The 142,177-nt window shown below is 45.5% G+C and overlaps 4 protein-coding genes across 7 annotated transcripts; all 4 read right to left on the bottom strand.

The window, feature by feature from the left end:
• Positions 1 to 19,764: 19,764 nt before the first annotated feature.
• MCM5 (minichromosome maintenance complex component 5) lies at positions 19,765 to 29,332 on the bottom strand. Its single transcript, XM_071549839.1, has 17 exons — positions 29,253 to 29,332; positions 28,890 to 29,072; positions 28,080 to 28,206; positions 27,839 to 27,967; positions 27,207 to 27,379; positions 25,769 to 25,924; positions 25,520 to 25,686; positions 24,729 to 24,900; positions 24,496 to 24,607; positions 23,589 to 23,732; positions 23,224 to 23,289; positions 22,171 to 22,347; positions 21,955 to 22,067; positions 21,579 to 21,707; positions 21,187 to 21,329; positions 20,478 to 20,605; positions 19,765 to 20,118 (listed from the first exon to the last, which is right to left on the bottom strand). The coding sequence occupies exons 2-17, from the start codon at positions 29,054 to 29,056 to the stop codon at positions 20,017 to 20,019; spliced, it is 2,205 nt and encodes a 734-aa protein (XP_071405940.1). The 5' UTR covers positions 29,057 to 29,072; positions 29,253 to 29,332; the 3' UTR covers positions 19,765 to 20,016.
• A 2,025-nt stretch (positions 29,333 to 31,357) lies between these two features.
• Positions 31,358 to 37,533, bottom strand: HMOX1 (heme oxygenase 1). Its single transcript, XM_071551672.1, has 5 exons — positions 37,393 to 37,533; positions 36,962 to 37,082; positions 34,132 to 34,623; positions 33,403 to 33,514; positions 31,358 to 32,058 (listed from the first exon to the last, which is right to left on the bottom strand). The coding sequence occupies exons 1-5, from the start codon at positions 37,422 to 37,424 to the stop codon at positions 31,922 to 31,924; spliced, it is 894 nt and encodes a 297-aa protein (XP_071407773.1). The 5' UTR covers positions 37,425 to 37,533; the 3' UTR covers positions 31,358 to 31,921.
• A 10,735-nt stretch (positions 37,534 to 48,268) lies between these two features.
• TOM1 (target of myb1 membrane trafficking protein) lies at positions 48,269 to 70,078 on the bottom strand. 2 transcript variants are annotated; one of them, XM_071551670.1, is made up of 16 exons: positions 69,887 to 70,078; positions 61,830 to 61,914; positions 59,974 to 60,052; positions 59,673 to 59,822; positions 59,428 to 59,562; positions 59,038 to 59,184; positions 57,896 to 58,012; positions 57,327 to 57,460; positions 56,646 to 56,679; positions 55,963 to 56,071; positions 54,868 to 54,988; positions 52,386 to 52,461; positions 51,895 to 51,957; positions 50,141 to 50,200; positions 49,769 to 49,805; positions 48,269 to 49,669 (listed from the first exon to the last, which is right to left on the bottom strand). In XM_071551670.1, the coding sequence occupies exons 1-16, from the start codon at positions 69,936 to 69,938 to the stop codon at positions 49,521 to 49,523; spliced, it is 1,548 nt and encodes a 515-aa protein (XP_071407771.1). In that variant the 5' UTR covers positions 69,939 to 70,078; the 3' UTR covers positions 48,269 to 49,520. The 2 variants fall into 2 exon arrangements, with proteins under 2 accessions (XP_071407771.1, XP_071407772.1); XM_071551671.1 differs by lacking the exon at positions 51,895 to 51,957 and having other exon boundaries at positions 69,887 to 70,077.
• A 905-nt stretch (positions 70,079 to 70,983) lies between these two features.
• On the bottom strand, positions 70,984 to 86,263 carry HMGXB4 (HMG-box containing 4). 3 transcript variants are annotated; one of them, XM_071551667.1, is made up of 11 exons: positions 86,057 to 86,263; positions 83,946 to 84,051; positions 83,243 to 83,358; positions 81,888 to 81,963; positions 79,402 to 80,549; positions 78,146 to 78,227; positions 77,576 to 77,640; positions 77,178 to 77,283; positions 76,468 to 76,637; positions 75,162 to 75,284; positions 70,984 to 73,275 (listed from the first exon to the last, which is right to left on the bottom strand). In XM_071551667.1, exons 2-11 carry the CDS (start codon positions 83,974 to 83,976, stop codon positions 73,231 to 73,233), a joined length of 1,962 nt encoding a protein of 653 aa, XP_071407768.1. In that variant the 5' UTR covers positions 83,977 to 84,051; positions 86,057 to 86,263; the 3' UTR covers positions 70,984 to 73,230. The 3 variants fall into 3 exon arrangements, with proteins under 3 accessions (XP_071407768.1, XP_071407769.1, XP_071407770.1); XM_071551668.1 differs by having other exon boundaries at positions 83,946 to 84,037; XM_071551669.1 differs by lacking the exon at positions 83,946 to 84,051 and having other exon boundaries at positions 86,057 to 86,188.
• Between the last annotated feature and the right edge of the window lie 55,914 nt (positions 86,264 to 142,177).

Here is a 142,177-nt window from a genome sequence, read left to right as displayed (position 1 = left end):
TCCAGCTATGATTCCATTCCCCTGGAACGCTTAACCCTCTCATGACTAGCAGCCCTGTTCAAATGAACAGAGATGAGCCCCAAAATCCTCTCATTCTCTTGACCTTTCCTCACACTCACTGTCTTCCCCCACCCCACAACACAATTTCTAGGTGGTCCTGTCCTCCAGTGACATCCAAACTTCAGTACTGATGGCTCCACAGCATTGAACTGGGTTCTAGGAAATTCCTAATTGTACTTTGAACTCTGAAATATTAGTAGCTGAGAAACTTCGAGTTCATTGTCTTTCCCTTCTGGTTTTGGACTGCCAAGTTGTGTTGCCCTTTTTGTCAAATTTGTCCCATTTCTTTTTTTTTTTTTCTTTGTAATTGAAGTTCAGGTGGTCATCTATTTCCTGGTTTCTGGGTTCTGGGCTTTAGAAAAGCAGCATCCCAGATCACAGATAAGGTTGTGATAAAGATTGAGTGGTACTGGCATCTGCTTTAGTACACTTAATCTGAGATATCTGCTCTTGTGGCTTTCTTTTCCCTAGCTGCCAAAGAGCTTTTTCAATTACTAACACTGGGCTCTTTACCCTCCTTATGATGAAGAGAGTTTTTGATGCCAAGAAAGAAAATCATATGGATTGAGTGCTTCATGATTCAGTCCCAAGAAGTCACAGATTATTTTACTTTCCAAGTTGTCTCACCTTACCAAAATTTCCAGCTTTTGAATGCTGATATGGCCATTTCTCAGATTTCAGACATCCTTTGCCTAATCAGTGCACAGGACACTGTCTGGCGACTAAAGTGTTAAAGGAAGTTTCCTTATTGAATTATATTTTCATTCTGTCTGTCTCTACTGTTCTCAACCCCACACCCCCTCAGGATTTTCTAACCTCCATGCTCTATTTTGGCTAGTGATGTCAGAGGCAGTGCAGTTACCATGGAGAGGAAGGGAACAGACTCCACTGAGATGGACACAAGCATAGCCTAAATCTACAGCAAATTTGTGATTCATCAGCCAAATTGCATGTCATCATTAACAGCTTCCAAAAGGGGTCATTGATAATTTTTCATTTTAATGTAAGTGATGGTGAACAAGTTTATTAGAAACTTCATGAAAGCCTGGCTAATGTTTACATCAGAAAAAAACCCACAACACATGTTATTTAATGAGTAAGTGGAACAATATCAGGCACTGTCTCAAGAATGGTTACAAGAACACGGCTATAGAAACCAAAGTGGGAACTGTAGATTTTCACTAAAAGAAAACACAATTACTCATTGCACTCTAGGATCAATGTTGCAATGATGCATAGAAAATGCAAAGAGCTCCTTAAATGGTGAGGAGAGAGCAAATCCAACAGCACTAAGTGTAATAAAGAGCATCTCCATGAGGATGCACTGATGTATTTCAAAATATTTCTGGGTTTCTTTCTCTTCTTTTTTTTTTAATATTTGGTTTACTTCTTAAACTTTGATTGTTATGTGAAATACTTCACTCCTGCATAACCCTCTCTTCTCAACAGCTGGTTAAACCTTTTCCTCTTCTATCACTTTAGGAAAATTTTCATAAGGTGAATGTTCCACAGTAACCTTTGCTTGGATGAAGGGGTAAACTCAGTACCAGGCAAGGCTCTAAGAACATCATTTGGTTACAGAACACTGTCATCCCACGTATTCACCGGCCAAGTAAGTGTCTAAGATCACTGGAAAATCCTGTATGTTACCTGGATTTGGGAAAAACATTTCAGAAACACCAAGAAACCCTTTTTTGGTCATAGAATCCAGCACTGAGATTCTCTGCAAAAGTTTTTTTATGAAAATAGCTTTACACATTACTTCATAAGAATAGGAAAAATTGTAATCTCATAAACAATAATAACAAAGTTGAGAGTTATTTGTTATCTCAGTTTCCTTTACTGTTGGATGGCTTTTCTTGCTCATCACCAAGCTGCTGGGAGTACTATTTCTCTAGCAATAGAGTCTAAGATGAAAGACCAAATTCAGCTCCAGTTCACAGTCCAACACTGCATTCAGTTCACTCTTCCATAATTTTATAGTGTTTTGTAAACTGTCAAGTGTAAAAATGTAGTTAAAATGACAGCAGTAAGAACTCTCTGGAACTTGGCAAAAAATGCTCGTTATTGCTCAGTGGAATTTCTTGATGAGGTGTTGAGGTAGCTGAAACTGGCCTCTCTTGTGGCTATTAAACACAGTCACTCAGAAGCATCTTCTGGATCAGGAATTCCTCTAACTACTGATTTTCAGAAGGGTTCTCCTGAGGCAAGACCACTTAAGGTTTATTCTGCATGCTGTACTCTTCCTTACACATGCAAAAGTGACTGCTGAAAGAGGCAAAGGAAAGTTGTATGTTGGATTTGCACCACCACAGCTGTTTTAACCTTATGTTCACCTTACCTCTACTGGCATGAATCACATGAATACTTTGGAAATCATGATGTTGTAAGTGCTGCCATTCCTTCAAGATCCAGGGTCCCAGAGAGCACTCTGGCTATGCTGAGTCTAAGAGCAGCACTGTTCCTAGAGCTGGAGCAAACACAACACACCAGTGCAAAGGGCTGAGACGGACTGTCTGGAGGCTGCTATAACACCAGCGTTGATCCTCTGACTGTTTTTTAAACAATTTGAGTCCATTTCATAGTCAACCCCAACATATTTTTAAATCTTGAAGATTTACATTTGAGAACATTCCTTTACATGGTCAGTTGTGGTGCTAATCACCCCTCTGCTAAATCCAGGTTTTCTGCAGTGCAGTAACACTATGCTTCTCCATAAAGATCCTGACCCCTCTCAGCTGAACTTGTTCTCTGCCATGAAACAGGGAGTCCTGCTCAAGCAAGAAAAAGATATAATACCCTTCAGAAACACGCCGCACCCTGCCAGGGAAGGGAAACGAAAAAACCAAACCCAAAGAAAGACACTCAATTGTGCTGCAGTACAAAGGAATATCTTGTTCTTTTTAAGATCCATGTGGGAAACTTCAAATGAATTGTTTTGCTGTATGAAATTTTAACTCTGAAGCCAAACAACCCCATGCATAAAAAAATTGTGGAATGAAGGATCCTGACATAAATCTGCAGTTTCAAGAGAAGAAGAAATACCTCTCATTTTCCCCTATTTGTTTCCTTTCCTCACCACTCATCTCCCAGCTAAGGGACCACCCCTGCAGAGCGCTTTTAATTAAGCAAAATCTGTTTGTTTAATGTCTGGAACTCAGGGAAGCAGGAGTAAATATTCCCGTGAAAAGCCAATGCTAATTTATTTAAGGATGGGAGTTTTTAATGACCAAATCACATCTTGTACTCAAAAACCACTTAAATAATCACATTCAGAGTGCCCAGAGACTGCCTGCGAGCTGTTTTTAGAAGAAGAAATGTTTTGCTCTGTTATCTGAGCTGTCCCAGGACAATCCTGCTGAGAGGATATTGTTACCAAAGGGTGTCCTAAGTGGGTACTCATGGAATGACTCTCTCTGCAGACTGAGAGAGACCTGGGACACAGCATAGCAAAACACTGTTGTGAAAAGTCATCTGGCTTTTCCTTTAACATGTTTAGAAATTACCTATTTTCTTCCTCCCCAGATGAATGTTGATTAGAGCATGGTGTGATCCCTGTATGGGCCATTCTATTAAGAGTCTATTAAGACTTGATGATCCTTGGAGGTCCTTTCAAACTCAGAATATTCTCCGATTCTGTGAATGCCATCTTCACCAATTTCCATTCCTGGCTTTGGTGGAAAATGTAGTATTGAAAATTACAAAGGTTTTGTTTTTCTTCTGTAGTCCCAGGATTTTTCTCTTGTCTCTGTGACAAAGCAAACATTAAAAATATGAAGTTTGGGGCAAAAAAACCTTAATTCTTTTTATTTCACTAAAATTTCCCATTTGCTGACCAGGTTTGCCTATCAACAATGCAAAGACCCCTGCCTGAGGCCCCCACCATCCCATTTCTGCTGAACTCCACCTTCCTCAGGAATAGACATCACTTCCTGAGGGCTCTCAAGGCAATGGTTCCCAAGACCTTAGATTCACGGTGGTCTCAAAACAAATCATCTGAAAGTGGTCACTGCTGCATGTCACAGCTTGCATCCTCACCACAAATTGGCTCTGGGAAATCAAGTGTGACTGACCTTTTTCTGAGTGAATCATTTATTTCTGTATACCTGCCGCTGCTTGTTCCACTCAGTGGCACTCCAATGCCATTCTGATGGCCTCAATACTTAGAGATAACACCTCCCGCCTCCCTTTTCTGATTTCAGGTGTTCCTAAGTGTTAATCAACATGCTCTCAACTCTTTTTGCTGCCTTCTGCACATTCTCCAGGGCATGGGAGCTATGCTGCCACAGTCTCTGCACAGCAACAATGCCTTCAAGATTTGGGTCTGGTCGCAAACTGCTCTCAAGAGGAGATGCTGACCCTCCTGTCTTGAGGGATGTGAGCTCTGTTGAGGAAAGAGTTGCTGGAAACTCCATTTTACCATTGCATCTCATTGGATATTAGCAAATGGTCACAGGTGAGGTTCAAGCTCAGTGCATGGCCAAACTAGAGGCCCCAAGAGATGCATGCAAGAAGGAGGAGTGTAGCCCTGCCTCTCCTGGGTCACAAGAATGATTCTGCCCTGGTTGCAAGGAGCTGGGCTATATCTCATCTACTGCCTCAGGGATATTACAGTGTGCCTTGTTGGAGGACAATTAGCTTTTAGGTGAACACCAAATTTCCAGGAGAAGCTCCTGCTAACCACTGTCCTTATGTTTAAGGACTAGAGGTCGCTCTGATGTAGAGAAGACTATGGAGAAAGCACATTGTTCAATGGCAGGGCAGGGTGTCCTTGTCTCGGTGCGTGCTGGTGATTTTTCCAACCTGACCAAGTATGTGGCTGGCCAACAGCTGACATCTGTCTACTCTGAGTGTGCAGCAACACTTTTCATAGTGTTGCAAGCTGTGTTTGGCCCAACCCAACCTGGCTCACTGCTGCTCTGTCACTGCTCTTGTCTCTGGGTTTGCCTTCCCAGCCAGGGCACCAAGCCCCATCAGCCACCTCCTGCTGTGTCAAGACAGTCTGTGGCACTGTGCTGCTTTAAAGGTAAACCAGCAGGAGAAACAAACCCAACACAAAAGAGATTATAAGTCAGAGTTACAATTTAATAACAATACTGCAATAAATACAATGGCACAAATAGAAATTGGTTTTAACCCACAAAACACAGAAATGTAACCCAGCACCCTGGGGCACAAATACAAAGGGTTTTTTTAGACCCTGTGCTGAACCCCATGTGGTTCCCTCAAGTCCAAAGTAAAAGGAAGTGAAAAACCTGTTGATGCAGCTGACGGTTGCAGTCTGGTGAAGAGTGGTGGTTGCAGTCTGAGTGAAAGTGGCAGTCTCCTCCTGTCGAAGTTCTGATCCTGCTCTGAATCCAATGAGGGGTTCCCTGAGGTCTTCAAACCCAAGATTATGTACCCTCAGGTCCAGGTGGGAGCACCCAGTACCTCCCCCGGGGCAGGGAGTTACACAATGGGTGATCTGACTCTGTGAGTCATGGGGTATTTTGGAATTGTTGCTGGCCCATTAGCAGACACGCCCCCTCACGCTGGGTGTGAAGGTGCTAACGACTCCCCAGAGGGGAGTTATCTCAGCTTGTATCTTACAGTTGTCTTTCACACCCAGCTCATAGCCTGAGGAGTCGGGTGTGCCCTGGGCAGCTGCTGCAAATGGTCCATTGTTTACAGTTCTTGGCAAATGAATAGAGTGGGTAGAATACATAGCTTTGGTCACCCCCACACAGTGGTAAACTGGTCCCATCTGATGATCTAGGACAGGTCCATAGCTTCAAAGCCAGCTGCCTGCACTGGTCCTTCATCCTGCTGTCACTCCTAGGGCTGCTGCACTGTCCACTGCTGGGACAACCCTGCACCAGCATAGGTGTAGGTAGCCCAGTGGCATACACTAATGATCCCTGCCTTGGTCTGATGGACATGCCTCAGCCCCCATTGGGAACCTACACTGGCTGCAGAGTCCCCAGCCCCTCACTAAGCACATTTTTTCTGGTATTCTTTCTCCAGCCTCACTGGGGTCTCCTCTGCTCCCCACCACAACCACCCCACTCCTAGCTACTGTCCCCTTAGCTACTGTCTTTTCCTCTGTTATCTCTTCAATGCTACTTTCCTGATCTTCTTCCTTGATATAGGTTCCCCATGACCTTTCTTGCATTTCCTTTTGCATAATGTGTGGCAACCACGAGGACCAAACAGCTAACCTCTCCTTCCTCATCTGCCCTCATCTGTCAGTGATGCCTCCTCTATCCCACAGGTACCAAAATCCTCTGTGACCTTCAGCTTTCTTCTCCCTCTCTTCCTTTCCTGACTTTATAACAAATTCCTGTGGTTAAAGTTCAGCAATCTGGAGGTGGCAGGACCCTGTAGATTGTTCCAGCCCCTGGGACTGGTGCTGGTTTTGTGCATCTGTACACATACTATACACAGAGGTTTCTGCCAATTGCTGAGACCAGAAAGCAGGGATTCATTCAGTTAGTCACAAGCCTCCTTTTTTTAAACAAAAAAATTAAGTATGGTGAGAGATTGCAGCCATTTTCCTGTTTTGGGACGTGGGAAGTTGCAGGTCTCCTTGGTTATTTATGCTTGTTGTGTTTTCAGCTGGCATTTCTCAGGGGTCTTTGGGAACAAGGAGCTACAGCATCTTTTGGCTGAAAGGCATGGTAATTTACAACTTACAGATGAGTGCACTCACGCGCACACACACACTCAAACTCATGCATATATCAAAGCCCAAAACTGCAGACCCAGAGTCACCTTGCAGAAACCTTCCTGACAGATCTTGTGAGGAACTGTCAGAAGTAATGGCATGTGGCCATCTTCAGCATCCTGGAAAAATCCTTGTCACCAGGCTCTGTCCTGCAAGGCAGACTCTGCCACTGCTGATCAGGTCCCCTCTGGACAGAATGAGTCAACTCTGAGCAATAAAGTATTAGCAAAGCAACCACCAGGGATCCACTGGGACTTCTCTAGGAAACCATTTCTGCTTCATTCCCACCGATTCAACTTCACTCATCATTACTAATACAAACTGCAACACCAGGGAAAATACTAACATAACATGAAACAGACTTTCACCCCTAATCCGAACACCCTACAAGGATCCCACTCCCTGAAAGCCTCTGCTGCTGGGGCAGCATAATTGACTCAGGCTGGGGTACACAACATCTAGTTTCAATCCCCTGTTCCTCATAAGATGACTGCAACACCTTATACCAAAAATGCAGACAGAAGACAGACCCACTCCATGTAAAATAACAAAATGCGGTTGTCAGGATTATGTCCTGTGGTGGGCAGGGCAATACATTTATTTTGGTCAGTGATGCTTGTCTGAAACAGGCTTTTTCTTTTTTCTTCTGTGGATTGAGAGGTTTCTGTCCCTCTAGATCTATAATGTATGGGGCTCAGAAACATATTTAGCCCTCATGGCACAAAAGAAGCCTCCTGCATGGGATTGTTGTAGGCTTAAGCATGTCTGGTAAACTAGAACAATCCCAAATGTACTGATGATTCTAGATTTTATAGAGTTTCTTTATTGAGTAATTGTAGAATTAGTCTCCAGCAAAACTGCCACGGACATCAACAGGCTCAGATCAAGGGCTCCAATCCAAGTGAATATTTACAGTGACCTCACGTTCCTTCCAGTTCTTTTCCAGATTCCATCTTCATCTACTTGGTACGTACCATACCCTTCCATCATTGGCATGGCTCTGTACAAACAGTAGATAAGAAACAGTAATTAGGTGGAGTGGCAGAGAGCAGTTCCATGAAGGATGAGGGTCATAGCCCTGCAGTCCCAAATATCATGGGGAGGGCACTGCTGCAAAGAGGAATCTGTCATTTGGCATGGGATTAGTCCTTTCTGAGTCTGCTGCAGTCATCAAGGCCAAGAGAAGAAAAGGCAGGTGCGGATACCAGAGGCTGAGGAGCTGGGGCTGAGTAGAATGTGTCCATATGAAACAGCTGACATTTCTGTGCTTGCCTCCTCGGAGGCAGCTGCTTGCTTTGTCTGAAGTCCATCTCTCACTGGAGCTGCTTGAGAACAAACAATGAGAAGCCCCCATTGTAAACGCCACACAAAACCAAAAAAGACAGAGTCCAAAGTAAAAAATATTTCAATAATAAAACTGTCAAGGTGAAATAAGAGACTAGAAACCTTTGTACCGCCAAGTAATTAAGAACAGTGAGGCTCTCTCCAAAGCACTGGAGATAAACTGTCTCCTTAATACTCAAATTGGAGAGGAGCATTTGGGGTGAGATGCACGCACAGACCAGGGGAGTAGATGGCCTGGGAGCTGCAGGGGATGGGTACGTGGCCTGAGCTCCTGCCAAGCGGCACAGAAATCCCCACTCCCCTGCGGGCTTCCCGTTGATCCTACAGTTTCTCCAAATTAGGTCACTCCCACACAGCCTACAAGTAAGAGCAGCCAGCACTGGACCACCCAGAGCAACGGGGAGGAGGCTGACAATGATGAAGCAGAACCACAGATGATATGATGCAAGGGTGTGTTGGGCAATTAGAAACATACGTTCCAGTGGATGAGGGGAAACAAAAGGTCTTCACAAAAGATGATGGAATGTGATCTCTGAGCTGTGGCCCAGCCTAGGGTGGGAAGTCCTCATGTCATGGTGGTTAGTGCACGCACCCAGCCCAAGCTGGCACATGAGGGTCCATCACTGGCCTCACTGCACCAATAGCACTGCGGGTCTTCAGCTGAGGTGTTTCTCTGCTAACAGAAGAGAGTTGACTTTGCCACAGGCATTGGTTGGCTCTGTCCAGTTTAAAGAGCTGTTCCCATACTTAGCTTTCAGAAAGGGTTCACCAGTAAGGAATTAAATGTAGTCGCAGGGCCCCAGGTTATTTCTCTGCCAAATACTGAGAATCTGCCTCCTTCCATGAACCATCTGGGATTCAATTTTCTCAGGACTGCACCAGTAGCTGTTTTCCTTTTGCATTTCACAGCTGTTTTCTTACCCACACTGCTTTTACCAGAGGGCTGGCTGCCTGAGACACAGAACAACAGCAACAGATCACCATAACCCAGTTTCTTTCTCTTCTGGTCTTCTCACTTCATAGGTCACAGGAAGCCCTACCAAGAAGATGCCAAATGAGAATCAGGCCTTTCTAGGGGAAATGGTGATGAAATCCAGGAGACTCTCACAGGAGTTCTGTTCACCTTTGTTTTTGCAAAGTGGGTCAGTTCAACGGGTACTGGATTACCCTGTTAGGTCAGTTATTCCTCTTCCTCACTGTAATTAGGAGAAGGTGCCTACTTGATGGAGAAAAATCACATTTTTTTCAGCTGACAGAGCTGAATGAAGCAGACTGTGGCCCCTGAAATCCACTCATGCACCTCATGGATCAAAGGAAATACATGGATTATTGTGGGACTAGGAAGAGCACCCATGGTTTTGAACAAACCACCTGCTGTTTTTAGCTCAGACACTGAGACATAGGAGTGCATCAAATGAAATAACAGATGAAACACAGATGTGGAAACCAAGACAACCAAGAACTGATGGACTTCAAATGACAGAAATAACCCTAACAGATCAATACCAGACCTAGCAACGTAGAAAAACCTGCAGTCTCAAATACTCTTCTGTCAGACTGAGAGCAGAAGTTACTTCCATTTCAGAAGTGATGGAGTCATTCACATACCAGGTATAAAACACAAACACCAGACACTTGGCATTGTGCAGCTACCTGACAAAGGCATTAAGTTAGTTGGACTCACTTGAAGTACAGTCTTTTTATATTTTCAAAACACCAAGTTCTGTGGAAATATTCAGGCTGCCATGGCAACCTGGTACATTTGTTCCTGAGTGTCATTTCCCATCACAACTGGTTTTTTTTTCAGAACTTTGCCTGACTTTAAAACTTTAGTTGCTGAGGCAACATCTCCCTTTCAAGGGAAGCGACTGGCTCTGCTTATCTGTGCCAAGGCAAGGGCTCTTCTTTGAAGACTAGCATGCTATGGCAAGAGAGGAGGTGTTAGGGAGGCTAAAAAGGTATCCAAGGAAGCAGGAGGAGAGGAAGAAACTGTGCTGAGAAGTGGCTGCGGAAGGGCAACACACGCCTTTGTGTGAGGCAGGTGGGATGGGCTTTGAGTGGGAGGCTCCAGGCTTAGCACTGGCGAGCTAATGGGCCACACGATATCACTGAGGACATTAAATGTGATCTTGGTGAAAAAACACTTTGCCTTCAATGTATTGTGTCAGGATCTCGTGGAGATGTATAGTCCTCATAAGACCTCTACAAGAAAGGAATTTGTCACTGGGCTTGTTTGAAAAAAAAAGTGATCAAGGCAGAGAGAGCTTGAATGAACTACTGAAGGTCACACAGTAAATTAGTGGCTGATGTAGAAATAAGCCCCTGGGGGTGTCGTGTTTCATTTGTAAGATCATCATTCCTCTGATGTTTAACTTATGCTTAAACAGAAACCCATTTACCTTCTGCAGAGAAGCACTGCAATGACTTTTCCTCTCACTGACATATTACAGCCCTCACCTCTGCTATTTGTCAGTGTATTTGGCTGAAATGCACTGAAGCAGGGATTCCTGGTTTTCCAGATAGTGAGGCTCTGGATCTGGACTCTTCCTGACATCCTGCTGCATAAACTTGATCACCACCAACAATCACAATAGCTCTGGGCAGCTCTTTAACTGGGGTCATTCCTACCTTCCTTTTCACTGGAAGACCACAAGGGACACAGCACCACCATTACTTAGCTGCTACAGGCTCTGGCTGACTCACCTCCAGGAGACAGTGAGCAGCTTCCTTCAGGAGGCAGCAGCATCCAGCAGAGTGAACAGTTTGTTCAGGAGGTCCTGGAGGGGTGGTTGGGTGCCCAGGTGCCCACTGGTGGCTCTAAGGAAATGCCCAGGATGAGGTCATACATCATCCAGGAATGAGCACCAGGTAAGGAGCACAAGGCATGAGAACAGGTAAGGGATGACAAGAGCATGACAGCATGGAAGTGAGCATGGCACACCGCTGTAGCTGACATAGGGACTGAGGGTGGAACCTGGGGAATCAGTACTGGGAAGACTACCCTGCCACAAATCAGTATTAATGACATGAGCAAGAAAATTAGCTTTTCTTTCATTAAAGTTGCTGAGGAGATACAGTTGAAGCAGCAGCAAATATTGATCAGCCAGGCAAAACTCTTAGGAGGGGATTTTTTCTTCATAGGGCATTTGTTCATCATGTCAGTGGCCTCTTGTGGAACAGTGGTGTTCTTCACAGAGGGCTGTGATTCAGCCCACAAGGGGAGGATGACCTGAGATGGAAGAAAGCTGGGAAAGAAAAAAGGGGCTAACAACAAAAGGAGAGGGACATTAGGGAGGTGAAAATTCATGGCACATATTCCTCTGCCTCCTAAAGAAGAGGATAGAGCCCAGGACCAGTGGAATATACTGTGGATGTGGCATGTGTAGGATGAAGGAAATCCCCGTAAGCAGAACCTGTGATTGAAGAACCCGGATTTCATCCATCCGTCTCTGCTGTTAACTCTCATGCATCTTGGACTAAGACATGCTGTTTTTCTGTGCCTCCACTCCCTCCTCTGCAGGAGGGATGACTAGACTTCTTTACCATCAAAGAGTTTGAAAGGATAGATGTGTTACTGATTGAGAAGTTGCCAAGTCACTGCTGGAACCAGTGTGGGACTGAGGAGTGATATTGCACACAAATGCTTTACACAAGATCTCCCCTCTCACCTCATCTCCCATGAGCCTTGTGTTTCCCTTCGCTCCACCAGCACCTAGCAATTTTCTCACACAACCTGTCTGGGCAGCCTCCAACTGCACCAACAGCTCTTTGCTCCACAGTCACCTTCTCATGAGAGAGCCCACAAAAGCAGCCAGAAAAAATCAGAGAAGCTAGCTAATTTGGAGCCATTTGGGCTGTAAGGATTTCACCTACCTCTTTCTGCTCATTGTGGGACCCAAAATAGAATCATTCACATCTTTTTTTGTGTAGTAAGCGGGTGGATTACATGCTTAAAACAAATTATCACTCCAGTAGGAGTTCTCCAAAGCCCTTGACTATTGCAATGCCTGAAAGCCAGCATCTTTTCCATTCTGGAGCTGCACACAGGAGGTGCTGCTGAAAAGCAAAGCCAATGAGCAAATATCTGGGGATGGTACCAAATATTGCTTAACCAGAGGGCACGACTGATTCATTAGACTAGCTTTTGCCGTGCCTCCACTTTTCAACCTGTATCTCAGTGCCCCAGTTCCAGACTGATGATGACTCTGATGCCCATTTATGGGTCACTGGAGATTAGGCTTTGATTTCTTTCCATTTCAGCAATTCATAGTTGACTGCGTAAGTAGAGTTAGACACAAACCCACTGCCTAGGTCACCACCTGCCTGTTCCAAATCTGGGTCAATGCAGCATTTAAAAACATAAACAGCCAACACAACCCTGCCAGGCAGATGCAATGAAGGAAAGTAAACATGAAAAGTGCTCTTGATATCAAAAGAGAAATGTACAGAAACAGAGGGCAGCAGACTGTCCTTCTGCATTTCATTGTCTTAGATGCTTCCTTCCCATGGGCATTCAATTTTGACTGTTTCTTCCTTGTTGATGGAGGAGACAAAAAATGGCCTATGGTTATGCCATGTTTGGCAGAGGACCACCCAGGAGCTGCATCCTCCACGTCCTGGGACTTTTTTTTCTGTCCAAGTCACTGCAAAAGCATCCCGAGGAGTGACTCCCATGGTGAAAATATTACTCTGGTGATTACCAGGGATTGCCCACATCCCAAGAGTTCTCTGGCCTAGGCACTGACTTCAGGGATTTTTCCTGACTGGTCTTGGATGTTTCATAACTTTGGCAACCCTAACCCATGTCTAGCAGCATTTGCTGAGGTTATGAGGCTCTGCTCTCCTGTGGGTAATACAGAATGTCACTGGGGCACACATGAACCAGGTGGAGAAGTTGAAGGAGGCCCTATAGCTCCTGATATATTTCAGCACATGTAAGAGGTTGAAGAAGCCCTTCAGATCTCTTTCCTTCCTGCTGATCCTAGTGGGGGTGGGGAACAAGTCCTCTCCCATGCTCTAGTGTCTGAGAATTGTCTGGGAGTCTCCTATTCCCAAAGGCAGCAGCTGCTGGATGGCCCAGCAAACTAACAAGCAACATCTTCAAAATGTGTCTGGACATCAGCCATATTAGCCATGAGTGCTGCTCTCCCCAGTGGATACAACAGCTGCCCATTGGAATAAACAGGAAACCATTTTATCCTCTGAGGAGCAAGGTGAAGGGGTCATGACAGTAAATTGTGTGTCTCTGGAGCTGGGACATGCAGCATGAGCCACAAACAAATAGGTTTCTGTTTTTTCTCATGGAGAATGGACTTGAATGCTGGACTTTGCCTTCTGAGCTGGTTCTCTGACCTAATGTTACCCCTTTCTCCAGTACAAGAGACATAATGGTAGAAATCCTGGTTTATCTGAGGTTTATGGAAAGCAGTCAAGTAGCAATGGCATGGGGAGGCACTGCATAAATACACCTGCCAGATCATGTGAAATACAGGTGTACATGTCTTGTCAGATTCTGCATGACCACACACGGTTGTTTTGTATGGTCCTGCCTATGGATACCTGTGCTTCTGCACTGTGCCTTCCTACCAGCTTGTGATGTTCATTGGGGAAAACTTGAGCCCCTTTGGGGTCAACTTTTCTTGGCCATTTTAGGGTCCTTACTTTTCCAGTCTGTTGGAAAGCACATCACTTTTACATCAAATGAAGGTTTTGCCTACGGAGTGCTTTGATTGCTGGGCTTCTTGGCCAGACCACTAGAGTTTGTGTCATGCAGGAGGTCAGGTAAGCTGGGCCAAAAGGGGCCTTCTGACCTCAACAACTCAATTTTCAGTTTAACTCAAGACTGGGGAAGCTTCACCCTCATTCCATGTGATGGATCTATTACTGTAAGTTACATCTCCAACTGAATAGAGTACAGCAAAGTGAGATTGGTGCAGTGTGGCAGTAGTGATGTTACTGTGGAAACCAGGATATTTTAATTCTCTACTCAGGAGAAGCCAGGTAAATCAGTCATTGTAGTTCTCCCATTGAAGCAACTGTGCTGCCAAAAGGTCTGGAGTGAGCAGCAAACACAGAGGGCTCTGGCACTGATCAGTTTGTGAGAGAAATGTGATGCTGGGAAAGCTGTTTTCCTTTTTGTGTCCTTTGGTTCTGCCAAACTCATGCCCTTACCCTTCCCCTACTGGACCCACATGAATGTAAATTTCCCAGATGGGTGACAGTCTCTGTACTCCTGGTCAGACCACCAAACACCGCCTCATTACAAAACACAAACAGAAGATAACTGATAGTGTTGAATGTGTATCTTATTCTGGTGCAAGGATCTAGGACAGTGATATGACCTGTATGCTAGATGAGTTGTCAACTGTCACTTAAAAAACCTTATAAGTATCTTGAACATTGTGCATTTAGCTCCAGAGTCCTCATGAAATACTGAAGGTCCTCTTTATGATGACTTGTGACAGCACCCACAGAGTACCAGGTGCAGTTTGAAATCTGACAGATTCCATCAAATGAAGGATTTTCAGAAAGGAAAGATGCCTATTTTTCTATTTATAGATGCCTATTTATACCACAGAGGTGCTGAATGCAGATGAGCACATAGTGTGTGGCCAGCTGTGGACAGACCTGCTTTCCACTCAGCAAGCAGTTCAGGGGTACTGTGATCAAGGCAAGCTCCTGTTTTCACTCTGAGGGTCCAAAAGTGTGTGATGCAAAGGGCTTATAAACCAGTGTTGCCTGGCTTTCCTGGTCAGAGCTCTGTGGGATTTCCGGCCAAATTACCCCACCCCCACCCCCACAAGTCTAAGAAAAAGAAAAAAAGTATTAGAAAAAAACAGATAGGTAAAATAAGGTGAAGATAAATAATGGGCAGAGGAGGTGGAACATCTCGGCTGGATGAAAACTGAAGGGCAGGGAGGAGAGGAACAGCCGAGAAGCAGCAGATGGTCCAGGGGATGTTCTCTGATGCGTGTCCCTTGGTGTCTTCTTCCCAATAGACAGTGCTAAGTGTTGATCCAGTACATTATACCCTGATGTCCTGTCTGCCTGTGAAGCCAGCAGGCTTGAAAACAGAAATGGCAGGCTTTTCCTAGGCACACTATAAGGTGACTAGGAAGGGGAATAGGAGGGGATGACCACACAGATGGGAAGAGACAGCAGGAATGAGGCATGCAGTGGAGGGGAGGAAGAGTAAATGGACTGGCTGGCACTGCTGGGGAAGACCTGGAGCAGAGGTGTGCAGGAAGGATAAAAGGGTATTGCAAAATGGGGAAAACAGGACAAAGAACAGTAGTGGACTTTTGTATGTAACTGGTGTAGTAGAATGAGCAGTTTGGGATTTTGAAGGAACCTAGCCCAGAATTAGGGCATACAAGTTATTAGTCAAACTTTTTAGAGGACTTGAGACTCAGCATAAGATACACAGCAGAGCACTTCACAGGCACCCAGACCCATGACACATGTGCTGTTCCACAGCATGATGCCATGGCAGCATGACCATGGTCTTCCTTTGTATCTTGATCTTTTCTGAAACTGTCCAGAGCAAAGCACAGGAATTCCTCTGCCTCCAGAAGATAGTTTCTCAGCCTGGCAAGAGTTGGAGAAACTCTAGAATGTGTTAATGTTTGTTATGTCAGCAGGTAAACTCTGCCACTGAGACTGAGCTACTGTTGTGCCATGCACTACAGAAAATTGTGGTAAGAAGTGATCTGTGCTCCAAAAAGGTTATTATCAAAAGAGGCAAGGAGATGAAGTCACTTGCTCAACTAGTCAAGCATGTCAGCATCAGAAAGGGGGAAGGAGCCCTTAGTTCCCTTCGTCCGAGTTTGGTGCTTGGTGGACCAGATCAGATTATTTCTCACATTGCCCACATCAGCTTATTCCACCCAACAGCGTTTATCTCATACCCTTGAGCAATAGCCCTCAGGACTCTGCAGTTCAGTTGTGTTTTGTTTGATGGAGGAAATGACACTCATGACATGCACAAAGGTTATGTTGCTGCATTGCAACAGCTCTCATTCTGCATAGAGATGGAAGAGTGGCACAGATGTAATGATTCAGCTTCGCTGAGTTTTACACTAGTGTACCTCCACTGACATTCCACAGAAATATTTTGAGGAGCCTAATGTAAGAGGAAAATCAAACCTAGTGAAGCTGCCCCAAAATTAGCCACCCAAAGCAAGCCATCCCCTAAGCCCTTCTCCGATACAGCAGTGCAGCACACAGGGAGGAAGGACGTACACATCTCCCCATTTTGAAATGCCTATGATGCAAAAATACCTACTTGATCTAGTTGCCCTAACCTCCTTTGGTAATCAATAGAAAACAAATGCAACTAGGGCATAGCTTCTCTGGTTTCTTTTAAACATTTACTTTCAATAAAACAAATTACTATCTGGAAGCGCTTGCTCCCCTGCACTCACTCAGAGAGCACCTTGCTCAGACAAAACTCGATGCCTGGTCAGATGAACTGCAGCCAAGTCCTCCCATGGACACCAAGAATGTTGTCAAGAGCCCAGTGGACTGGGTTTTTGGAGTGAGAAACTGTCCACTCACACTAACACATCTCATGCAGAATTACCCAAAGAACTTGCAGATTATGTGTACAAATTCATTGTGGCAAGAGGTCAGTATCTTCTACAACAGCCCAAGCTTTGAATCAAAGGCACCTGAGCAACCCTGGTGGCTGCCTGGTTTGGGGTGGTTACACTCATCCAACTGTGCTCCCTAAGGGGACAAGACAAGGGTGGGGAAGGGGCTTCCTATGCCAGTGACACAGCACTGAGGTGACGAAGGGAAAGGTCAGGTTGGTAGGCTAGGTAAGGTAATGCTGTGCTGCTCAGAGGTAAGTAAGCCTGACTGGTTTTCCTCTCTCTGTCAGCATTGGATTTGAGAACAGCATTTTTGGTCATCTCAAGACACCTTGACAGGGACTCTATCCCAGCTCTCAGTATGCCAGAACTTCAGGGATGACCAAAAAGAGAAACCTTCACCAGGAGGATGACAGTCCTTGATCAAGTAGCTACCATTTGATGAAAAATCTGGTCATCTTCACCAGAAGGACCACCAATCCCTTATCACATAGATACTGCCAAGCATCCACCCAAGAACTTCTGTTCTTCACAAAATTTCCACCTGCAGCTCTATGTTCAAAACAAGTCATTACTAATCAATGATTTCAAGCTCCAAATAATACCAGTTGCGCACATCCTAGCTCTGCTTCTTCTGGTAACACTGCATACATTAGTTGCTAAACAATGTTGTTTCAAGTCGTACGTACACTTATATAACCTCATACCATATAATCAACACATTTCATAGCACAAAGAGATCAATCATTCTGATCCCCAACACAGAAATATACCTCTGCTACCTGTCGTGAAAACATGAAAAAAAAGAACTTCCAACCTCCGCACCTGCCAACGCCCAGCATAGCTTGATGTACCTTGAGATGGTGGCTCGTTTAAAACCTGTGAGCACCGCATGACCACCACTGGCAGTCAGCAGATGAAATCCAGCTATGTCCTACTGCTCTGGCACCGAACACAGATTATGAGGATGGGGGAATGTCTGAGGGAGGGAAGGAGGGAAAGGAGAGAAGGAATAGGTGATGGAAATATAGCCTCTTCCTCTATGTTCCCCTCCCCAGTCCCCTTCCCAGGACATTCTCTCCCCACTCAAACCCATCACTGGGCGTTCTTGCCAAACCTGGGCATCCTCCAAAACCAGGATTAACAACAGGTTGTGGGTACTGATCCCGTACTCACTTCCATTTACTTTGGTCTTGTTCTTAGCTCTTGCTGCACCTCTGAAAGAAGGACCACAGAGAGACAAGTACTGTCTGCACCACCGAAGCAAGGACAGAGCTACTTGTGGAAAGGTGGCAAGGGCTGAGACCTGCAGCACTGCATGGGCTCCATGAGGCAGGAAAACAGCCACACCAACACTGCTGCTTCACGCCTGTGTTGACCCTGCTCTAACAAGCCACCTCCTGATGCTACAATAGCAAGTGCTTGATTAGAGGCACAGAAGCTTGTGTGGTGGGCAGGATGCTTTCAAACAAACACTGGCAGTTTTGGGAACTGGGTGAGGATGGGGCTGTTATTCCCACATTCACTTACTCCTTGTCCATGATGATCCTCTCCATGGAGCAGCAACATCCTTTTCTTATTTTTTTCCTACCAGGGAGCACTGTTGGGACAGAAGTTGCCTGTCTCTTTTTTTTAAACAAAAAAGGGGCCGACTTTTGCCCCAGTATTGCTTGCTTCAAAAAGTACCATGAGGTGCTCGGCACATGCGAAAATACAGCGCAATAAAATCACTGGAGTGAACTTTCTATAGACCTATCCCTGCCTATCCTTTGGGAGCCTTGGGACCAGCCTTCTCTCCCTTCCAGCCCTTGACAAAGGTAGCCACCATCCAAAAAGATGTAGATTGAAAAGCAGATGGCTGTTTCTCATAGGTGGAGCCAGCCTCTCCCAGCCCACCACCATCCCAGCCCCTCCAGACTCCTGACCCCATAACCCCGGAAGGGGTGTACTATGTGCACCTCAAAATGTCCCCCAGAAGCAGAGGCAGATGAGGCTGAACCCGCAGGGGTTGCAGTGGGTCCCAGCCCCTGTGACAGCTGCCAGACTGGGTGCATCCCTCATGCCAGCCCCTTGGGATCCTTCAGTTTTGCCTCTCAGAGAAGGCAGCATCGCACACAGCTCCACAAGCTCAGCATCCTCAAGTCTCTGGTACCCTCTGCTGGCCCTGAACATTTCTCTTGCTAGTAAAACCTCTACTGGGGTGTTTTTCAGCCTGAAAATCACTTGCAGACATGGCACCAGCCTCTCAAGCCCTTGCAGCAGCTTTGCTTGCCCAACACTGTGCTGCCCCACCAGTGCTCACATCCCAGCTGGCCTCAAGCTGCCAAGGGCAGGGATCTACCTGCACCTTACATCTCTGGGAGGACATTTAAGAGAACAAAATTCTACTTTGCTAGAAATAATAAAAATCTGCCACGTTTGAAAGTGCAAGATTGTGCAGCAAATGCAGAAAGGCAAGTGGCTGCACGAGGGCACCCTGGTGCAGAGTCCCCAAGAGAGGCTTCTGGTGAGCAGGACAATCCTCCCCAAGGCCACTGCATATTATGAAGTGGAAGAGACTACTTGGAGTAGAGCACGTAGCTCACAGGCATCACCCTATACCCCCATCCTCGCTGGAGCAAGCTCTGTCCATGCTGCCAAACAAGGCTGTCACACAACCTTGCTTGTAGGGTAATGTGTTTGCCTGCTGCAGCCTGGGGAGAGGGCAAGGAGGGATAAGCAAAGAGTAGCTGTGAAGCAGGGAACACCAGGTAGTTTCCTTTGCTGCTGCTGGCAGATGTGGAAGAATGCAGCAGACTGCACTCAGGGCCTGGGTGAAGTGCCTCCTGCAGTGCTGAGCCCAACAGGACAGACTGTGACAACAGGATTTATGCCTTAATAGATGAGTAAACCCTGAGTGAGAAACAAATTTCTGCCTTCAGGGCTACTGGTGCTGCTCATGGGGCTGCAACCTGACTGTGGGGCAAGTACAAGAGATACCTTTCCAACCAAAATCCTGCACCGTCTCCAAAGGAGAACGGCATACATTCCCTCTGCTCCTTAGGGCCAAAGATACTGAGCTAGCAATATCAATTTTTATTTTAATATAATCTAAAATCTTCTGGAGTTCAAAGAAACATTGACATGACACAGTGACAGAGCACAGAAGGGAAACCCTGACCACCTCAAACCCTGGTTCAAGAGGCATTCCTGGGGCTGTTTAGCTCTGCAAGGGAAAGCTTCTTCCACGAGCAGCCTGTGATCCTCTTGGGCACTCTGTCAGTACATGGGCAGGTGTGAAGAAGCAGCAGTTCCCTCCTGGAGCATGGAACAGCGTGGTCACTTAATTCGGTAGAGGACTTTGCGTTGCATACGGTGCTGGATCTCCCCCCGCCGCATCATCAGCTGCAACACTTTGTAGATTGCATGTTCTGGGTATTTCTGCAAAAGGGAAGAGTAGGGGAAGGTAAATCACCAAAGGAATAGCTGAGTGGAGCTCAGCAACCTGCAATATCTGCTAAAGCCTGGCTATGTCCCTCCATCCAGAGGGAGGGACACCACTAGTACCAAATGCTGATGCTCCCTTCCCCTTTCACTATTTCAAGTCTGATTGCAGCCAGTCTCACAAATCATTTCAGTTTCAAGGGTAGGATCCCAAACTACCCAAACCTCAGAGCTTTAGCAGAAACTCCCCTCAAGGCTCTCCAGTCACCTCTCTGACTAATGGGTTTCAGGACCCAGCAGCAGCCTGGGGTCCCACAGGTTTCACAGCCCAACCCTCCATTGGGTCCCTGACCCACCTGCCGCATGAAGTCCTGGACGATGCTGTGCTCTGACACCTGAGAGCCGATGGCAAAACGGCGTTTGAGCTGCTTCTCAATGCGAGATAGCATCTCTTGGTCCTCCTGTGTTGTGAAGCCTTCTGCTCCTGGAGGGAGAGGCTGTGTAAGTTCTTGTTTCACCCATATGTCACTCTCAAAGGCAGAGTGCCCATCTACTGCGTCTCCCACCACACTTGCACATCTCAAGAGACTTTAGGAAATGCATGAGCAATTCCACCATTAAATGTTGTGGAGCTCCAAATACACAGCTGAACATAGAATTAACTGCTGGAGCTTTTTTTTTTTCAAACCTTAATGCCCTGCTGATACCCAAGGAAACATTGTCTTCATCTCCATAGGAAAAGATGTTAGACGATTAATAGGTTGGGGAATCACCTCCAGCACCAGACCCTGCTCTTGGGACCACAAGAGTCCAGACCAGCCCTCCCCTGACTAGCACCTGTGGAGACCCTCAGTGTCATTTGCCATTGCCCATCCTGTGAAGCACAGTCCCCCAGCCATGATGACTCATTGCTGCCACAAGCACAGCTTTGCCTCTGCTCAGGAAGGAGGTTAAGCACCTTTCACTGACAGCCAGGTCATGGAAGAGGCACTCATCTCTCCTTGCCCTGAGCAGCCAGGCCCACAATGTCTCTCCAACCCTCAGCACACAGCATCTTCTCCTTACCTGACAGGTTGCCTGACATGGCTGCATCAAGTGTGGACACATGAAAAAGCCTTAAGGCCTCCTCAACATCCACCTCAGTGGCAAAGGGCTGAAGCTTCATCTTTGCCAAGGACTCAGCAATGCGCACGATGGCCTCCAGTTGCCTGCAGACAAAGCAGATGTTCCGTTTTCCACTGCAGCTCCAAGGTGGGTGGGGACTCTTTCTCCTTGCCCCGCACCTACCCCACTCCAGGCACCTCCTGCCTTCCCCTGCAGCATCTTCAGTGTTGCTCTGTTCACAGAAGGCTTGCTCCAAACCCCAGCAGCCCACTAATATCCTTCCTGGGCTACCCCAGTAATGCAACCCCAATCCCAAAGATTGTGGAGGGGTGGGGTGTGGGGGTGTTGCTCACCGGACAGTGATGGGGATGCTGGAGCGACGGTCACTCTCCTGCTCGTGCTGGCGAGTGCCGCTCCGCATCAGGATGTAGCGGTTCTTCAGCTTCTCCGCCGCTGCTGCTGAGAGCCGAGGGCCACACTTCCTGCAAGGGGGGACAGGAGCTGGAGGCAGCGCCACTGAGGAGTCCCCTGGGCAGGGGGCTCCCTGGGCACCCCTCACTTCCTTGGGCTATGCTGCAGCACCACTGTGAGCTCCTCTGGCAACCTATTTTTCAAGGCAAGACTTAAAAAAAGGTTATTCAGATAGAGCACAGCATGGTTTGCTTCTCACCACTGCCTCCCACCGTGCAGCAGCCCAGGTGCTGCCCAAGAGTCAGGCCTCTCACTCACGTCCGGCAGAAGGAGATGAGCTTCTTCAGCTTGTTCAGCTCAATCTCGCCCTCCACAGCCTGAGTCTGCGTCAAGGCACTCACGTGTAAGGACATCACGTGCTTGGCCAGGGTCTAGGAAAGCAGAAGGCTGTCAGGCCATAGAAATGTCTCTGACTCCTTCTCCCAAAAAACAGGGCACCATGAGTCCCAGAGGCACCCGCATGCCTCAACCCACCAAGTCTCGCTCCTCGTTGTGCTCATCCTTGACGATGAAGATCATGTCAAATCGGGAAAGGATGGTGGGCATAAAATCAATGTTCTCCTCGCCCTTGGTCTCATCCCAGCGTCCAAAGACAGAGTTGGCAGCTGCCAGCACTGAGCAGCGGGAATTGAGTGTGGTTGTGATTCCTGCCTGTGGGGAGAAGGCAAAACGGATGGTGTCAAGACCACTCTCACATCCCAGCAGGGCACTATTAACTCTTAGTGAAAGGTCTAAAGTGGCTTGCAAGGACTCATCCTCAATCACTTGCGTTTAAATAAAGTAGTACCCAATTGCTCTGTAATGGTTCCACGTTTAAGAGTGATCAGCACAGGAGCTACATGGGCTGGACCCATATATCCTGGAGGGGGACTGGCTCCAGCTGAGACTTAAGCACTGAGTAACTTTATTTAAAACCTCATGTCAAGGGCACAGACACACAGGTCGCCAACACAAGTTTGTGATCTGAGCCAGAAGCTGGGCAGCCAGGGCTGAGTCCTCCTGTACAGCTCTGGCACAAAGCATAGGTTTGCAGGTAGGAGCATGACAGCAGCCAGCAAGGAAAAGACAAGGGACTAAACAGCTAAGGTGTAAGAGCAACCAGGAGGGAGCAGAGGTGCTATAGAAAAAGGTTAAGCAGTAGAAATAAAGAGCAACTGACTTGAGAAAGAATCCGGCACTAGGATGTCAGGCAGTTCATATGTATCTTCTGAGTGAAGAGCAGTGGGAAGGAAAAAAAAGTAGTGACATCAGTCTGTGATACAGGGACATTAGCAGAACTAATACATCTAGAGGAGCAGAGAATAAGCAGAGCAGAGGAAGTTTTTTTCAGTCCTGCTGAAGTTCAGGCTGCCCAGGAGAACACAACTTACAAAGCTTGCAAGTGTGGCTGCCTAGTCTCCGGGAAGCCAGCAACCATCAATACCACTGCCTGGACTCTAAAATGGGCAATTCTGGGGAAAGATGTGTGATCACTGGTTCATGGGCTATCAGGCTCACACTCCAAGGCAACGAGCATCCACAGCTCACCTTTGCAATGGAGATGGTCTGCTGCTCCATTGCCTCATGGATGGCCACACGGTCATCCTCCCGCATCTTCTCATCCAAGGTGGGAGAAATCAGACAAGGAGAAAAAAAAGTCACCATCAGTCACCTCTGTCAGACTTCATCTACACATCCACTGATGTGACCCTCCAATGCAAAGCTCTGTGAGGACCTCTGCGCAAGAGTGCAGGATATAACCAAATTTCCCTGCAGTCCCATTCCCCAAAAGAAAGTGAGGTAGTCTCAGGAGAGCTGCCCTTTCTCCTAAAGCTCCAGGCTCTCTGGGAGAGAGAAGCTGGCATCCCCAAAGGCTGTCTTTCCCACTCCTGCACAGGCAGCCCCACACGTACCTTGTCGAACTCATCGATGCAGACCACCCCTCCGTCTGCCAGCACCATGGCTCCTCCCTCCATGAAGAAATTCCTGGAGGCAGGGTCGCGGATCACTGAGGCCGTCAAGCCCGCAGCGCTGCTGCCTTTTCCTGAGGTGTATACCTAGTGACATGCAGGTCAAGGAAAGGGACAGCACCATCAGCTGTCACAGCACCCAGGAGCCCACTGCTTTAGCCAAAAGTCAAAGCACCCCTGGCACTGCAAAATCCAGAGCTGCTGGCGGAAACACAAGAACCTCCATGAAAAGCCCTCAGCACTTGCAAAAAGCAGATGTGCTGAGTAAAGAACAAGACTATTGACCCATTCCAAGCCTTAGACTAAGCAGCTGTGATGTACCAGAGGGTGTGCAGACACACAAATACAGATATTAAGTACAGAACAGGGAATGATTCATTGTTTGGTGGGCTGCTGCATTAGCTTTGTTTTCCCCTGGAGGGAACAATGTATTCAGAGGCTGTGTTTAATAGAGACTACAATAAAACACAGCTGAAAATATCATTCTATGCCTGGGCTAAGGCCAGAGGTCTATGCCTGAGATGCAGTCAACCTAATTGGCCCTGACCAGCCAGCCCCTCTGCTGATCAAGTCTCAACAATAAACAGCAGCACCAGTCTTGTCGCTGGACATCCGCAAACAGCCTGGCTCATGGCATATAATGAAAGGCATTAGCTGCTTCCCCTTCCCTCCCTCATCCCCTGTCCCTTCTGGCTAGCACCAGAAATGGCAGTTCACACATCTGCCACTATGTCTGCCTGTGGATGCAAGGGCAGGTGTCTTCTGTGACCACAGTGTGGTCTTTGGTGCTACACGAGGAGCAGAAAGGAGAAAATAAGTGCACTACAAGCAGGCATCTCAAACCACCTACCCCAATAGGCGAACACTTCTCAACGAATTTCAGCAGTTGTGATTTGGCTGTGCCAGGGTCACCAAGCATCAGCAAATTGATGTCCCCTCTGCGGGTCAACCCATCCGGAAGTCTGGAGTGAGAGGGTGGGGAGATAAGGAAGAGAGATGGTGAGCATTTATTCTGATAACCAAGCATTGCTGGCAAGAGGTAGGTGGCTGACAGCACCCCCAGAAGACTATACTTTTCCCAACCTCTTGCGAGAGCCTCCAAACAACAGGCAGGCAATGGCTTTCTTAATGTCAGTGCTGCCATAGATGGAGGGTGCGATGCTCTTGGCAATGGTCTCATAGATGTTGGGCATGGCAGCAAGGCGACGAAGTTCCTCCTCTTCTTGAGGGGTAACGGAGCCAGCAAAGCTATGTCCTGTGCAAAGATGAAGAGAATGATGCAACAGTGAACAAATATATTTTTTTAAAGTAAACGACACTACCCCCCACCCCCATCTGCTACTGCCAGAACCACTTCTTGAAGATCATGCCAAGTGCTACCCGGTGGGAAGGGTGGAGATGGCAGACATCTGCTAACCCAGAAAGGCAGGCTCTGTCCTTAGAGGCTGGTAAGAAAAAGCAAAGATCATGGGCAAAGCAGCTCTGCAGGAGCCAGAGGGAGAATGACAGCCAGGACCATGTTTTAAATACATAGATCAATTTTAACCACGGACTTCAGCTCAGACCCTCAGGGATGGCTTAGAAGATTTCCACTAAGATCAATAAGATAAAAGCACTTAAATACCCTGGAGGACTCAGGCTGAAGCCTCCTCATTTAATACCACAAGACGTCCTACAGGACACAACTAAAGCATCCAGAGCAAGTCAAACTCCTGGCATGGCCTGAATGTTCTGTTACATAAACAAGTAGAGAAGGACCACGGCCGTGATTTCATGCAGTCCTTGCTGAGGGAACACCTTATTCAGGAAAGGGGGATATCTCCCAACACCAGGCTACCGAAACAGATGACATGTACACCAGAAGCAGCCCTCACCTGAGCCCTCCACGTCCACCTGGATGCCCACCACGCGGATGTAAGCGCTTCGAATGCCCACCCCCACATTGTCACGTCTTTTGTTCTTGCTCTGGGCAGATTTCTTGATGGAGTAGATCCCCATGATAGTGACTCTGTTCCCTGGGACAACTTTGTCACACAGGTACCTAAGAGGAGAAAGAGGAAAGCAGAGGATAGTAGCAGGAGAAAGGATGGGACCAGCAACACCCAGCGGGATCAGGCCAGTACCTGTCACAGTACAGCTGCAAATGCCGGGGCATCTCCCCGTGTGGTACAGCATCTGGGGATTCCTGTAGCTTCAGGATCTGGAAGTCCACACACTTGCACTTATCTGGCATGATGAAATAGGGGTCCAGGGGACACCTTGGGCGGCCAGCTTGCTCCCTGCACAGAGACATCAATAAGAGAATGCTGTCAGCACTCAAGAGTCACCCCTTGGAGCCCACCTGTGAAGGGGATAGCAGTGAAAGAGCCCAGAGTAGCTGCCCCTCCAAGCAGTGCCACACCAGCAGGCAAGGGCAGACACACAGGACCAGAGCAGAGGCTCACTAAGCCCTCTACCTTGCCTTCAACAGCTGCCAAAAGTGTGCATGAGAACAAGCCAAAGGCAGGGTGATGCTTGTCTGAGCACTCTCCCTGCCTCCCCCTTCTCTCCTGCTAGCTGGAAGCAAGGATGAAGGTAATTCATTAATTACACAGAAGGTGACAGTACAGACTCAGTGACACGGGAGGGCATTTTGCTTTATAACCTCATACACGAAGCAAATGTTAAGTGGTTTCTGGTGAGAAAGCAATTAGCAATGTGACAAGGCTGACATCCACCTCCCAGTCTCTCGAGACATATCTGCCTTGTAGACTACAAGCTCTCCAAGACACAGAGCATATCCACATCCTGCTGCCATCTCAGAATGGCACTGCTGATGCTTGACTCCATGCAGGTGTTTTGGGAGGATAACATGAGGGTGCAGTCAGGGATCAGGAGCAAAGTGCTGCACAGACCATGCACAAGAACAATTCCTAACCCAAACACCTCACAGGCTGCAGTAGAGTTAAGGTGCAGAAAACAAATACTGGCAGGTATGAGCCCCAAGACACAACCCACCAGGACTGGCTGGCTCAAGAGCTGCAGCACAGTGGCAGCCTAATGCTCATGGTTTGCATGTGCACCAAGAGCTGTAAAGCAGGGTAAGAGGGTTAGAAGCAAAGCATCCCTAAGGAAGGTAACACAAAACAGGCCCCTCGTGAGGGAGGAATAAGGAAGCAAGAAGTTTGTTTGGCAAAGATAAGAACTTAATAGGAAGTCAGGACAGCAGCTTGACATAGCATCATGGGAGAGCGGGAGGCAGGAATGAACCCTTTAGATACAATAGGCAAAAACACCCTATGGACAAAAGGAACTCCCTGGACACAGTCACTCAACACTGCATGCAGCACTGGTCAGCAGCATCACTATCAGTAGGACAGAGTTAAAACTTGCCGGCCACAACTGCATGTGGGCACAGGGGCTGCACGGAGGGTGGAGGCAGAGAGCAGTGAAGATGCTTCTGCCTCATGGAGCAGGGAGCTGACTTTGCAGCACATGGGATGGACGGGGAACAGGAGGAGGGAATGCAGCCCTTTTTCCCCCCCATCAGTCTGCCACATGCATCCCCTCGTCATGACTTACGTGTTGCATTTCCTGGGAAGAGCATAACCCTCCAGACCTGGGCGCACTGCAATATTGGTGATGGTGTTGCGGCAGGTGCGGCACTGGATGGTGATTTTAGTGGCTTTGGCTCTCACAGGGGTTGCTGCAATTACAATACCAGGGATCTTCACGAGGTGGGACATCTGGTCAGACTGAAAGGAAAAAGGTGAAGGGAAGGTCACAAAGCCATCAATGGAAGATGAATGGGAAACTAAAGAAGTTAAAGAAACACAGTTCTTTCTTAGCTACACTTCCCACATTCATGGGACTAAGGAATCAGAACAAAAAAACCTGCACAATGTCACTCTTTCACTCTGCAGTAGTAACAGAGCATGACTTATGCCATGCCAATTTCAAAACATGAGAGTAAAGGACAGAACACTCCATGCAGAACACCACCAACAGTAACAATGCCCCTGCAGCAGGACCCAGTAATAACAGTCCTTTGCAGTGAGATTTAAGTTGCAGAGTATTGTTGCTTTAAATTAGTAAATTAGTGTGCAACATGTGTCCTGAACTGTGTGATGAAGCACCAGAAACTTCCCTGAAATCACCCACACAGATGCAAGCCCTGCCACTCGCTGCTCTGCACAGCAGCCGCTTCCCCTCACCTTCAGGCTGCGGATGGTGGCTGCATTGGCATCTGATCTCAGCATCACCTGGATGTCTTGAAGAGTTTCCTCTCCTGAAGGACGAGGACGAGTGACCTCATCTGCGACTTCTTTTGCTGCTTCTTCCAACTAGAAAGGGAACAATGAGGGAATTAAAGGGTACATTACAGTACAATGTCAGAGCTGTTCCCAAGATGTGACAGTGTAAGTGCACCAGGCTGCCAACCTCCTCCATCCTTACCAGCTGCAGGTGCTCCGCTGGTTGCTTGTACAGATAGTCAGCGAGATCTTCATCAAAGCTGGCCAAGTCTTCCATCTCCACCTCCACCCAGTACTGACTCAGGTTATAGTGCCGTTTGAGCTCATCCCTGGAAGGTAGGAAGCAGTAAATGTTTGCATTGCAGAAAGCACCAGTTTTCTCAGAGTGACCTTGTAACAAGCAAGGATCAGAGAAGGCAGGTTCTGCAGGGAGTCCTTGGTATGGAAAGGTGACATAAGACCAGAGACACCAGTGCTTGCAGTGACAATATATTTACTAGAGGTACATGACCAGATGAGCAATTAGAAAACTTCTACATAGGATAATAACTATTATACCTAAGACGTGATTTAAAACAAAGGAAGTAATAGCAGAGCAGACAACATTCTCATTAAAAAAGTCAGGGAACTTTACAGACTTGGAAGGGGCACACAGGCAGTGTTGCACTGATTTTGACAGATAAAGGCAAAACTCCAGATCAGAAAGCACTAGACTTGAAGACAGACCTTGAATTTCAGAACTAAGTGCAAGCCGGATCCCTCTATTGCTACTTCTGCCATTGGCTGGCTGCCTAAAAATATGAAACACCACATATTTGTTGTTCTCTAAGGTTAAATAGCAACAGTGTCTCTTATACTGACAAAGATCTCTTTAGGGCCTACGAGAAGAGATAAGCTAGTCCGTGCCATAGTGTATGTGGGGTGTGCGCTGCAGGAGGGGGGTAAAGAACTGACTGGATGTGCGAAGAGGGGTGGGTAAGGCTCACAAGGAGAAAAGGGGGCACTGCAGCACCTGTATTTGAAGGTGAAGCCCGTCCGGTCCGTGCCCACCCGATACTGCCGCAGGAACTCCTTGAACCGCTTCTGCAGCTGCGACTTCCGAACCTGCCCCTCGTCCACGGACGCATCTCCTCCAAAGCTGTCGCTGTAGTAAATACCGGGGTCATCGAAGCCGGACATCGCGACGGCTGTTCCGCTGCGGGGGCGAGAGCGCTCGGTCAGCCCCAACCGCCCCCTTCCCGCCTTCCGCACAAAGTGCCGCGGGATTCCCCCTGGCTGTCTGCGCCACACCCACGCGCTGCCCCCGTTCCCCGGAGCCCCCCATCTCAGTCCCCGTTTCCCACAGCCCCGTCCCGGTGCCGGTCCGGTCCCGCACCTCGCTCCCCGCGGGAACCCGCCAACAACTTTTTCGCGGCAAAAGCGGCGCGAGGCGGAAACCGGACGGATGCTGGGCGCGCGCCGCCGCCGCGCACTCCGATTGGCCCGTTCGCAGCGCGCCGCCGCCGATTGGGCGCGACCGCCCTCCCGCCCCGCCCTGCCGGGCGCCGATTGGCTGGGACGATGCGGTCGGTGCCGGTTTGGCGCGAAATCGGGGAGCGAGGGGCGGGGAAGGTGACTTGGCGGGCGGGATCATTATGATGGTGCACGGAGGGGAAGCGGGTGAAACCATTGCGGGCGAGGGGAGAGCGTTGGCGGCCTCTGGCGGCAGGGGAGGAGCGGCGCCCGTTCTCCGAATAGATAAATAAAAATCAAGTGATTAATTACTGCCGCGGGCTCCTGGGGTAGCTCGGGCCTGCCACTGCAGGTCATCGCCGGGGTGCCTTTCTCCTGGCTAGTAATGAATCCCGGGGGAAGGCTGGCAGGGCGCTGGTGCGCATTTCGGCCCTTCAAACATGTGGTGGTGCAAATCCCAAAGGATGAGGAACCTGGGGAGCTGGTGCATCGCGAGGGCGGGAAATAAAGACGGTCTCGTTGTTACAAAGAAACCAGATGTATTCATAAAGGTCGTAGGCGAGTACAAGCAAAGCTCCGATCTTAGCCTCTGAAGACTTGATGCCCAGCCTGGGGGCGTTCAGTGTGTTATAACACAGTGGCTGTGAGATACCCAAGAGAGTCTCCCTGAGGAGCAGGGAGGGGATGCTGTCAGTGGGAACCCAAATTTTCTGACTTTGAGGTCGCAGTGGCAATCTCGGGGCAGCAGAGAGGGGCTGATCACAGTACACTGTGTTTCTGAGCTCACGGGCATTTGTTTGCCTGTTTGGGACCTTAGTTACCTCAGCATGGTTGGATGAACATAATGATTTAGTTGGGGTGGGTTAGAGGGACTGAATAGGTAGAACTAAATATAAACCTGAAGGAACAACTTCTTGTATTTGAACAGCAATCAAGGCTTGTATCCCTGCTTTTCAAACATCTATGTTTTTCAAGAATTAACTCTTTTCTACCAGGGTTGGCAGGTGGGTCCAAGGAGACAATTAATAAAGAGAATTGTTAAAGGGATATAGAGAAGAGCCTGAGAAAAATTAGTCCCCTTTTCCCACTTCTCAGCAGGACCTGCCTTCTGATTCCTGTTCTTTGAGCAGGTTCAGTGCTGGTCATGAAAACAGAGCAGTAGGAACATGTGTCTTTGAGATTAAGGTCACAGCCAGAACAGGCAGCATCATGGAGACAGGTTGATCACGGAGGTTTTCTGGTGGAAAGAGAGGAAGGGACTCTGAGGTGATATGTAACAGTTCAGTACCTGCTGTGCCATACCCAAACTGCAGCCTCTCCTATATAGGAAGACTATCTGAAGCAGACAGGGCTGTGTCTGGCCACAAGGCTATCCCTCCAGATCTGCCTCAGCAAAAGGCAGGGAAAGCAAGCTGTGTGCATGGCCTGCTCCAGCAGTGCTGTGTGTTTGGAGTGTAGCAATGCCATGTGCATGTGAAATCCTTGGAGTAAGTTGGATTGGTTTGTTACTCAGGTGAGGGTATCCTCATGTCTCCCATTTAGCTGTCTTGATCGAAACCTAGGATGCATCTAATTTTTGGGTGGTGAAAACATACTTGCTGTTCTGATTCATGCCGAAGTTTGTGCAAAGGCAGTCTGGCAGCGGAGCCCTTAGCTGGCAGTGGTCAGGCAGAGCTGTCTTGGTTCCGACCAGCTGAGGGTCCCATCACCTTTTGCTTGTAATAGAATAGCAACCAGTGCTTATGTACCACTTCCAGCCCTCAAAAATATTTTGTGTGCTCACAGAATGTTGTGCTATTTCTAGAAATAGAGAGAAACATGTAGCAGCTGAAGAAACCTGCCCCAGCCTATAACAGGTAATTGTTAGCACTGAGTGGGAGCAGAGTCTGGCTGTGATGGGTGCTCCCACTTCCATCTATTGTCATGTCTGTGGAAGCAGCAGCTCCAAAAGACATAAAACCGTGAGGAAGAAAGACACTTCCTTTCTCCCTGGGTAAGGCTTTAATAATAGGAAACACCAGGCCTGAAGACTTTACACTGAAGTTTATTATGTGTATAAATTATATAACCAGACAAGAATGACACTGTGTCTTCAACAACCATCTTCTGCTTTTCAAAAACCAAAAATGATTGGAAAAAGAGTCGTATAAAACAGTCTGTTACCCACAGGAGCCATGTGGCTCCACAAAAATAGTGATCACAGTATTATCTACCAGTATAAAAAAACAGAGCTCCAAGGAGCTTCATATTTCTGAGGAAAGACAGATGTTCAAGCTGTGTTTCTGATCCTGCAGGATTTTTGTAGGCACTCTATAAAGCAATGACAATTCTTGGCTATTAGTTTTAGCCTTTTCTACCCTTGGTTTTGGTGATAAAGTTAGTCTCTGAGAAGAGCTCATACCAAGCATGGGAGAGACTTTGCCTGAACCCCCTTATAGCACTCTGATTTTTAGGGAGAAAAGTCTCCTAATATTAGTGGCAGAGCCAAGATCACAGTATCCAGTCAGGGGGAATTTCTCTCAAAAGGACTGGAGAAAGTGGATTAGTTCAGTGTGAGGGAAGGCACAAAGAGAAGGTGAAGGTCTTGCTCTTTCACATGGCAAATAAGCCCACGGCAACAGTCATGGCTAGGAAGCTGAGTGCCAGGATCCATCGCACCAGGGAAGTGGTGGGCTTCATGTCTGTGTTTTTCCTGTTTGTCCTCTCACTTTCTTTCCCATGTGCTGGACCTAGATCAAATAGAGAGAAAAAGAAAATAAAGCCAAGTGAGAAGAGGCTGAGGCAAGAAGTGGCTGGCATGGCATGCTTGCTCCCCCCAGAGCCAGAGCAGACTCTGCTGGAGTCATCAAGAGAAAGGAGTTCGTCCTTTGAGCTGGGAGAAACAGTCGCAGCAGGTTCTACTCCCCTGGTGAAGAAGGGAAGCAGCAGACTTGACCAGGAAATCACAAAGTCTCACAACCCTTGTGCCTGTGTGTGAGGGCCAGCCTCTTCCCCTGACTCCTTACAGGCTTAGAAATGCACTGCCCAGATCCACTGCCCTGATGTGTGCAGAAGACAGCCAGATACTTAAGCTAGAATTTTAAAAGGCATTTTGTCTCCTACTTCTCACTGATTTAATTAATTAAGTATCTAATAACCTTAAACAGTCCTCAGCACTGCAGAGAATTTTCCCAGTGCAATTTCTGGATGTGATTCGTCATCCAATACCAAATTTTTCTGAAAATTTTACTTTTATGACTGTATTGGGAAAGGAACAGCAGTTTCACAGAGAACTTTTAGTGCCTCTCCCAAAGAAGTTGCTTTAAGCTTCATTATCTGGAAATGCACAAAGTGAGGTTTGCTTTTCATTCTTTGCCATGGGAAAACTGTGGTTCAATCCAGTATGCACTGAAAAAAAATCTCCCTTTTAATTTAAGAATGGGTCGATAATAAAGTTTTTTTATTTGAATCGCATGTCATCAGGGAAACCACTGCCCCTGTAAACATATGAGCTCACTCCTCACTCAGTTACAAGCCTGACTTCCAAGCTGGTTATATTTCACCATCCAGAACAATGCTCACTATAAACTCAGCATACTCTGGAGAGTTTTCAGCAAATACTTCTGGAAGGTAGGAAAATGACCAGGTAGAGATTTAGTCCAAAGGGACAGGCCACTGGATAGTACTGTGTGTCTGGAAGAACCTTCTGCCAGCATCACAGAACCACGGCTGATCTGCTGGGCCCAAAATTGATGCCTTTGCTTCTGTGCACTCAAGGACAGCTTTCCCTTGGTGGTGAATACACCTTACATTTGTTAAAGTTTAAGAGGCATGGAGAGGAGTCTCTTTTTTGTAAAACTTCCTTATTGATACTCTTTCTGGAGGGCTCACATGTGTCATCCTTGCTCTGTCATGTCTCCAAGAAGCTTTGCAGATGCCAATGCCTCTCCTTGCACTACCTGCTGAGGGCTGGAGAAGAGATGGGGCAAGCACCTCATGTTTATTCCACAGTGGCTTTTACAAACAAGAACAGAAGAAAGGGCAGAAGGAAATGAAGGAGCAATGTTAAGCACCTGCCCTTAGGAGGGTCTTACCATGGTCATGTGCTTTGTTAACATTCCTTGTGCGAAGAAGCTCTGTCTTTGGCTGCACAGGGTGCCCATTCTCCTGGCCCTTTGACACCAGCTCCTGCAGCGCCTCAAATACCTGTGAAGAAGAAACACTGTCTCATTATGTGGCCTCCTCTTCTTCTTTCACTGGACCCATTGCTGCTTCCCCAGGCACTTTAGGAGCTAGAGGAAGACACCAAGCCTTCAGTCCCAGTCTCTTAACACATTTTGCACAGAATATAAGCTGCCTCTAGGGTCAAAAGCATGTCTTTCAACCTCCTTATTCGCTTTACAGGTTCTCCCTGAAGCTTTGAGCTAAGGATAAGGCGATTTCCCATCTTCTAATGGAAAGGAAAGGAAGGTACCTGTGCACCTGGTCAGTGTCCACAGAGGACCTGTAAACTTTACTACAGAATTAGGACAGATATGTGGTGATCCCCACTCCCAGTATCAGCTTTCATTCATGTCTGAATAGTGGCACATGGTAGAGAGTATATTCAAACACTAAGGGAGGGAGAAGAGGTTTTCAGAGGCCATACTTTTACTCAGTCTCCAGGTTGGACAAACACAGCCATCCAACTCTGACTAGCTTGCCCTAATCCACAACTTCTCATACGCTCCCCAGCAGAAATACTGGCTTGGCATTTCCCCTGTAGCTATTTTCTTGACTGAGAGAGGGTGTGGGCTGGCAGGACTAGATGGTTGTGTACTCACCTGTATATTGAGCAGGAATGCTTTCTTGGCCTCCTCCATGACTCTTTTCTTAGTGGCAAGGTCCATCTCGAGAGCATTCATGCGAGAGCGATAGAGCTGCTTGAACTTGGTAGCATTGGAGACTCCATCGAAGGTGAAAAAAGCCAGCCCTTCTCCAGTGCTGGGCAGCTGGAGGGCCTTTTGGGCAATTTTTTTCAGCACCTGCCCCCCAGAAAGGTCTCCCAAATACCGAGTGTAGGCATGGGCCACTAGGAGCTCTGGGTGGTTCTTGCCTACGTAGTGAAGCCTCTCAACGTATTTCCGAGTAGCCTCAGGATATGGGATCTCTTCCCTCCAGTTGGTGCCATAGAAGTACTCCAAGTCTTCCTCCAGGGCAGCTTTCCGGTGTAGCTCCGCCGGAAAATACACAGGGGCATAAACGGGGTTGTTCTTATTACGTTCAATCTCTTCCTCCAGAGCAGAGTAGATGAAGTACAAGGATGCTGTAACCAGCTGATAGAAAAGAAAGACAATGAGCTACAGGTGCATCTGTCTGTCTTGTTTAAGTTTGTGGGACAAATCCTACTAACAGAAAAGGTATTCATGGGCACACACAGTGTGAATCCTGCACATGTGTGATGTTGAGGATTTCCCATTTGGAAAACAGAGTTGCGAGGTGCAGCAAGCCACTGTTTAGCCCTTCCCCTTCTACTTGAGGCAGCAATCAGGTTAGCCCTTTCCAGCAGACATTGGTCTTACTTGCTCTTAGAGTCACTGCCTTTGCCTTCAAGTTAAAGGGCTTGCAGCTTAATGTAATCTAAACTGAGCCCTGTTTAATTGTTCCTGGTCTATTCTCATTCTCTTAGTCAACAGAGAGGGTATTCCCCAAGGTATATTTTCTGGTGCATTGTTCAAATTTGAATGCTTCAAAATGTGGCTTCCCTTTGTGGATGATGACACACAGTTTATTTTGCAATGTATTCATCCTGTTGGTATCTCACCATCCTGGGAACTGAGGCACCACCACTATGCTCATTCAGGCATACAAGTGGGGTTGCCTCCTCAGTTGTCCCATGGAGAGAAGATAAAAGGGAGCTGGAAACACAGCCTGCCTCTGAAAGATGTCTTTGTGAAGGAGTGCTGTGAGCCTGTGTTCTCCCCTCTGTTTTGAAACCATTGTTATTGTTGTTTTTCCCAGCTTATGTGCTACTTTCTTCTGTCTGCCAGCTTTTCCACGTGGTCTAAGACAATCTAGCTGTGTTCTTTCCTGCCCCAGGCATTCTGTTTTCAGAGACTGTTACACCTACACCATCCCTTCCTTGCACTAGGATCCCTTGCCAGCAGCAAAGTGTAAAAGATGAAGGTATTGCAGTACAAGTGAGGCAGATTTGAGTAGGGGGGATTATACTGCTCATAGGAGAGAAAGCAGTTTAGTCTCTCAGAGAGCAGTCAGTTCTGCAGTGAAAGAGTTGCCATTTCAACTTTTCCCCACTGTGCCAGCAAACAGGACTTTGATAAGCACACGGGCAGTGACTTGCTTGTGGAAACAAATATTCACCATCTGGAGAGTCACATAGAAGGGCAGATATATAGGTTTGCCAAGAGAATAAACAAAAATAGAGGTTTTTAAACAACAACCTGTTATCCAGCTTACTGGAAAAGAAACAACATATGGGAACGTTGCCTAACAAATTAAGCAAAAATACAGCTCAGCTGTTGTTGTTTTCAGTGGCAGGTAATGATTTAATGAGAAACATGGCTTTTGAAAACTGTTGTTAATTTCTAAAACCCATGTCCCATTCCACTCCCCTGACAACATATAACAATCTGAGAAACCAAGCTCTGTTCCTGAAGGCATAACATTTTATACTCTTGCCAGCCTGTCTCAAAGTTCACTGCCAAACCAATGCCACTTTTCCTAAGAGCAGGAAGTCAGCATCTGAGATTAAATTTGTGCTTGACTAAGTATTCTGAATGCCATCTATCAGAAATAAGTAGTCTTTCTTACTCTTGTGGATTTATTTGCCAAGGAACAATTGAACAACAAAGTAATTAAGCCACAGGTTGCATTGCTAGCTGTTATTTGCAAGCCCATGCGTCACATCCTATAGCCTCTCAGGAATTTCTTGTCCAGGTGTTTGCTTTGGTTTTGCTCATGGCTTTGTTGCATGGCTCTGATCCCAGGAATCATATCTAGCCAGGTTAGGCTAGTATGTGAAAATATTTCTCTTTTTATCTTGAAAGAAGCAACAGGCTCCTGCCTGTTAGCAGCAGACATGGATTGCTCAAACTCAGTCTGCTTTTGAGTTATTGTTCATGATCTCAGCTTTGGTATAACTCCCCAGGTAACAATGCAAAATTCAGTGCCAAAGATGATCCTACCTCCTCACTTTCTCACCATTCCATCATTATTTCTAGCTCTGCCTAGAGTATTCCAAATATAATATTTTCCTGTTTTGTCATTTCAGCTGCTCAAGTACCTATACATAGTTATATCTCTATTAACTATCATTGCCAGTAATTAATATGCAGGCATTTATGAAGAAAGAGAAAAGCAATTGCATTAATCCCATGAACCTCTTTGTCTTTTTTTTTCCTGATTCAGCTTGGCTACCCATCCTGATATGCAGAGTCCTGTCCTGCCTTCTGCAAGAGGAGTCAGTAAGATCTTAGGGTGCTGGAGTTGGATGAAAAGCATGTTTTACACAGGAGATGCTGATACCAGACAGCTGTAGGGTCCCCATTCTTCTTACCTGTATTATTCCCATCTGCCCCCTTTTAGTCCCCACACAGCCTGTCTGATCTAACTGGTGAGGAAATCCCAGCCGCAAGTAGTGTTGCTATGAAGTACCTTAAACTCATGGAGTGACACCTGCCCCTTCTGGAAATTCTTCATGAACGGTGTGTTCTCTGCCTGCTCGTGCACCTCCTTGGTAGCTTCCTTCAACAGTTCTGACAGGTCCTTGGACATGCTAGGGAAGAACAGCAAAACAGATATTAATGCTTTCTCTTTCCTCTGGCAAAATGGATCTTAGCTTTCTAGGAATAAAGGGGGAGCCTGGGATGACAAAACAGAGCAGAGCATTCCCAAGAGGTGTGTATGGGAACCAGGGAGACCAGCTTTCCAAATGCTGTCCCGAGCAAGGAAGACTGACAAAACTCCATCCACAGGTGAAAGCAGCAGCATGCAGTTCAAACAGAAACAGCATGCCTAAAAGCAAAGGAAGAAACACAATACTCTTCTGGCAAAACATTTTCCTCTCATTCCCATCCCGCTCTCACCCTTCGGAGCTGTGTGTCTGGGAAGTTTCCATGTTTCTCTACGTCGTTTCACTCCGCCCTTTCCCTGCTGTTGCTTGTGCTTCCTTCCTTCCCTTCTGCTCCCAGGACACTGAAGCTCTGAGCTGGGCAGCCCGGCTCCTGCATCCAGCTTTATACTGCCAGGCCACGTGAGCAGCCGAACCACTGACCTCAGTGTGAGTATAAACTTCTTGCGACACAACAGCAGTTCCCTTTTCAGCCTGGCTGACACCCCCTCCTTGCCTGCAGCCTCCAGGGACCACAACGAAGTCACCTGATGCATCTTGATAACTAAGCACAAAATAAGAGGATTTCCAGCAACTTCTCCTTCATGGGTGCCTGGCTCTGTAACCCTTTCAGTGCCCTGCCCATGGCAGGCAGAGCCCGAGTGCTGCAAGAGGTGCTCATTGTGCTGGTGGCAGTGGGGTTGAACAAGGAGGGTGGATTTACAGGGATGGTGTCTGGGGCAGGCAGGACATACTCCTTGTCCTACACCCCAGTCTGTGTGGTGGCTGCACCCTGCCTGGAGACTTAATCCAGTACCCATCCTCATCTACTCCAGCTCCTCTTAGGTATAAGCATCTTATTTCCTGTGGCTGTGCACATCTTCAGAGATTCTTTCAGGTGACACAGTGGTTGCGGGCTGTGGGAAGAGGACCTCAGCACTACAGGTTAGAAGCATACCCCCTTCGCAGCAGGGAGCATAGCAGGGATCCCGGTGGCACGTACCAGTCATGGATACCTGGGGTAATCCAGCTGCTATGGCACATCCATGCACCAGCTCTGGGCTCCAGGTGCCAGAACTTGCATAGTGCTGGGCACTGGGGGGCAAACTCTGTCACTTTACATGGAGCCAGCACTGATGCACAGCAAAATCCATTCTTTGCTCTCTTGCTCATGGAAACAATACCATTGATTTTTGTGATAACTGGGTCCTGTTGTCACCACAGCAGTGTGTAGGGCAATTTAGGAGAATAGCATTCCATCTCCTAGGTACCCAGAAAGCTGAGGTAGCTGGTGGGTTGAAAAAATATCATACATGGCTTGGGGGAAACTGAGGAAATCTGCAGAAACTTTCAAGGCAAATAATTTCCCTGATTTGAGAAAAGAGAGTTGGACAAGGTGTTTCTGTCAGTAGCTGTCTGTTCTGCTGTTTTTTAGTGATGGCCAGCAGATGAAGCTGGGCCCTTCTTTTCCACCTGTAGCTATGCTGGAAGCAGGGCTAGTCAGGACAGATGATGCGTTTGCTAACTGTACTCTGGAAAAAACACACATTTTGTACTCAACCCAAAGAGCAGGGCACTTAGATCCACCATTCCCCTGCTGCTACAGGTGTGAGGAAGTCCTTGCTACAGTCATGTAGGGGCTGGTGGGGAGGCAGAGCCCAGGCTGGAGAGAGAAGGACTGTGGCATTTGCTGTCCATCTGCCCTCTCCAGCCAGTCCTTTCTGTGACTTTGCTAGTGGATGCTGCCATTCAAGCCATTCACCTCCCTCTCTCCCTGTCAGTGTACCTACACCAGGTCACAGCAGGACTGGATGCTGTAGGTTAGAAAGCTGTCCTGGAGAAAATATGCTTCCATGCTTTTTTTTTTTTTTTTTTTTAATCTGGCAGACATCTGGCATGCAGCATTCAGGAAGAATTACTCAGCATTTCCATCCTGACTCAGCCAGACTTTTCCTGTCTTGCTTTGTCTTTTAAAGCAACAGTGTACACTAGCAAAAGATGTCCTGTCGTGCTCATCTCTTACCCACATGCCACTGTAGACAACTTGCTGCTGGCTTGTTTTTTTTCTTTAAGGTAAAATGGAAGTGAGTGTGACCCAGACATCTCCTGAGAGAGGGCTCTTGTGTGGAGTCCATGTGCAGAGGGTAGAGTGGCATGGCCAGTCCCTCTCGAAAACGTTGATGCCATTTTGCCACAGGGACGGCCCCAGAATGGATGTTTCCCTCCTTAAAGCTCACATTTTCTGTCCCTTTTGGTGACTCCTGTCCTGTCATGGGAAACTGGAGCACAAATTTAACCTGTAGTTCTAGTGGAAGGAAGTAGGAAACACATAAGAATTATATGAGAATAAGAATGATATGATGAGAATCTATTATTCATTTTATTAAATAATACAAAAAAATCTAACCCTCAAGCCCTGCCCCTCCTTTCACCTCTATTCTGCAGCTATGGCAATGCTTCTTCCAGTTTTCCCCCAAGAACTCTCTGTGTGCTTTCAGGCTCATGTTTTTGCCCTTCGCCTGTCTGCCTGACTTCTTCCAAGAGGCTGCATGCTTGGAGGCCTTATAAAGGATGTAGCCAAAAAGTCCTTCTCCCTTTTATACAGGATTGTGGTAGATGTAATGAGAGTGGGGGAGAACAAAAAGAGGGTGTCTAATCATGTTGTTACCACTCCAGGTAGGTTTCCTGGGCTTGTCACCATACTTCCCCAGGACATGAAGCTAAATGTACCTCCTCTGGATCTTGGGGCTTTACCTTTCCCTGGGCTGGTCACAAGAGATGCAGCTCACCTCTGCCATAAGCTTTTGCAAAGGTGCAGGCAAAAAAAAAACATGCTACATAACTGATTTATGCTGACTGATCTCTCAATCATCTGCGTTTCTTGGGATAGAGCAGCTGTGGGACTGGGCTTAGCTCTCTGGAAAGGCCCAAGTGCCCTGCAGCAAGATGGAAGTAGAACTGAAAGTGGGATGTCATCATCTTTGCAGTTGCTGCCCTGAGGCATTTCTGGCCCTATCCAGTGCTCTGCACTGAGGACTTGTATTGCTTCTGCTGTGCTGTTTTTTTGTGGTGTGGAGGAGGTCAATGGCACTGGGGCAATATGCTCGCAGGGATTTGCAAGGTACTGTCTCTTCCTCAAAGAGAATTTTGCAAGTTGAGATGGGAGGGATGAATGGGGAAGCAGGTGTGTGCTTTTAGTGGAAGGAACAAACTGGCTCGAAAAGAATAGTGGGTAATGGGAAAGCAGAGGCCAGCCCACATCCAGGTCACTAGGAGACTTTGCTTGGATATCACTGAAGTGTCAGAGCTGTGGTCTCCATCATTCCTGGCATTAACCCTGTTGTCTCCTGCTCTTCCAGTGAGCTGTGTTCGAGTGGTGCCTGAGCTACTCCCTATGAGGACACCACTGAAACTGCCCAGGAGATTTCTTGCAAAGATGAATAAAGTAGCCTCAGGCAAAATATTTGTAATAATTCCTGCTGGGCTTAAAAGCCTCTGTCTGTACATCCTAGCCCCTGAGAAAATGCTCAATCAAGAGATGGTAGATGAATGGTTAACAACAACAGAAAGTTAACAAAGGAAACAGTGCTTCCATCTGGGATAGGTAGTGGGGACAACTTTCCTCTTTGTATATTGAGAGACTGTTCTGCCAGTAGATTTATGGTCAGAAATGCCAAGTTACACAGTCAGTCACGAGATGCAAAGTCAGCTCTCCTCAGTCCCTTGTGGGTAGTGCTGTTCCACGCTGGGCTCTGGCAGGCAGCTCCCCGCAGCTCAGTTCAGCTCAGCTTGGCTTCCGAGGGGAAAACCAGCCTTTGCCAACTAATGGGCTCTCTTAAACTGTGACACAGCAAAATGCAGCTGCCTGGCTTGCGCTTGGAAAGCTGACTCAGTAACCAGGATTTGCTGTGTCATGGCGGGGGAAAAAAAGTTTGCAATAACTGCTTAAAATGACTTGCTGGAGAAGGAAGTCCGTGCTGGAGTATACAGAGATATTTTATGTGTTAATTTGTGTTTACCAAAGGGAGATTGCCTTTCCCAACCCTGCCCAGGCAGAACTAACACTGCTCACTGCTGTCAGCATCCAAAACTCAGTCTAGATCAAAGATACAGGTGGAAAAAGGAGGTCAGAAGTCCAGTGGACTAGAAATGCTCATGGAGAGGTCAGGCACTGCAGCTGCCCATGGGGCTGGCACTTCTACTACCTTTGGAGGGTCCTATACACAGACATGGCTGTGCTGGGCAAAACCCACACATAGGAACTGTGGACACCAACGTGGTGGGAGGTGAAGGTGCAGGTAGATTTTTCAGGATAAATGAACCAGCATGACAAAAATAGGAAATGCAGATTACAATACATATTTTTGTGGATGTGTGGTTATATGTGTGCTGCAGCACATGGCTATGAACAAGGAGAGAGTTCTGAGCTGTCAGGAAAGAGTGGGGAGGAGGAGGGAGAACGGAGCAAGCCCCCTGCAAAGCATGTGCATGACCAGTCAGGCAGTGACCTAAAGCATGCAGCAGGTCTCCAGGTTATGGGTACACTGGGCTGAAATTTTAGGGGAGGATCCACAGAGCCCACCACACTTCTTAGAGTCTTGTGCACTGCTGGGTGCGTAGTTTGGGAGCCAAAGGGAAGTGTGGATAGGAGCAGCACAGAGTTACCAAATAAAAATCTCATTTGTGCAAATGTTTCAGTCAGTGCTGCCTCCTTTGTTTCAGTGGTATGACTGTGTAAAACAAAGTGTGCCCTGACTGTAGGAACGAACTGTGAAACTTTGGATTTGAAAAACATGTATGCAAGAAGGAGGACCTTGTACTGCACTGCTCACACCCCTTTCTCAGGAGAGGGAGGAACTGGAGCTGGGAGCCAAGTTTAACACAGAAAGTGAGATCCAAACACCCCCCACCTCAAAGTTTCCAAACCACCCCTGTGTGGTTCCCTGCCCCTGAGTACAGAAGGCACGCTGGGCCATGGGAAGCTGAGTCTGTTTCTGGAGACTTCTCCAATTGTCCCGAGAAGCAGGATCAGAGCCAAGAGCAGCAGCTGCAATCTCAGGGCGGCACACAGGAACCGCCTGTAATAAACAACCTCATGTGGACCCTGTTCCACTGTGACTCAGCAAAACAGTCCCTCTGCTACAGCCCAAAGCTTTTACTCAGCAATACGTGGTGTCCCAGGCTGACCGTGACTCAGCAGAATGCCCACACTGGGGAAAGGGTGAGTCAGCATTAGCAAGAAGAAGGCTGTGGGTTTTGGGGCTTGTGCAAGAGTGAGGAATCCTGACAGAACATGTGGCATCACTGGCAGCCATAAAATATTCCCCTTCCATCTGTGCTTCCCAGAGCTGCACTGGGTAGTCTGGGAAAGGTAGGAAAAGCAAGCATCCCAGGCTGGGAAAGCTGTACATCTCTCTGATCTGGGGACATGGAAGATGCTGTGGCATCTGCTCTGGGACTGGGACAGTGCCTGCTCCATAAGGGGGAAATCAAGGCATGGGAACATTGTTCTCTGGGGTGCCAGATGGGCACCCAGTTTTCATCTGTGCTGGTGAAAAACAGCAAACCCAGGAACAATGTGTGGGAATCAGTTTGTGTTAAGAGGCTGGCGTGCAGATGTGCCAAATTTAAGTGACTTACTCAAGGCCACATAGGGTGTCTGTGGCATAGCCTGTGTCCCCTCCTTCACTCATTACCAAAGATCTCTTCAGGGCAGGGAGGCAGGACTGTATTTACCCCACTGAGATGCTGTCTGTTATGAGAGCTACATGCTGACAAGAAGAAATAAGGCAAAGAAGGGTTAGGGCAGATATTTCTTCAAAACCCTTGGTTTAGAGGCAGAGTGGGCAGTATTGGAGAGCACTGCGCACCATAGAACTTATGGACTGCAGCTGCAACTGCAAAAGAGCAAGAATATCCCCATTTTGGGGAAGGCCTTCCCTAGCATCCCAGGCACCAAGGAGTCAGGGCTATTGGCACTGTTTGGCAGAGATCCCCTTCTCCTGAGCGGAGCAGGACCTCAGGGCCTTGGTTGCAGCTCTTTAGCTAAATAATTATTACAAAGAGCACTGAGGCAACATGGGGTGTGAATTTAAGAGTTCAGCTGCTGGGTGTGGTCTGGCAGAGGCTGGGAGGGACCAAAGGTACTTGGCACAGAGTGAGGCCAAAGGTGCTTGGCAAGTATTGAGACTGAAGGTGCCTGTGATGGGGTGAGCCACCCCCTTAACGCTCTGCTGGAGCTGGTGGTTGATGGTGCTTTGCTGCACAAAACACATTCCTACCCAGAGGCAGCAGAGTTGGGCAGAGGGGCACTTCTGGAAGAAGATCACCCACACCCTGGCTATTTTTATTTTCTTTCCCCCCCCTCCCTTCACCCTCCCTTTGGATTAAAGGTCTGCAAAAGAGCTCAGAGAAATTGGCACCTATCTCTCACTAAGACTGATCTGGTATTTAAGCTCTTTTTTTTTTTTTTTTTTTTTTTTTTTTTTTTTTTTGTCAAGGAGCTAAAAAAACCACAGAAGTACCTCGAGGCAATTTTCTAAACACAGATTTTCCTACCACTCTGTGCTGGTGAAGTCGACTCCCCTAAAGCCACAGGAAAGCTGTGTCCTTGGCTCACCCCACCATCAAATTTACTTTATGCCTGATCCACAACTTTCTGACTAGATTGGCCAGGAAAACACAACAACTGGATACCAGCACATGCAGCTTTTCTGTGCTGGGAGGGAATTACTGATCCCCCTGAGAAAATCCCTGCTCTCTGGGGGTCTCCTTGCCAGGTCCGAGCCTCCAGCCTCACTGTTGCAGAGTGAAACACTCCTGCACACACTGGCCAGGGGCTGCCAGCAAGGACCAAGGTCCAGCTCTGCAGGAAGGCTGTTGCAGACAGCACTACAGGAAAACTGTACTCATGGTGAGTGATGCTGTCCACTTTCACCTGCCTCTATCCCTCTGATTGCTGACAACTCAGCTGGTAGGAGTTAGAAAATTTGCCCTCTCATGCAGTGCAAGTGTGCACCATCACACAAGATTTTGCAACGATGATGGTGGATAAAGAAGAGGAAGCTATTGCTTGTGAGCCTGTGCTGCGGAGTCTCTGTTCCCTTGCTCAAGTTTCGCTGGTCACTGACACAAAACAAGGACACTTGTTCACCCAACATGTATCAGAGCTCCAGGCACCAGGCAGGATGCTCTAAAAGTCACAGGAGAGCAGGCACGTCAATGAAAGAGGCTCCTCAGGGCTACCAAACACCCTGGCAACACCTTGGTGCAAAAAGTTACCTCTTTCTTCATGGTTTGTGAAGTATCTTCAGGAGAAACAGAAAAAAACCTGGACTGGCTGCTAGCACAACTCCTTGTGTTGCACTGGTGACCACTGGTCAATGACCACCTCCATTGCCTTGCTCCCGAGCACTGGAGCACATATTTTTCCCCTTATGTGTTCACAGATTTTCCTATCCTTCCTTTTCCCCCAGCTTTTTTCTTCATCTCTTTTGTCTCTTCCACTTGTGTGCCCACTAGAGAGATAAAAATGAATTATCTACAGAAATGGTTTTTTTCCTCACAACCTACCTCTCTGCTGCCCACTGAGTTCCCTGAACACCACCACTAAGAGTAATCTGAAGTGAAGGGGAAGTGGCTTTATTCTCATTTTGTGACAGAAGGGGAAATTTTGTTTTCTAAAATAGCTTTGAGGAAGTTTTGACATGGCAGAGTAACATGAAAATCCTGTGGAATGGAGAACAACTTTCCCAGTGTGCTAGTTTGGGACACTTCTGTGCTGGCTTATGAGCCAGCGCTGTGGGAAATCAGGAGATGTTTTTGTTAACTGCCCTTTGAAAAAAAATCATGTACTGTTTGAAGGTTTGTGGTTGGTAAAAGAGAAGCATGCAAGTTTTTACCTCTATGAATGCAATGCTGATATCCCAGGTATCACACTACCCAAACATCATGGAAATTCTCATTAACATTTAGCCTATATTTAATTTTCAGAGATGTGGAGTAGTTCTGACCCTGCATAGCAGCAACTCTTCTGAGTCATGCAAAATAACTGTCCAGGTCAAGTTCCTGTTCCCAGTGTGGTTATTAATGGACACAGAGCACAAGTGCTCCTTCCTGTCCCCCGTGCAGTTGCAGAACGTGAATGCATGTTCTGGAGCGGTCACTTTGCGAGTCCTCACTGTTGCAGCATAATACGTACAATAAGGAAAGACTTTGTTTTGTTTTTGTTCCCAGGGGAAGCAGAGCCTGCTAAGGAGGTCACTTCGAAGGGAGAGTTTGTCCTCTGCAGCTGGAAAGCCTGGGCTGGGTGTGCGAGGGACCACAGCCACCTGGTGGTCAGAGCGAGCAGGCAGCGCCGTTCTTTTTAAAATCAGCATTAGAAAACACTTTTTAAAAGGGAACGACATTTAAAGGAATTCTTTATAGTGCTATTTTATTTTTTTGCAATCATAAAGCAGTTTTTGCCAATGCAAAATGGCCAGCCTCTACTTAAAATGATCCCTTGCAGAACTAACAGGTTTTTTTCCCTCAAGTTCCTTCTCAGAAGAAACCTTGTAAAATTATTCAAGTTATTACTGGTATATTCTATAAGAAATATGCCAGTACTAATCTGGAATCTTTCCATGCCCCCATCCACACTTTTCATATCTTCAGTTACGTAAAAAAGAGATACATCATCCCTGTCTGGTAAATCTCTGTGCTGGATGGCCCACAGTGAAAAGCACCATGACTGTGGCTGGCTGCATGCTATGGAGAGGACAGGCTTACTCAGAAGACCACAAGCAGCACCCTATATTTTCACCTGTTGGTCATAGTTTCAAACTGACCTCACTTGACAGTCACCAAAACCCCTTCACACCTGTTTGTCCCATGACAAAAATAGAGGCCAGCCAATTTCCCTGCACTAAAGTCTTCCTCAGGGATGGTTCCCTCTTGAATTTTCCAGGCCCTGTGCCCACTGTCTGGGGAGTTAAAAACAAGGTGAGGGTGGAAGAAAGAGTGAGGCGGGCTCAGGATATCCCAGAGTAGTTTAGAGAAGCTTGAACTCCCCAGACTTGGGGTGTACATTCAGGGATGTCTTCATTTCTTTCTTGGGGGAAGCTGCAGGCAATGCCCTGAGGGAGCTGGAGGCATAGAGAGCTTTAAGCACTAGCTGAGGCATGAACCAGTGTTCAAAACATCACTAGTGTGAACAGGCTGATATCCTGCACAAATGCTGACTGGACCAGAAGTCCTTCCTTCCCAGAAGTGCCAGGCAGCCTGAGTCCAGGCACTGCCAAGAGTGTTTGGACATCAGGCCCCTTGCTTGTTCTGGAGATTTTTCTGGCCTCACAGTTACAAAACCCACAAGCCTGGGCTCCATGATGCCCTTGCTCTTGCGGTGCTCCAGCAAGAGAAGCTCAGCATTTGGCCCTTTTGCCTTTTTTCCTAGTTTGTTTTTCTGTTGAGACAGGAGGGAAGCTGCAGGGACTCAAACCCTTAGCTCAGCCCTGCCCTTGCAAGACTCCAGCACTGGCCTGTAGCTCATGGGCTCTCCTAGAATCATAGAATGGTTTGTGTTAGAAGGAGCCTAAAACATCGTCATTGCATGCCATGGACAGGGACATCTTCCACAAGCAAATTTGCTCAAATCTCCATCCAACCTGGCCTTGAACACTTCCAGGGATGGGGCATCCGCAACTTCTCTGCACAACCTCTTCCAGTGCCTCACCACCCTCACAGTAAAGTTCTTTCAAATATCCAATTGAAACCCACTTTCAATTTAAAGCCGTTCCCCTTTGTTCTATCACTCATGGTCCCTTGTCTTCGAGTGTCCTCCAGAGGGCCACACTCCCAGCACAAAGCCTTCCGTACAAGCTCTGTGTTCACTCACTGGGGTGGGGAGGGAGGTGCTTGCCAAGGAACTGAATTCGGCGGAGGTGACAGCAGAGGCCAGAGCCAGTGCTGCGTGGTTAAATCCATTCTCTCCACACAGGTTTCACTTGCTGTGACAGGGATGATTTGGCTTCAGGAAGCCACGAGTGTCATAAAAATGGACTAAAACTGCTAGAGGACTGCAGCTGTGCCAATCCCCAGTGTTTACTCTTGTCTGCCACATGAAACCCTCATGTAGTTGGTAAGGCAGAAGCCCATGGCTCTTGGGCTGTGCTCTTCAGAAACAAAGTGCTTTGCAGACCCTTCTTAGATGAGGAATATGGGGGTTTGGGCACAGTGAAATCTGGCTATAGAACTGGCAGTGGGAGGGAGAGTAACTCAAAGCCACAACCATGTAGCTTCAGGTAGCCCCAGCAGAGCTACTCATGGACTCAGCAACAAAATGGGGCAGGACAAGCAGCTTTCAGGCTCATTAGGCTGGGCTTTCCCCTCCTCACCACCCCAGAAGATAGCATGCACACCCTGGTTTGTGGACTGTTGCTCTAAGAGAGTTATATTAAATATATAATATCACCTGGTTCAAAAAGGAGGGAGAGCTCTCCTGGTTCGTGCCAGAGGCATTGGGAATGCAATGGAATTAAAAATGGTGATTCGTTTTTCCAAGGGATAAACTATCCAAGGATATTATGTGCTGTCTGTCTTGGAAAGCTGAAGAAGACACAAAGCCTCCTCCCATGCCACAACTGCTTACAGAGGTGGAAATCCAGCTCCCTGATTATTCCAGCTCCACTGCCACCTGCTGCAGCCCAGCTTTGCTTGCAGCTCTTATCCTCAAGCCTCTGCCTGAGCTTGGTACAGCTGAGACTGCAGAGCAGGCATGGGGAGAGGGAGGTGCTGAGGTTTGGACAACTTCAAATAATTACCTATTTCCCACAAATCTAGGGCTCAGATGACACTTTCAATGCATTCAGCCTCCTTTTAAGAATCCTTCCCTCAGCTTGCACTGAGCTGCACACTGCAGGATGGTATGAGGACAACTGAGGATGCCCTGTGGATACCAGAGGGCCCTTTCGTAGCAACTGTACTTCTTGCATGTCTTTGTAAGCGACTTGTGGGCTGCAAGGTAGGTATTCAAATCTCATCACAAGGCAGACCTTTTCATGGACAGCAAATGTGGATACATGGTTTCATCCCCTCTTCTCCCCACAGAGTCCTCCCCTCCCCACACCAGCACACATCATATCTTCAAGGGATGCTCAAGTTTTTGCTCCTTTAATGTGCAGTAAAAAAGGCAACTTTCCCACGCTCAACAAGAAATCCCACAAGCCCGAACCCTGGGCTTGGCACCCTCCTCCCTGGCTTTCATTTACAATTGGGTAGCATGTGCAGTTTGCTTCGAAGGGTTTTTCTCCCCATGTGCAAAGGAACTGCTGGATGCTGCAGGGCTGCTTGGCCGGCATGAGATGACTGATATCTCCCTTCACCTCTGTGCTCACCAGATGAACAAGCTACCGCAGCAACGGTGTGTTCCCACTGGTGTAACAGTGCCGATGTGAGGGCCTCCTGCTTTAGGGAACACAGCTCTGCAGGCTCAGCACACACAGATGCCCAGGGGGAGTCTGTAGCACTGGCCTGGCTCAGAGAGACTCCTTATGCCATGGCACAATGTGATGGAAGGCAACAGTAGAAGTGAGAGAGGGGGGTAGGATCACACTGGGAGAAAAGTGTAATAATGGGAGAATTAAATTAATTGCAAGTAATTAGCTGAAGGCACATCCTACCCCACAGAAGACAGCCCCTTCAGCCTGGGGTACTGCTCACAGCTCAAGCCCTGTGTGCTGCCAAGGGCCTGGGTAACTGGCTGTCATGCAATGGGCTGTAGGTAGGATACTGGATAAACTGATGCGGAAGGGGAGGAAAGGAAGAGGAAGAAAAGGGGTTGTGAGTGGGAAGGTGTTGCACACCACAAGCACTTGTGCAAGAGAGATTAGAACAACAGGGTCCCTCTACCATTAGTGTTCCTCCTTGGACACCAGTAACGCTCCACATCCCTGTGCTTTCCAGTCTAACACTGGCAGGCAGAGGGCTGGAGATTCATTCTAGGGAAGGGGTGAGTGAAGAGGCAGGCAGAAATTATTTCAGCAGCAGACTGCAGCCTCTCCTGTTTGTTGGGCAAGATCTCTAACTACCTCACTGAAGAGTAGGATGGGGAGATTGTTCCAGAGCTTCTTCTGCTTTGCCCACACTGTACCAAAAAGAGAAAAGCCCACTGAACTCCCACATTCTCTAGCAGCTTTGCAACTCCCCTTCACAAGTCTATTGTGTGGTATCTCTAAACACAACAAAGATTATCTGAAGTCTGAAAGCAGCTTAAAAATAAAAACAAAGATAAAAGAGGAAGAGAATGGAGGAAGGGGACAGAGTCCTTCCTCTGCTGGCCCCTGGTCAGAGGCAAGCACAAATCAGCACACACAGCCTCTTGCTCCACAGCACACCGGTCCATAGCATTCACAAAGCAAACATAGCATCATCTTCCTTTGCTTGCTTCCGATGATGGCTGGCAGTTGGAGGGGAGACAGGTGTTCCTGCTGAAGAGCTGGACAAAGTGGGCAGGCGGTCTGCAACTTTCGCTCGCTCTTCCAGAAATTTGTCAAACTCTAGGGCAAGAGAAGAGCAGAGCATTAGCGAAGAGTTTGTGGAAGAGCCAATGTGCTGCCAGGAATAGTTAGAGAAAAGAGATGGCTGGCACATCTTACCTTCGCTGGTAACACCTTTAGCATCCTCTGATTCTCCCTAGAGAACAGAAGGACATGGTTAGAAGGAAGGTAGGTAAAGGCATCTCACAGATGTGATCTTTGCACTAAGACAGGCTAGTGCTCCCTCTGCTTCTGCAGTACAGACATGGTAGTGTGGCCCTGATCCTCAACTCATTAGCTATGCCTCCCAGAAGGCTAATTACAGTGTTGTGGTATGCAAAACCTGTGTCCTTGGCTTTCCTTCCCTGCTCCCTCCGAGCAGCCTGTGCCACACATTCAGCAGTGCCAGCACTGTTGTCCACTGCCTGAAGTCCAGCCCTGCAGACAACTCTGGCAGGACTGCTGCCTCCAGGAAAGCAGCCCCTCACTTACCACATCAGTGGAGAGCCACTTCTCTATGTCTTCCATGAAACTGGCTTGAGGAACTGGCACCTAGGACAGAAGGAAAAAGGGTGATGAGGCCAAAAAAGGAGTATGTTCCAGGAAATCCATGATGCCAAAAGAAAGCCCAACCCAGAGGCTAACTCTTGCTCCACTATTCAGTCAGCTCAGGCCCTTCCAAATCCAGCCAATGCCACTGCAAAGCTTGCCCACCTACCAATGCCACTGCTCACCTGCTTCCTTTGCTCCATCCATGCCTAGACATGCATACTTTTCAGGATACATGCCATTAAAAGCATCTGTGGTTTGGCAGCTGGGTTTGGGGTATTTAGGACTGGACCAGATTTTCCATTTTGGTGAGGACTAGGTGGAAGTTGGCTGCTTGTGTTATGCAACCAGAGGACAAGAGATGTGCATTTCTCCACACTTCTTCTCTTCTACAAACCAGTGACAGTCTGATGTCGAAGTCTGCAATGCTGAGGATATTGGACATGCCAGGTCTAGCACCACAATAAAAGGGGGAAAGATACTTGCCCAGAACTGATTCCCTGATAAGATTCATGGAGCACAGCAAGATCTGACATCACACCAAACAACTGAAACAGACCCATCAAAGAGAAAGTGATCTACAATTAAAGTAAATTTTACTTTCATTTGGGATGAAGTTAGCTCAAATTAATTCATGTCCCCAGTCAATTTAAGCAGCAGAGAGATATATTCCTAGTGGACAGAGATAACCTTGAAGGAAATCCAGTCTGATTCAAAACCCCAGATCCTTTTCTCTATTCAGGAGCTCCTGAACAAAGCTGAGCAAGAAGCAGCCCTTTCTAGAGGCTCCACAAGCAGAAGCACAAGAGAGTATTTGTGGTAACTTATTTATTAGTCTTCTAATACATATAGCTCCCTTGCCCTCTGGAAAATACCAAAACCAAGAAAAAGAGCAACACCTTCTTACCAAGGACAGGCAGATTTCCCCAAGCCAGGGAGCAAGTGCAGATAGTTACCACAGCTGGCAGATGAATAAATGGGGATGGAAGAGGATGTGTGAGATTAGGGAAGTTTCAAAACTGGCTTTGCTTACCCAGAGAGGAACTCCTTGGGATAGAAGTGCATTCAAGCCAAGTGGACAGCATGTGGGGAAACTTCCTAGAGCAGACATCAGTCTGGGCAGTGCCCATTACAGGAAGAGAAGCTAACAGGCTTCAGACCTGGGAGCTGTCAAACCCCCCATGTGCCTGAGGTAATGTAATTGCAGTAATTCCTGCTGCCAGAAGACCAAATTTAAAAGCCTGGAAGCTCAAACACTTGAACTGCAGGAGGAGGCCTTGAACAGCACAAGTTGGAATGTGTTTTTCTCCAAATGAGGCATCTCATGCTAAGCAGGAGAGGCTGCAAGGGGAATGAATGGCAGCAGCCACCCTCATGATGCTACCAGTTAGTGCCTCTGCTCCAGACACCCACCCCAAAACAGGTCATCATCTAGCTCAGTGGCACGTGCTCTCTTGGCCTCAGAGCTCCTAGGATCTTTTCCTACAGACATGTTTACTTGAGGAAGGGCTGACACTCTGCCTACTTCCTTCCCAACCCTGGTCTGCACTACTGGCCCAGACCAGGGTTGCTCCATTTCAGTTAGCAGTCTCTGCTGATGTCTGCTGTGCATCCTCATGTGCTGTGCCAGTGCCACTCCTACTTAGCAGCCCCAGCCTCCTTCCTCCCTGCTGGCCCTCCAGGATCTCAGATCTCACCATTCCTTGCCGCATCATCCATTTAGTCAGCTGAGCTCCATCACTGGAGGCACCAGACTCCCCCTGGATGAGAGAGAGCCCGCATTGCAGAGTGTGAGGGAGAGGGGAGGCAGTGGGCTTAGGGTGGGGGAAGGAACACATCATAGGGGTGGCCTACTTCTCTGATTGCAGAGAGAGGGCAACTGGAATTGGAAACCTGCTGAAGATGAATACAACATACATTTCTGTGTGGAAACTTCCCTGCAGTTATAGGGAGGACATCCTGGAGCTGACTGCATCAACCTCAGACTTTCCACAGTTCCCCAACTCAGAGGTTTAAAGAATGAAGTTTGTAGCCCAGGTAGGATATGCAGGTTGGCGGAGTCTGGGAATTATCATTGGTAATGTAAAACACTTGATTTTTTCCAAACAGACAGCACATTTATTGCATTGGTGAGCAAGGAGGATACTCTTATTCCTGGTAATACACTAAAAGTTCTGTGATCACTTACTGTTCCTGTATTCTGTTGCCGGGCATCCAGGGCACCAGCGAGTCCTTTGGTGGCTTGGGGATCTTCGTACTTTACCCTGAAAGCATGAAGTTACATAACACACAGGCTGATGAGATGCCTGATAGTGAAGAGCAGAAACTCCTAAACATATATTCAGTTCTTCTGACTGTGTAACTTTTCATCTCTTGCCATTCTGCTCCCAACAGCTTCTAGAAAGGTGAGCAAGATCCCTCCTAAAGGTGTAGCTTATCACAAAATAGACTGTGCTCACTGGAACATTACTGTGGGATATCACAGGACAGCTGTGGCACGTGACAGGAGGATGGCAAGGTATCATGAAAACTAAGATACAGACTTACAGAACTAGGTGCATCAACCACAACACTTGCCTTCTTTGGGGTTGACTATCAAGACAGAAAACTAACACAGACTGACCAGAACATTACAGCTACTTTAGAAAGGATTTGAGCAACAAGCCCTTACATACTTGCTTACCTTCATAGACACAAACAGCTCAAAAACATCTCTTTAACTGATACAACTCAAGAACTGATGGTGGCAGAGGCTCACTGGCCTATGTTACATAGATGAGACTGGATGATCAGAAGAGCCTAGTGTTGCTTCACGGTCTCCAAATGCACCATTACAGCAATCTCTTTCCACACACAGACACTTCTCACCGATAATCTCCCTCATCCCATTTCTGTGTCCCCTCTAGGCTTCTACCACACATGACAATGCCACACGTCACCATTTGATCCATGCAGAGTGGGGAAAGCATTCCGTCCATGCCAGGAGAATGAAGCCTTTCACAGAAACTGTCCATAAGTCTCCTCTCCAGCTGCTCCTGGGCCCCTTTCTGCTGATTCAGCAGACCATCAAGTGGAGCTGTTTTTGTTGGGGTCCAGGGGCTTGGGCCACCGCTGCTCAAATTTCTCAAAGAAGTGCTCATCAGTGAAGGGGCCGCTGTGGACAATGGCATCCAGGATGAAGTACAATGCTGCTATCATGCCACTGATGAGGAAGAACGGCAGAAAAGGCTTGAAGTGTTTCAAGCACTGCTTCACCAAGGCACACATGAAGCATGGGGGGTCAGGAACAAACCCCAGTGCCTCTGCTTGTGTCTCCTGCCAGCACCTTCTGTTCGGGAGCTGTAGGGCAATGGGTCTGTTCGGATGGAGGGAGACACTGAGAGCAGATGCTGGTAAGCGAAATGTGAAGCCCAAGCCAGTAGAGGTTACCTGGCAGGAGTGCAAGTGCAGGCAAATGAAGGGCAGTGAGAAATAAATAGAAGATGTCTTGTTACTTGTGCAGAGATCATAAGCCTCAGCCTGTTAAGGATTGCACCACAGCAAGGAGGATACAATTCCACTCATGTCCAGATCTCCCTCAGCCTCCAGCACTAAGCACGTACCAGTGGCTCAGATTTCAGCCCCAGAACCAGTGCTGTTGGCATGATTGTTTTTGTGCTGCACTGCCCCTGCCATCAGGCAGCACATGTCACAGTAAAAGCAGTGGGGAAACGCAAGGACAAAATACAAGAAGTTATGTTTAGGCCATGAGTTTCCCCGCTATTTACCAGAAGCAGTCTGAAGCAGAGGAATGGAAGGAGACATCCTTAAGAGACCTCAATTTGACATGCATAAGAAACCGTAACTTGCTACTGCCCAGCTGCAGAACAAGGCACTCCAGTGGATGCAGAAGTGCAGGAGCACAGGTCTTTGAGGACTGCAGACAGCCATGTGGGCTTTACTGCTTGGTAGCCAATGCAGAACAGTGAATGACTGACAGGAAAGCACTGTGAGATCAGCCACAGTCTCTCAAACCCAAAGGATCGGGTCAGCACAGCTATTGTCAGCTCCTCCAGAACAAGTATTCAGGAATCCACTCTGCAGCGGAGACCTCTTCACTTCAGCCAGTACTATGGAGATCCAGCTTATAGTGCTTTACACCAAGAGGTTTTAAACACACTATAGGGAAAGAAACATCAGTCACACGTGCCAATAGGGAAGCTGAGGCACAGAGCAGTGCCCTGCTCTGCCACAACTGTGACTGCATTCTTCCTGCACTCCAGTTCAATTCTCTACCTGTTAGACTGCATCAGTATTCAGCAATTCCCGAATTCAACATCACCTCAGTCAGGGCACATTAGTTCAGAGACAGACAAGAAAACAGCCAGTCCCACTCCACACCTTCATCTCCAGACTCTGAATCTCCCAAGAACATGTGGCACCACAGTACTCACAAGTAGGGACCGCTTCCCTCTCTCCATATGCAGAAGGACACTGTGAAGGGGAGATGATGGCAGAGAAAAAAGGACTGCAAGCACAGAATTCATCCTACACTGTGCATCCAGAGTGCATTTCTGTTGCATCCTACTGTCTCCCAGCAACTGCTGCTGGCTGGGTTCATGGTCCCAGTTGCCCCAAGCCCTCCCTCTTTGCAAGAAGGCTGGACAGGAAGAGTGGGCTGCTACACTCACCCTCTGCGCTGCTCAGCCAGCGAGCTGCCACGGGTCAGGGCAAACATGTCAAAGTCTTCCTCCAGCTTGCCAGAGGTGTCGAGGGAGTGCAGCCCCGCACTTACGCTGCTCGAGCCCAGGTCTGTGGGAGAGAGAAGGGTGAACAGGTAGCTCTGAGCAGTAAATGAAAGGCTGTGGCTAGGAGAAAACTAGATGGAAAGCTATCATCAGACTAAACTGCTCTAGGCCCACTCTTCTATCCTGACCCCCAGCTGCAGCATGTGCTACGTGTGTGTGCAGTGCTGTGAGTGAAGTAACAGAAGCAGTTTCTTTGCCTGCTCAGTAGCTATCTTCGGCTCAGTCTCAAACAGAAACATCATCAATTTACTGCACTGATGCTGAAGGCTAGATGTTCCTGACCATTTTGGACAGATTGGGACGGCATTGCTCCATAAGCTGCTGTGCTTCTGGGCAAGCACCTCTGAGACAGATGAGTGGATTTTCATGACTCAGGCATCACCTGAAAAAACCCTGACTTGAAAACTCTATCAACTGGCTTGTCTGTAAAAACAGTATTGCCATTTTTCTGTACTGAATGTGCTCACAGCTAGTGAGAGCTTCAGGCAAGGCTATGTAGACTGTTGGTATGTCTTGAAGAACCCTCAGGACCTTTCAGGCTTTTTGAGTAAACAACCTGTCAAATCATGGGTCTGGAGCCCAAAATGCTCGTGGCTCTTTTTTCTAGACCTCAGAGGTCAGCCTGACATCTCACATCACGAGAGGCAACCAGGTAATGCTGCCAGGCATGCAGAGGCAGCAATTTTATCTCCTACCCTGCCGGAAGGCCTAGCCCTTAGCCACAGACTAATGCTGAGGTCCTTTTTAAGTCATTACCACCTCCTGCACAACGTGAGGTGTGGATACCAAGATAAATGTTTGAGTGCCTTGGGACATATACAAGTTTCTTCATGAGTTTATTACTTGAAAATGCAGATCATTTCTCTAGGTTACTCTATGAATGTGACTAAATAATTCTGGAAGATGATTCAAGGGCAGGAAAGGATTCCCAAGGCAGCACAGGAGAAAGACTGAGGGGAAAGCTGCATGGAAACATACTCATTCCAGCCAGCTGAGAGGAAAGGTTGTTGGTGACCTCAGGCTGTTTCAGTGCAGAAGGAGTACTCGGTCCTAGATCAATCAAGCTGTTCTCTGCTTCATTTGGAGCCTTTGGAGGAAGAAAAAATAAGATGGTGAAGAAGTTTCTGAAACTTGGACATCCTGACCCTAAAATCCTAGCTCATTAATACTGGAGAGGAGAGCCCTTCTACACCCATGGAAAGATACCAGTTGTGAAGCCTTTCCTTGTGAGAAGGGGAACAGTGATCAGAGAACTGGCTGGGAATAGTGTCCTAAGGCAGGAGATGCCTTGGTAGCCAGCCTCCCAGCTCTGCTGGATGTCAGTAAGTAGAGCAGATGCTGGTTCAGAGGACAGGGCAGTGATCAGAGAAGGCTGATAGGGGAATTGGTCCTCCCAATATTCAGTACTGGAAAACTGTAACTGCTGCTGCTCTGCTCTTGCTCTTTGAGTGAGAGAAAGGCTCTCATTGGCAGGAAGGGAGAGGCTAGCAGTGGAAACTGGAGTGTCCTTCAAACCAGGTGGTCTGATGCAGCTCAGCTGGGAGAGCAAAGTCTACCACTTCTAAGTGAGGCAGACTGAACCTCTCTCCAATTCAGCAGGGCACAGCTGGACCTGAGGGATGCAAACTGAGCTGCACAGAGCGGAAGTTGCTCTGAGTTACCTTGACAGGCTGTCCTGTCCGGAGGCGCTCAAACCTGCAAGAAAGATGACAGGATACATTTCAATAGCATGTGCTTATTCACTCACAGGTTTCTTATAAGGCTTGGCACAGTCTGCCCCTTTCTACATAACAGGAAAGGGGGACCATAGCTTAAGGCCCAATTTCCCCTCAAAACTGAAGACTCCACGACAACACCCAGAGGGCTGATGTCTCCTGAGACAGAAAGCTTCTTGTGATCCTCCAAAGCTACTCTTAACCAAAATAGTTTAAACACAGTTCTCCATACAGACACAGGGCCTAAATTCTCCAGATTTCATCCTAGTGAAGAGATGTGTTTGATGAAATGGAAGGCAAAAAAAGGAGTGCTGATGTCACCTGTCCAATTTCTGTCCCAATATGCCTCAGGCCTAGAAAACCAGCTCTTTCTATGCAGTTCCCTCCTTCTTCTGGGTTATGCCACAGGGACATCTTTATGTCCCATCAGTAATTTACACAGCAGTCTTGAGGAGACAGGAATTAGTCAGCAAAAACTGAGAACTGGCTTTGTCCTTAAAGATGGATGATACATCTTGAGCATTATAATACTAATGGGCAGATCAAAAGGGTGGGATAGGCAGCCTTCAAGGGACAGGAAACTCTTGTGTGAGAGCAGGACAAAGAAGGGAGGGAGGAGAGGAGTACCTTTCATGGCGCAGAAACACATTGTTGAGGTTATCATTGATGAGGAGCAGTTCCTCAGTGAGTTGCTCATGGAGGACACGGGGAATCAGCTCCAGTACACGTTGCTGCATGGCTCTGCATGTCCGATTCAGCTCCTGTTCAAAGCAAGAGGAAGTTACCACAAAGGTCTGACTAAGGCTGAGCACTCACAGCTTTGGGAGTCTGAATGGAATAGACAGACCTCAGAGGCTACTGGGATCGATCAGGAACTGTTGATAGGCAACAAATACTGGTGCGAGATGTAAATTGAGTCTGAGCTTTACATGGAAAAATTGTATGCTTTTTGTGTGACACATCACCCAAAAAGAAAGGCCCTTGGGGACAAGTCCCCATGCAAGACAATTCCAGCCTCAGTACTGCAGCTTCCCTCCACCTTCCCTGTGTTTCCCTTATCCCATTACTCCCTCACAAGCCCCACATTAAACAGTCCAGTTGTTCCCCATGCCTGGCATGCATTGTGCCTCATTCCATCAAGTCATTGCTAAATTTTACTGTGTGTGCCAGCTCTCCACCCTGTCAGTGTTCCTTACTTGCAGCAGCTCCAGGTCAGAAGGCTCAGCCTGGGATGGTACCAGCTCCGTCAGCATCTCTGACATAACCTTTGTGTTCCCATTCACCACTTCCAGCTCACTGCGCAGCTTCCCGATCTGCAAAAGGGAAGGGAAGTGACACTTCACCTGGGAAGACTGGTGAGGTAGCTGAGATAGCTCTGAATGGCAGTGAATAGCACCACGTTTGCATGCACGTTCACAGAGCCAAAGGGAACAAACACTGAGGAATTCTTTGGTCACCACTGTCACCACTCAGTTTAGATCTCGGGAACTCCCAGCAGAAAGAATCTCCATTACTTACCATCAATTTCATTTGGTGGTAAGAGATGCCAGGCCCTCAGCTGGGACCTTTGGCCACTAGCCTAGCCTTGATTTTTAATAGCCAGCACAGGCTGCTGTTATGATATAAATCTCTCCACAGCTAGCAGCTCCTGTGTGGCAGCCACTTAAATTGTTTATTTCCAAAGTGGTGTAAGAGAGGAGAAAAAATTAATTCCCATTCAACAGGAAAGCCTCAGCTAAGTGTGCAACTGAAGCTTTATCCCTCTGGTTTCAACAAGCTGCTAATGAGCCTCTTTAGAACAATTCCTACCCTCTGTTCTGCAACGGAATGCAATATACCGACAGCTGGAGGTTTGGTGCTAAACATGGTGTCATATGAAATCAGGATGAGGAAGGAGAAAAGAGGATGGGGAAACAAGTAAGGAAGGCCTAACCTTCAGAAACCACATAGCCAGACAGGGTTGATTTGTAAGCAGTGAGGCAAGATAAACAAAGATAATAAGCAGGCATTTACTGAGCAAGCTGTACTACAAAGACCTTGCTCTAAACCTCCATGTTGTCTCATGTCTCTGCTTCCCTATAGCCAGGAGAACTTCCCTCTACCTGCAAGCAGCTGTGTCTTTGAAAAACATAACCACTCCATGGTTGTGGTATCCCAGCTCATCACTGTGACCACAGTGGAGCTCTGGGAAGCTTTCAAGGGACTGTGCTTTAGAGGAAAGGCACTTGAAGACAGAGGCTGGGGAAGGATCAGAACAGCAGTCCCAGAACAGTGTTTGTGAAACAGCCCCCAAACACACAGAGTGCCAGCAACATCACAGGGCTTGTGTCCAACTCACCTGCTCTGGTGTGGGTGTGATGGGTGCGTCGTTCGATGTGCCTCTTCCGGTGGGCAGAGTGACAGGGTGGAGGATGGACTCTATCTGCTGAGGGGAGTTGACTGCAGGTGAATTCTGTCCAGATTGGGAGTCAGAGCTATACACAGTCTACAGAGAGAGGTGGGAAAGTGACAGAGAAGGAGATGTTAGACACTCAGACCTGACAGGGCACTGAAATTAGAGGAGAAATGTTTATGGGAAGTCCCCATCTGCTTTCAATAGCTCTTGGCTGTCCTGGAGATTTTCACTCCCCAGAAGCCCTCTAAATGCAAGATAAGAGTTCCTAAAGCCCCCTCATAGCTCCAGCATGGCAGCTGCCCAACATTTTTCTCTTCAGCAATGCTCCCATACCCTCTGTGGTGTGTGAATGGGTGACAGCATGTCCAGATCAGTCATGGGGAACTCTAGGCCCTTCCGTCTCAGGTCTTCATAGACAGCAACGACACCAGTCAAGTCTGGTGAGCTGCGGAAGGCATCCGCCCAGGACTGGGAAGAAGGAGACAGCACAGCTCATCAACATTTACAAAACTCTTCCATACAAAAACATAAAGACAAACTCTCTGAACTGGTGCAGATGCTCACACTTCTTGGCTCACCTGTATGAGGGTCAGCACTTTATCATGCACTATGGCAGGTGGGTTGTTCTTTGGCAGGATTGTTCTCACCAGGACACCTTCTACAAAGTCCTGGCTGGACACAAGGACATGGAAGCGATGGCCGCAGTTTTTGACGCATGTCTCCAGGACCTTCAAAGGCAACGAAGCATTCACTTTAGCCTTCTATGACTATGTGTTTCTCTTGCTGGCTTTAGGTACACGTCTTTTCAGCATGTGTGCTAAAGCTTGTGTTCAGCACTCAGCTTTACATCAGAGTCGAGAAAGAGCCCTGACCACTCACCGTCAATGCCAGCATAACTTCATGGAAGTTCTTATTCCCTACAATTCTCTTCTTAATGGCTCGGAAGGCATCTTTGGGACTGAAGGAAAAATGAGATGAAGAAAGATCATCAGAAGGCTGAGACCCACCTACAGCAAGGCAAAGCAAAACAGCCCCTGGCTCTGGATGCTTCATACTTAGCATGTTTTCAGGGTGGCTTGAAACAATGACTGGTAAAGCAGCTTCTGCCTGTGGTTCTGCAAGAGGAGTGGGGCCCTGCTAATCCCAGAATCATTTAGGTTAGAAAAGACCTTTTAAGATCCTAGAGTCCAGCTGCAAACCTAACACTGCCAAGTCCACCACTAAAACATGTCACTGAGTGCTGTTCCTGAAATTCGAGGCATCTGTGCGCTTATGCCTGCAACAACTCAAGGTGTTCAAGACACAAGAGAGAACAGAGTTTTTAAAAACAATGCTAGAAACATACAGCATGGAGGTAGAGCAATATCCCATGGCAGAGAGACTGAAAAGGAGATCACAGAATAGCTAGGCATGGGTTAGAAACAGGAAGGAAAGAGTGAGCTACAGCAATTCCTGCATTGCTCAGAGAGAAGCTGTTTAACAATATTTTCCTGGAAAAAAAGGAGGCTAAAAAGCTGCAGGGGAGATTCAGTGGCAAAATCTTGCCTATTTTGCAGGTGGGCAAGAGAGCAGCAGCATAGCAGGGCCTCCTTAACCATTCTCAGCGGGGAGAAACTGTGGTCTTAGACCACTGTGGTCTTGAGAGGGCACAAATGGATAAACATGCTCTGGCAGAGCACACAAAGAGAGGCTTAGCGGGAAGAGTGCAAGAGGAGAAGAGTGTGGTGGAGACATTGAGACAGTGAGGAGGGAAGGAGTGTATTGGCCCATGGGGCAGCATGGTGCCAATGGATGGGCATTAGCAGAGCAATGGGAGAGCCCATCATCCTAGAAGGGAACAGCTGTGTTATCAGGTGCCCAGACCTGAAACAAGTGGCCATAGCTCAGGACTAAGAACTGTGGACAGAGACAGGTGTATTTGCATCAAAGGGATAGCATGAAAAAGAAGTGGCGACAGATCTGTGAGTAAAGATGTTTGACTTTGTTTTCATACAACTGTGAAGCTGAAAACTGGGCTTGCTAATCCCCTGTCAACATCACTGTGGGGCAGGACAGCAGGAGTGAAACCTCCATGTTTTACTTCACGTAGCACCTTCTTTTTTACATGCTGCTCTTGACATCTCTGCTGTGAGAAGGAGCAGTCTCCCTTGAATTCATTGGCAAATCCCCAGGTCTAGAGGTAACAAGTCTGGCAGATTTATGAACATTTCCCTGCAGAGAGAGGAAGACAAGGGCTCCTCCACCCACTTTGTGTGTGTCTGAGTGACTGTACATGGAAATACCTGAGAAGCAAACCTCAGCAGGATTTGCACAGTGAGAGGACTGAATAGCAGCCTGAGATCTTCCTCTCTCCTCAGTCACCAGCCTGCAGATTTTTAAATTTCCAGAGGAAAGAAAGAAAGGGGTATGAAGAAGGAATAAACCAAAGTTGAAGAATTGCAAATATGCCTTTGGGAGATGGGAAACAGCCTGGCTTGAACAAGGGTTCCCTGGGGACCCTGAATGCCTGTTTGAAATGTTCCTATTGCTCACAAAGATTATACAGAAGCATCTAAAAATGCTATGACAGCTTTGCTGGGTCTCTAGGTGTCCTAGCAGAGTCTTGTCTAAGGGACTGTTGGGAAGCCTAGGTTATTACCTCCACCTGTGTATGCTACCACTGCAGCCTAGGGATGTAGTGTTACAGGGTATGCAAAGACCTGCCACTGGGTATGGACCCTTGCCAGTTCCCTTACCCTTCTTCAGTCTCATTAATGATGTCACAGATCTCCATGTTGAGAGCCCAGTCCTCGCTCCGTAGGGACCCATCAGTAGCTCTCTCTGGAAAACAAAAACCAAGACAGGGTAGGACTAAGAGCAGCCCTGGCACTCTCACGGGCTGACATTAAGCTCTCACAACACCCCAGATCCCAGCCTCTTTCTCCCTGGCTTCCACTAAAACATGCAAGGGAGCTAATCCAGCTGCAAATTCCAGGTCACAAAGTGCTTCCCGCTAGATGTCAGCACCGCAGAGCACATTGCTGGCTGGCATTGGGATGGGTGGGTGCTCGACTTCGCCCATGCCACCCATACTACTGACACACAGCCACACACTGGGCGATCGCTGGTGGGAAGGGAAGGGGCTCAGCATGACTTCAGCTCCACAGCTGGGGAAAAGGGGGCTTATTTGCCTCCTTACTGCAAGGCCAGAAACCCTGAGTTTGGTCCACTCCCACTGACATGGCTCTAACATCAATAGTATCACTCTTGATTTGTACCACATAGGGAAAGAAGAGAATCCTCCTTTTTTTGGTACACCAACCCTATGAAAACAAACAAGCAAATATAAACAACCAAAGCAGGGCTCTCTTGTTTAACATTTACACCTCTCCCCTGAACTTCTGGCCTCTGGGGAGTGTGGGCAGAAGCAAACTACAGGCTGAAGTCGAAGCAATTGTTTCAGCTTTGATTGTGTTCCCTTTAATTAGGAATTCCTTAGTCAGCCTTGATGTTATTTATTCAAGGCAGAGATTTAGGAAATGAGCAGCTATTACCGAAAGCACTAGTGTCTCCACCCTGTAATCAGCCATGCCTCCCTCCTAGCCGCCACTGACTGATGCCATCAGGGACACCACCAGCATCTGGGGGAATGAGAACTGCCAGTGGGGTTGCCAGGACCCAGGCACTCTCAAGACCACAGGGAAACGCAGAGATAGATGGCAAGCAGAAAACAAAAACCATCCTTCACAGCTCTCCCATCCTAAAACATACTTGACTTAGAGAAATAAAACTGGCCAGACTGGTTCTGCACTTATCAGGTGCTCTTCAGGAGAGCTCAGACCCAACAGAAGTGCCTGCATTTTCAAAACTGCTGTCCCTGCAAAACCTGGGGCTGTCCCTTGCTGCTAAGGGTCCTCCACCCCTTTGGAGAAGCCCTTCCCCTGCAGAGCTGCCTTTTTCTCCTTTTGATCCAGCAGCTAATGATCCCTGTGTGGGAATGAAATTAAATGCCCATTCACGCAGTAATGGGATAAGGCCATCACACAGGAGGAAGATCTTTTAACTCCTGCCTGGGTAAGCACATCCATCATGTTTTGCAATGTCCTGCTTTTAAGGGTCAGGCAGAGAGCTATTCACAGCACTGTGCAAGGCAGCTCTTATACAGGAGTCCCTCCCACAGATTTGCACACCACAGTGTGAAGTTATCTGCACCTTATCGCAATCCAGCCACCACCTTTTCTGTTAGCTGTAGAATGTATTGATTACATTGTGATTATGCTGATGACATTGTGGCCACAGCCAGATGGAAGAGGGCAGACAAGGGAAGGATAATGGCAGAATGCTCTTGATGCTCTTTCACCTTTCTAAAGGTCTGGCTACTACTGTAATATCCCTAAGGCTCCTTGATTCAGGTGAACTTTTGTCACTTTGAGTACTAATTTTACGTAAGACTCCTGATCTCTGGCAGCTCCAAGCTTCCTCAGTGATGCACAGGAGGTAGTCTTGCATTGGGAGATGCGGTAGAGAATATATCCAGGGCATGTCTAGTGCAGCAGGGTATATACCAATCAATAGGTGAAGCTATGGTAACATATGCGGGAAAATGTTTTCCACTGGGGCACCTTTGAGCTCCCCAGGTTTGCTCCTGCCCTGGGACACCATACAGCCAGCCTTGCTGGCTGGCAGATTCCAGCTCAGGTCAGTCTGATGGATTTAGCAGACATGGTCACAATGCCGCCCTCCACCTGCGCTCTCCTCTGGGATTCCCTGCTCATGACACATCGTGGTTTGAACAAGCCAGAAGTTTCTCCATACTATTTGCTGCCACTGGCAATGAATCACAAAAATCCATCACATAGGGGTTGCTCTGCTGAAAGGGAAGTCTACATCTTCTCACACTCCTCTCATTGCACACGGAAGGGAACATTCACAACTTGGGAACATAGCTGAGCCTGCTTGGAAGCTCTGAGCTATAGAAGAAACCAAGGACAAAATATGAACTGCCTTTAACCATCAAGTCCTTGCTATTCAAATCTCCCCAACCCACTTCATTCTATTTACATTGTATGCAAACACGAACTGAATCTGCAAACACCCTTCCCTCGCTTCCCAATGTTTGGGGGCACTCTGTAACCTGCTCCCCACCACTCCTTTTCCTCAAAATGCTCCAATCCTGCCAAGAACAAGCAGTGGGTTTACTTTTCCAACAGGAATGCAAATAAACCATGCATGCTCCTTCACCTGGCTGTGCACTTAGAAGAAAATTTGGCTTCCTCAGAAGTTGCCCCGCAATGCTGTAGTCATCCTGCTACCATTACCCCTGTTCATACAGTCATCAAGGAAGAGCTGCAGGAAAGCATCTGTCATAAACACAACAGAGGTTCATAAAATACAAAGCTGGAAGAGCATTATTAGGGTATATGGAAAACAGGAATGTGACCCTGAGGCAAGTCCAAGGACAAAGCATATGAATTTACCAAATACAGATTAAGGCCTGACCTATCTGGCCTTGGGAGAGCTGGAGCTAATGCCCTTTTAATCCTCCTTACTCTCCTCCAAGCTCTAAGGGACTGTCCAAGCCTAATAAGATATGTTGGAGTTTTCTCCGAAATTCTGAACTTTACTCTTTTTCTAAAGCCTGCAGAAGGGAAGGAAACAAAGCCTAATTCATTAGTCACATGAAGGATCAGAGTGGCTGGCCCCATTTCATGAGCCGTAATTAGCACATGAGTTGTCTGCCCCCTCATGAAATCTGAGCCCGGGATGGCTGAGGGCAGTGACAAGTCCCTAAAAACAGCAAGCACAGGAGGCAGGGCACAACCGCATGCCCGGCACTCTGCCTGGTGGGACTTTTCAGGCAGCATTTCCTTCTGCCGCCCTAACAGCTGAGCCTGACCTGCGGTGGAGAATTCCCCCTGGCAGAGCTTATCTACAAATGCCAGCTCCCTCCAAGCCCCAAACCAACTGGTTCAATGTACAGTAGGCCCCTTCATGGGGCCGCTTCAAAACCACATTGTTTTGGCAGCCAGTCCACTTCCCCGGGTGTGACAACATTGGGGTTTGTCTGATTCCAGTCTGCTGCCTCACAAATTACTCAGATAGACCCAGAACCACTGAGGACTGTGGTACAGGTTAAACCAGAGCATCAACTCTTTTCCTGCCTGACATTTGATCTTCTTCTGCCGATTCCAACTAGGTTATAAAAGTTATTTGGAATCATTAGATAACAAAGAACTCTGAGCTTGGTATAACTGACACAATAGAGCTGTACATTGCTTTGTGTCATGAGCAAATTTCACAAATTTGCTTCTTTTGAAGTTTATTGTCTCATCCTTTGTGTGTCGCAGGGGAGAGCCCACTGTGAGGCTGGCAATCTCACCCAGCCACTCCTGCAGCAGCGCACTGGCACTGCAGTCAATAGTGTGGGGAAGTACAGGAGCCAGGGACAGAAGATACTGCGCAGGCTTCTGCCCCCTTTTTCTCCCCATCCCAGATCTGAAGCACCAATAACCAGATAGCCGCTGTTCAGAAAACCTTCCCCTGGAACATGCTCTGCCATAGCAGGTTATGTGCTCCACCTCCAAGTCAAGGCCTTAAACAGTGCTCTCTGCAGTGCTCAGTCTTGCAGGCTCTAAGTTCCTCAGGAAAGCATCAAACACCTTCTCACCCATTTCAACAAGCATGACTAATGTGTCTGTTCTTGAACAGGTAGTATTGAGGCCATGCTGATGAGAACGGAGCTGCGCTGGGCAGGGCACATCTCCAGGATGGAGGATCACTGCATCCCTAAGACTGCACTCTATGGTGAACTCGCCACCGGCTGCCGCAAGAGATGAGCCCCAAAGAAGAGATACAAGGACTCCCTGAAACAACACCTCAGCCTTGGCCATATTGACTGCCATCAATGGTCCACTCTGGCCTCCAATTGGGATTCATGGAGACACACCATTCACGACGCTGCTGCTTCCTTTGAGAACGCACGGAGAGTCAGTCTCGAGGAGAAAAGACAACGCAAAAAGAACCGTTCCTCGCCAATATTGCCTAAGCAGACTTTCCGCTGTGCCTTTTGTGACCAGACTTGCCTATCCCACATCAGCCTTTTTAGCCACCAGCATGCTTGCAGCAAGCGTGGGTAGTGCCCTTCCCAAATCTTCATTTGCAAAGCCTAGCCATGATGATGATGATGAGGGCACCAACGTTCCATTGCATGAGACAGCACAGGTTCAACAGAAACCAACGCAACAGACCTTTCTCCCAACCTCCCTTCAGTTCATAAATTCCCAGGTCCAATTCAGCATCCTGTACAAAGTCTCCTTGCTAAGCCTCATGCTTTTGCTTCCCTTGAGGGAACTACAGCATCAGCTCTGTCAGCACTCCACCATTTAGCAGTATCACTACTCCAAAGACTGAGGGGACAAAATGCTTTCTAGGGAGAACAGAGATATGGCTCCACACCTAACTCAAGGATGATGGTGAATACAGTGCTGTGGGGTTTTGGGTCAATGACACTTGGCTCCAGCAGGAGAGTGTCACTGACAACAGCTCCCAAGGTCCCAACTCACGGAGGGGTGCAGGAATACCTGCAAGGTGGAATCCAAACGGCTGTGGGGACTTTTTCTAGCATATTATGTTGTATCTGCCCCTTTCTCACCCATGAGCCTCTCTTACTTGCTCCGTCATTACAGTCTCAACTTTTTTGGGTTCTCATGCTTAAAACAACCCCTAACTATAGAAAATCCTTTTTTGTCTCTGTGCTACACCGTTATTTCTCTCCCTTGTCTGCCCTCACACACTGAAATAACCTGTCTCTGTCCCTTTTGGTATTGCTATAATTACTAGTTATTTCAGACTTCCAGGGTGACAATAGAGCATTGGTGGTTTCCTCTCCATTCTCTCACTCAGTGAGAATTCAACCCTAGAAATTAGATTTTCCATTTTGAAAATGGAAAAAAGCTTATCTTAGCTCCTAGATGGAGATGCCGTGTATTTCCCTTTTGAGGGGAGAATCCCAACTACAATGCTTCATTACTCTTTGGACTATTTCCCACTGGTCAGGAGTATTGTGTTTTAAAAAAGCCACCACACAACAAAAACAAATATTGAAAAAACCCAAACAAACCAGACTGTATTCCTCTTACTTGGGAAGACACATCACAGTGCAAAACCAGGAGAGAGGCAACTTTTATGACTAAATACCAGAACTGTGAGTAAGAAACTAGAAAACCTACTTCTTTGCAACTGATTCATTCTGTGACAGATCACTGAGATTATCTCAGCACTGGATTCCTAGTCAGCAAAATAAATGGGTCTTACTAGATTAACGTTAATGAAGGAATTTGAGAACATTGCTGCAGTATGCCACAGAGGATTTTTTTTAATATTCCTTAGCCTCCATCTAAAGCTATTTTAGGCTTTGTAAGCTATATCAAGCATACATGACTTTGCCTAAGTAATTTACAAGGACGCAGCATAAGCTTTCTGCAGACAGCCCAAAGCAGCAGCACTATGCAGGTTTGGTGATCAAGCTCATGGGTTGGACATGCAGCTGCCATGGACCTACCAAACAAGTTTGGGTAAGTCATGTTCGCGTCTCAAATTAAACAGGGCAGATAGCATTTATCCATGTCCCCAGGATGCTGATAGGCAATGTTCAAAAAGAGAAAAACATTCATATTTTCAGCCACCAACGCTTTCAAGTCCTCCACACTGAGTACCTTTCTTATATGCTTTAATTCCTTCAGCCCCTTGGACTCAAATAACCCCAAACAACCCCAGTCACTGATCTCCCTACTACCATACCTTTGCTACTAAGGATTCTCAACCTCTTTGACAACGCTCTTCAAATACCATTTTCTCCTCTTCTTTGCTGTTCGTTTGTTGCTTGGGAATCCCTTTAACTGAAGCAAAGCTCAAAGGGAACCCACTTACAATCTGGTTACTATACTGACCAGAAGATCTGAAGGGCAAGAAGTGATCTGTGACATCTTCAGATTGCCTCTACCAAAACACAAGGACTTACTTGACACACTCACTGAGGGAACAAAGAGCATTCATTTGGGAAAGGGCAGGAGACAGCTTCTTCTGGACCGTGTGATGAAACACGTGACCTTTTTTTGGGGAGATGTTGATCATCCAGAGGTTTCTGATAACAGAATGATCCTGGATGATCCTTCCCCCACCTTGCTGTAGTGTGTCTCATCTATCTGGCCCAACACCAGAGTGGCACATTGCAGTGCCCTGACCCCCTTTTGGACAGTGCTTAGGGCAGCCTCTAAAATAAGCAGTGCTTATGAAAGCATTACTTAAAGCAGCCACTTGCTCCCTTCCTGCCCCAGCCACAGCAGCCTATTCGCCCACACGAGCACACCAAAAATGACTGAATTTGGTACCAGATGTTCACAGAGAAGAGCAAAGGCCTGACTAGTGACAACCAGCAAGAATGGAAGTGCACAAACTTATAAATGGAGAGTTTGAACGGACATCAACCTTCAAGCACCACTTGAAGGCCCTTAGGCAATAAAACATGGGATGAAAGAGTCTTCATTCTAAGTCTTTTAATAACTGCTTAAAGAACTGATTTTAAGAATCTCGGCTCATCAGCAGTGCAGCTGTTGACCGTCTTGTTTCAACTGTGGCATTGCTGCTCCACTTTCTCATGCCACATCCTTCTCCCGTGTTCCCTGAGCTGCCCTGAGCACAGGGCCTGCGGCAGACCAGCCAGGTCACAGTATGGGCGCTGTGTCAATTGCTGGAGCTGGTGCTCAGCGCCCCAGGCCGGCCCATGCCACAGGGAGCTGCTCTCCATGTAGCCAGGGCACAGCCCTGCCAGGTGCCACTTATCCCACACCTCAGTGCGGGGAGGCCCAGGGTGGGCACCCACCCTGGATGGCCAGTGTGCATGACCTTCGAATGCAGCATGCTGCTCAAGCTGGGTGAGCTGCATATCCTGGGGACAGCCCAGTCCTAAGCTGCTATCCCTGTGGCCCTCACTGCCCCCTCAGTAGCCCACTGCCCCCCAGCACCCCCTTGTCCCCTCAGCCCCCGCTGTCCCCTCAGCCCCCCCACCCCCTCAGCCCCTCTGTCCCCTCAGCTTGCGCTGTCCCCTCAGCACCCCCCCCCGTCCCCTCAGCCCCCGCTGTCCCCTCAGCCTCCCCTGCTGTCCCCTCAGTCCCCGCTGTCCCCTCAATCTCTGCTGTCCCCTCAGCCTGCGCTGTCCTCTCAGACCCCTGCCCCTCACCAACCCCCATGTCCTCTCAGCACCGCCCTGTCCCCTCAGCCCTCCCTGTCCCCTCAGCCCCCGCTGTTCCCTCAATCCCCGAGGGCGCCCCTCGTGCCACCGCGGGTCACGCGCCCCCTTCCCGCCCAAGCCACGATAGGCTGGCGCGGCTGGGGCGTAGCCAATCACCAGCTCCCGCTGTGCCACCGGCTCTGCCCCGCCCCTGCCGCGAAGACCCCGAATTGGCGTGGGCGGGAATGGCCCTGAGCCAATCAGAGGCCTCGGCCGGCCCGGGGGGCGTGGCTCGGACCCCCGGCCCGCGGCCTCTTTAAGCGCGCGAGCTTCACCCCTATAGCCCGAGACCCCCTCGCGCCCGGATTGGCCCCCGCGGCACCTCCCCGGGCCGCACGCCCGCGATTGGTGAACAGGGCGCGCCAGTCAGAGCGCGCTCGGCCCCGATTGGTCGGCGCCGCTCGGTCCCGGCGCGGGGGCGTGGCCGGCGCTCCCCCGAGGAGGGGTCGGGCGCGCGCCCCCGGGGCGCGGGGGCGGGCTGGGCCGCGGGGCCGCGCAGGGCAGGGAGGGGGGCGCGGGTCTCACCGATGCGCTGCCCCACGGGGGAGCTGAAGGGGTTCCCCAGCAGAAAGTCCATCGCCGCCGCCGCCGCGCCGCGATCAGCTGACGCCGCCGCCGCCGCCGCTCACGTGACTCGCGCGCCGGCCGGGGCGGGCCCGCCGGGCCCCGCTATGACGCCACCGCTGCCGCCCGGACCGGCCCCGCCGTGCTACGGGCTGGGCGAGGCTCGGAGCGGCCGCTGAGGGGCGGCGGCTGCCGGGGCGGGGCTGCTGCGGCTGCTGCGGCCGGCGCGTCCCCGCTGCTGTCGGTCCGTAGCCCCCGCCCGCAGGAACCGAGAGGCTCCCGCCGCTTTCTGCAGCCAAGCTCGTGTAGAACAACCCGGGAGCCAGAGCGATGCCAGATCGCGGAAAGCCGGTTGCGATGGTTTTTTAATGTTCCATAGCCTGGTATGGCAGCACACTCGTAGGAATTGGAAAGAAATTCTTTACTGTGAGGGTGGTGGGGCACTGGAACAGGTTGTCCAGGGAAGTTGTGGATTCCCCTTCCCCTGGAAGTGTTCAAGGCCAGGTCGAACGGAGCTTGGAGCAACCTAGTGGAAGGTGTCCCTGCCCACAGCAGGGGCTGTGGAATGATGAGCTCTAAAGTCCCTTCCAACCCAAACCATCCTATGGCTCCATGCGGGGTGGTTAGTAAGGCACCTTGTACTGCGACGCGTGACCCGGCCTGACCCCCGCCCTGCCCAAGGCAATGCTGCAATCAAACAACACCCATACCCGGAAAATGGGGACATGTTCATAACCAGCAGAAATCCCACTATAACACTGCCACGCCTGACATGCTGTGTAACACGCTTCAGTCCCAAGTATTGCTCTCACTCAAATACTATGAACCTGAACGGAGGTGAGGCAGCAGTGAAGAGGAATGCCTTCAGAAAGAACCCCAGATGGCCAGAGGTCTTTGAGTAATGATTATGGTGACCTGTGCTGTTGCAAACAGTACTTGCCTGCAAGCTGAGTGAGTTTAGCAAGGACAGGATTGGATGTGTTTTGCTGAGAAACACTCGATATGAGTAGTAACAACAGCTGCAGAAAACAGTGCATGCCAGAAATGAATGACAATACTCCAAATGTTAAAAAAAATTATATTGTAAGTACAGTACAAAAAGATTCGTGTATAATTGTAATCCAGACCAAACAGCAAAGAAATAACAAAATTATAAAAACTGCTAAGTCTTGCCAAAGTTTTCCCTATAGTACCAAATACCACAAGATACAGATTATACAAAGTGTACAAATTTTAATAAAAATACAATACACCAGGGCTGTGTGTGTTTTACAATCTTAAAGAGTTTTCTGTTGTACAGATGACAAAGCTAAAGCTGATTCCCTTCTGTTTCTTCCAGAGCAGATCTATCCCTTCACCACAATGCTCTCAATTGCAAAGGGCCAGAAAAAAACAGTTATTTTGTGCCACTCCCAACAGCAGATGGTTTAGTATGGGCCAGGATCCCTTCTGGGACCTTCCTAATTCTTGGCTCACTGGGATTTGTCATACATTGTTAAAACATGTGTTCTGGTCCAGTGTCCTGAGAACCTTCTGCTTCCTCTGTTGACTGATCAAGAAAACCTCTCACTGCACTGAGAAAAACTCTCTAAGAGACAGACTACCTTGTACAGGCACATTTGGGAAATACATGGTAAAGAAGCATGGGGAGAAAAACCCTCCTGCACACCCAAGGATTTAATTTACTTCTTATTTGGGGCTCAGCCACAAGAAGAGATAGTTCACTTTCAATCATTCTGAAAAACAGAAGCTAGACTTACCCAGAAGTGAAAAATGGCTCTTCTATAATTTTAAAACTTTTCCATTAAAGAGCTGGAAAGGCTTAAGTCAAATTATATTTCTACCTACTTTCCCAAGATAGCCTGTTTCTACACTTAGAATCTTCCTGGTGTTTTCTGCCACTTTTACCACTCCACATTCAGTTGGTTCCTGCAGGAAGTGAGGTGAGGCAAACTTCATTCATATTTTCCACACACTGCTGGCTGAGGGAGGGATTTTTGCTTTTAAATTATGTATATATATATACACACATATAGAGAAATATACAGGATAAATTAAAACTTGTTACAGATATTGGTAAAAGTTAAACACATGTGATATGAACACCACATACACATCCACAGTCACACAAAAGCCTAAACAGGAATCAAGTGTTCTCCTGCAGCTCCTCTTCTAGCGGAGCAGAAAACCAAACTCCAAGTATGTGGTTGGAAGGAAGGGAAACCGGTCCAATCAACCCACATGTGCCTTACTCAGCAGTAACTGCTTCAAACTGGTCACTAGTCACTGCCTCACAGCAGCACCATGGCTCTTTTAACAGTGCTGGTGAAAGGGATGGGAGATGAGCAATCTTACAAAACAGGTGCAAGATGGGCAGAAGCAATCCAGGTTTTTCCCATTTGCTTCTGCACTCGTCTCCATCAAAGCAGGCTAACCATGCCCTGGAAAAATCAGGAGGAGGTTCATTCTCACAAGCCAATGCAGTTGGTTGATACACTGTGCTAATGACAATTTGGGTGTGATTCCACAACAAAAAATTAAACTTGTTGACATCTTCTGCTTCACTTCAAATGCCAGCTACCAGACCAGCCAGCTGATGCCGACAACTTTCAGTTATCGCTGACTGATGACTGGGGGTTGGAAGAAGTGACCAAGAGGCAAAGACCTCTGTATCTTTAATCAGCTATCCAGCTTTCCCCTCAAGCGGTGGATTTTAAACTGAAAAAGTTACAAATAGGGCTGGTGAAGAATTCAGTTATATTCCTTGGTCCAATATATTTTTGTCTCTATTTGCCCATAGAATATCAGCATACTTTAGGTTGGCAGGGGTATCAGGAGGCCATGTGGTCCATCTCCCTGCTTAAAGAAGTCCAACCAGAGCAGGCTGCTCATTCAATTTTCAAGTATCATCAAGAATGGAGAGTCAAGAACCTCTCTGGGCCACCTGTTTCAGTGACCCCTCTCATGGTGACAGCTTTCTTCTTTATATTGAGAAGTCCATTCTCTGCCTGCTTCCCCCACCAAAGGCTCTGAATTTAAGGCAAGTATCTCAAAAGCTTTCTGAATTCTTCATACAAAGTACTTTCAGATTGGAGGACATTTCACCCACTGACACAAAAGGGTTTTCTCAGCTTAATTTCACAACTTTTCATAAAACAGAAGTCAAATAGTTACAATCCTATGTATATACTATACATATATAAAACTTTAAAAGCCTCCACTGGAGCCCTTCAGGAGTGCCAGCTTGCGCCTATGTACACAAGTCAGTTACGCAGAGGTTGAGACCATCCCAGGATTCTTTCCCATCAAAGTCCAGGCATGATGTAGGCAATGTTGTCCAGCGTGTTTGACTGGGAAAAGAAATTCAATACTTTTTAGAAATAACTCAAAATCCTTAAAAAATGACAGAGATGAGGGTACTAAGCATATTCACTTGTCTTACAAGTTATCACATGATGAGACAACCAAATCTATCTATTGATCACTAGGTTTATTTCCACGTTTTTGGAAATGTAGGTTAACTAAACATAAAAGTAGCCTCAGTATTTGTAAGCACCTAGAAATGCTGAAAATGCTTGAGGCTTTTCCCAAGTGACCTCCTCCTTATGAACCCCATACTCTATCTCTGCAAGCCACAGTGATCATATCACATCAGCCACAGAAAAAAACAGTTACGAAGGACATGAGTAAGGTGTTCAAGGAAAAAATTACTTGAATTTAAGCTCACAAGTTCTCTATGAAATTCTGTAGTGTAAAAGTAAAGAGAGAAAGCCTTACATATAACCCCCAAAGGGTGTCAGATGGGAAAAAAGAAGTGCTCTTCAGTTTTTCTGGCAAAACATAATAAATTCTGAGAGTAAGAGTCCTTCCATGCACCGTGGGAAAAAAGTCCCCAGCTCAAAAAAGGTCCCCAGCTCTACGTTTCTTCAAGTGTGCAGCATTTCATTAAGCTCAAGCCGTGGCTGGAGAGCTGAAGGCAGCCTTAGAACACCACCTTTTAACTGGAGGAGTGGGAGCTGCATCAGTTGTGATTCTAGAAGTTAACAATGCCACCTACTGCCTGAAAGATAAATTGCATTCTACATGCAACACAACCACTGAATTGTATCCATTTTTGTTAGTATCTGACAATAAATATCAGAATTATTTATTTATTATCAAATCCAGAACACCAGTTTTCAGAAGTGAAGCTCAAGTGCCTTAATTCACCTAAAGGTCCACTGCTCCTTCTAACAATAAGCTGATCGAGTTTCCAATAGACACAACATTAGTCATGAGGTATTGTTGCTCTGAATGCACTTGGCAACCAAGAAGGAAAAAAGCATATGATTTTTTCCATGGCTTAGGACGGAAACACCCCACTGACTCAGCTTGTGTGCAGAGAGCCAGCTTGTGGGAGCTCAAAGACTAAGCTGTCAATTTCGTTCCTGTTAACAGTCTGTTCTTAGAATGAATCAGTGTTTGGGCTGCCCTATCTTGACATGGCAATTCATATCTCTTTTTTGTTGTTCTCCCTGCCAGATTTGTTTTTAGCATCTTTAACTTCTGCAGACTGTGTATTTTTGATCTTTGTTCCTATCCTTTGCTGCTTTGTTCATGTCTTCTGTTGCAGGTTTGACTCCTGATTTCTTTTATGCTGCTACCATCTTAATCTATGTTTACATCAGGCTACACAGATGCCACAAACTGTTGCCAAATTAGGGCTCAATACAAAGTGTATTTTAAAGCAGAAAAGAACCTGTGCAGTTCCTTAAAACAGAGACTGTTTTTCTTGCCTTGGAGAAGGTTTCAGTCACATGTAAAAGGCCCTACACCATCACACTAAGAATCCTGGGATCACAAACTACTTTTTATGATGCTAAAGGAAAAATAGCTTGTGTGATACAGAGCAGCTAGAAGGGGGGTTTATTGTTACAGAGAATCAGAACTTTCAAAAATACTGGTGTGTACAGGCACTTTTATTTGATACAGATGGATTGACTCATTACTGTAACAGGACCTAACCACAATGCAATTAATGCTGCAAATATTAGGTCAGTTGCCAGTGGGAGATAAAAAGTTACACAAAATCATACAATGACATCATTTTTAAGAATTTCAAGAAATATTCCTCTATAAAAGTATATTACCAAGACAAATTTTCTTATTGCACTGGAATTATAATTAATTAGGACTGATTAACAAAAATCTCTATCTGGACAATTAGCAGTGCTAAAAATAACCAAAAGGAACTCACCAAAACATGCTTTGGGCAGCCATTCAGCTCAGGTAGTTGTGTGGTCAGACACGTCAATGGGCCCAAAGCACAGATGATTGAATCTAGAAGTACTGACAAACTTCCTGAAACAGCCACCATTCCCTGGTAGTAAAGACAGAAAAAAAATGGGATATGGATGAATAGTGGAACTCGAGGTTCTTTCTCAACTGTATCCATCCTCATGCAGATACAGTATCTTCTGCTCCTCTAGTCCACTTTCATTATTTACACAGTAACAAAACTCTGCCTCCTGCTGCACAGCGAGACTGCTGCGTCAAAAAATTTAAGAATTCAGCAGACAACATAGTGGTACAGGAAAAAGGCAGGGAACAGAAAAGGTCAGAAGGTTGTCAGTTGCATAAACCACTGAATTCTCCAAACTTTTGTAATATATTTTCTGTGCCATGAATACTGTCTATTTTGTAAACGACATGAGTTCTAACCACAGTATTTTCTTTTATTTTTGAAGTTTAAAGAAATGCTGTGTCTGTAAAAACGTGTTTCAGTCACTGATATACTTTCAGGAAAGGGAATTTGTGTGATTTTCTGTACTCTAGTTGTTCCTCTGAAAACTACCTCAATCAGTCATAGAAAAAAACCCAAAAAGCAAGAACATTTATTTCACTGCCTGATAAAACAAGCAAGTACAATGCGATGAGATGATCATGCTACCCATAAAATTCAGTGGTATTATTTGAGACAAATATGTGTTCTGCTTAGAGGCTGGGCTGAGTTCTGAAAGTGTGCACGTGTGTGTGTGCATTCACAGAATCATTATCATTTAACAGTAGGAAACCATTAAAAGATGACATTTTCTATGTTACCAGGAAAGTTGAAACAATAGTAGCCCCTATCGAAAACACTGGCAATACAATCCTGCCAGAAAACTACAGAACATGCAAAAAACCATCTTGGTAAAGGCTGAGAGTTTTTTAAGAAATAGAACAGTAACAGAAACTGACCAGAGACTGGCAAATAGCAAGCAAGTACAAGATCCAAGGTAAGTAAGAAAAGAGTTTGCTGAACTAGGAATTGCCTTCAAGGACCTAGAGCTGCAAAGCACCTATCTATCTTTCTTTGATGACTACTCTTTACTGAGAAAGCTTTTTATTTCACTGAAAATAAACAGCAATGCATCACAGAAACAGGACACACCACTTCTAGCTTCTCTTCCTAATAGAAAAACATTGACTAAACTTCTAATTTAAATAAAATAATTATCCCCTCTGCCATCCACTGTGTAGATCACAGGACATCACTGTGACATCACTGATTACAGACTCACCTCTGTTTCCTGCAGTCTGTGCCCAATGAGGCTCAGAGATTCACCCAGCAGCTGTAAGTGTGCAGCTACATCAATAGGATCTGTCTCAGGGACTCTGGCTGGTGAAGAAGGCACCACCACGGTGCTGGTGGGGGATTTCTTATGAGGGGAAATCACTCCTGTTGGAGAAGCTGGAAACATGCAAGTCAAAATTCCATGTTCTTTTATTTCACTGTTTTACTTACAAGCCTATTTACTTAGTAAAGTTCAAATCTCAAAGAAATGAGATGCTTAAAGAGTTCCGTGGACCCAGTCCTGTGGTCTTTGGAGTCAAAACCTTTTTTTTTTACATGTACAAAGCATCTACCTCAGCTGAATGTAATTGGGAAGATTTGGTATCAGGGATGCCAAACCAAGACCAACCTATTTTCCTCCACCAGAAAAAGTAATCCCCCTCAAACTTCCTTTCTGCCTCCTCTTGGTTTACATTTCAATCCCTGAACTGCTAAAAACAATACCACTCTATGAATTGCACAAGGTAATTTTTACAAAAAATGCTGACATCATTCTCGCTCTCACAGAAAACTTGATTTGACTAGCATGGTGATCTAAATGTTGACCTTGTGAGAAAGCTGGTAGGGATGTGAAGCAGGTAAGGTTCTTTGTTCCTTATTCCATAGGCAACACCTTGTCCAAGAAAAAGACAAGAGCAATTGAAGTGCAACAATTACCTTTCATTTTTGGTGCACTATCTGAAGATGATGCCTTTCTCTTCACAGTGGTGGCCTCTGCTTTATTCTGCTTGTGTTGCAGATACTGAGCTTTCTGTTTCCAGGTCTGTAGTTACCATGGCAAGAAAAGATAAATTCATAACATTAGGTAACTTTGCTACCTGATGCCAGGACCTGGAGGCAGAATGATGTCAGACAGCTAAAGGATGAAGCAATACCATGAGAAGGAAATGAATGCTTTTATGTTATGTGTGCAAAGGCAAGGTTTCCATACTTTCCATACTCTGGGGACATAGGTAGGGTATTTTAAGGTATGGGGCAATGCTACCAGCACATTCTGATCTACGCACCCAGCTTAGAGAAGTAATTTTACATAAACATCTCACACACGCACTCACCAATTTATCCTTCTCAGGTAGCTGCTTCCACACTTCTGCCAGTTTTTTACTTAGCTCTCCAAAATCTGGCAGAAAAAACCAGAAAAATGTTTAAAACAAATTAGATCATAAAATCATGGAGAGCACACAGGAAATTTACAGACCCATCCATACACATTTAGGAAGCAAGACTCTCCACAACTGGAACTCTACACACTGTCCAGAAAATGAGTGCCAGTGTGCATTCTCATTACTGTTTAAAATGAAAAAAAAAAAAGCTGATACCAGGAACATTAAGTCACAGTGTATCTACAGAAATGTAACACAATGAAGGTAACTCGCTAAGTAAAGAAAGAAGGAGCTAGCAATTTTTTTTTTTATCTATATTTACAGCTTGGTTAAAACGTAATTAGAATGCAATAATGAAATTCACTCCTGTCCCCACTGCCACCTCTTACTCCAGGTAACATTGGCAGATTCTTTGCATTCTGTCAAAATTAGGAGATTGTTCTGAAATAGAGATGATACATTCCCCTAATTAAGCTGACTGGTGTATAAGCAAGAGAAGAGAAGGCTACATTATTCTCTTACCTATTCCAGGGTGTTCAGACACAATATTTGTACGGTATTCCTTACAGAACACTTGATAGGCAGACATGTTTTTCTTCTTTGGCTAGTCAGAAGAAGAAAGGAAACAAAGGTTTTTAATCCTGATGAAGCCTTCTCCTATTTAATAAGAATCTGACATTTATTAAAGACAAATTAAAATATGGCACATAGATCAGGAACTTTAAAAGGCAGCGTTTTATATGTTCTGGCTGAATTTAGTGTTTATGAAAGCACAGCAATCAGCCAGAATCAGGCTTAGTACAAGGTTTATCTTTCAAAGCTCAACAACAACCTGCTATCCTTATTTCAGGATCAACATACAACTCAGTTAATGTACCTGTATTTTAAAACTTAAAATAAAAAGAAGTATCTGTTATACTATTCACAGTACCTATTATAGATCTGTCAAAACAATTCAGACAATATTTTACTCTATTCTTTGCATCCTTACAAAGTACTTCAAATTGGCAGGAAAACAGACTGTAAGTACATTGACAGCAGAGGTACTGCAGTTGCCAAGCTACGATCAGGGAAAACTTCACAACCAGAACAGGGTAATGGCTGAACAGATTTGGGCTCTGTCTGTCCATTTCATCATAAAAAGCAACATTTCTCCATCTGAACATGCAGAAACTGCTTTTCCCCATTTATAAACTTACACAATTACAGTTATATTGTTTGTGAACTTTTTCATATGCTAGTTACCATTTCTGCTATTCATTTCTTTATACAGTAACCATGAAAAACTGAATTTATAAGTACAGGACAAAACTTGGAACAGGGTAGTCTGTAAGAATTAGTATTTCGTTTGAATACAGGAGTAAATGAGTAAATATCTTCACTTTTTGGGTAAGAGCTTGCTTCGTTTTTACACAAACTGTGATGTAGACTACATCACTAGTCCAAAAGTCTGCTGGCAAAAGCTAGAACCAGTTACATTAAAATATGATGTAGTTGTGCTTGGTACCTGACCTGTACAAAGCAAAAATTAGGTATAACCATTCCAGAGAACCTCTACTGGCCAAAGACTATCTGCCACAAACTCAAAACAACATATAATCCTTTTGCTACCAACAGAAATCATGGTGGTTGCCACAGTTTTCCAAGCATACTTCAGTGAAACCATTGATACTGCTATCAGTTATCCTTCTGTTTCAATTTAACATGTCTTTGTAATGGAATGCCTAATCTACCATTACCCATCACCCAATTTCTATTTTTCCTCCAATTTTTCTTACTTTTTCTCTTTCTCTTTCCTTTTCCCTCTCCTTTTCTTTTTCTCTTTCCTTTTCCTTTTCTCTTTCCTTTTCTTTTTCTCTTTCTCTTTCTTTTTCTCTTTCCTTTTCCTTCTCTCTTTCCTTTTCTTTTTCTCTGTCCTTTTCCTTCTCTCTTTCCTTTTCTTTTTCTCTTTCCTTTTCTCTTTCCTTTTCCTTTTCTCTTTCCTTCTCCTTTTCCCATTTTTCAGCTTTGTCCTTCTCCTTGTCTTCCTTTTTCCTCCTTTTCTCACCTTGACCATCTGAGTGAAAAACAGCAGGAGGTGGAGAAACAACATAGGGGGTACCGGAAGGTGGTGGTGACACTCTTACTTCTGCTACCGCCACAGGAGAGTGCCCAGAACTCTTTTTAGACTTAGAGTGCTTCTTCTCTCTGTGTTTCTCCTTGTCCTTTTTCTTCTTACTTTTTTTTGACTTCTTCTTCTTCTTGATTTCCCGGTAGGAGTCATCTATCACTAGCTCTCCAGCCTCCAACTCGCCACCAGAAGAAGAGCCAGATTCTGGGTGCACCTCCATATCTGGAATCTCATACTCGCTTCCATGACCCTCTGAATGAAGGGAGGTGTCAGCACCAAAACTCTCTGCAGGAGGATGCGAGTCAGGCGGTGGTTTGTGCTTCTTTCGGGATGACTTGAGGAAGCTCTGCAGTTCATGACCCAGCAGTAATGAGCCTTGCTCATCTCGAGCTGATTTCTTTGAAGATTTCTTTGCAGCTGCTGGTGCTGAAGAGTAGGATAAAGAATCATCATCTGCTGTACTTTTTTCTTTCGGTGAAAGGATGAGCTTCATCTTCAAGCCATCAGGTTCACGAAGAGTAAGTGTCTCCGTGTTCACATAGAGAGGTTTCATTTTTTTAGATTTGTGGGAGCTGCCATCATCCACTGAGTGCTCCCCACTGCTCCCACTCAGCTTCTTCTTGGTGTGCTCCTTTCTGCTTTCAGAATGGCCAGAGGAAGAATGAGATGATTTTTCAGAGACTCTCTTTGAAGACTTTGAGCTTGTGGCCAAAGGTGAGGTGATAGCCTTGAGTAAATCCATGCCTGTATCAGCTGAGGATGGGCTAGAAGCTGCTTTTTTCTTCTTCTTTGATGGTAGATCCAAAGGCGAAACACCTGAAAATGACAAAGAGAAATGTACATCGTGATGACTCCCTTAAAGACACCAAAGAAGGGAAGTGGGAATCCTGCAAGACTTACAATTAACAGCTAACAGATTTATACCTTGGCTTAAACAGAATATCTCTCAAGACTGTAGCCAGTTCAGCACTTCAGAGGCTGTAGAACCTGAGTTGGCCAAATAATTTAAGGCAAGTAGACAGTAGCAAAGTTCTTGAAGTCACTCTATTGTGAAATGATGTACTTTGATGAAAATATATCTCACTGAGCCTGGTATTACATCTCAAGTGCAAGGGTTTTGTGCCACTTTTAGCTAAGGTGAGACCAATGAATTGAAAATATGAGGTTTTTCATTCTCTGGACAGATTTGGTGAAATTTCAGTGTGGCTTTCTCCTTCCATTGGGCCAAAAATAAGTCCTATAGTTTGTAATGCAATATGAAAAAAAGAAATGCAAATGTCAAACGGGAAGGCATGGGTGAGAAAACTACAACTTGTCAATGACAAGGGGGTGGAAGATCTTTATCCCCCACAATGGTAACTTGTTAAGTTATACTCTGAAAATATAATTTCCTAATCTTCTGCTGCCTGGTGCTGATCAGCGCCAGGTTTCTGATTACTTGTTCTAAGGCAGGTTGATGTACTCTCCCCCCACAAAACATTAGCCACAAAGCTTGATGATTCTGGTATAAGAGCATCCTTTCCTCAAAGTCATGATCTGTTAGCCCCTTCTTCTGCTTGATTACTGAAGGAGAACAGAAATTTCAAGCTAGTGAACCTAAGACAAATTTGCAGGTGCAAGCTGCTAAGATAAGAACGGAATTTGTCCAGAGACCTTGAATTGGTGCAGAAGCAAGAAAAGAAGCCTGGAGAAGCCCTGTGGAAGAACACATCTTAAGAACGCTAATAAAGTTAAAATAAGTTGCATAAGGACTGTTTAGATATAGCAATTTTGTGAAATATATATTACTTAATAATGAGCTATAGCTGTGCAATGTTAGATGGTTTGTATGGTGTGTGTAGGTTTTAGAATTGTGTGTAACTGTGTGGAAATACAGTTCTGTGTAAAGCTCTTCTTGTAGTTAGGATATCCCTGCACAGAAGTGGATAAAAGGCCTTAATGTAAACATAGTTAAGCCCTTCTGCCCTTGTTTCACCATTCCTCTAGTAACTGTAACTGAGGACCAAGAGGAGCGTGAAATAAACTACCAGAAACCCCCATAAAACTAGATGCAGTCAACTGATTTATTTAATGATAGAGGTAGAAGCCTCTTAAAGCCTTATTAAAGGCACACTGTAACTGTGTCTGTGGAGTTGTGATAGATTCCTATCTTACCTCTGTAGCAGAACTCATCAGAGGAGTGCTTCCTCTTCTTTTTGTGAGGTTCTGTCCCTGGAAAAAACTCACTGTCCTGGAATAAAAAGAAAAAAGTTGCTGACAAAAAAGAGGGAAATAATATGAGATTCACATGGACTATACCACAGATAATAATTTGTAGGAGAAATCAAGAGTTATTTGTACTACTGTAAACCAAGGAACCCTAGGTAAGAACCAGGATCATCATTCTAGGTGCCAAAAGGAAACATACTCTGTCCTCAAGAGCACACAGTGTAGGTTTAAAGTTAGACAAAATGCCTGTTATGGAGAGGTGGGAGAATACAAAAAATGGTATTAGTCAGGGCTGGTTTCACCTTTCTGTAGGCATTGCAGCACAGCAGCTACAAGGAAACTGAAAGACAGATCTCTATAGGGAGGTCTCTCCAAAGTGAGAAGTGCAATACACAAAAAAACTTGAAAAAGCACATTTGAAAGTGTTAAGAAATGGGCAAGGAAAGCCAGCTCTTGGAGAGCAGCTGATGAGCTGGTAAAAGACAGACAACTACCTCTTAATAAAGCTAAGAAATATCTAGGATGCATAGACTGTCAAGCCATGAAAACGAAGGTGAGCAGTTCATGTTTAATATGCTGAAAATTATAAAAGAAGTGACAGGAGGTACAAAGAAGTGACAACTGGAATGATGGGCCAAAACTATGTTCTTAATATGTCATGCTCCCTAATTATTATTTGTGTCTTGACCAGTTTATGATCTGAAACTGAAGCTCCTCTACAGAATTCCATCTGCATGGTAAAAAATTTTATTTTTAAACAAGAATTTGTTTTCCAGATGAAAAAAATAAATAAAAAGACAGTCACCTCTGAGCTAACAGCAGAAACTTTAGCTCAAAGAGGAACATTTTGAAGAAACTTATGTTGTCAATATGTGATTTCAAGAGTTAAGGCCCCAAAGAGGTGAACAGAGTAAGTTCATACCTCTCAAAGCTATTGTTTCAGGTCGTTTGCAGAATCAGGAAGACAACAGTGCATCATTTAACATTATATCCATACTTTGTTGGCCATTTCCATTTATACAACGATAAATTCTAATTATTTTTTATGCGTGTAAGAAGTTATTCACGGCATTTGATGACTTGCAAGGTTTTACATCAAGACTACAACAATATCCTACTACCAGAAAAGTCAGAATAGTTGTAACTGGGATTGACCCCCTCCTTTTCCCCAGGAAAGTTACTGAGCAATACACGACATGATTAGCTGCTCTTGCTGTCTTCTACAAGAACAAGAAACCCATTCCATCACCAGTTTTACACATATCCTTACACTTCCAACCTTTTCTCTGAAGGCTTCCTACCTGAGTTGCTACCTCATCCTCCTCTTGCAGAAGATCCTTGTAAGAGCGTTTCTTCTCTCGCTGTATCCTGCCAGTTGCCAGCCTGTCATCAACACCTCGGTGACTCTCTAGGAACTCTATGATTTATGTGAAATGGGAAAAAAGGAAGAAATGAAAAACCCCATTAAGGAATGATAGACATATGGATCATGCACAAAACAAAATAAGCCAACAGTGGACACTGGCACAGAGTGATGGACAAAACCAACAAGCACAGGGGCCTAGAAGGTAACAGCCTGTACTGTCTGACCACAGGGATGGGGCTCGGTGCTCTAATACTTTAACACAATCACTCCAGGTTTAATTTCTAACCCTTATATTCCTTCCTAAAGACAAGTGGACCTAGAGATGTTACCATGACTAAACATATCCTGGTCCCCAGTTCCATTGACCTGGCAGGTAGAAGAAAGGCTGCAGTGGCAGAGTTTCCAATCAAGGTGCCTGCATCAGGAAATACCACCCATTTCTCTCAGGTTCTAATCCCAGTACTTTACACCTGGAAGTCAAGGGCTTGGGATCCTTCAGTAACTTGGCCAGGTTAAATTTAAGGGCACCACAGCACACTTCCTTTCTCACTCTGACTGCATGGCCTGGCAAGGCTGCAGAGGGAGGGCACCCTTTTTTTTTTTTTGCAAATCCCTCTGAGATGATGAAGCAGTCATACCTTCTTTCTTCTTGGCGCCATCATAAGCCATGGTGGTCCTGCAGGAGCCTGTGAATGAGCTGCCACGTCTGGGCTCCTTCCCCCGTTCCCATCTATAGGAAAAGGTCTGAGAAACAGAGAATGAAAATAACCCTCCCACACAAAGAAGAATCACTAAGTAAATTGGGAAACTTTCTCTGAACCAAGTGAAGATTCTGTGGAAGGCAGTGGGAAAGGAAAGGAGTCTGGGTTTGTGGTCACTCTTCAGGCTTGACAGATTTTTATTTCTTTTTTAAAGAAAAATGGATGTTGTATTATTTTAGAGATAGAAAAGTCCACCTCTTCCTTATAAAATATCTAAATCACAGAAGTAATTTATTTACAAAAATAGAAAGAGGGTGAGAAGACAACTGAGTTTGATTTTTCTGACACACAAAATTCCACTGTGTCAAAGCCATTTTTTGTCAGGAGACACTCTAGCAAAAAGGGGGATGTTTAAGGAGAGATTTCAAACCCTTGAATCTCAGATGAAGTGCAGGCAGAAATCAATATATTACAGAACAGTGACTTCAAATAGTTTTAACTAAAGGATCACACATTTTGTAGTGATGGTGTGCATCCTTCTGATGTGTTTCCCAATGCTACCACTGCAGCCATTCTGAATGCCAGCCTGGGAGAGGGGATGGAAGGGAGCACTCCTTTTCACTAGGCCTCCTGCAGCCCCCTGACCTCTGCCAGCCCAAAGATTTCAGGCCTCCTCTGAGTCACTCAGTTCCATGACTGGTGTATAACAGGACACTGCTGTTATGGAATAGCCACCCTCTGGATCTCTCAGAGCAAACAGCCTTTGTTCTTTAGTCAGTGATCAGCTTAGCAAGAAAAGATCAACCTTCTGCTCATAAGTGATTAAACCAATCACACCCAACTGACTTTGTGTGTTTGTGTGCATGTGCACAAGTGTAAACCTTTAACTACATAGACCATGCAGCTTGTTCATTCCAGTTGTCACAGTAATTGTGCCACACTGGAGTTACACTGGAATACTCTGGGAGAAGGGAACTTGTGGTTGTACATCCCTGAATGCACCTCAGTTTTACAGACAACTGGCTGATGCTGACAAGGTAAAACATACTAATTCCTATAGTGGGTACTTTAGTGATTCATTCCTTTAGTGATTACTTAAGTTATATAACAAAGTCACAACTAAATCAAGCTTGTGAGTACACAGGGCATGTATTCAGAGGAATACATATTATTTCTTCAAGTTTTGGGAAACCATTCATCACAAAATGTCAAGTCAGTATTCTGACCCCTATACGCTGCTGGTAGCAAGCACAATTCCACCCACACAGAAGAGCACTGCATGTGTATATGCACTAAAGCATTGCACTTGGCAATTAAAAAAGTGCATCTTGCCACTTGTGGGCTCATGATCCTGAACCAGATGTTGGCAACATCTCGTGATGTTCACTTGTCAAACAGACAAAAAGTATTGTGCTCAGAAGGGTAAGGGCCTCATATAGATACTGCTCAGCAAAACAAGGATGAAGACAGTCATTCATGAATGGATGACCTGGAGAAACTACGACTTCTTTGCAGCTACATGCATACCTTTTACTCTATTTTTCATCCTACCTGCTTGGCAGGTAGGAAGGTTGGTAGATACTGCCCAGAGGGGCTCACAGCCTAGACCTCTCACCCAGCAAACACAAAACATACTCCTAACTTGTCTCATCCTGTAAATCCTAATTAGGCTCCCCTGCTTCAAATTCCTCGGTGTCAGCAGTGACCGCACAGGGTCAGTAGGAAAGGTCTCCCTTCACGTCCCCCGCTCCTTAACGGATACGACCGGGGCTGAAGGCCCAGCCTCGCTGTCCTGCAGCCCCGGCCCCCGCACTTCGGTCCCGCCGCCGGCAGGGCTGACCCGCCTCATTTCCCGCCGGCGCTCCCACGGGAGGGGCCACCGGGCCCACCGGGAACCCGCGCGCGGCCTGGGGACAGCCGGGACCGGCACCGGGACTAGCAGGGAACCGGGGCCGGCCCGGCCGCGCATGCGCCCCAACACCCCCCGGGCTGGGTCCCGCCGCCGCCGTCTCCGTTCAAAGCGGCTCGGCCGCCCCGTGCCCCCTCACCCGAGCGCGCTCCAGCCTCGCGCCAGCCCGTGGCGCCGCCCCTGCAGCAGGCCCGGGCGTGCCCAGGCTGCGGGGCGGCCTCCGGCGCCAGGGCCCGCCGGCGCCGAGCCGCGGGCGCAGGGAGGGCACGGGCCCCGCCGCCTCACTCGGCCCCGCCGCTTCCCGCCGCGCCGCCGCCCGCCGCCGCCATCTTGCACTGGGAGACAAGGCACCGCCGCCAGGGCCGGGCAGCCGAGCGCCGAGCACCTCCGACGCGGCGCCCGCGGGCCGGGGGGGAGGGCGGGGCGTGACCTGCCGAGCGCATCGATAGCCTGGCCGGGGGCCGGCGCGGCTTCCCGGGAGCCACGTGTGCCGTGGGACCTGTGGGACACAACGCGGGGACACACGGGGGGCACCGGTGCTCTGTCCCAGCGGGGCTTTCTGGGAGCCACGTGTGCCCCGGGAGCCGTGGGACACACCGCGGGGACAGACGGGGGGCACCGGTGCTCGGTCCTGGTGCGGCTCCCAGAGAGCCACATGTGCCGTGGGAGCCGTGGGACACACCGCGGGGCCACACGCGGGGCACAGGTGCGCATTCCCGGCTGTCGCCCCGAACAGCACCTGTGTAGCGCCCCCGCCTTCCCCTTGGCTTTGGCGCAGCCTCCTGGCGTGTGCGAGTCGCGGCACAGCCTCCCCTCTCTCCCCGTCCCCGGCCGCGAGAGGCTGAGCTGGCTGCGCTCGCAGCGGTGCGGAGTTGGCCGCTTGTGCCTGCAGCCGTGGGTCGATGGTAAAGGGTGAAATAATGGTATTAAAACAGTTACGGAGCCAGCACTTGGATGAGACTAGCAAGGCTATCGCATTGCCCGAGGAACTGAGTGCATGCACAGGTTGAGTCAGGACTGGCTAGGGCAGACAGAAGCGCACTCGGGGCTGCTGCCCGTGGAGGCTTCACAAAGCACGCACCCATTCCCATTAACTGACCAAAGGTGGCAGGCAAGAGAAAGGCGAGTTACCCTCAGCAAAGGAATCAAGTTAGAGGTAAAAAAGCTCGAGAAACAGCCGGGTCAGAAAAGGCAAGCCTTTTCCCCACTAGGTTAGCCTTTGTCGACTCCTCTCAGTAGGTTCAACAAACCTCATTTCACTCACCTCGTCATCTCCACTGATGCAGGAGTTGTTTTTTGTTTGTTTTGTTGTTGGTTTTTTTTTTTTAATTTAGATACCGGCAGATATTCACATGATTCTTTATCAGAGGCTGCTCTCAGTCACATGCTGTCTGCAGACTACAATTCCCAGGGAATAACCCAGGTGGGCAAATGCCTCTGCAAATTCATGGCCAGGATCTTGCCAGAGCTGAACATGACATGACTTGCTCCTTACCTGTGATTATTGATGATAATTGTTTCTAGGGGTCTCAGTGATGGATCTATACCCCACCTGACAGCGGAAAGGACAACAAACACAGAGTTCCCGTGGTTTTTTTTAGAATCTTCAGGTTTCTTGTTCACATTATGGACTGTACAAAAACATCAATGGACAGAAACATCAGTTAACTCCTGGGAGCACGTGGCCCATGGGTCAGGTGGAGGCAGAATGGGAGCAAGACGGAAGGAATCGGTAGCATAGTTGGGAGAGGCTACCTGCAGCCCAAAGGAGCAGGGATTCAGATTGCTTTGAAAGTGGAAAGCTTAAATTAGCCTGTTATTTGATGATAGCAAGCATTTGGTAATGACAGCTAGTAAAAGTGTAGGGATGGTATGTTTAATATTCTGCACTCTAGAATGAGAAATCATTTCAGCTTCCCTGCAGTTTAATGTTTTTAGTGCTGGATGGCTCATAGCTATTAGATTGTGTCAGTGACTGTATGTGGAGGAGAGAGAATGAATTTTCAGGTGAATTGGCAAAAATGAGCATATAGCAGGATACTTGCACATAAAACCACTGAAGCACCAATCATTCAGACTTCCCCTGGTGAGATCTATCCATGCTCCTTTCCTCCCACAGAACAAACATAATAGTAATAATAATAGTAATTGTAATAGTGACAACAATAACATGTAGTCCCTCCTACTGCACTTTTCATCAGTGTAGAAATGCTCAGAAAAATTCATTTCAATCATTTCCATTCTTCAGAGCTAATAAAGAGAACCAGCCAGCACAGACCTCTGGCATTTACTGGGTGCTTTCAGACAGCTTAGCCTTTCCCTTTTCTATAAAATCCAGGAATCCCTTTAGAGTATACACCTAGATTAAACAGGTCAGGTGGAGAAAATGTCAGAATGGTGACGGCAAATTTAAGAGAGTCACAACCCCTTCAAGTCCTTAACACCTGACAGAATTTTTCTTCGTAGTCTGGAATTTAAGAGGTCATAGAGAGGCAATCAGAAAATCAAACAGATCCCACAGTTTTTAAGACTTCAAGTGCAGCTTCAGTCAGTCTCAGGCTGCTGACAGAATATTGCATATTCCTATTGCTCTGAGTATCTTGCATTCTTTTGCCTACATCTCAGGGAAAAGGGTACATGGTATGTTCCCTCAGGTCTCTTCTTGGCTGTGAGATACATATTGTATAAAGTGCTCTTGCCAGTGCAGAACATTTTAGGATGTGTGTACAGTTTCCTATGCTTAATGCAAGATTATTTGTGTGCTGAGGGTTTACGGCCCATGAAGCCACCCAATATGGTTTTACTTTCCCCACATTATGTATCCTTGTATACATAATATATCCTTGTCTGCTTATTTTCTCCTGACTGAATAACAGTACAAGCTTCTAAATTTAGTAGCTCTTTTCTTTTACTTTGTTTTTAGTGCTTATTTCTGTGGTGTCTCAAGTGCAATGAGTCTAAGACAATTGAATAGTAGCATGAGCACAAGCTTATAGTCAAGTTATGTACTGAATTAAATACAGCACTCTGAGCTGTAGGAACAATTATCAATTTTCCCTGTCATAGTTTGGAATTCATAAATCTCTTTCCACTCCTGTCCCATTTTCCGATATTCTTTCCTAGATTCCAAGATGATTTGGCATTATTTGAAATGAGACTTGGATTAAAATCTCTGATCCCGTATCCATGGAAAACCTGCTTTGTTTTACACAGTGTTACTTTTCTCTGTGCACATTACAAGACTTGTATGTTACCAGCTACCAAGCTGCCCTTAAAAAGGAAGCACAGCTTGTTACAATTGAGTAGGTTCTCTGAAAAATAGATATATTTTAAAAGGCTTATGACTATGAATATGGAGGAAGTGACCATGATGTTGCAGTGGACTTTAGGTGTAATAGACATTGCTTGCTTGCTTGCCAGTTGCCTAAGCCATGTAATTTCCTTAGTCTTATTTATAAACAAGGCTGGTGACTCCTGTTTGAATACAAGGATTTCCTTCCCTAGGGAAGCAAAACTTCAAAAGATTTGTTTTGTGCATTGTTTTGGTGTTAGGGCTTTACTTAAGTTGCTTCCCATTTGTCTTTGTATTTTTGTTGGATACATTCATTTTCATGCCTCTTCATCTTTCAGTATAGTCATTAATGAAACCACAAGGGTGTGTGCATTCATTTGTAATGTCAATACAACAGCCTGAATGTTCCCCATAGCCACAGCATCTGTCACAGTGGGGACCCTGCTCCTAGTGCTGCACCCTCTGTGTTCCTGTGCTGGGAGAGCTGAGGTGAGATGGGAGGCCAGTGTCCCTTTGGTACGGAAAAAGCGTGGTGAGTTACAATGGGATTAGTGGGGTCTGGAGAGGAAGAGTGTGCACCTGCATGTGATTAAGCAAAGAGAAAAGGACCATACTGGGACGATATGCATAGAGGAAAGGCTAAATGCAGGCAATCAGTCAGCATTGCATTTGCCTCTTTTCACTGATTTTGATCTCTTCCTTCTCATCACCTGCCAAGGACATAGAATTGATTTAATCTGAGTTTCACAGAGATATGCCAGGCCTATTGCACTGCTTTCAGCACTGAGCTCTCCCTCCGTGCCTGGTCCCTGGAGTCCTTGTTGGTCTCTGCTGACTGTAATTTCTCACAACCCTGGTCCCATAAAATATCAGGCATTCAGCTTTATCTGTATCCTTGATTTGCATTTCCCCTTTTTTCCTTGAATTTGTTGACTTATTTGATTTCCTTCTCTCATACCTTGATTCCATGATACCTCAACTCACTTCTCATTTTGCTAGGCTAAGCAAGGCATGCTCTTCTAGTTCCCTTCTAACTGGTGGTCTGCTCCTTCCTCTCATGCTGGCAGCCTTGCTAGGTGTTGAATTCTTCCCTGAAGCTGGATGACTGGTACTTTCTTAAAACGTTTGGATACAACTTTCTGATAAGATGTCAAAAAAACAGCAAAAGTCTATCTGCATTATTTTTTTCCCAGTAGTTACAGGAGGATGTGACAAACAAAGAACATACAGAGCTTATTCTCAGCCTTCCGGGGACGAGAACGGGGCCTGCTCAGCTCTGGGTTTACTCCATGACTGCAGCACATGTCATATGGAGCAGAGACTGCTGTTTCTGATAGGTAGCGCTCTGTGATAGCATCTTGCAGGGTGGGCCACCTCTATTATGCTGGAGGCATTTGTATTTAGGTTGGTACCAGTTCTGACTGTCTAAAAAATTAACTGTTTGCTGTATTGTGCCAGACAGATCATAGGACTTGTATTATTTGCAATTAGAATACTGGACGAAATAACAGCAGTAGAAACATGGGAGATTGTTATAACATTTATTAAAGAGAAGATATTATCCAGGTCATTTACCTTATGTGTGCAAGGGCACACACATCATGATGGAAAGATCTTGGAGTGCTGAAACTTTTTGGTAATCATCACTCAAAGGAAAGAGAAATTGGGCTGCATGAAGACATCAACTTCCCTTTTCCCAGCTATGTAAAAGCAACTAGTCCTTGGTATTGGGGTAAAAATAGCTAGTCCTGAACTGTTTTTTGCGGTCACACTTGTCTTTTTTCTCAAACTTGCTTGAAGAAGCCTCACTTCTCTCTGTGCCGTGATCTGAAAAATAAATATGAACTCAAGCTCACTTTTTTGGGTTACAGGAGAACCTGAAAATAAGGATCTGTGGCATTGCAATGTGGTACAAGAGAACTGTCCAACTGGGAATTCTGCACTCTAGGCTATGACTGAGCTAATGCTGGGAAAGGCATAAGAAAGAAAGACCTCTATAAAATGAATTTCGACTATACTTTGCACCAAGCAGACAGAGGAGTCATAAAGCTGAGCTTAAATTGTTTGCGTGAAGACAGTGTTGTTCTAAAGTGTAAGTAAAAACATACAATAAACTTGCAATGAGAATATTTTCTTTGTAACCCATATCAGAAACTTCCAGAAGTTCAGGTGCTTCAAGATGAACCAAAGTTCCTTCAGTTCATCATTCACTGCACCATGCAACAATATTTTGAAATTTCTTCTTTTCTTTCGTTAATTGCTGTCCAGATGGAAGTTGAGGGTTTTCAGCATTACCTGGGGATGCTGAAGCTATGACAGTCTGAGAAACAGTTTTTGCCAGTCTCCTAGTGATTCTCAAGTCCTCACCATGTGCCTGGGCTGTGTTCTGATCACTTGTACACTGTGCAAGGAGGATAAATTGTTCTCCCAAGAAGGGCTGGTCCCAAAAGAGGCACACAGGTCTGCGTGCCCAAAATTTATTTTGGTGAGAAACCTAGGATAGAATTTGGCAAGTTTTAGTTATGGTTTCAGACTGGGGGAATTAGCTCAGTTGGTTAAAACTTGGTTGTAATAATGCCAGAGTCATGGGTTCAATCCCCTGTATGGGCCATTGACTTAAGAGTTGGACTTGATGATCCTTGTGGGTCCCTTCCAACTCAGAATAATCTGTGATTCAGTCTGTGAATGTCAAAAAAATAGAAGGCAAAAAAAAGCGCTGTTGTTCGTTTCTATACACGATGTAACACTTAGTGTACTTATGTAGAAAGAAGTAGAGAGATTGTATCAGTGTATATCCCAGTTACAACTAATTTCTTTTTTTTTAACTGTACCAGCCTGATAAGGCTATTGAGTACCTGTGCTGGACTTGTAGCACAGAAAGAACGGGGTATTTTATGGTCCTACATTCAATTCACGGTTAAATGTCTCAGGTAATGGAAGCTTTTATCACATCACTTGAGAGCATTGTATTGTCTGCCAGATTTCATAAGCAAGAAGTTTTCTTTTTTATTTAGTTGAGCTGCTTGCTTTTTCTGAAGAAATAAATGGCCAAATAAGAAACAAACCTGGAAACCTCCCCCACTGAGTCTATTTCAGTTGTTGCTGTTTTCTTCACATTTTCCTCCTTGAAATGCATTAGTTTCCAGTTGAAGGAACCTGAAGAAAAGATGATTATTACCAAGAAATTTGCAAATTAGCACAGATCAAAACACCCCCACAGCAGTGTTCTAGTAAAATGAGTGAGGCTGGGCTAAAACCTCTATATGTTTATTTGGATCATTCTATATTTGCATTTAGCGATCCTGTTACTGAGCTGAAATTCAGGACTCTTTAGACACATTCACCCTGGAAACAGCACTGGTAAATTACAAGCTCTGATAGGTGGGAGGATGAGGACAGTGTCTAAGATCTAACAAGGAGAAAAGCAATAGACATTCTTCCATTTCTGTTAAGTGCATTTGCATATTTTCAGCACATTCAGCAAATTAATAGTTTCTGTGGATGGACAAAATTAGTGGTTAAAGAGAAGCAAAATGCACCATGTATGGGATGTGGGATATTGCAGTGCTATTATGCAAATGGATGCTATTCCTTCAGCAGGAGTTTTCAGTTCAATTTAGATCCACTTCAAAGGAGGAAAAGAGGATATTTGAGTCAGACCACTGGGATGAGACTGTTCATGGAAAAACTCCTCTATAAAGAAAGATCGAAACATTAATTAAGAGATGGAGAAGGGATGGGAAATGTACATCATATAAGGTAGAGTGCAGGAGAAGACACAACTACTAATCACTGGGTTTTATTGTGAAACAACAAGAAAGGAGAACTTAATGGAGAGGAAAATTACTGGTAAAAGGAAGCTTTCTTCCATGACAAAAGGAAGCAGTGGAAATCCCTGCTTTCATGTTTCTTGCAGTACAGGAGCACAGTTTTAAACAAGGGCAGAAATTTCTGTATTAATTCTAGTGTGATTACTGTAATTGCAAATGCATTTTTATTTAAACCTTTTGATTCTAGAAAGCAGAGCCCTGCCATATTCCAGAACAGAAGTAAAATTTGGATTTTGAGAACTTGTCAAGAAATGCTCCTGGGAGACAAATAACTACATAAAAGTCAAATGCAGCACTTCTTAAATGTCCCTGCTCTGGTCATTGCTCGCAGTAACGTCTCAGCAGTATCTTTTGGGCTGAACATGGATATACACAACATTATGCTCATTATGTGCTGAAGACATCCAGCACTGAATTTTGCGCTTTATTCCTCTCTTTACTGCAGATAAGTTCACAGTTTATGTACGTATTATCCTGCACTGCTAAGCCAGTGCTACCTGCCAAGATTCACAGCATCTTTCCTTAAGCTCAGATGGTTACAAAAATCACCAGATGGCAGCAGAGTCATTTCTGGTCTCCTCTTGCCCTGAACTGGTCACAGCAGCAGCGTGCTCTGGGGTGCTCCTTGTAGCCACACTTCGCAGCCTTGCAGAGTATTCAAAGGTAGCTGTACCTACTGAGAAAGTACTTGCCTCTTCCTTATCGAGAGATTTATGTTCTCCATTTGATGCCTCCACAAATACTGGGTTTCAGTGGATGATTCCCTACCTTTTCTCCAGATTCCTTGTTTTTCTCCAGAATGGCCCTAATTTGTAGCTTGCTGACACTGGTATATGCTCGTTAATAGTTGTGCTCTTATGGTATGTTTTATGCTGCCAATGCAGGGTAACTAGCTTAGCTTTGGCCAAGAGCAGAGACTGTCTCTGGACAGCAGAGGTTGAGTCCATGGCTGAGGTATGAAACGGGAAAATAGAAATTTGTTAATGACACTATTTGCTGTTTCACTGTTGCAGTTGTCTTTGCTTAATAGAATGCTAAAAGCAAAATGCTAAGAGGAGAGAAATACACTGGAGAATTAAAAAATTCAGAATAATTTTGGTCTAGAAAAATCCTCAAGTTTCCCACTTGTGGAATTTCCTGTGAAAAGGAATAATTCCCAGGCAGTTTCTCAGCTGCAACCATTAGACTGTGAGGCTCCATAGCAGCTTGATGGATTTGTGCACAGGCATGAAAACAGCATGGCTTGTGGTGTCAGTCTTTATTTGCGTGCTTTCCCAAGAAACCTCACTGAACTTGAGCAGTCTTCAGGAACCCTTCAGATGTCAGTGTCAAAACCAGGAGAAAGTTTCCTCTGGTGGACAGGATCTGTTTTTTTCCTTCCCTGTGCGCTTCAATGACAAGCTGAGCTCTAGGGCAGGGGGAAGAAGGAAAGATTTTTGTGATTCTTCTGGCTTGCTTTTTAACAGAAAAAACCCCAAGCACCCAACTGAAAAACAACCCACACTTTTATCCCTCCTACAAGGGCTCTTTTCAATGGAGTTTTGGGTCTGGAAAACAGCCAAGGCAACTGTGTTCAAACTTACTGGGAAGGACTGGTCACAGATTTCAAGACCACCTTTATCAAACTCTCAAAAAATCAAAAAATGCTGCTGTTCTCTGCAAAAGGCAGATGGAAGTGTCTAAGCTAAGGGTCATCAAACATATTCCTGGATAGAGACTCTTCCAGGGTCACCTCTCTGTGATTTATGAAATTACTGATTTGTTTTTTTAATTGATACTGGAGGTAGGTGCATCTGGAAACTCTCACAAGTTTAAGGGATTAATTCTTATTCCCACAAGTGTTGCTATTACAATTTGGTGGTGGAAAAGATCCCCTGAATTGGTTCTAGTCCACACATTTTAAAAGCCTTCTTTATATGGCCAGAGTTGTGGAAAAGTAGTGAGAAGAAAATACAAGGAGACCATTTGATGTTCTTGTGCACCCAAACACACATTTTTGGCTGCACATTTTCATTTTTTTCATTCTCCCTCCTACTTCACTTTCTCTATGCTGTTCTTCAGCAGGGTTTGGAATTTTGAAATGGATTTGAAGCAAAAATACATGCTCTCTTTTATTATGAGCATATTTCAAGGGGAAAATGGATGATACTTTTATTGGACTGAATGCATTCAATTGTAGCAATTTTATTATTTTGAAACAAAGTTTTGTTATTCAAACAAAAGCCTAAGTGGCTTTTATGCCAACTTTAAGCATTCTCCTATAGCTCATTTTTAAAATAGCCTTTAGAATTTACTTGACTAAATCAAACCTCAGGAAGGAGAAGCTTGCAGGGGGGAAAGCACTGCATTAGAGGTGATAAAATGAGAAATGAGAGAGACAAACATCAGTGCAAACTCATCAGCATTAGAATAAACTCAGAAATAGACATTCTTCATTTCCATAATGCTGTCAGCTGCCACTACAGACAGGGATCTATTACCTCTGTTTATACTGCTGCTAACTTAATTTATAGCAATTTATTCTATAAAAGTAGACAGTAACTTGACTGACTGGGAAAAAAATCCCCTTTGTGCCGAAAATAAAAATGGTAATGCACATAATAGATTTCTGAAAGTAATTTGAATGGCCAGTTAAAACACAAGGTGAGTTAGACATATTTTTAGTAAATCTCAGCACGAATTACTCTCATGTGCACATTTGCAGATGGATCGATAAAGGGCAGACATGGAACATTTACCTAGCAAGATTGGATGGGCCCAGGTTAGTTCACCACTTGCAGGCTTCTTTACTTTGCTGTGGCTGCATGGGGAGACAAAGCAAGTTCAGAAATGGGCGCAATGCCCTCAGGGCTGAAATCAGGTGCCTATTCATGATCAGCAGTGTGAGAAAAGGATCTGATACAGCTTTGTTCCAGCAAAAATGGACAGCTCATGTAATTTCTGTCCAGATGGTGGGGAAAAGAAACACCGAGCTTCTCACAGCTTTCAGTCTAAAGAAGTATCTGTTAGATATTTTGCAGGTAGACATATATGTCCTGATTTTGCTCCAAACCACCTGACAAAAACTGGAGGTTTGTGTTGATCTCCATCCCTCAGCACAGTGTCCTAGCTCCATGCTCACCACCACTTCTCCATGTGGGGTTTGGAGCTGGCTGCATTCTGTCAGATTGGCTCCAGAACAAGTTAACATTGATTTGCAAGATACCAAAAAGACATACCTAGAGATGGTGGCATCTCAGCCCTTTGGGTGAGATTGCACTGCAGCTTCTTAAAGCCCAAGGCCTGGCTCAATCAGGTCTGGCTCAGTCAGACCTGTCCCCTCAGGCAGTGGTCCTCAGTCTATTCATTCCCTGAGCAGGAGTCTGGTCCTTCTCTGTAGCAAACAAGCCTCTTGGTGAGAAGCTTGCTTTTCTTAAGTACCTTTCAGGCCCCCTTAAAATAGTTCATGAGTCTCTAGGGCTCCATAAACCAGAGGCAGAAAAACATGGTTCTAGAAATTCTAAGGGGTATAACCATCAGCCTCCAGGTAAACATGTGCTTAAATGCTTTACTGATCAGAGAGGAACTGCTGAACTGGGGCTTTGGGGGCTGCCTTGTGACCACAGTTGTTCACTTTATGACAAGAATTTGATCTTCAAGTTGAGTTGGAATTTTTTCCAGTTACAGCATAACTTTTTTTTGCAGGGACAAAGAAAGGGAGGATAGGACTGGCAATAGTTTGTGACAATCTGTTCTCAAAATTAAAATACATGGGAGCAGAACAAACGGGAATACTGTCACTGCTGTGCAGATACTACCAGGTTTGAATAAAACAGGTGACAAGGTGCAGATACTACCAGGTTTGAATAAAACAGGTGACAAGGTAGCTGCATGAACCAGGACAAAAAAGAAGTGTAACAAAGGAACAGCCAGGTCTGGCACATCTGATAGTGACTCTAGGTGGAGAGAGTCATGAAAAGTTTGCACGATGCAGGGAGTGCTGGTCCAAAAGAATCTCACATCTCATGACGTTGCCATGAGCAGCAATGAAACCCCTGTCACATTTTGCACCACAGTGATCCCCTTGGCTCCTTGGAACTCCCAGTGGCACCCCTGGTGTTTCCAGGGTTAATTGGTGTGGAAGCCCTATTGTGGTCCTTGCTTCAGAACTGTGAGGACTCCAATAATATCCCATGTTTCTTAGTCCAGCTTTGCAAATGCCTCCCATGACTTGGAGGCTTCCAACATGGTTCCCCCTGAGCAACTGCAGGTTGCCACCACATCCTCACCTCCCACAGCTTTGGAAGTTTCTGAGGTCTGTGCTGCTGTGCAGGAGGAGCTTGAGGGAGGACTGGAAGAGTCCCTTGGCCTCCCAAACAGCCTCTGTATGCAGTCCCCACAGCATGGCAACTCACCTGGCATACAAAGGGCACCCGCATGAATCCCATCTGAAGACTCACAATATGGATGGTGGGAAAGGCCAGTCCTGGGGGTAAGCTTGCAGGCTGGTGTCTCCTGCTTTGCCTATGTCAGTGCCTTGGGATCAAACCAGTGATTGAACTACTTTGTACATGCCTGCTCTGCTTCAGATGTGAGTTGAGTACAAAACATTGTTGCTAAAACAAAGCTGGACCATGATCAAAGTCCAGACCAGTTCTTTCTGCTTCAAGTGCCCTGGGCCCCTTGATTTGTGGCTACTGGAGGCTCATCCAGCTGCTAGTCAGTAACTCTTTCTGCTGTGGGACTATGCTGTATTATGTCCCGATTCCACTCAAAGGGAAAACAGGAGACACAGGAAGTGTAGAATTTAGAAGGACTGTTAATTTAAGGTTTCAAAGCTTTACACAATACTCAGGCAGGTGTCTGTGTAGAGTCCTCATTCTAACTGAGAGTTTAGATTAAGAAAAACAAGCTGTTGATTCATTGGCTCAGGTCTTTGGTTGTGCAAACCAGCAGGTCATTGATTTATAAAAGGTGGGAGTCTAGGACAGTCTGGAAGCCCACATCATGAGTAAGCATACAAAGAGATTTATAAGAGTGCAAAAGGATAACGTTTCTCGTCCTTGTTGGTTTTTAGCCGCTTAAATACCACTCATTTCAGGTTGTGTCAGAGGATTAATAACTTTGAGAATCTGCCATCTTGCACATCATTTAAAACCTCCTAATGGGGTTAAAAGAGCATTGACAAATTTTCTGAGGTTTTGCATACGTCAGCACTTGTTACAGTCTTTCCAAATTCATTCAGTCAAGCAGACAACACTGGCATGTGTAACAGTGTTGTGAGAAGGAAGGGAAATGTCATTGTGCATGGTAAAAGGGGACATGCCTAAGACAGTACAGTATGAAACAGGGTGCCAGGTTGGTTAGTTGAACAGGGAACTAGACAGAGGGTGAGGAGTGACACTGAAGTACTGAGTGTTGAAGTGTGAAGGAGCAACTTGCATGTCAAGTTGAAATCTCACTGTACAATGTGTACCAACACACAAAAAATCATTGTCTATGATTTCAAGCCTAATTGCTTCTCCTTGAGGGCCTCAGTATAACAGTTCATTATCGATGTGAAAGCAAGAGTTTCCTAGGAAACCTGGTTAAATAGAGTTTTGAACTTTGAAAGCTTTGATCATAGGGGTGATTTGTGTCTACTTCAACCCAACTTAATGTACAGGACAGCATCTTTAATAGTCATAATTTACAAAGCTGTACTTTACTTTATTTGACCACCCATCGGGGAGAAATTAAGAGTCAGTTTGCAGCAAAATGTAACGCATTTGAACGCATCACATAGCACACTCATCAGTCATGCTGCAAGTTATAAAAACCATTACATAATGCATTTGAATAGCTGCACTGTCGAGTCTGCAGAACTCTATGAGGTTTGCCTTCAAGTGCCATGCTGGTCTGAAAAGCAAGCTTTAAAGAGCTCACTGTGTGGCTCCATGTTTATTCCACTGTTCTAATCTTTGTCAGATCACAGTGCTTAAAAGAGATCATAGAATCATAGAGTGGTTTGTGTTAGAAGCTTGTAAAGGTCCTCTTGTTCCAGCTCCCCTGCCACAGAAAGGTTGCTCAAAGCCCCATTCAGCTTGGCCTTGAACGTTTCCAGAGATGGGGCATCCACAGCTTCTCTGGGCAACCTATTCCAACCTGTGCCTCACTACCCCCACAGTAATTCATTCCCAGTATCTAAACTATTTGTTTTCTCTTACAGTTTAAATCCTTTACCTCTTGTTGCACCACTATATATATGCCTGTGTAAAAAGTCCCTCTCCAGATACGGATCTTTTAGCCCCCTTTAAGTACAATATGGTCTTCCTGCAGCCTTCTCTTTTCCAAGTTGAACAATCCCAACTTTCTCAGCCTATCTTCATAGGAGACGTGCTCTTTGTGGCCTCCTTTGAGCTTGCTCCAACAGGTCCATGTCCTTCTTACACTGGGGGCTCCAGAGCTGGATGCAGCACTCCAGATGGCGTCTCACAATAGCGGAGTAGAATCCCCTCCATCAACCTGCTGGCCATGATGCTTTGGATGCAGCCCAGGATATGGCTGGCTTCCTGGGCTGCAAGTGAATATTGCAATGGAAGGATGCTTCCTTCTGTTGAAGGAAGATGCTTTTTTCCTTCTATTTCTCTGCTCAATATGGGATCAGAGAAGAAAGATGGGTTGTTCTTCCATGTCAACTCAAAGAGGATAAGTGATACATGAATGATTTCATCTCATTATGTCTTCCACTATGCTCGGGCAGCCCTCATTTTCTTACCCAGTAACTCTGCTGCTGGAGCATTCACCACAGTATTTGCTTTTTATTGAAGCAAGCTTTACCTTCTCTGCCTGGTGTCATTTAGGTTAAGATGCATTTCAAGGTAAGGCAGGTCACAGGTCAGTTGTTGAGCTGTTATATGGCCTTCTTCTTTTAGTGTCTGTTCTTAAAGGTCTGTCCAGCCTCACACTCCTGGGGATGGCTAAAAAACACCATCAGACACCCAAGGGTGCACATCTGCTTGTGTGTGTATGAATCAAAATCCCCAGCTTACAGATGAGAGGAGAGTCAAATGAAGTGAGACATGGGGTATTGAACACATCTGTCAGAAACATCTGTGGGAAAAGCTGAGCACAGTTTCACTGAAGTGTGATGCTCATTCCTTTTCAGCAGTTGCCAACTGGGCCTTCTGGGTCTTATCTGGCTTTCCTAAATAGGTGACTCCTACCCTTCCTCTTCTCCTTTCTGTCTCCTCCTTTTATGAAGTTTTTCCTCTTGTTTCAGGAGGCAGGGCACAGATGGACATGTGCTGAGACTTAGGCCCTGTGCTCCAAAGAGGGGTCTCCAGGAGGCAGGGAACAGAAAGGCACTGGGAGGTGTGAGCCTCCCAACACAGTGTCCTTAGCTTTTGTGCTTTTTAGGGTGACAAGCTCTACCTCAAGGTCTTATGGCTGGGATATTTGCAGGGATCTCTGCCTTATGGATTCTCTAATCTCTGTGAGCACAGAGCTCACTCTTGGAAGCCTTTTGTCTGGTGTGATATTAAAGAGTCTCTCTCCCCCACTCAAAACAGATTTTCTTCACTGGCTTGTTGGGACATAACATTCTCTGACCCTCTTTGTCCAACCTCGCTGGTCTCACGATCAGCCTCTTCAGAAGTCACTCATCTGAAGGCAGGGGGACTGGAGCCTGAAAGGTTTATTAGCCTTTTTTATTAGCTTTGTCTCCATGGGAAAGCAAGGTAACAAGGGCATATCCAATGAGTTATCCACCATCTAAAGAGATGACTTACAATATTTACTCATCTACTTTCTTCTGACATGCCTGTGGATCTCATGGTCTGCTCTATAGACAGTCTTCTAGGAAATGCTGATAATGAGCAATCTTTGCTTTTCCCAACATGCTTGTTTGTTTTCTTCCTAATCCACTTTACAGCAAGGACATGATCTCATATGGTTGTATCTACCATATCTTAACAGAAACAACTACACTTCCTAATTTAATTAACAGTGAGCTTGACTTTCCCATACAAAACCCAAGGATGAATTTTCTATAGCTGTAGCTCCACAGCTTTTGCTGTCTTAGAGATCAGACAGGAATAGGTGCTTCCTGCATGATAGGAAGCACCCAGCCTCCTTCAGGATTCCCACAGGTACCACCATGGGGAGAGAATCTTCCTCACTTGTTCTGAGAGTGAACTGCTCAAATCCCTCTAACCTCTGAGGGAAAAGGAATTAACTCAGACGTAAACACTGCCTTCAGATATGAGCTGCTTATCTGAGAGCTGAGTGGGGGCTTTGTAGAGGAACCCCTTAGGAGGCACTCCATCACATGCTTCCTGTCCAAAGCAAGTAGTCAAGTGGTGAACCCTCCAGCAAGAGACAGTGGTACAGCTTAAACTAACCTACTTAGCCACCCCAGCAGCCTTATGCAGGTCACCCTGGCTGTTGGCTCTGCTCCGATGCAGGGAATCCCTGCCCTTGCTATGCTGTCTCACATCCACAGACTTGATGGTCAGGTGAGGTTCAAGGACTGCTGCCTTTGCCAGCATCCCCAGCTGCATGTACTTGAGTTTTGATAGTGATACTTTCCAACTCTCGTGCTGGCTGTGCAATTCATAAATGGCCCTTGATCTCCATCACTGTCCTTGGACCCTGACAAGGTCTCATCCTTGTCAGTGGCTGTAGGTTAGCAGATTAGTAGTAACTTAGTAAGGGGAAAGTCATCTGAGACTAGTAATAGTGGAAGTAATAGTCATAAAGAAAAATAATTATCCTCTCACTTAAGGGGAGTTTAGAGTAAGGTGGGAGTAAAGGACAGTTTCCTCCTTTTATATCATTACAAGAGAAACAGGGAAAATAGAATCTCTGTTCTGCCTAAGCATCCAGAGGGACAAGTGGACATGGTGGAGGTAGAGGTGTCAATTCTTTCCTTCCCCATCCCTATTCACTGTTAAGAAACAAAAAGAGAAGAGTCATTGCCTGCAAAGGACACTGCTGGTGGCCCAGAAGGTACTGAGAATTTTCTGGGAATCTGTGGGAAGTACAGGAGGAAAGGAGGAAAGAAATGAATAGTGATGATGTCTGGAACTAATGAGACCCAGGTTGAGTCACTCCAATTGAAACTTTTCCTGTGGTTGGAGCATTTATAAAGTTTCCATGTGGGCTATATTGAGTATAATAAGCTGTGAGTTCAGCCTGCAGACTTTCCATAATTTGGGGCACAGGCATTCTGTCCTCTATGCAGATATCCTCTTTTTTTTTTTATAAAAACTTTTCATTTATGCCTGTCATGTCAGTTAAAATGAGATAAAATTGTCCAGTGAGCTCAAGGAAGAGAGGGAAGGAAAGGCAGACAGCTGAACAGACAGACACAAGTGCATTAGCTCTTCTGCACAAAGCATAGTTTTGTGAATCCAATTTCCTTAGAAAATACCTGATTTTTCAGCAAGTAGAAGATGGACTAAACACCCTGAGAGCCCTGGGGACATGAAGGACCATGAAAATGGGATGCTCAGTTGTTATTATCTAACTTTCATTATTGTTCTAGAGAAGAAATGCCACACATGATGCCTGAAATCTTCAGCCAGCATCTATCTCCAGCTTCTTCCCTGCAATTATTTTCTAAATGGAAGAAAATTGTTTTTTGCTCTCAATCTCTCACTTCTGCTTTCTTCTTATTCTCCTTTTTTCCATAAACATCATGAAATCATCACTTAAAAAGAGGAGAGAGGGAGAGATTAATTAAGAAACTTGTATTCCAGTTTGAGGCTTTCACTGATAATCAGAAACTGCTTGAGTTGCGCTTTAAGGGGTTTGTAATATGAACAAAATCTTTGGATAGTGAGACAGGCTGTAATTAATTTCTCTCTCCAGGACGATTACATATATAAATAGTAAAATAAAGACAGATAAATAACAGCAGATGTGCCCACATTGCATGTACTCCATCGTAATATGGCTCAATAGCAGATTGTTTTCTACTCAAGGTCAGTGATTCATTGCAAGAACAGGTTATGGCATGGGATTTCTAGGTCACTCATCCTGGCCTTTGCTAGCACAACACCTGGTAATCATAATTTTCAGCCACTTTTCCAAGTGTCAAGCATAGAAAAGCAACTTTCTCTTCTCATTTGGTCCCTGCACTATCAGAGACCTATCCTTTGGAGAGCTGGCAGCAGAAACTAGTTAAGCTGGGGTAGTTTGAGCATGAGTGCAATAGCATGGTGGGAAGCAGGAAGTCTTAGTAAGGAGATGAAAGGGAAGGATTGTCAGAAGCCTCTGGCTGCTTTCAGCATCTCAGGTTTTATGGAAAAAAATATAAGTTCCTTGCTGCCAGGACTCTGGAGCAAATTTCAAAAGACAGAACTAGTCTAGTGTGGCAGCGCTGAAGAAGTTTGCAGACAGCCTGCAGAAGCAGCTGTGGTATATGAATGATACCGGTTTGTTTCAGTAGGTGCCATCTTCACAGCCAGCACTGACACTTCCAGTGTCTTCAACATGAAATGTTTTATTGCTGACCAAAGGAGCCGGGGAAGAAGAAGGAGAAAGCTTGGCTCAGACATACCAGTGGCCTGGGCCATGCTTTGGGCTAGATGGTGTAAGACAGAAGAGGGTAGGGCTGGGGCAGAACTTGTCCTTGCTTTCGTGTCCCACAAGGATGGAGAGATGTAATGTTCTGGAGAAGTGGCTCTCCCATATGCCCCTCCATCTGAAAGTAAGGGAAAGTCAGTGAGATAACAGCCAGCTCTTTCCTAGAGCTCTTTGTTAGCAGCCATCAATGTTCTTTCAAAGTAGGTCAACAGCATCTTTGACTGTTTTATAGAGATGAACAATGAGGCATGAGAATTCACAGACCAATGCCCTCACTATTTCTGCTAGCAACAGATACTGTGTTTTCCATGACCCACATTGAGCCCTCCTCCAAAACTACAGCTTCTTTTAAGGGCAAAAAACCCCAAAGAGCTACATTATGAGCAGTTTCCAAAGCAAGCTGATGCCATGGCAATGAAAACCACTCCAGTTGTTCTCTCCAGGCTTGTCAACAGCAATATCCAGCTCTGCATGCATGTTAGGAGTAGGAATGAGGGGATAACTCACTTCAAAAGCTTTCTTATGGAGTTTATGTAAAGATTTTATCAACTTGTTCTTGCATAATCTGCCTAAAATAAAGGACTTTTCTTTGAAAACAGTGACTCCAGGATCTACTTTTAAATAAGCAGAAGGGAAGCAATAGTTTGGGACTGGCTGAATAATGCAACAGGTTCCCTTGTAGAGGAGAACAGGAAGGATCGAGGTGATGGTGGGTCAGAAATCATTGTTTGTCAGGTGAAGAAAAATGTAGGAGATATTGAAAGGTCCAGAGAAGGTCAGTGAAGATAGAAGTGTCATTGAATTTACAGATGATGAGAGATTGCAGGGACTCTTTAGCCAGAAATGATGACTAGTTGGAGGGAGACTTGCCTGAGACATTCACAATGATTAAAGATGGAAAGTGAAATTGATTGCTCCTTCCTTTCTCTCCTTCCTTTTTTTCTTTAAACTCTGTCCTGCAACATGGGAACAAGGGGTCATTTACTGAAATTGAAGGGCAGCAGCTTTAGAACTGATAACAAAAAAATCTTTTTTTCTTCTTCTTTTTTTTTTTTTTTTAAATACTGCATGTAGTTTTTCCGTGGAATGTCACTCTCCCTAAGATCATGGATGCAAAGGCTGAGGCTGAATTTTAAAGAGGCTGGACTAATTTCTCAGCCCTTTAAAATATTTGTGGCTACCTGAGGCAAGGCAAAAAGGGAGGGTATTGAATCACATGCTTTGGGGCAAAACCTGAAAAATCCTGCTCCTGAGGCAAGATGGACATCTCCTTGCCAGAGCATGGAAGGTATCTGGAGTGAGTTTAAACATGGCCACCCCTGTGCACCACTCTTTTGTAAGGGTTTTCTGCCTCCCTCTGAAGGCACCGGAAGAGAACATGAGCCTCAGCTTGGCTTCTCTAATTTCCAAGATGGGATCTTAACAAAATCTCACCTACACACTTGCCCTAAGCCATGAATTTGGGCACCCTGTGCCTCAATTCCACCACTGCCAACCTCACACTGCAGCAGGCTACCAGAGCAGAACATGGCTGCAGATGCAGTGTAAGAGCATTTCTGCAGCCAAGGAGTCAGCCAAGGTGGAAGAGTCACCTCGTAGTGTGAAATAACACAAGGTACAATGGAAGAGATGTTAGTGATGTACATGCAGCTTTGTGAAGCACTTGTGAGAGTCAAACATTGTCAGACTGAAAAGATGAGCCTTCTCTCAAAGAAACACATGCCAAACCCAGTGCATGGCTCTTGACCGCTCTCCAGAGTCACTGGGATCTGTGTTCAGAGCCAAAGCACAGATTCGGCTCTCACATTCATTTGGCCTTGTCTTTTCTTAAGGAAGGTAGCAACTCTCATGTTTTGTACATTGGAAAGAGATGGTTTTGTGATTCATTGGCCATGAAACTCCATCTGCTTGGGAAAATAGTGAACAAAGAACAGCTAAAGTTGCAAATCTGCTGTGACATGAGTCCTAGGGCAATTCTGCCAAGGATGAAGGACTTGCCATTTCTAAAGTTGGGCCTTAAAGATAAAATTAAAGCCTTCTAATGTGCCATAGATGACTCACTCAGAGGAAATCATGGGCTGGAATTTAACTTTTGGGGGCTGGAATACAGTTTTGTTTGCCATTCTGTTGTCAAAGGAAGATGGTGATGGAACACATATGGTTGTTTGAAAGAGAGCTTGCCCTCTGGCAAAACACAGATTAGAGAAGTTTATTGGCACTGGATTCCTCACTGGAAACATCAGTGGTCACATCCTTGTGTCCTGGAGAGCCATCAGATATTTCCAGTCTTAAGGGAAACACAGGGCTCTTAATGCCTTTTCTGAGTATTTTCTGAAGTAAGGATTTCATGGTAGTGCCCCTAACATTTCTTTTCATGCCAATGATCTTCTTACTGGTCTTTTTCTTTTTTTTTTTAATCCCCCCAACAGCAGCCATTATTAATAGCTGAGGTTCTTTATTACTCTGCTTTGCCACCAGACATAAGTTTTCCCACCTCACCAGTCAGAATGGGATACTGTCATCCCATTGACAATGCTATCAGCTCACTCAAATGTTGCATGATGTCCTCCCAGTGACCACTTTGGCTGGGCAAAGCTGTTGTCTGTGTGATTGCCAGCAGAGTTTTGGGGTAAAATCCACCTTCAACCGCATACTCTTTTTACATTCTGATCTTATCAGGGTAGTTTCCTAATTAGTTCCATTAAATTAAGTAAACCCTTGTTCTTCTTTTTGTTGCTTCATCCTTCTCCTGTATTGTGCATGGCCAGCTGGAGAGGATGTTTTAGCTAGTTGTGGACAGTTTCTCAAACTGACATAGAAGAGCAAACTTGTGAATTTTTTCCAAATCCCCAGATGGTGCCGTCTGCTGAGATTGCTGTTGATCAGGTGGAGCTCTTTTCCATCTGGGCTACAAACATACTCAATATACACAGAGGTAGGATTATTAATAATGCAACAGTGACTGTGATGAACCATGATAGGTGGTGACAGAAAGTGAGAGATGAATACATTCAAATCAGTGTGCTTGGCAGGTATGTGAAATATTATTGTGTTAGAGAGGGGACCTTTAGCACTGTAATGCCAATACCTCAGGCGAGAGATTCAGCACTGATGCTGTCCGTCAAATTTGATTTTCTCTAGGTTCCTCTCACCCATCACTATGGTGTAGGAGCTCCTTTTATCTAGCAATATCACTGGTGTCTGTCACAGGTGGTTCTTTGCTCTTTCCTACTTTTCTAGTTCCAGGAGAAAGAGAACAAAATTAAAACAGGCAAATACAGAAGGAGGAGAGTGGGTGCATCTGTGGGACCTGTGTTACAAAGGGGACTACATGACACTACAGGCCACTTAATAACTCTAGCCAGACCCAGTGCTAAAGCAATTAGCAGATGTGAAAGTTAGGCATTCCACTGCAAAGAGGATCACCCTTATCTATGCAAGTTTAATTTCTTTTTGAGACCTTGAAGAGATGATGTGGGGTGAAGTTTTCCAAAGAGTCCACTGATCAGGCTTATGCCTTTCTTGATTCTTTAGACAGGAAAGGACGACAATATTTCTAAATTTGAACCCTGCCTTCACTCTCTGAAGGCATACTTTATTCTTGCAGAAAAGCAAAATATCCCACTTCTTCTCTGATCCTTCTTCTTGGGAATGGCTCCCTTTTTTGAGCCTGAAGAAATTAGGGCTGAAAAGAACAGTGTGGTTGACAGGTCCCTTGGCAGTCTGTGAATGTTAAACTCTTGAATGAAGGTCACACTAAATGATATGAGGATGATACGTGTGCAGTTAAACATGTTTGCACATAACACTCATCAAATAATTCTGAATAATGAGTGCAGGTGCAAAAGTCTTGATGTGTTTGCAGGCATTTCATGATCAGAAGTAAGAGCTTAAAATTTGCCATCTTAAATTGTTCCTGACAGAATAATCAGCATGCTCTTCCGTGACCTGTGGTTGTACCCTCTGTTCTGTGCCTGAATTACAGATAGAGGAGATGCTCAGTGCAGTTAACCCTCCCCACTTGGATGTTTTAACAAGCCAGTTTTCTCATTCTGCAAATCAAGAAATCTCAAAAGCAGACTCACTGCAAGATAGTTTGGATCTGGGGAATTAAGAATGAAACTGGCTCAGATACAGAGACTGGAGATTACCAAGTTTTTAGGAGGCCATTGTGTTGGTAGTCAGGTTGGGTCATTGTTTCCTGATTTTAGACACAGCATTCTACTATGCCCAGCTCTGTTTTGAGAAGAAATGACTTGGCCCAGGTTGGTTTTATGTGAACCCATGAGCTGTGCTCATTCATATCTCCAAAGGCTGCTTTCAGATGTGTGTGAAGAGAAGAACCAGTGACCTGGCGGAGGTCAGCACTGCTGCTTGTCACAGCCTGAGCTACACAGAGACACCCAGAGCAAATCCTCTGCAATGCCTAAGCCTCTGTTTTTGGGATCTGTGCTTTGTTGACTCTTTAGTCACAGAAATAAACACTAACAACTCATGTATGAGAAGAGTGGACACTGTGACCAAGAGCTAGGCAGGACTGCTGCCTGGGCAGTCCCTTGCTACATGGGACCTTACTCTTTAGGAAGACTTCTGACACTTAATACTACCTATGGTATAGATGTGTCCAGTTTTCCTGACCCTACAAAATCATGACATCTTTCTGCAGCCACAGAGCAGCAGACAGCAGGTACTTGCTAGAGCCAAGCCTAAGAGAGTTGTTAGGAGAGATTTACAGGCAGGGATTGACAAAGCCTGGCCAGGAATCTTGTTTTTTCATTGTGAAAGGGGACTGTGAATTCCAGGAAAGCTAGCTGGAATTTGAATGTGTCCTTCCTTTCTCTGATGGGCCATGTGTTTTGTCTTAAGAACAACAGGTGGGTATTGCAGGAGGGACCATGACCTGTTTATATGATAATCCATTGTATTAGATTATAAAGCTGTTATTTAAATACTGCATTGGCATTATTTAGAGAGTGTATTAGCAATAAATCTAATCATCTACATCATCACTGTGTCCTACTTTGTGTGCCTTCTCTCCAGTACTCTGCCACAGTGTCTGATTCAGACATGAGGATGGAGCTATGGTTGTTTCATCCATTTTCCATCTGGGGATTTGCATTACCTGCAGCTCCTGCATTGTGATGCCTCTTTTGTGTTACAGATCCTACATTTGAGCTGTACTTGAACTGTTCACAAGTCTTGGCTCAAGAACCACAGCTGGTTGCTCCTGATTAAAGGCCAGAGGTACAGACATGGGGTTAAATGTCTTTCCTAAGTGTCTATGATTACTCCAGCGCCTGTACCAGTGCTGGTCAGTAACTAAACAACAATCTAGAGTAGCTGCATCTCTGATGGGCAGGATGGGACTCCCCAAGAGGGCAGCATCTGTTCCCTGGATTTAACCTGTTTTGTTTAAAAAGAGAGGATGGTGATCTTTAGAGCTGTTGACTTGGCATATTATGGGAGTCATATATGCAAATGTAATTAGACATATGAAAATCCCCTGAGAAAAATCCAAATAATTCTTAAATTGACACACAAACTGTACTGTTGGAGGTGGTCAGCCTGCTGGCCATTGCGTTTCAATTGCCTTTATGTTCATTTGGTGTCACTGAGTGGAATAATTTTCACTGATTAGTGCCAAGAATGAACAGACATGTTTTTCCTTTTAGTTTTCTCCTTTTCAAAATTGAATTTAGTGCTGATGAGCAGTGCCAAAATGACAGACACAGCCTGCAGTGTTTTATTCAGCCAGGGAACTAGTCCTAGCATAGTATGAGCAAGAGATACTTTACTCAGGAATGGCTGCCCTGAGGACACAGGAATCAGCTGCACTTCCTCTTTTAGCGGTGTGGTGCATGCTCCCAGTGTTGGGGATGGAGTGACAGCTTTGTGAATTTTCACAGCCCTATTTCAGGTACATGAGGCACATTTTGACATTCCTGATGAAAAGCATAATTTTTGGACTAGGGGGAGTAGGTAGAAGGGAATCCTACACTTGTGCAGTGCTCAGACACTGTTGTCTTGTGCCTGACTGTGGTAATGGGCTGTGAAGAGAGACTTTTTTCTTCTCTGAGGCAGAATTTAATTGAGTTCCTTATATTCTCCTGGCTATCCTATATAACACATCTCCAGAGGTTTAGGTCATGGAAATGCTGCAGCCCAGCTAGCAAGGGTCTGCACCTGCCTGCGTAAGGGCTGCTCCTTGTGCCTCAGGCTGTATTACAGAATCATAGAATCATTTAGATTGGAAAAGACCCTTAGGATCATTGAGTCCAACTGTTAACCTAGCACTACCAAGTCCACTACTAAAACCATGTCCTTATTGCTTGGATGGGAATTGTTTGTGCTGATGTCTTGGTGCACTCTAGTGGACTGGGGAGCTGGACTGGGTAGGTAAAGCCTCCCATACCCCTGTTAATGGGACTGGCAAACATCAGGTTGCACAAACCACAAAGTAACAAGTAGGATAACAGTGGTCTCCAGCCACCTGTCATAGACTTGAGCACGTTGACACACAGAACTAGGCTATGGTCCCTTCTGTGCCCTTGTAGGCAGGGGAAAACAGTGACATCAAGTCTGGACTTCTTGGATCACTTAAAGTACAGCCAAGCAAGGTACTGGATGCAGGGTCTTCAGAACAGGTCAAATGGTCCAATGGGGAAAAAGGAATGAACTCCCAACACTTTTCTACAACAACACTTCCCATTGGCATGAAGCTGCTCAGCATATACTAATGAATGACAAGGGTCAGTTACCTGAGTCACCAGGAACGCCACAAACAGCCCTGCTGCTTGCATTTCATTCCCTTCTCTCCACTCTGCCATCTCTCTCTGTGGAGCCCTAAAAAGAAGAGAAAGGTGGGTATTTATGAGCACATCAGGGAGAAACAAGTAGCAGGTGTGTTTGAAGCCATGCTTTCCCTGTGACATTTTGCTATCATAATTATTATTTCAGATGCCTTTGGATTATAATCAACAGTTGTCTCCCCATGAATGTGCTTAGTAAAAATGTCTCAAATGCATGAGAGAATTCATTTATTGCTTCTGTGTTGCAGGAAGCTGAAATTACTGCTTAAATAACCTCTCAGTTCAAGTGAAGGTAAATCAATGCCTACCATGGAGAACAAACAGTGCAGATTTTACTCTTGCGACCCAAAGCTGCACACCATGACAGTTCATCAGATCTTCTGATCTTGCCAAATGAAATTGGAGGTGAATTATCTGTCTTTTCCCAGCTGGTATCCCTATGAAGAGGACAGGAGCTGCACCATTACAATAGTTTAAGGATTTTTTTCTCTTCACTTTCTTGCTTGTACATTAAAAAGGGAATAGGAAAAAACATGCTTCTGTCCTGTTTAATGTGCTCGTGTATATTGTGTCTTGCTTAAGGTTTCCTCCAATGAGTCATTTAAAATCTTATTAAGCATCTGCTTTCTCTGTTAAATATTTCACATGATTATGGACTAAATACTGTTTTCAGCCTTGCCTAAGCCATCTTCCTAAATCTGAGGGGTTATGCAGTGGTAAATGAGGTCAAGTCCTTGTCTTCTCAGTTTTCATTGTGCTATATTCCGTATGTGTGAGTTGAATATACCACATTCCTACTGCACTGGTTTGCTCTTACCCTGACAGAAGCAGTATAAGTGCATAATTGCTTGTATTACTTCTTTATGGCCAACAGAGTGCCGGTGTCTATTCAGATTAGTTTTGACAGAATGTGGCAGAAATCGGTCTGGGAAGCTGCATTTTCTGGGTGCCACTTTTCTACAGTCATATTCATCTAATATTTACCATCTTATGCTCTTTGAGGTGCCTGGAGTTTTCAACCACTTGACCAGCCATGTAACTTGTCCAGAAGGACAGTGAAGACCACAATGTGGAGGTCAAGCTTTGTGTAGACAAGATGCCTACATGATCCAGGGATATTCCAGCACCCTGGGGTTGTCGGTGGATAGATTTTGCTTCCAGCTGTTTGCTTTAGCTTAGCAAGGTTTCCAGACCTTCATAAGATCCTTCAAAATGCTAAAGAGTCCTTGAAATTGTTAATGGGATGATAAGCTGAGGAAGCTCATCATCTTCCCAACAAGGACCTTTTCTAGAAGAGGCATTTTAATTCTACTGCATATTGGTGCAAGAAGTGGAGGGTGAAATTTATGGTCTGTCATGTGCATGAGTGAAATTAGTGGATCTTAATGGTCTCTTCTCTGACTTTAAATTCAATTTCCCATTTATTTTTCATTAAACTTGGGTTGGGATGATTTTAGTACTCACTTAAGCAAGGGGTTGAAAATGTGGGATGTGATCAAGTGGAGAAGGTCTTGAGAAAAGCCCTGGAAAAGCTGTTAAATCAGCAAAAACTTTCTCAACGTGATCCAGGCACTTGGAGTTCACTTGTTTATGGTCAAAGAAGGGGTCACAGAGAGGGTTCCCACCAGTTGTCTTGTGGAACATACTGTCTCTGGTCACCACTGCTCTGACAGCAGAGCTACAGAAAATTTACAGAGGAAAATTTACAGAACAGAGAGAGCTTTCAACCACCTCCAATTCAATTTAAAGAAAAAAATCAGTCTCTACGGATACCACCTACATACTTAGACTGCCCTGCGAAAGAATCTTGAATTAGTAAAACCTGTCTCCAGGCTGTTGGATGATCTTAATTAAATGAAATTAATTATTTATTCAAATAAAATAAGACATACCAAGGCTCTCCAGGGAGGCTGTAAGAATAATAATGCCTCTTATTAGAAAAACATGTGAATACCTCACACAAACTGGGTCCATTTTATTTGTGTGGGATCCTGTTTTCTTAAACTCTTCAAGACTCAAAATAATGAATTTTCATTTCTGCATGATAGGACCCCTCCACCCCTCTTACCATTACCCTCTTTCTATTTTATGCTGGAGAACTGCAAATACCAGGCAGACATCTCTTTTTCTGAGAAGCTTCTGGCAGACTTCACACAAACTTTTAAGATCATTTATATAGAGTGTAAACCAGCAATGCCAAGAAGATATTTCTTCTCCATGACACATTGTAAGTGATTCTTGCATAAAATTGCCAAGCACTTGACAAAGTCATAATCACTAACTAATGATCCATAATGCAATTGCTGTAATTAGTAGCATTATTGATATTACCTTACTAGAGTAATTGGACTCATTTAACCTTTGTTTATAGCAAGAGAAATTGGGATATTGATGCTGACAAGGACTAGCGTCAAGTGGACAATAAACAGTCTGTACAGCAGTTATTTGCTAACATGCCTGCAGCTTGGTCTCTGCTACTCATCACAGCTATGTGATTGGTTTGGAGCTGCAAGAATTTGGAGCAGTGGAGAGTCCTTTTTCCACTGGAGTCTGCTCAGGCCTGTCAAGGCTATGCCTTGACTGAAAGGTTAGGTGTGGTCCAAGTCCCACGACCTGTGGATTAAGCCAAATGTGTGAATATTCTTCACAGGAAGAGTCAGCTGGAGGTATTTGCTGCTGGGCAGAGCTGGAGTGTGCTTGGCTCTCTCCAGGGAGGTGAGTGGGGCATCACATCCCTGCAGTGGCTTGGAGGTACATCATCAGGGAATGACAGGGTGCTCCACGTGCTGTGCCATCTTGGGTGCTCTGCCAAAAGCTGGGAAACCCTCTGGTGAGGCTTGTTTTTTCCCTCAGCAGGGAACCAAACTGAGACCAACCACGCATCAGATGGCAACAGCTCTAGCTGCTAAGAGGCTGGGCTGGATTCAGTATGTTGTCATGTAGGAAAAGCCTGGCTCAGATTTCACTGTGAAATCAGCAGCCAGAAAGAGGAATTTGCTCAGATAAGTTGGCTCCAGTGAGGGGGTGAAATGACAGATGACAGATGATGGTCATGTGGCACAAGGTGCTAACTACTTTGAGCTGAAGTCCTGTAGTAAAGCCTTCAGGGAAATCAACATCTTTCTCCTTTAATGACTGCGATATATTACATTGTCCTCCCCCTATTTGTTTTAATAGGAAACATCTACCAAACCTGTCCATCTGTGCACAGGCTGTCCTCTCTGAAGGCTGGTGATGAGGATGAACACCACCTCTCTTCCCACTGCCCATCGCAGGCAGGCTGGATAATCATGATGTTCCCTTGGCTTTGTACCTATACAATTCATGGTTTGAATAATAATAATATTATCTGCAGAAAGAAACCATGTCTTATGGAACTCTTAGCCTCCAGTTGGAGCCCCATTTTGAAGGGTGCAGCAGGGAGAAAGGGCAGAAGCTTTCACAGGGGTTGCAGTGGAGAGCTGCCGTTCACCTTAGCAAACACCCATTCCTCCCACCAGCTCACCAGAGCATGGGAAGGATCTCCCCAGTTGCACGGCTGCATCCAGTCTTGCAGAGCCTTGCAGAGCTGGATGAGGTCCAGCCTGATGGCTCTGTCTTCCTTGTTAGGCCAGCTACCTTGGTGCCATTCCAAAGTTATCTCCTAATTAACCTTGACACAAGCCTTAGCTTTCCAAAAGACTCTGAACCTCTGAAAGATGCAATTCTTTCTCTGATGAGGTACATTCAGATGAGTTTCAGCTTATCAGGGCCAACAAACAACTTCAGTCCCTTAAGTGTATGGGTGGATGCTTAACTGTACTTGTCCTCTTCATCATAGGGAAAACCTGCTACATGCCAAACAAATTAATTTGCTCATCTTTATAAAATGTATTTATGAAAAAAATCTAGAAAGGGGAAATTAGATTGAAAACTGACTCCAGACACCACTTAGTAAGAATTATTTCATGCCAGTATGTGTTAAATTCAATATCTATTCCATTCATGCAGTGTAGTTTATTAAAATGAACAGCATCTCAAATGTGCATTTCTGCATTCAGTTACCTCAGTCTAGTCTTGATGGATCTATTACTGCTGAAGGATACAAATTTATGTCAACTGTGAGAGAGTTTGTGGACATTTGATGGTGAAAAAAAATAAAAAAGGGGGAAAGTTGAAGACATAAAGTGTCTTAGCCCAAAAATAGCAGTGAGAACTAACCAGCAGGAGATCCACATCAGAGCAATATATAGGCTGTCTGTGGCCTTTCTGGTGACAGAGCCTGACTGCCACATCCCTGCTAACAGATGGGAGCATTTTCCACTGATAGGGAGGCATTTTACTGGGGTTATCTCAGGAGGTGCTGGAGCTGAGGTGCTCTCAGCAGCCTTTGAAAACAACCTATGTCACGAAGGTTTGGCTTTGTTTGAACCAACAGATGAGGTTCCTCCCCAAACCCAACCCCATGTTTATGCCACCACTCCTGTACCAGCTCTGCCCCTGCAACCCCTCCTTCAGCAGGCACCTCTCCACCCCAATCCCCAACAGCATCTCTGGCCAGGTCTGCACCTCCCCTCCTGAAACAAAACTGTCTCCACTTCTCATTCTGCCCTCTGAGTGCCTGACCAGCACTAGGCAGCTGTGCACCCATCTTTTTGTTTCTCACACCACCCAGCTGCTTAAAATGTCTCTGTCCTACGCACTAAATTGAGTATGTAATGGACTCCCAAGGGGCAGCTGTCATAAAAATCTGCAGCAGTAAACATAATCCAGAGGGTCTGAGAAATCAAATGAAGAATAACTAGGTATGTTGGCAGATTTAAATGGGCCATCTTGGCTTCTCTGTCGACACACATTTTCAGTTTTTTAAATTCCTTGCCTCCACCTCAGATGTTTTGCTATATTTAGCTTGATAACTAGCTGCATTTCCAGTAACCTTGCAAAGCATTTTGAGCTAAATGAATATGGAAGATCCTACCAGAAAAAGTATGATGTAATCTTGTGTTATATGTAGACTTTTCTTCCTGCCATTTTCCCTCCTGAGGTGAAAAGCTTAAAACACCTATGTGCCTGGTGGTTTTAGAGTGTGGCTCAAGTGCTAATTACATGTGTGAGCTAAGTACTTCCATTAGCTTTAAAAAGAGAGGAAACATGAGACTGAAGGAGGAAAAGGCTTGCTAAAAACGTCCTCAGAGAGTCCATGGCAGAGCAGAGGTTGAAAAACAGGGATGCTACTGTGTTTTATGTCTGGTAAATCAAAGCTCTTAACAGTACTATATGCCTGCACTGACTCACATGATCAGAGATTTTGCATCCACTGACTTCAGAAAATCAAGTGCTTTGCCATGGATAATAAAAACCGATGTACTCCAAACTGTGAACCATTGCTGGAAAAGTAGTGTAGGGATCCTGCTGGGGTGTGCTGTTACACCTGAGCTGCGGTACCTGACATCTGTTGCACTGCTCAACTGCAGCCAGAGATACGCTGTGTGCTGGAACACACGTCTGTGAATTGACTCACTGAGACAACTAGAGCTTTAGCCCCATAAATTAGGACTTCCACAAGACACTGGGTAGGGACGTAAATCAGTGGGTCAGTCCAGCACCAGAGACGTCTTTAAAAGAAATCCATTTTTGCCAGAGTTAAATCTTCTCAATCAGAGATGGCCATTTGGAGCCTGGCTTTGTCATACAAGACTAATTGACAAACCTCTGCACTGTAATATTATCCCTGTCACCCCACTGAAACACAATAGTAACACTGGCTTCTATAAATCAGCCTGATCTTAAAAAGGACAGTTAAATGAGCATCACATTATAAACCACAAAGCACATTCATCACTCTGCTACAAACCATAAATATGACAAGTACATCCATCAATTCAGCACCTTTCTTTCAGGTCTGCATACATGGACATTAGTAACTTAATGGCTCCAGAAAGCTTTCCCTTCCCAAATACACTGTGGAGTCTGGTCTTTCATTTATTGCAGTTACCAGACATGAAGCTAAACCGTCTATAGCCATATTGCTATGCTGGGAGCTTGTGCAAGGGAAAAATCCACCTCTTTGGAGGGTACATCTAGAGTAACCCTCTAGGAAAGAGTTACTCATGATACTACACTGCCTAGTGCTTTGACTGTACAAACTGTGGCAACAGAAGGATGTCAGTCTACTATACCCATCAAGCTATGCAAAACAGAGAATAGTCTAATGGAAAAAGGATAAACAGATCTAGGGATAAGTTTTCAATGATTTGCTGTCAGACTGTAAAGATTTATTGAGTGGGTACTCTGGGTCTTCTATAATACCCATTAAAACAGATTGGTGGATGGCCTAGGGAATTATTAAATCTGCAGATGAGGGTGAGCCAGAAAGGACTCTACACATGCCTGGAAGACAGGATTTGAAATGGCTAATGGGAAAAGTGACCCTGAAAAATCGTATATGGTTCAAGGAGGAAAACCACCAGTTGGGAGACTGCTGGATCCTCTTCTGGACATGCTATTACCACACTTCAAGAGAGTTGTGAGCCAACTGGTGATACACACATATTGAGTATAGATGGTGGAAAACATGACAAGGGAGGAAATAGTGCAAGAACTAGACAGAAGAGATGATTGAAGGCAGAGATGACAATGGTGTCTAAATGCACAAAAAGACACAGTAAGGAGAACAGGAATACATGGTTTCTTTCCTGCCAGCTTTGGTGAAGGAAAGAAATAATAGTCTTGAATTGCAGAAAGAGAGATTTAGGTTTGGCATGAGGACAAAACTTCCTGACAGCAATGGCAGAAAAAGCAGTGGAGTAGATTGCCTGGAAAGGCAGTGACATCTCCATCGTGGGATGCTTTTAAGAGCTAAACAGGCAAACAGCTGACGGTGCCTTGAAGAAATGGGGTGGACAAGATGTTGTTCGAACCTCTCCATCCCTGTTTTCTGTCATTCTGTGTTTGACTAGCACCAGGGATGGTAATCCTGTTTGCTATACAGGATGTAATAATTGATGCTCTGCCTGCCCATTTTGCAATGTGCAGTTAGATTTTGGAGGAAGCAGACCTAGCAGTCTCCTACTTGCATCTTTCCTACCTCCTGATGGAGAATGAGTCCAGATGAGTCATCACATCTTCCTTCACTTCTCTTGATTCTTTGGGTGAACAGCAGTGGAGCCTAGCCCAACCCTGCTACTCTGAGGAGAACAGATGGACTTCAGAAGCAGCACAAATGCAAAACCTCATGGAGACATTGCTACCAGAGTGCTGAGCGCCCCCAGAAACAGCTTTTAAAAGTCAAATCCCAGACATTGCTTTTGGATAGAACAGCTGACAGCATAAAGACTGGCTGCAAAGTATCTAATCCTCCAAAGAGAGTAGAGCTAACGAATGCTATGCCAAGCCCAATGTACAAGGATCTGGCCACAGATAGATTCTGGGGAAAGGAATTGATGGTTTGGCATGTGTGGAAGTATCACTAGAACTTTATGTCTCTTATTTGCTGCCTGTGGTTATGAGGGCCTGTGCCTCAAGCTATGAGGCTGGCAGTGCTCTTCCAGATCATCAGGTCTGAGACCCTGACACTGGTGCTGAACCCCAGCTCCCCTCCTCTCATCTGGAAAGAATATTGCTGCCTTTCTATCCCAGCAGCCCCTTCCCACAATCCCTTTCCCTTACCATCCAGCCTCTCTGCCACAGAGCACCAATGCAGCTGTAGACCTATAGCTTCCCACAATCTGGTGCCACTGTTCTGTGGACTGGCATAGCCAGCAGCAGGACAACAGCTTCATGGGCCTGACTAGGAAGGGGAGAAGAGTGGGGTCAATCCTTCTGCCTAGGTCCTATACACTGCAGCCAATGGGATATTTTGGTGGGTCCTTTCCCACCTCACTCATAAAATATCTTTTGTAGTCATCAGGAGATTTTTCAGGAAAAAAACAAAGAAACAAAAACCCAGCAGCTTTCTTTCCTTCACTCCTCCCTTCCCCCTAGCCCCCAAACCACAGCCATAAGCAGATGCCTGATAAAGAGTAAGAACAGTACAAGTGTATGTGCTGCTCCTTCTAATAAACATCACTTGTTAAATAATTTAGGTCAAGTCAATACACAAGAATCACAGCAACAGAATTGAGTGCTGAGAAAGCTGTAGGTTTATTCTGGTTTGTTCAATGTTGCACCTGAACTCCATGTAAATTTGTTAGGGCAAATCACAGGCAGTGATCCCAACCCAGGATGTGGGCAATACTGCAGATAAGGAGTTGGTACTCACCTGGAGTGGAGCTGATTCCAGGGACAGGCAGGACCTCACTGCTGAGCAGAGAGTGTTTGGGTGGGTCTAGAACCTGTGAGAAGGCTGCTATTAGCATGTGTCTTGACCTGATGTGCTTGGTCATATGCTGTCTATTTAACTGCCCCAAAGACTACTAGCTATGAAAGCACTTCTGGCACATGTGTTTCACTTGCATGTGTGCAGCTTTAAAGCAGGTTAACTCATGCATGGATTCTAAACTACCAAGAGCTTTAGGGATAGTGGACTTGCCTAATTAGACCTTTGTCTCTCTTTAAAATAAATCATGTCCAAGATATTCTCAAAATGTTAAGCCAAACACCCTGAATGTTGAAAATACAAGAATTTAAGATTTCTCTCCAAGCTTAATCCCATTCCTTCATGCCAGATCATGATGGTGCACTCATCGATTATATGATCACATGCTATTTTTTCCAGATGTCCCCATGCATAATTTCTCATTACTAAGTTTAGTAATCAGCTTCAAGCAACCTATAGATGAAAACACAGATGGGAAAAGTTGATATTCAAGTGGTTTTAATAGGCCAAATCTGAGCAGGTGCAACTGGGCACAGCAAATTCTGCTGCTGGAACTCTGCTTCTGCAATATTTCCAGTTTGTGATGTATAGTACCGAGCTGCAAAAGCTCCTACAAGCCCCATGGAGACTTTAATGATGGAGAGGGATAGGAAATTTAAACAAGGAGGTTGTGGGGAGATGTAGATGAAGTGACTACAAGGATTTGGGGAAAGAAAAGGGGGTGGCGTACAGCTTCTGTTCATTCCTATGACCAGGAGTAGCATGTTGCATCAGACAGTACTTACAGGGGAAGAAAGAGACCTTCTTCTCTGAGGTGTAACACTTTGCATTAGGCTCAATATGAAAACCTTGGCTAAAAATACACCAGAATGTGACAGAATTTAAACACTGGAGCCAAACTTTATGGCTAGCACACAGCTCTTGGGTAAATAATGATATCAAGTGTATTATTTTCTTTTTAAACAAGGTCCAAATCATTATGGAGGTCTGTCTTTGAGGAAAAATTGACAAAGCTTAGCATATCTTAATTAGCTTTCATCTTCCCAAAGCAAAAAAATTAAATGAGGTGGTATACTTCTTAACTCACCATGCCAGAAAAGACCATCTTTGAATGCCTGATCTGTTACAGATGTGTCACTTTTTAACATAACTCAGCCTGGCTTAACACATTTTGACAGGATATCATAACCTGGTGTGGCATGTTAAAAAGAAATAGTCATCCTTTTGGACTGGGCTTTAGATCAAATAAAATTGATATAGAAAAAAATACTAGGAGGGGGAAAAAAAAGAAATCCTTATGATGGTGTTGTAGGAATGAAATGTATTAAATCAGCTATTTGTCAGATGGTGTAATCTGCTGGTTCCCAGTGGTCAATGATGTGTTTTTCAGTAGTGGGGAAGCTCCTGTCAGTATTCAGTCAATGCCATTCCTGAAGTGTGAGAGGTGAGGATGCTTAAATAATTAAACTACATAAAATCTAGCCACTTTCAAACCTCCACACAAATATTTCTTTGCTTTTTGTTGCTGCAATAGGTATTTCGTAGCGATGGTAAAATGATCAGGTGTTTGAATGGCCACAGCATTATGGAATTAACAGTCATGCCAGATGTCTCACCTGACTTCAGCCACCCAAAGACTGTGCTTATTGTGAGTATTTGTTGGTTGATTGTATCAGGTTAGTAGTCTCAGTCCAAGACACGGTGGTGGCCAAGTGTTCACAGCAGAGCAATGAAGCCTTGGAGGAGCACTGAATTTGGGGTGTCCTGTGTCAAGGTTTAGGCTGAAGATCTTCTAAGTTGGCAGTGAGAAAGCTTGGAAGTTACCTGTGCTGCTTTCATAACCTGTAAAACCCTACATCACTCCTGCACTTCTTACAGTGGATTGTGACCAGGTGGAGACAGAAAGATCCAGTCTCACCACTGGAAACAGTCCCAGGAGATGCTTGGGGGTCAAGGGCAGGCATGGTGGGAGGGTTCCCTCAGACAGTGCTTTCCTTGGGTCTCTTTTTAAGACTGAGCAGAGGATTGAGTTTTCCAGGAGATGTCACATAGGCAAGGTCCTCTAGCCTCAGGTGAGCTAGAAACAGTTTTAGAATTTTTGTTGTACCCCTGAGTAAAATAACAGCATGAATTCTTTGGCCTTCTATGGTACAAATCTTAGAGTAACTTGAAGGTCTTCATTATTTCTCCTTTATCATGATGCTGTGAAATAGGCTATCCCCAGTTTTTAGCTCAGGCAGAAGGCAAGTAGGTGTCATGGCCAAGGGTACCTTGGGAAGCTGGTAGTGGGATTTGGAGGTGAGGAAGCCATCCTCACGTCTTGTTAGTCGTTGACTGGAGCTTATTGGAGCAGATGGCACTGCTCCATCTTCTCCACCAGGAGTCTGCTGCAAAGCCAGCAGTGACATTGGAAAAGCTCCTACTTGCACGATGGGCTTTTGGCCAGTTCTCTGTGCTTCACCGTCAAACGTTAGGTTCTTTTGCAGTTTACAATTTCCTCTCTCTTCACTTACCCCCATCAAGGGCTTGGCTGAATACAGCAATAAGGAAGCAAGGAGGGTCAAGTTTATAAATGACTGTGGGAAGTTTGGTTTCCATGGCTGCCAGCAATTACTGTGCAGACTCAGATGAGTGGAGATTACAGCCCAGGGCTGCTATTTTGTGTGCTGGCAAGACACAATAACAAATGACAAACTTAATTCACTGCTGCAGCAGGGAGGAAGCATCTCACTCTGTGAACCTGGGGCTTATCTTACAGGAGAAGCAGCTCTAAGTGGATTTCTCTTTTTTTTTTTTTTTTTTTTCCTGGCTGTGCTGATGCCAGCTAATGCATATTCTTAAGTCAGTAGCATCATTTCACCTCAGAGATCTTAAGTCTATTAGTCAGCCACTCTTTCTATTTCTGGACTTGGTAAACGTTAAGCAAATAAGAAAATTCAGCCCCCAGAGTGGGCTTAGAATTCAGCCTATTTTTTTCCCCCTCAAAGTATCTGATGAGGTTTTTCTTCTAATTGAAATACAAAATAAATAGTTGTTTGGCCAAGATGCAGGGCGGCAGCTTGCATTCCACAGGGGCTAGGAGCTTACCTCTCTCCAGAACATTTCCACATGCTGCCTACCGTCAATTTAAATGCCAGGGACTTTATTTATAAGATTACAAGTCCACACTAAAGTCTCATTTATTAGTGTTAGCAATCAATTAATAATGCACAGCCATCTGTACAAGCTTAACTTGGCATCATGACTTAAACAATAGTAAAGGGCATAGACTTAGGCAGTGCATGGTGCACATTAGTATTCCCAGTAGGAAGGTTTTGTGAGAACATCTCCAGCAATTTTGAGTCCTTCCTGGTGCCTCTGAAGCAAAGGAAGCCATTTGGGGCAAAAGAGAAACTTTTCAGCCTGCTCAGTGCTGAGCAGACACAATAACAGAATGTGTAGCTATATGGTGAGCTGGCACTGATGCAGTGCATTTCAGCTGTTATCTTAGTTGTTGCTGCAATGTCCTGGCAAGAAGACAAATAATGTTTCTTACTTACAGGTACAGGACACAAATACTGGGAGTAGAGTTATGTGCCAAGGATCAGCTTCAGAGCAGGCATCACTCAGCAAGTAGCTACTCCACTGAAATCAATGGTACTTTTGCTATTGATGCCTTCCTCTCTGTTGGATGCCAAAAGATGATAGTTAGATCGCACCCACCAGCCATCACCTTGGTAAACTGAGCAGTTTGGCTCTTGGAGTCATGCCTTGAAAGGCATGTTTGCAAATTCTGGGAATGTTGTCCTGGATCTTCTCTGCAGCATCTACACCCCATCAAAGTGTTTCTTGAGCTGAGCAGTCTACGTTCCTGGTGTGGTTGCACCAGTTTCAAAGAAAAGATAAAATTATTTCCTTACTGCTTTCAGAGGTGATCCAGATGAGGTGTTTTATCAGACCTTTTGGTGACAGAATCACACTGGATATTTGTGCTTGACTTATTGGGGTTCTTAACTAATTTTTAAACACATTCCTGTCTGTTCCCTGTCCTGTAGGTATCATCTACATTTTCTTACATGTGTTTACATCACATATCACTGAACTGAAACACATGTAGTTCTACCATACTTATTCCTCCAAAATCACCAAGAAGTTACAAAGTTGTTTGTATCAGTGACATCTCCTCACAATTTTGTACCCTACCAATCTTAGACAAATTTTAGCTACAGATTTGAGTAGATCACAGGTATGAATGTAAAGTACCATCATGCCACCCACTTCACCCTGTGGGACCCAACCCATAAGCAAATTGCATGATGACAGCTTTCTGGTTTCAACCATATTTTCAGTCATCAGTCACTTCAATCCATTTACTACATACTCTGTTGGCTTCGTATTGTTCTAGAATTTAAATCCAGCTAGTGTGTGGTACCAAGTTGAATGCTTTGGAAAATTTTAATGTTTTTCTTCATCAACACCATTGACTTCCTCAAGTAAACTTGCAATCAAGGCAAAGAAAGATATTAAGTTCATTTGACAGGGTCTGTTTTCCGCAAACCTCTGCTGATGGGCATGAATTATATTCCCCCTATTAACTGCTCCATTATTTTACCTGGGATCGATGTCAGCTTGACAGGCTCATAATTACCTGGGTCGTCTCCTTTACCCTTTTAAAATATTAGCTCAACATAAGATTTCTGCCAGTCTAGTGGAAATTTCCTGCTGCTCCATGAGTTATGGAAAATTAACCTTTGTAGTATAGAGAGCTGTAGCCAAAGCGGCACAGGACAAGGTTGTCCTCTCTTGCTCCCCATCACACGCCATACTCAGGAGGTGTCCCCCAGCCTCCCCGGTATCATTACATATAGTCAGGAAAGTTGGACTTTGACCACTTGTCCTGTTTTCATGAACACAGGACCCACTTTTCTCCCGGCACCACTACATGTCTTCCTTCTGCTCCACTGCATGGTTCTGGTTTTCACAGTGTGGGCTTTCAGGACCAGAGCCGGGGCCTCTGGTGGAGCCATGCCCCTGGGGAGCACATCTCAGCTGTGGGTGGCAGAAGCTAAGGATGTTCCCATTGCAGTGACTGGGCTGCTGGGGCACTGCTCTGGGAGGACCCAAGAAGTGTTGATGTGTCTGTCTGCCAGTTCTGCCTCCTGTCTGAGGAGCAACACTGAACACTGTTCCCCTTTCAATGCTGAGTTTCCTGGCAGGCAAAATGGGGGTAACTTTCTTGGCAGGAGGCTTTGTGGTCTGTGCATGTGAGGAGGTAAACATGAATACATTCTTTGTCTTCTTTTTTTTCCTTTTTGTTTTCCCTTCTTTTCCCCCACCTTCTTCATAATCTTTTCTCTGCTTCTGTTTGCTTCTTAACCCTTGTCTTTGTCTGGGTTCTGCTGCTGTTATATCCAGACAGGGTCTGTCTAAAACAAATGCATACGCACATAAGCACAAGAATCCACACCCTATTGGACCCCATGATGAGTTCTGTGTCTTTCATGCTCTGGAGCTGTTCTCATGTGTGTAGGCAGCATTTTTAACCGATGTCAAGGTCCCCTGGGTGAGAGACAGACATCTTTTAATATGTAACTAAAAATTGGCATGAATAGTTATACTTTCTGTAAGGAGGTAAGCAGACATGGACAGAGAAGAATTCATAATAACATCATAGAGCAAATACACAAGCTCCTGCTCTCTCCATTTATGTGAGCATATATATTAGTCAGCATCTGCACACAGAGCAAGAAGGTACTGAAAAGGAGCACCCATGTCAAGGTAGGTTAGATGTAACACAAAGTTTAATAGCTGATTCTTTTTGAGGTATGTATTTCAGCACTGAACCATGTCATCCCAAAGCAAAGACATTTTTATTGCAAGGTTCTCATGGATCCCTCATGTTAACCTCCTTTGACTTTTTCTCTGATCTTCTGCGAAAAAGCATATATAGCATTCATAGAAAAAATCTCAATGGTTACTGGTCTTTGTTTCCAAAAGTGGTTAGAGTTAGGCATGGAGAAATGCTGAAAAAAAGTTATAGACCAAGAAATTAGGAAGAAAATATGTCAACATAGAATTTTTCCTCATGGGCTATTGACAAGGGACACAGCCAGCGCAGTAGCAGGGAGTGATCATCCTGTCAGGGCAATGAGATGGAAGAGACACAGAGAACTCACTCAAATTTATGAGGACCCATGTAAGATGCTAAGCACGACTTGCATTTGGATATTAGTTTGCAGGGAAGTGATGTTTCTGTTCCCAACACAGGTCCCATAGAATAGTAATAAGGAAGCGTTAAGGACTGGAACCAACTCAGGGATATTTTATTAGCGTATGTGGTTATCAGGCAAAACCTAGCATTGGGGATGCTGTTACACACCATTGCTTCCCAGTCATTACTTCAAGCTTATGAGAGGAGCACATTTCTCTCCTGGGGGACTCCAGATAATTGTTGATTTGGAGAGTGAAGATGAATGGCAAAGCTGTACTGCTCTCTCTCTCTCTCTCTCTCTCACACACACACACACACACACGCACACACATGCACACACAGACGGCCAGACTTCACTCCCCATGTTTTAATGTAGATGCTTCAAGAAGAGACTGACTCATTGATTTCTCTCTCCAGGATGAACCCTAAAGAATAGGTAGACACTGACACACAATTTGTTTCTCTGTCTTTCTAATAATAAATAAATGAAGCAGCACAGAGTAATACTGAAGCACTCATTGACCACAAAGCACCCACCCTGGCACACAGCTCGAGCCATTGGGATAATGTAGCATTAACTCTTACTTGCTCACAGGAAAATAAGCCTGAGCTGAAACTGGAATCACTTAATAACTTCATTCCCAGTCAGAACTGAGGGCATTGGTATTTAATGAAGTCACTGGAAGGCAGCAAAGTCTTAAGACTTGACACACCTGATACACCTGTCCTTATTAACAATGCTTAGAGAGGAAGTAACCACATGTAAAGCTCAACTTGTTGAACTTACCTATAGCTTCCCATGTAGAGCAGACTCCAGGAAAAGTTTCTGTAGGTTCAGAGCTGGATGAAAAAGCTGAAATACTTTATCGTGCAAAATCTAGGAGCACATGCAAGTGAGTTTGCGTAGCTCAGTGACTTTATGGAGGTCAACTGGGACAAGAAATTTTATTTCCTTTCTGGACTGAACAAGGAACACCCGAGTCTGTTACAGCAGCTCAGCTGATGAGTAGTAATTTCATTTCTAGTGGCCACTCTGCCATAGATGTACTGCAGACGTACTGCTCATCCCAGCACTGCTTTAGAGTGGGAATGAAGATATGTGAAAGAAAGAAGGGAACAAGAAAATTTTGGTAAAGAAAGAAGGGAAGAAGGATATTTTGTTAACACCCACACTCACTGTAGGCAGTGGGGTACTGGCTCGTCAGTGGTTCTTCACTGGAGAAGGAGCAGACATTTTCCTTCTCAGGATAGATAAGCACTACTCAGTCCAAAGAAAATAATCTGATTTTAAGAGTTTCAGAGAAGTAAGCCACTTCTTCCTATGGCATTACTCCATTCCCTATATTTAACCTCCACTTATAGGCATCAAAGCAGCAATGGCCTTATTTCTGTCACTAGCACATCCCAGTGTGTCCAGTGACTACTTTGGCCCTCAATGAAAGGGAAATCAGCAGTAAGCTCTCTCCAGGCAGACCATGGGAAACTTGTATGTTGCCAAGGCTACACAGCTACTGGTGTCCAAAACAGCTGAAGTCTGTCTGCTAGCCAGTGGTCCCTGAAGTGCAGACATCTCCAGAAAGACAGAGCCTGTTACAACTGTGGCTGTCATAACGTGTCCAAGGGCCCATCTTGCCCATGGCAATTTTATGTCAGGGACTCCTTTAGGTCAGGATTACCTTCAGTTAGAGTAGCATCCATATAGCTGCAGTATCTCCATGCACGACTGTGTGTAACCCTAATTGTGCGAGTGGTACTTGTAAAATGCACAGACAAGAGCCAGTCCTTCATTTATCAGGTCCAGCATGGGCCATTTTACACTTGCAAAGTGTGTTCAAAACATGAAGTCCGGCAAGATATTCACTTCTACAACTACAGCTGATGATGCAGTTCTGCATGTTGAGGTCTGCAAGAGCCCCAGAAGTTCTTGCTGCCTTACCATGGAAGAGCAGGAGTGACTCCTTCTGGTCCATCACAGTGACCTTGTAATGACAGGCCAAAGAGGGAGGAAGGATTTCTCACTGTCCCAAAGCAGACAGCAAAGAAAGACTGAAAAATTGTGGAAAATAATCTGACAGCTTGTCTTTAATTACAAAGCTTCAGCCCTATGCATGCACCTGGACTAAACAGGGTGGTTCCTCTGGGGTACAATGTCTCTTGCTCTCTGTGCTGTTCATCTGGGAGCTGGAAGGGATGCCAGTAAGTCATCAGGAAATACCACGTTCTCACAGACCCAGAGGTGCCTTAATTTTCATAATAATATTGTTTTCTTCTTAATTATTAACAATCTTCTTAGATGAAAATAGTCTTTAAAAATGCATTAAACAGAGCTGTTCTGCCATGAAAGAAAGAATAATATAAAATTTTGTCTTGTAGCTGCCTGAAGGCTTTATCCCACAGAAAGATGTTTGAAGGAGAAAGAATAACCTAAGAAATAAGGCAGTGGACAGAGACTTCAGGAGCTTCACTGCTCTTCTTGACTGTGCCACATGTGTCTACTGTCACCTCTACTCCCTTGCTGCCTAACTGTGGTGCAGAACAAAATATCTTTCCCTGGTGTGTACTTGCTTTTGAGTCTTTAATTTCCTTCTTCTAAGATTGCAAAGGAGACAGTGGTCTAGGGGATTAGTGTCACATGGGGAATTTAACTTCTGTTGAAATATATATAATAATGTAAAGGAGCATCGATGATGATAAAGGGAGGGTCTGAAAAACACATGTAAGTGCATTTTGGGGGAAAGTGGATTGTTTCTAGACATTTTTCATATGATGATGGCTCTTACCAATCTCTAAGACAATGTTCCAATGCTGTCATAAAAGCAAAACTGTCCTCTAAAGGTAAAAAAAAATAAAAATCAATGTTTCTCATCTGTGGTCTCAGATCTGTTCAGGTGTGCTCTGAGAAAGAGCATACCTGATGGCAGCCCTCTCCTTTATTATCCTGTAAAAGTCTTGTAGTGCCAAGATCCATATGAGCCATCAAAAAGCCAGCACAAAGATTATCCTTAAGGGAATTCTGTGCTGGTAATGTTAGTTATACCAGCCAGTAACATGGTAGAAAGCTCTCAGACTCCCCACAGAATACTGTCTGCATGGTTCAGGTAAGGAAAGCAAGGCAAGCAGCTGAAGCAATTTATCCTAAAAAGCACCTGGGCCTGGAGCAGAGTGAGAGCAATGCTTGGAAAGACCTGTGTGAACTCACTCCTCTGCACTGGCTGTTTAGCAGTGTAGTTTGTTCCCTTAAGGGAAGCAGAATCCCCCGCTAGGATTGTTTAAACTTTGAGAAACTCATCTATTCCAAATGACTACCCAAAGTAATCATTTACATGCAACCGAGTATTGTCTCAGAAGTAATTTACTACTGATTACTTCTATAATGTGCATGCTAGTCATATGCAGCTGCACAGCATTACATGATAATCAGCCCTGTGCTTCAGAAGGGAAAGCTAACTAACTCGACACAATCCAGACCCTCTTGCCAATGAAAAATAATCTGATTATTCTGTTAGATTATTCTTTTTTCCTCTGCAGAAAGTTCTGATTCTTCTGTTACACCCAAGGACATCCATCATCCCAGCATGCATGGAGCAGGCCACTAGGTGGAAGTGTTGGCTGAGCAAGCTAAGGAGATCACAAGCTAAGTAAAAGAAAACAAAGTCCTGGGTTCCTGGCTTGCTTTCGATTTAGGAACATCTAAACTAGCAGCCCAACCTCATACTTGGTGAAAGGGACCCTGGGTGAAGGTACTCTGTTATTTTGATGGTGCATTGTTTTATGACTTGCTGTTGAATAAAATAAGAATAAAATAGTGAAGTTACAACTTTAATTGAGGTGGCTAAATGGCTGACTGAGGCAGCCCGATAACAAGGAAGCCAATTCCACAGAGTTCCTGCTGAGTTCAGCAGTTGTGAAAAAATACAGCTGTTCCTTTGATTGCCTTAAAAATATAAAAGCAACCAACCCAATCCCCTTGACTTTAGGGAACAGCCTGTGCAATCCTGGCCTGCCATGTTCTCCTGGTACCTCCCTATGCCCTATTTTGTTGTAAATTCAAATTCTGGGGAAAATGAGCTTTTGTCCAATGATCAAACAGCTTTGGCTGAAGAAGAGCTGGCATAGCAATCAGAAATGCTGCAGACGTGTGATGCCTCCCTGACCCCCCAGCCCTCTTGAGATAAAGGGGGTGACCTGGGGGTGAATGCTGCCTTTGGTGGTGCAAGGAAGATTGGTCGCAGCAGGGAGGGGACCGCCCGTGTGAGTGGTGGGGGCTTGTCCACGCACAGACGGGGACCCATCGGCAGTGTGGCAGCTTGGCTGCTCCTCCCTCAGACGCTGTTAAACCTGCGTGCCATGGAGATTTCTTCTTTCAGGATGTCTCTGAGGACGATTGAGTCTTCTTGCTTCTCTTAAAGTGCAAAGGAAGGGTCAGCGGCAGTTTCTTAACAGACAGAGGGCAGATTTACCAATGTGGGGCGGTGTTCCAGCGTGGGAAGCTGCTGCTTTATCTCTGTGTTTACTCTCCCAACAGTTCCCACTTAATTAAAGCACTCCAGCAACAATAAATACTTTCGGTGTGCGGTCTCGTTCATGGGCTGCCTTACACAGCAGGGTTCCCGGGGCTGCTGCATTTCTGTGCTCTGCAGTGGCTGCCTGGCATTCCCCATCCCCACGGTTTCTCTTCATTGCCTTTTTAGTCCGCCCGAGCGTGATGAGCTTGTGCCTAAAGGGGGCATAAGTGAATTTCAAAAGGATGAGAGATTAATTTGGAGACTGTGGTACATCTCCATCTACACAGGTGTGGATACTGCAGTGTGACAGCTCTGTAAATCCTCCCATGCAGCCCACTAAGGTGGGGGACAGGATGCTGAGAGTTAAAAACCAGCTTTCTGGCAAGAGGACATCATTGGACGCTTGACAGAAGATGGGGATGATGAAAATAAATGAATGCCCTTAACAGCATCCTACTTGGAGTTCTAAGAAAGAACTGTGAGTTAAGGGGACAAACTATGCAGTCACAGTCATATGAACGTTAGGAGGACTTAATGCAAGTAGGAGTTTATCAGGTTCCTCTATGGCAGACAAGGACAACTTCACTACTTTTATTGCCTTAAGCATTCTTGTCTTTTGGATAGCTTTTTCAAGAGTTTTTCTGGGAACTGGGCTGGCCTTATCACCACAATGTCCCAGCCTCCCAGGCACTAAAGCTAAGACAGGAGGTCAGGGCAGCCAGTTTTAGGAGATTGCAGCCTCTGGACTGCTTCTCAGAGCAAATATACTGTGCTATTTCATACAACAGAGAGGTGATGTGTTGGGATGCAGAGAGCCAGCTAATAGTGACACAGACAGGTAGTATTTTGGATTAGTGCCTTTTTTTTTCTTCTCCCCTACATGTTTCTGTAAGTCAAAGCAAACCTTAGATTAGCCCTTTCAGTGTACCTGTTAGGAACACTCATTAGAGCATAATTATATACCCCTTCCCAAAAATCTATTTTCCCGATGTTCTTTGTATTTTGGTAGTATGATCCCCAATGAATCTTATTCATTACTTCTTAGGGGCCACACATAACAGCCAGTGGCTGGAAGGAGCACAAAAGAAATGCTTGTCTCTTTAAAGCATCTTCTTTGCTTCTCGATAGACCACCTGTTGAAGCACAGAAGTGTCAGGTACGAGACCTACAGCTTTCCTTGCACATTGCAAGATGTTCCTCCTGGGATCATTGTGGTCTGGTTCATGATGGCAGAGCAAAGTACCTCTTGTTTTTTCACTCTGTATGTTTCAGAATCCCCAAGAAAGAAGGTTTCTGGTGTGCCAGAATTGGCAGCCTGCAATATCTCCCTAGTGTTTATTTTCTGTGGTACTGTAGTCACTGAAAAAGTGATAGCTGCTACCAGCAGAGCAGCAACTGCTGTAAGTTGGAACAGCTTCAGACCATGATGAAAGACATCAACCCTCAGACCTCCATCCTTCCTTTGCTCTGTTAAGAAGTGCCCTGACTTGACAAATATGCCTCAATGTGACCAGAGCTAGTGAAAGATTTGCAAAGGTGATAGCATGTGTCCCTGAATCTGTTCACCCAATGAGGTTTGTGATGACCCAGACGTCTGCAGAAAAAATTAGATCCCAGTTACTGCAAGCATCAGATTAGTGGCTGAGAGCATATATTCACATGATACCTTTGGAACTGTGGAAGTCCTGGAAACTGAAAGGTACAAAGGCTAAGACATTCCAACACTGGACATGCTAAATAATACAACAGACCAGTATGTAATGATGCTGGAAAAAAGGTCCTGCTCCTGTAGTGGCATTGTCAGAGCCTCATCACTGAAAGCCTTGTGCATATAAGTTTGGCCCAAGAGGAGGGAAAGGCTCCTATCACAGGTGCACATGTGGCCCAGCCACTGATTTATTCCAGCTGAAGATCCATCCCAAATGCATGTCTTCAGTGTGCTTTTTCTTCTCCCCAAAAGCAAATTCCCTTGTTTTCTGAAACAAAAAGATTAATACTTAGTGCTTGCTAACCACTTTACATGTTCAGTGTGCTATACAAATATTAACTAATGAATCTCATCATGACATAATTAAATCTTATTTTACAGTGATTGAATGTTATCTTACACTTTATACAATACTGTAATTACAAAGATAGGGGGAAAAAAAGGCTAATAGATCTAAGAGTGAGAACGATTGACAGTTTTATGGTTCCTTTTTTCCCTCCTTCTATGTATCTGAGATGACTAGAGAATCCAGCACAGTCTTCTGAAAGCCAGGACTTGTGAGGAAATCAGTTCAGAAGATAAACAGATTCCAAATCCTGGCATGGTTGTTTTTTTTTTTTTTTGTTTTGTTTTGTTTTGGTTTGGTTTTTTTTGTTGTTTTTTTTTGAGAGGATCTTTTCAGTGCTGTCCTTTTTCCAAGTTCCTGAGACAGTATCAGTTTGAACCTAGTCCAGCCTGGCTCTCCCATTTCTCTCTGACGGAGCCAAAACTAAATGCAGGCTGCAAAGAGTACTTCTTCCCCTGATCCTGAGACCTGAGGAGGGTTCTCTTACTAAGGAGAGCACATATCCACCACAGCATACAGCCTCCTTGGCTCCCTGTTCACAATTTATATGTTGGACAGCCGACTGCCCTCCCTCCAGTACCCACCATAGGGTACACACCTCTGCAGTACCTGGCGTTGTAGCTCCCACACTCCTTGGCCTCATAGCAGCCCTGGAAAGGTGGGTGCCAGGTGTTTGGTGCAGGGAAGTATGAAGCAGGGCACTCAGACCCCCGTGTTGGTGCTGTGTGGGGCGACTTGGTGTCAGCCCCATGCAGTGCCCACTCATGCGAGGTGACCAAAGTAGTGTGTGTTTGCAGATACCCTCCTGCCTGCTGCGCCCCAGGCTGGGGCAAGGGAGCAAGGTGTGAGAGAGGGAGCCAAGATGGTGATGAGAAGAAAGGAAAAACTGTAACATGGAATCACCCTCTTACAGCCTGCTCCATGTTATGTGCTGTCATAAAGACAACATTTGACTCTCAGGGGCTATGAAACTGCTTTCCTAAGGGAATGCTTTCCTTCCTTATCTGTCCTAAATTGTATGCCAGGAATAAAGCTCCTCTAAAACTCTCCTCAGAACACAGGGATTGTTCTGTTAGCACAGAGCAGGAGGGGCCAAAATGATGTTGCCAGGGCAGAGAATTTGCTCTGAAGTACCCTGTGTGTGAAATATGGGGGTAGGGTGCAAACTCATTTCACCAGGAGGGAAGATAAAGAGGATTCTGAGTGTGATCAAACAGGAGTAGAAGCAAAAAAAGTGGTAAGACATGACCAGAAATTTGCTCTTGCAAAACCCAGTCTAAGATCTTGCTGAGAAACAAGTGACAAGTAGCAAGCAAAGGAAGCAGGCAGACAAGCCCTGAGTGGCTTTGTGCTTTATGGGGGCCCAGCCCTGCTCTGCAGGGTGTGCTGACAGCTGTGGAGAGCCATCAGCCTTTGTCCCTGGTACACTCCAGGCATGACTGGTGCAGACAACAGGAGCCAGTGCCCATTGGATATGTTTCAAAAGTAGAAGAGATCTAGCTGCATCCCAAAGTCATCTCCAGAGAAACAGTGGGAGTAACTTGAAGAGAAACCTATATAAGTGTGGCTGCCCTGTTGCTAGGAGCAGACCAAACCCAGTCAGGGCTTAGATATCCCCATGTGCCGTAGGTTTGGTTAGTTTCCTGCTGTGCTAGTGAAGACACAGTGGCAGTGTTCCTGGGAGATGTAGAAAGGGGTGAAGGTGATCACAGTGCTATCCAAGATACCACATCAAGATTTCTGTCCCTCTATCTAGGAACAAAGTCCATGAAATGCTCAGCATTTTAGTGTGTCTGTTCTGCAGTGGATTAGTGCTGGCAAAGCTTTTGTTATCCTGTTATCCCTGGCAAGTTGTGGGGTTTTTAAATTTTTTTTTTTCAAACCATAAATATCTGAATTACAACCATTAATATCTGAGCTGGCTTTTATGTGACCTGACAGCCAAGTGCAAACCTCTCACACCTCTTGGAGCACTGGAATTGCTTTCATTGCTTTTGTAGGAGGTGGTGTGGCCATGAGTGACAGTGAGTGCCCCTCACCAAATGACAACTCCACAGCAAAGGTGACTGTATAGAGGAAGCTGACTGAGACTGCTAGGGAGAGCAGCTGCAGTTGATGCCCTGTGGGTTGAAATGGATTCTTACCTGGCTTTTTGAAACAGTTTGTATGCATAAATCATAAAATATCTTGCTCTGGGAAAGTGACCACTGAGCTGCTCCATCTGGCAAAATGTGGGCACCTCTGAATTCGGCAATCCTGAATGGATCTGGTTTCTAAATCACTGGGTCACACTCAGAGTCACCCATACCTCTTCTGAGAGAAGAGCTGGAGAAAAGGATGAAGAGCAAAGTGCTGTTCTTCTTCAGGAAGCTAGTGCTGGCTAGTAATCTGCTAGACCAACTTATGAAGGCCCCTTATCTCCTCTCATTTCTCAAACTTCAGTTTCCAAAGGCCTGGCTTCCAGTTGGCAGAGGGAGTTTCAAGCAACTTTGGTTTAGTTCGTAGTCTCCCAGGACAGCTAAATGGATCCCCTGGTGCCATGACAGCTGCTAGCTACGTAGTCACCTTCTCCCCTTTGGACAGGGCATGCCTCTGCCCCCCCTTTTTCTTCTCTTAGTCTGAATCCATGGTGGGGTTCTGCTAATGGTGTAAGAGGACCGCCTAGTAGGGACTATCACCATGACCCCTGCTGGCCTTGCTCTGTGTGCTTCTCTCAGGTAGAGAGCAGCAGACAAACTTTAGGCAAGGGGGTAACCTTTTGTGCAGGGTGCAACTGACACTGTGAGGTCTCTTTCTGACAGTTTTTAAGCCCCACTGAACCACAGTGGTTTAACTGGAAAATCATCCCCCTCTTCTGGGCCAGGTTGCCAGTGTTGCTCTAGTGGGTGTTCCTACAGCTTGCAGGACTGCCTGGGATTGCCACATTATTACTGGGCTGTACTTTCTGCCCCTGCCCTATTAGGCTTATCAGACACTGTCCCTAGCACACAGTGGGCTAAGAGGATGCCACCAGGGCATTTCTGCCTCTGCTTCCCATGGACCTGTGGACAGCCCAGGTGCCAGTGCAAATTCCATGGCAAGATACTTGGTCAGAAGGGGTGCATTAGGCATGCTTAGTGCCACTTTGAGCACTTTTCCATAGCTTGTAAGCCCCCTTAGATGTGCCTCCAGGAACTCTGCTGACATCTTTGTGTGCTGTTTCATTGCAGGGAGGGTGTCTGAGCTCAGGTTGCCACCCTAGTCTGCCAGTACAAGGACACAAAGAGCAAGGTTATATTCTCTCTCTCACCTGGGTTATGGGCTTCCTCTCTGGGTCCCCCTTTCCTCCCCAACAGAAGCTCTGCATGATTATGAAGCTGTGACAGCAGACAAAGGAAAAGGTTGACTGAGGGAGAGAAGCATAGCAGGCAGCCACATATTATCACAGCTAATCCCTTGTAGTTTTTCCCCAATGAGAATTTGTGGCCATCAAATAGTGTTAAAAATTGCCACAAGCTGTTTGTAGAGTGCAGAGAGGGGATCAGTTTGGTTACGACCAACATTATTTCCCCACTAGGGATCATTCTGTAATGCCTAATGAAGGACATGGTAGTAGATCTGGCATGGATTAGCTGCAACCCCTCTGTTAACCTGTCCAATCCCACAGAGATGATACTGCAATAAATAATCAAGCACATCAGTGCATAAACATGCTGCCTTCACTCTCCCCAGGTCCTATTCCGGTGTAGCAAGCATTGTGTATTCCACACCAGGCTAATCATGGGGAGGAAATTTGCTGCAGACTGGAATCTCATCAAAGCAAACAACAGCAATCTCAATGAATTGCAGCAACCCAAGTGTCTGCTTTAATCACTCACTCATGTGTTTCCTTTAGTGAAATAAAAGAAAACACAACACATGTAAACTTGATCGCTCTTAAATGAACAGTTTAATCCTGGCATGGCTCTTGCTTGTCTGCAGAACGAAAGGGGTTTGTCTTTATTGAGAGGCTTCCAGATGCTGTGGCACTGGAACCAATGTTGCAGGGTAGAGGATAAAAAGATAGTAATGAGCAAGGGAGAGCAATGAGGACAGGTAAAAATATGGTGCTAGGGAGCTTAAAAAAAGGCTGTACTGTAAGTATGATGGACTGGACAAGGGGTTTGGAAATCAGGCAGTGTGTTACTGGTGCCACAATGGATGGCACATTAGCAGGCCTGGGTAATGCTGAGGGGCCACCAACCTTTTCCTCCTGGAAGGAACAGTTAAGGCAGTTGTGGAGGGAAATATTTAGAAACAACAGAAGCTACTGCTCAAGACAATCTGCCAGATATGACTTAGGTCCTCAAGCCAAAGACAGGGTGCATCCAAGTACTCCTTCAGGATATCCAGACTTGATACTTGCTCGATCTACCACTGGGGTGAGTTGGACAATTTCTAATGAAACATAAGACATTTTTTGCCCCATGGAACTTTGTTTGTTTTACAAGACATTTTTTACCCCATGGAACTTTGTTTGTTTTACATGCACTTACAGTGGTGTTGCACTTCAGCTCTTTTGAGGAATAAATGCACAATCCATTCCATCACTCTCTCCCCTTCTCACAGCAGAAATCCAGAGCATCTCCATTTCAAGTAAGTGAAAGTTGGACTTTTACTTTCAACAATCAGTAATAGACCCATACATTATTTTATTTGCTATTTTGTCTCAACCAGCATTCCTCACTTTCCACAACCCTGAAAATTATTTGGTGTGATTCAGAATTTTGTTAATAGATTTGTCCCAGGGCACTGGCATTGACTCTAGTGGTATAATGCCTGATTTACGTCCATGTGAGAACACAATCAAGCATGCCACCTCTAATCCTAAATCATTTTCTCACTTTCATATTGTAATATTGATCTGTCCATTTCAAAGCAGTCTAGGCATTCATCTTGTTATCAGATTCTCACAGGAGCACAAGGCTATGTTCAGTCAATGATTTCTCAATAAATGCTCTTTTTTTAAGCAAAAAACCCCCACCCAAAAACCAACAAACAAAAAGAGTTAATCCTTAGATTTGACTACAAAACAAAGCTAAGTTAATAAACTGTAAAATAGAGTGGAGCAATGGGGCTAGATTTCCCTATATTCATGTTGGTTTTAATTAGTGATTTACTCTGGGATAAAGCCCCTGAACTCAGCAGAGCTTGCTGCTAAATAAGATGTTATTGAGCAATAAAGAGGCCTGACTTCCCACCGTGAAACTCTCAGTGCAGTTGAGTGTATGTGTCCCTTGGCCATTCATATTAGGGCATGAGGAATGTGGATTTAGGAAGAGTGAGAGGTATTCCATCCAGATGAATACTCCCTTTTTAGACCTGAAGCCCTCAGGATCCCACCAGTTTCAAAGATCATTTTTCCAGGTTTAAGCAAATTAAGCATCCTAGAAGCTCTCTAAGTAGCTAAAGCAGCCTAGTCCAGGTGCTGAGAGTCATGTTATAGGCAGCTGTCTGGAAGAAAGGAGCCTAACAGGGCATACAGAGACACCTGATACAATGCACCTAGGGGCTTGTCACTGACTACAGGGGCATTGAGATTTCCCACTGGTGCTCAGCATCAGTTGTGCTGTTGGGCAATTTACATCAAAATGTGGGAAAGCCCCCCCCCACCCCCCACGCCCCCAAATTATATCATGATTGATGCAACCTAATACATGGCAGCTTTAATGTCCTGATAGCATCTCCCTCCTCCTCACTTCTGGCTTTTCTCATGTATTTCATCATGCATTACTTCATCTTAGCCACACTCCATTACTTTTCTTAAATGCTAAACCTTGCATGGCTAGAAGTCCTCATAACAGGTGGTGAATTGGCTTGTTTATTGCTGAAGCTTTGGAAAAATGTGGAATAATCAGTATTTATATTTATGATGAAAAATGATTTCAGCAGGGTGAGACATAGTGACCACATTTACAGTAGTAAACCAAACAATCCCAGAAACACTCTTGGATATTGGCTATTATTTGCTATCCTATTGGAAGCTTCTCAGGCACACTGCTGGCCTGTGCCAGCTGCATGTTTGCCTATGGGATTACTGGGCATCGTTTGGGAACTGGATTGCTTCACAGACCATTCCCCAGAGGCTGTTTGCATGTCTGAATGTGGGCAGAGCACTAGGGAGCTGCAGGCTGCTCCATGGCACTTGGCATAGGCAGTGTGTCCAAAGAAGGGCAATGAAGCTGATGAAGGGTCTGGAGCACCAGTCGCGAAGAGCAGCTAAGGGAACTGAGGTTGTTTAGCCTGGAGCAAAGGAGGCTTAGGGGGTCATTATCACTCTGAGGATAATGAGGTGGGGATCAGTCTCTTCTCGAAGTTAGCAAGTGACAGGACAAGAGAAAACGTGCTGAATTGTTCCAGGAAAGGTTTGGATTAGCCATTGGGAAAAATTTCTTCACAGAAAGGGTTATCGAGCACTGAACAGACTATGCAGGGAAGTCATGAAGTTACCATCCCTAGGAGTGTTGATACGTCACTTGAGGGCATTGTTTAGTGGTGAACATGGTGGTGGTGGCATATTGACAGTTGGACTTGATGATCTTAGAGTTTTTTTCTAACCCTAATGATTCTATGATTATACAATATTCCTGAACCCCAGGCTGCCAGTATAGCTGTATCCAGCAATCATTTCACTCTCCTGGTCACCCTGTCTCCTTTCTGTTTAGACTGTTTTAGGAAAGCACCATGTTTTTGGAAAGTCTCATTCCAGCCCTGAAAGAAAGAGAGGCTTGTGTTTCCAATACAACAGTTGCCCATGAGGGCATGGCTTGCTGTAGTCAGGTCATGAACTGACACTGGGCTGGCTTGAGCTGAAATGCCGTGACAATTGACCTAAACACCATCAGCAGAGAAGAATTAATACCAAGTTCAACAGAAACATCAAGAGTCCAGGCAGCTGGTGTATGGTCATTATGCTTGGGATGAAGTTTCAATACCAGAAGGAGGTACTGCAGGATATTCTTTGAGATCTTGACCTCAAAGACAGTAAATCTCATTCAAAAGGCAACGTCTTCCATGACATAATACTCTTTAGAAAGCAAACAACACTGGGGTATCTCCAGGGGAGAAAATGCATCAGACAGTAAGGAACTGTGTGATCCAGTTGCAAGGCTGTTGCAAGAAACAAATCTTAACTATGTTGAAAGGATGTTATTGCACACCAAGGCACTGGTGCTTCTCAGCCACCCCATGCCTCCTCCTCCCAAACTGCCAGTCCTGCTGGCACCCATGTTACTGTTGAGATGTGCAATCTCACAACACCATGCTGGTAGTACCTACAAAGCTGATAGAAGTAGAAGCTAACCCTGGCCTGTTGGTCCCATGCAGAGCTCCCAGCATAAACAAACATGCTTGTCCAGAGGTATTCATCATGGTTTTTTTCCATGAAGTTTGCTAGAGCAGTAAAGACAAAAGTGCAGAAAGAAAAGCAGTTTTTAAAATTACTTAAGAAAATTTATCATGTTTGGGTGGTCTAAATCTTATTGAAGTTCCCATACTACTCACAGGGAAGGGTTAAGTACCTCTGAAAACCTCTAAGAAATTAAGAACTGCCAAGAAATATGTACCTTTTAACTCATATGCCTATGGCCAAGTGTTTCCATAACGTTATCCCAGGCACCCCATCCTGGAGCTCTCAGCTCCACCCCAAGCTCTGAGATGACCTCTGAGGTGACCAAGTCAGTCAGAGAAGTCATTTGGCAAAGTGAGCAACACATACCCTTCTCAAGTAAAAGGGCTAAATGAACAGAGAGGCCTTCGTTGCACTGGCCCCTGTGTGCCAACAAGCACGTCTCGCGAGGGCATCATGCAAATCTCCTAGCCAAAGCCTGCCCAGAAATGCAGAGACTGCCATTTCCATTGCTTCAATCTGAGTGAGATTGATTTCATGCTACATTACCTTTTTACATGCTGCAGATGTAATTTTAAATACCTGTGCCATTTGTTTTGCACTACATGCTACACATATGTTGTAAAGTAGGTTATTTTGCTGACAGTTTTGAGAATGCTGTGGTTACAGCAGTGCTCTCATTTGAGTAGCACCTAGTGAATAGGGTACAATATATGATCAAACAGCCTTGGCAATCCCTTTTCATTAGTGGGAGTAAATGCTTGGCACTGCATCAATCTTTTTCTCCCTTTCTTCTTCCTCTAGGAGTGCCAAGTCATTTTAAAGACACATTAAATTGCCAGAAGACTCCCAAAGAAAGCCAGTCAGCTCGCTGCTCGTTTGGATAAAGTTAATTACAGTGAAAATGAAAATCTGTGGTTCTTGATTGGTGGTATGGAGACTTACAGAATCACATTGTCCTTGGGGAGCTGCCTGCCAGCTTTCCTCCCTCTTCCTGTGTGTGTGCCTTTCCTTTGTTGTTCTTGGTAATTGTTTTGTTGCCTTTGTTGAGCTGTATCTGACCAGGGGCTGAACTGCTGGGGATGTGATGTGCTGCTGCCTTGTACTGCTGGCTGAGAGCAGTGTGGAGGTGCCCGCCCTCCTCACCACTGGCATTGTATCTTGTCTCAGTTGATGCCTTGATTTAGGAGAGGAGTATTTTATAAGCAAAGAGGGTATGTCCTGGCACTCACGGTGATGAATGGAAGGGGGAGGAAGGGCAGCTTCCACAGACATGCTTATGAGATCCCCCTGAGTAGGTGGCTTCTGGCCAGTCCCAGGACTGCTCTGGAAGAGCAGTGTAGATACAGCCTTTAGGGTACTTCTTGTCTTTTTTGTTTATTATGGTACCTAGCACCTGCATTTACCCAGCCAAGATTCCCACTCACAAGAACAAAATCAATTACAAATGGTTAATAAGAAAGACTTGTGACACCAAAGAATGCTGAGGTCTGTCATATCTGTTCCTTTTGCATCTCTCCCAGGTGGAAATGAAGTGTTTTGAGGAAATGCTTGAAGGAGAGGAGAGAGAATAAGCTTGCTTTGTGCTGACATGATGTCCTCAGCCCTTTCCTGGACTTCTGAGGCCAATGTGCTCAGCATCAGGATGCTTACAGAGACGGCTGGTGTGAGAGGTGTCAGAAAGGTGAAAGCAAGACAGCACTGCAGAGGGACACAAAGGCCCCAGCATGTGTGTCTAATGCTGGACCTTAGCAATGTTCAGATAAGTCACAGAAAGTAAATTTCCTGTTTTAAACGAGTAATAATTTGATACTGTCATAAAAGATCACAAAAAGATGACTGCTTATCAAGTGGAGAATATAAGAACACAGTAAGAAATGCATTCTGGCTTAATTGGGTAAAAGAGTCTTAACAACTGGTTTTGATTGAACAGCAAGAATAATTGATTTGAAAAAATACGTAAAACATTCAAAATTCTGGACCAGAATTTTCTGTAAAATTAATGACTGGTCATGTCCCTTAAAACTCCTGGCCAGGGTTGGCTGGCTTAAGAGCGTATGGGGTTTGGCATCCCATATGGAGTGTGGGCTACTGGGTCACATGGAGAAAAGGTGGATCAGTGTGCTGGCTGGTGGTTTTACATATTTTGGGAAAGTTAGTTTAAAGTATATTCTTGACTTCATACAGCCATACAGCACAGAAGTACCATTCTTCTTATTTAAAGATATTTCATGGAGGTCTTTATCTCTACATTTCCCTCAGCCATATTTAAACTCTTGACTCTTATAAGGTAACACCATGCCATGAAGACAAAGTCTCTGCCACAGTGTGCATGTGTATGACAGTGGGGTTTAGGGGCCAGCTGGCAAGAAGGCAGGAAGTAGGAAACAATACTAAATGCAGAATCAATTTTGTGCTGCCTAAAGCCATGCTTGTTCTCTGATGGATAAGAACACATCAGGGGATATAGAGTATTTGTTTGGCATGTGTCTCAAACCAGTAGATAAAGGAAGAGCTACTCAGAATCACTGTATTGTAGATTTTCAAAGGGAAAAGCAATGTCTGGAAGTGCAGGGAGAGAGAGCAGCACAAGATTTCTTAAAAGGGAACTTAAAGAAACCAGCATGAAAGGAAGTATTTAGACTAAAAGCAGTTTCCTCTGCCAACTGTTTTGCTCTTTTCTCCTTGAAATTCCATTCAGAGACTTAAAAATCACCGCTGATATTTTGCAGGACATCTCCACTCCCCTTCTTGCCCACCCTGGCCCTCCCTTGTGCATTAGGACAAGGGAGTAATTCTTTAATTCTAACAATGCAAGAATTAAACTGACACACACACAAAAATAGCACTTTGAGCAGTTTCCAGACAGTTGAGGGGTTGTGTTCTGACATAGTGACTTTAGGCTGTGTATACTGGAGGGAAGAAACAACTCAGCAGTGATGAAAAGCCATTGGAATAGAGGGTGATTGCTGACTCAGAAATGATTTTGTGCATGCAGGGACAGAGGTGACAGCCAGAAATGCTACACAAACTTGACTGAGTGGTCACACCAGGCCTGCTCTTGAGGAGCATGTTTTTGCTGTGTCTGTGTGTTCTTGTTCTTGATATTTGACTTGTAGCACCTAATTCTGTAGAGAGTCCACCACTACTTACTCTGACTTCCTCAGAGTCTTCCTGGAGTAAAGGCATTTAATGAGGCTCTGTCCTATCTGCTTTGCTCCTTTCCTTGATTGTTCATGTCCTAAGTGGACTAAAACTAGGCAGTTATCCACCTCACCATGCCCCTCTGAGTAACAGCCTATCCACTGCAGCCAGCATCCTGACTAGCACAGTTGTCTTGATCCTGCTTTGCTGAAGATGACCACAGAAG

This window comes from Pithys albifrons, chromosome 3 (genome assembly GCF_047495875.1).
Source record: "Pithys albifrons albifrons isolate INPA30051 chromosome 3, PitAlb_v1, whole genome shotgun sequence".
Classification (NCBI taxonomy): Eukaryota; Metazoa; Chordata; class Aves; order Passeriformes; family Thamnophilidae; genus Pithys; species Pithys albifrons.
The sequence above is the reverse complement of the archived record's forward strand: the minus strand, read 5'-3'. Positions and strand labels throughout refer to the sequence as shown.

Excerpts from the sequence above, each read along its gene's own strand:
- HMGXB4 (XM_071551667.1), bottom strand. The coding sequence starts at position 83,976 with ATGGCTTATGATGGCGCCAAGAAGAAAGAAG. Across the intron at positions 76,638-77,177 it reads TAGTGCACCAAAAATGAAAG|CTTCTCCAACAGGAGTGATT; the intron begins GTAATTGTTGCA and ends GCATGTTTCCAG. Across the intron at positions 75,285-76,467 it reads ACAGACTGCAGGAAACAGAG|GGAATGGTGGCTGTTTCAGG; the intron begins GTGAGTCTGTAA and ends CTTTACTACCAG.
- HMOX1 (XM_071551672.1), bottom strand. The coding sequence starts at position 37,424 with ATGGAAACTTCCCAGACACACAGCTCCGAAGG. Across the intron at positions 37,083-37,392 it reads CAGACACACAGCTCCGAAGG|CATGTCCAAGGACCTGTCAG; the intron begins GTGAGAGCGGGA and ends GTTCTTCCCTAG. Across the intron at positions 34,624-36,961 it reads TGTCACTCCATGAGTTTAAG|CTGGTTACAGCATCCTTGTA; the intron begins GTACTTCATAGC and ends CTTTTCTATCAG.
- MCM5 (XM_071549839.1), bottom strand. The coding sequence starts at position 29,056 with ATGTCCGGCTTCGATGACCCCGGTATTTACTACAGCGACAGCTTTGGA. Across the intron at positions 25,687-25,768 it reads TTGCAGCTGTACTGTGACAG|GTACCTGTGTGACAAAGTTG; the intron begins GTACTGGCCTGA and ends TTCTCCTCTTAG. Across the intron at positions 21,708-21,954 it reads CTCATCTCCTTCTGCCGGAC|GAAGTGTGGCCCTCGGCTCT; the intron begins GTGAGTGAGAGG and ends CCCCCCTTGCAG.
- TOM1 (XM_071551670.1), bottom strand. The coding sequence starts at position 69,938 with ATGGACTTTCTGCTGGGGAACCCCTTCAGCTCCCCCGTGGGGCAGCGC. Across the intron at positions 58,013-59,037 it reads TCACACCCACACCAGAGCAG|ATCGGGAAGCTGCGCAGTGA; the intron begins GTGAGTTGGACA and ends TCCCTTTTGCAG. Across the intron at positions 54,989-55,962 it reads CTCTCAGCTGGCTGGAATGA|ACCTGGGCTCGAGCAGCGTA; the intron begins GTATGTTTCCAT and ends TCTCTCCCACAG.